The following is a 136596-nucleotide window of genomic DNA, read 5'->3' on the forward strand; positions in this document are numbered from 1 at the left end:
ATCTGTTTCAGTGTATTTATATTTGTATCCAGTGTATGTATACTTGTATCCAGTGTGTTTATACTTGTATCCTGTGTATTTATATCTGTATCCAGTATAATTATACTTGTATCCAGTGTGTTTATACTTGTATCCAGTGTATTTATACTTGTATCCAGTGTGTTTATACTTGTATCCAGTGTATTTATATTTGTATCCAGTGTGTTTATACCTGTATCCAGTGTATTTATATCTGTATCCAGTATAATTATACTTGTATCCAGTGTATTTTTACTTGTATCCAGTGTGTTTATACTTGTATCCAGTGTATTTTTACTTGTATCCAGTGTGTATATACTTGTATCCAGTGTGTTTATACTTTTATCCAGTGTGTTTATACTTGTATCCAGTGTGTTTATACTTGTATCCAGTGTGTTTATACTTGTATCCAGTGTATATATATTTGTATCCAGTGTGTTTATACTTGTATCCAGTGTATATATATTTGTATCCAGTGTGTTTATACTTGTATCCAGTGTGTTTATACTTGTATCCAGTGTGTTTATACTTGTATCCAGTGTGTTTATACTTGTATCCAGTGTATATATACTTGTATCAAGTGTATTTATACTTGTATCCAGTGTGTTTATACTTGTATCCAGTGTATTTATATTTGTGTCCAGTCTGTTTATACTTGTATCCAGTGTATTTATATTTGTATCCAGTATAATTATACTTGTATCCAGTGTGTTTATACTTGTATCCAGTGTAATTATTTGTATCCAGTGTATTTATACTTGTATCCAGTGTGTTTATACTTGTATCCAGTGTATTTATACTTGTATCCAGTGTGTTTATACTTGTATCCAGTGTATTTTACTTGTATCCAGTGTATTTTACTTGTATCCAGTGTGTTTATACTTGTATCCAGTGTATTTATATTATGTTGGTGTCACGTACAATAGCCACTGTTGAGTGAACCTTAGAATGCTGTGTATCCACTGTATTTATACTTGTATCCAGTGTATTTTACTTGTATCCAGTGTGTTTATACTTGTATCCAGTGTATTTATACTTATACTTGTATCCAGTGTATTTATACTTGTATCCACTGCATTTATACTTGTATCCAGTGTATTTTACTTGTATCCAGTGTATTTATACTTATACTTGTATCCACTGTATTTATACTTGAATCCAGTGTGTTTATACTTGTATCCAGTGTATTTATATATGTATCCAGTATAATTATACTTGTATCCAGTGTGTTTATACTTGTATCCAGTGTATTTATACTTGCATCCAGTGTGTTTATACTTGTATCCAGTGTATTTATACTTGTATCCACTGTATTTATACTTGTATCCATTGTATTTATATCTGTTTCAGTGTATTTATATTTGTATCCAGTGTATTTATACTTGTATCCAGTGTATTTATACTTGTATTCAGTGTGTTTATACTTGTATCCAGTGTATTTATATTTGTATCCAGTGTGTTTATACTTGTATCCAGTGTGTTTGTACTTGTATCCAGTGTATTTTTACTTGTATCCAGTGTGTTTATACTTGTATCCAGTGCATTTTTACTTGTATCCAGTGTGGTTATACTTGTATCCAGTGTATTTATACTTGTATCCAGTGTGTTTATACTTGTATCCAGTGTGTTTATACTTGTATCCAGTGTGTTTATACTTGTATCCAGTGTATATATACTTGTATCAAGTGTATTTATACTTGTATCCAGTGTGTTTATACTTGTATTCAGTGTATTTATATTTGTATCCAGTCTGTTTATACTTGTATCCAGTGTATTTATATTTGTATCCAGTATAATTATACTTGTATCCAGTGTGTTTATACTTGTATCCAGTGTAATTATTTGTATCCAGTGTATTTATACTTGTATCCAGTGTGTTTATACTTGTATCCAGTGTATTTATACTTGTATTCAGTGTGTTTATACTTGTATCCAGTGTATTTTACTTGTATCCAGTGTATTTTACTTGTATCCAGTGTGTTTATACTTGTATCCAGTGTATTTATATTATGTTGGTGTCACGTACAATAGCCACTGTTGAGTGAACCTTAGAATGCTGTGTATCCACTGTATTTATACTTGTATCCAGTGTATTTTACTTGTATCCAGTGTGTTTATACTTGTATCCAGTGTATTTATACTTATACTTGTATCCAGTGTATTTATACTTGTATCCACTGCATTTATACTTGTATCCAGTGTATTTTACTTGTATCCAGTGTATTTATACTTATACTTGTATCCAGTGTATTTATACTTGTATCCACTGTATTTATACTTGAATCCAGTGTGTTTATACTTGTATCCAGTGTATTTATACTTGTATCCAGTGTGTTTATACTTGTATCCAGTGTGTTTATACTTGTATCCAGTGTGTTTATACTTGTATTCAGTGTGTATATACTTGTATCCAGTGTATTTATACTTGTATCCATTGTATTTATATCTGTTTCAGTGTATTTATATTTGTATCCAGTGTATTTATACTTGTATCCAGTGTATTTTTACTTGTATCCAGTGTGTTTATACTTGTATCCAGTGTATTTATATTTGTATCCAGTGTGTTTATACTTGTATCCAGTGTATTTATACTTGTAATCAGTGTGTTTATACTTGTATTCAGTGTGTTTGTACTTGTATCCAGTGTATTTATATTTGTATCCAGTGTATTTATACTTCTATCCATTGTATTTATATCTGTTTCAGTGTATTTATATTTGTATCCAGTGTATTTATACTTGTATCCAGTGTATTTATATTTGTATCCAGTGTATTTATACTTGTATCCAGTGTATTTATACTTGTATCCAGTGTGTTTATACTTGTATCCAGTGTATTTATATCTGTATCCAGTATAATTATACTTGTATCCAGTGTATTTATACTTGTATCCATTGTATTTATACTTGTATCCAGTGTATTTATATGTGTATCCAGTGTGTTTATACTTGTATCCAGTGTATTTATATCTGTATCCAGTATAATTATACTTGTATCCAGTGTGTTTATACTTGTATCCAGTGTGTTTATACTTGTATCCAGTGTATTTATACTTGTATCCAGTGTGTTTATACTTGTATCCAGTGTATTTTTACTTGTATCCAGTGTGTTTATACTTGTATCCAGTGTATTTTTTCTTGTATCCAGTGTGTTTATACTTGTATCCAGTGTGTTTATACTTGTCTCCAGTCTATATATATTTGTATCCAGTGTATTTATACTTGTATCCAGTGTATTTATAATTGTATCCAGTGTGTATATACTTGTATCCATTGTATTTATATCTGTTTCAGTGTATTTATATTTGTATACAGTGTATTTATACTTGTATCCAGTGTATTTATACTTGTATCCAGTGTGTTTATACTTGTATCCAGTGTATTTATATTTGTATCCAATGTGTTTATACTTGTATCCAGTGTATTTATATATGTATTCAGTATAATTATACTTGTATCCAGTGTGTTTATACTTGTATCCAGTGTATTTATACTTGCATCCAGTGTGTTTATACTTGTATCCAGTGTATTTATACTTGTATCCACTGTATTTATAGTTGTATCCATTGTATTTATATCTGTTTCAGTGTATTTATATTTGTATCCAGTGCATTTATACTTGTATCCAGTGTATTTATACTTGTATTCAGTGTGTTTATACTTGTATCCAGTGTATTTATATTTGTATCCAGTGTGTTTATACTTGTATCCAGTGTGTTTGTACTTGTATCCAGTGTATTTTTACTTGTATCCAGTGTGTTTATACTTGTATCCAGTGCATTTTTACTTGTATCCAGTGTGGTTATACTTGTATCCAGTGTGTTTATACTTGTATCCAGTGTATTTTTACTTGTATCTAGTGTGTTTATACTTGTATCCAGTGTGTTTATACTTGTACCCAGTGTATATATATTTGTATCCAGTGTATTTATACTTGTATCCAGTGTGTTTATACTTGTATCCAGTGTATTTATATTTGTATCCAGTGTGTTTATACTTGTATCCAGTGTATTTTTATCTGTATCCAGTATAATTATACTTGTATCCAGTGTATTTTTATCTGTATCCAGTATAATTATACTTGTATCCAGTGTGTTTATACTTGTATCCAGTGTATTTTTACTTGTATCCAGTGTGTATATACTTGTATCCAGTGTGTTTATTCTTGTATCCAGTGTATTTATATCTGTATCCAGTATAATTATACTTGTATCCATTGTATTTATATCTGTTTCAGTGTATTTATATTTGTATCCAGTGTATTTATACTTGTATCCAGTGTATTTATACTTGTATCCAGTGTTTTTATACTTGTATCCAGTGTGTTTATACTTGTATCCAGTGTATTTTTACTTGTATCCAGTGTGTTTATACTTGTATCCAGTGTATTTATACTTGTATCCAGTGTATATATATTTGTATCCAGTGTATTTATACTTGTATCCAGTGTGTTTATACTTGTATCCAGTGTATTTATATTTGTATCCAGTATAATTATACTTGTATCCAGTGTGTTTATACTTGTATCCAGTGTATTTATACTTGTATCCAGTGTATTTATACTTGTATCCAGTGTGTTTATACTTGTATCCAGTGTATTTATACTTGTATCCAGTGTATTTTACTTGTATCCAGTGTGTTTATACTTGTATCCAGTGTATTTATACTTATACTTGTATCCAGTGTATTTATACTTGTATCCAGTGTATTTATACTTGTATCCAGTGTGTTTATACTTGTATCCAGTGTATTTATACTTGTATCCAGTGTATTTATACTTGTATCCACTGTATTTATACTTGTATCCAGTGTGTTTATACTTGTATCCAGTGTATTTATACTTGTATCCAGTGTGTTTATACTTGTATCCAGTGTGTTTATACTTGTATCCAGTGTATTTATACTTATACTTGTATCCAGTGTATTTATACTTGTATCCACTGTATTTATACTTGTATCCAGTGTGTTTATATTTGTATCCAGTGTATTTATACTTGTATCCAGTGTGTTTATACTTGTATCCAGTGTGTTTATACTTGTATCCAGTGTATTTATACTTGTATCCACTGTATTTATAGTTGTATCCATTGTATTTATATCTGTTTCAGTGTATTTATATTTGTATCCAGTGCATTTATACTTGTATCCAGTGTATTTATACTTGTATTCAGTGTGTTTATACTTGTATCCAGTGTATTTATATTTGTATCCAGTGTGTTTATACTTGTATCCAGTGTGTTTGTACTTGTATCCAGTGTATTTTTACTTGTATCCAGTGTGTTTATACTTGTATCCAGTGCATTTTTACTTGTATCCAGTGTGGTTATACTTGTATCCAGTGTGTTTATACTTGTATCCAGTGTATTTTTACTTGTATCTAGTGTGTTTATACTTGTATCCAGTGTGTTTATACTTGTACCCAGTGTATATATATTTGTATCCAGTGTATTTATACTTGTATCCAGTGTGTTTATACTTGTATCCAGTGTATTTATATTTGTATCCAGTGTGTTTATACTTGTATCCAGTGTATTTTTATCTGTATCCAGTATAATTATACTTGTATCCAGTGTATTTTTATCTGTATCCAGTATAATTATACTTGTATCCAGTGTGTTTATACTTGTATCCAGTGTATTTATACTTGTATCCAGTGTATTTATACTTGTATCCAGTGTATTTATACTTGTATCCAGTGTGTATATACTTGTATCCAGTGTATTTATACTTGTATCCATTGTATTTATATCTGTTTCAGTGTATTTATATCTGTATCCAGTATAATTATACTTGTATCCAGTGTGTTTATACTTGTATCCAGTGTATTTATACTTGTATCCAGTGTGTATATACTTGTATCCAGTGTATTTATACTTGTATCCATTGTATTTATATCTGTTTCAGTGTATTTATATCTGTATCCAGTATAATTATACTTGTATCCAGTGTGTTTATACTTGTATCCAGTGTGTTTATACTTGTATCCAGTGTATTTATATTTGTATCCAGTGTGTTTATACTTGTATCCAGTGTATTTATATCTGTTTCAGTGTATTTATATCTGTATCCAGTATAATTATACTTGTATCCAGTGTGTTTATACTTGTATCCAGTGTGTTTATACTTGTATCCAGTGTGTATATACTTGTATCCAGTGTATTTATACTTGTATCCAGTGTGTTTATACTTGTATCCAGTGTATTTATATTTGTATCCAGTGTGTTTATACTTGTATCCAGTGTATTTATATCTCTATCCAGTATAATTATACTTGTATCCAGTGTATTTTTACTTATATCCAGTGTGTTTATACTTGTATCCAGTGTATTTTTACTTGTATCCAGTGTGTATATACTTGTATCCAGTGTGTTTATTCTTGTATCCAGTGTATTTATATCTGTATCCAGTATAATTATACTTGTATCCATTGTATTTATATCTGTTTCAGTGTATTTATATTTGTATCCAGTGTATTTATACTTGTATCCAGTGTATTTATACTTGTATCCAGTGTTTTTATACTTGTATCCAGTGTGTTTATACTTGTATCCAGTGTATTTTTACTTGTATCCAGTGTGTTTATACTTGTATCCAGTGTATTTATACTTGTATCCAGTGTATATATATTTGTATCCAGTGTATTTATACTTGTATCCAGTGTGTTTATACTTGTATCCAGTGTATTTATATTTGTATCCAGTATAATTATACTTGTATCCAGTGTGTTTATACTTGTATCCAGTGTATTTATACTTGTATCCAGTGTATTTATACTTGTATCCAGTGTGTTTATACTTGTATCCAGTGTATTTATACTTGTATCCAGTGTATTTTACTTGTATCCAGTGTGTTTATACTTGTATCCAGTGTATTTATACTTATACTTGTATCCAGTGTATTTATACTTGTATCCACTGTATTTATAATTGTATCCAGTGTATTTTACTTGTATCCAGTGTGTTTATACTTGTATCCAGTGTATTTATACTTATACTAGTATCCAGTGTATTTTACTTGTATCCAGTGTGTTTATACTTGTATCCAGTGTATTTATACTTGTATCCACTGTATTTATACTTGTATCCAGTGTGTTTATACTTGTATCCAGTGTATTTATACTTGTATCCAGTGTGTTTATACTTGTATCCAGTGTGTTTATACTTGTATCCAGTGTGTTTATACTTGTATCCAGTGTATTTATACTTATACTTGTATCCAGTGTATTTATACTTGTATCCAGTGTATTTATACTTGTATCCAGTGTGTTTATACTTGTATCCAGTGTGTTTATACTTGTATCCAGTGTGTTTATACTTGTATCCAGTGTATTTATACTTATACTTGTATCCAGTGTATTTATACTTGTATCCACTGTATTTATACTTGTATCCAGTGTGTTTATACTTGTATCCAGTGTGTTTATACTTGTATCCAGTGTGTTTATACTTGTATCCAGTGTATTTATATCTGTATCCAGTATAATTATACTTGTATCCAGTGTGTGTTATACTTGTATCCAGTGTGTGTTATACTTGTATCCAGTGTGTGTTATACTTGTATCCAGTGTGTTTATACTTGTATCCAGTGTGTTTATACTTCCTCTCGCACCTTTGCGTCAGGAAAAGAGAAAGTGTCCGGGGGCCTCGCCTCATTATTGACAACATCGGCGAGATATTGGCGTCTGAGGCTCACGGCTGATTCTATCCCGCCTGAAAAAAGAAAAAGAGAGAAAAAAAAGAGAAAAGTGAAACCACCTCACCAGCCGCTACTCCCCTCTCTCCTCTCTTCTCCCCTCTCTCTTTCCCTCCACTCTGTCTTCTCTCTTCTCCTCCCCTCTTCTCCCTTTCCCCTCCCTCTCTCTCCCTCCCCCCTCTCCTCTCTTTCTCTCTCTCTCCTCCCCTCTTCTCCTTTTTCTCTCCCCCCTCCCTCTCCCCCCTATCTCGCTCCCCTCTCCCTCCCCCCTCTTCTCCTTTTTCTCTCCCCCCTCCCTCTCCCCCCTATCTCGCTCCCCTCTCCCTCCCCCCTCTTCTCCTTTTTCTCTCCCCTCTCTCTCTCCCCCCTCCCCCTATCTCGCTCCCCTCTTCCTCCCCCTCTCTCTCCACTCTTCTCCTTTTTCTCTCCTCTCTCTCTCCCCTCGCTCTCCTCCCCTCTTCTCTCCCCTCCCTTCTTCTCCTTTTTCTCCCCTCCCTCTCTCTCTCTCTCATCCGGCTTGTGACGCTTGTTTCGCATTTCCTGCTGCAGCTCCCCCCCTCTCCCTCTCTCTCTCTCTCTCTTTCTCTCTCTCTCAGGATTGAGGAGTGTGTGTTTGAGGAGAGAGTGTGTGTGTTTGAGGAGAGAGTGTGTGTGTTTGAGGAGAGAGTGTGTGTGTTTGAAGGGCGCACGGCTGTTAAAAACACAACACACACCAAACAAAAAACACTTCTATCCTCCTCGGTGTCGTGGCCACGCGCGCCCCGTCGCCGCGTGAGAAGACCGCGTCGGTGTCGTGTTGTGTGTGTGTGTTTTTTTTTTGGGGGGGGGGGCTCGAGTCGAGATTTTACGCGCAGATTCCGCGCTCGGTCCGAGGCTCTCCGCGCACCGCACACTTCCCCCGGAGCGGATAATCCCAGCGACGCGGCGCGGGACACGGGAGCAGACTCGACCCGCAGGAGGAGCACCGAGAGGCGGATGGCCAGGCGTCGCTGCTCCGCTCCGCGTCCTCCGCCCTGAAGCTCCGGCACCGCGCGCGCTCCAGCCTCACGCGGGGGGAGGAAAAACACCCCGCACACGTCGGGAACATCGCAATATTGACGACCCCAGAACCGCCGGCCTTTCCGCGCCCGGGACCGCGCGCGCGAGAAGAACCGCCCGCAGCACACAACGCGAGGCTTTTCCGGAGCGGGAAGAAGTAGAAGACGTTGACACCGGGGAACGCGTTTATCTCGCCGATCGCAACCGTTATTACGCCGATATCCGCGCGCGAGGCAGCGGCGGCGTGCGGCGTGCGGGCGGCGCGCGGGGGGGGGGGGGGACGCGACGCTATTATGGGATGTGGCGGGACCGCGCAGTGACCCGCGTTCGGCGAAAGGAAGCGGCCTGAAGAGTCCCACACGTCCTCTGCGCGGCGCGGGACCACCTTTCTGCGGGAGGACGAGGATCATGGCGCTGTTGCAGTTTTTCTGATGCGTCGCGCGGCGGACGAGCCCGTGTCCGACGCACGGCCGTGACCTCGGAGCGCTGCGGGTCCGTTGCATAACTATGTAGATGGTTTTAACGTCTGCCATTTTATTCAGATTTTTGGGAAGATAACAGAGACAACTTGGTGTGTGTTTCCCCCGCCGCCGCGTGCGTGTGCGTGGAGGGGCCGCAGCTGCTACGTGTTGCTGTCTTTTCCAGTCACGCACATGACAAAGCTGCGGTGCGTTTTGATAGAATAATAAAGCGTGATGATGGCTGTCACAGTCGCACCGCTGCAGCTTTAATTCATCCCTCTGCACACGCGGTGAGCCTGTGATCCGGGCCCCGCAGCGTCACAGAACCGTCTCCCCGCGCGTCTCCCGGACCCGCATTCTCCCGCAGACATGCCCGTGTTCAACGGTCTGCTCAAAGTCAAAGTGTGCGAGGCGGTGGACCTGAAGCCGACGCCGTGGGCCCTGCGTCACGCCGTGGGGAAGAGCGGCTCCTTCCTCCTGGACCCGTACCTGGCGCTCAACCTGGACCAGACCCGCCTGGGCCAGACCGCGACCCGCACCAAGACCAACAGCCCCGCGTGGCACCAGGAGTTCTGCACCGAGGTGCGGGAGGGACGCAGCCTGGAGCTGTCCGTGTTCCACGACGCGCCGATCGGATACGACGACTTCGTGGCCAACTGCACCATCCAACTGGAGGACCTGCTCCAGAACGGGACCCGGCACTACGAGGACTGGGTGAGTCCACGGCACGCGCGGGTTCATGTGGGCACAATGCGGGTTCATGTGGGCTTAATGTGGGCACAATTTGGGCACAATGCGGGCTTAATGTGGGCTTAATGTGGGCACGGGTGGTGTAGGGTCTGGGTGCATTCACACACGCGCCACATGGGCATGAAAGGGGACCAGAACAGGGCCAAATCAGGCCAACATCAGCATTATACCAGGGCCAAAACATCAGCATTAAACCAGGACCAAAACATCAGCATTAAACCAGGACCAAACCAGGCCAACACAAGCATTAAACCAGGACCAAACCAGGCCAACACAAGCATTAAACCAGGACCAAACCAGGCCAACACAAGCATTAAACCAGGACCAAACCAGGCCAACACAAGCATTAAACCAGGACCAAACCAGGCCAACACAAGCATTAAACCAGGACCAAACCAGGCCAACACAAGCATTAAACCAGGACCAAACCAGGCCAACACAAGCATTAAACCAGGACCAAACCAGGCCAACACAAGCATTAAACCAGGACCAAACCAGGCCAACACAAGCATTAAACCAGGACTAAAACATCAGCATTAAACCAGCATTAAACCACATATGAAGTCACCTCACTGTGCTGAGGTTCTGACTGTAGTTTAAAGTGTGAGAGTGAACGGCTGAAGCAGATGAGAGCATGAACTTGTCACTTACAGAAGCTTAAAAGTCGATGTCTCAATCTTAGCTTTCATGTTCTGGTTTCGATTATTTATTAGTGACTTTGCACCGATGGCAGTCACGATGATGAGCTGGAACATCTCCTGTCTTTAGTGGGACATTCGTGTTGTCGACATCAGTCACCGCCGCTTTATCCAACAATAAACAGGTTTTACAGTCGTGCTTTTTGTGATTTGCGGTTTTAAATCAACGTCACAAACTCACACTGCAGATTAAACACATCCAGAACGATGCGCAAACGTTTGAATCAAAAACACACAACACCTCCCGCGTCTTTTTGTCGTAACTACAGCTTTATCCGAGTCATAAAACCACCTTTATCTCAGCCAAATGCCACGTTTGAACTAAACTCCAGCATGACGTTGAGTTTGGCGTCTCCTCCGGCCACAGACGGCACCTGAATCGGCCACGATACCTCTTCATCAAACTGCAATATTCACAATAATAAGAATAGACGGGCGCAGGAAGAAGATATGGATTAAAAATAGCGCGGCGTGTGGAGATAGGTACGTGATGGAGACGGCAGCGCTGCACATCCTGTTGTTTTCTTGTTGATTGAGTTTAGAGTGGCAGGAAGTTGTCATCGTACGCCGCTTCCTGTCTCATTGTCTCCCGGTGCGGTCGGAGGGAGGGGGGGGGGGAAGATGGAGCAAGACAGGTTACGACACGGTTGTTCTCGCCGCCCAGCAAGAGGTGGAAGAAGTACCTTCGAGTACTCGGCCCGAGCGAGTAGTACCCAAAGTACTCAGCGCGCCCGCGGTGGGAAAGGCCCGTGTTCCTGTGACTTTTCTGGGGCTTGAGCGTCTCCAGGAAAGTGACGGGGGCGAAATGTAAACTACGATCGAGTAAAAAAAACAGGATTAAATGAAGATTTGAACCAAAACAATTGATTTAACTGGAAATAGGTCGCAATAATACATTTTCAAGTGTGATAAATTGTATTGCTGAATATAAAATACATGATTTTTAAAGGTAATATAGACACAAATTTAAGACAATGACAAAAACTTACATCAAATATTCAAAATGTGCAATATTGACATGAGCTGCAATAAATGACCAGTGCAATCAACACTTTTGTAGTTAGTTTGTATCTATAACGACCCACACAGGTTAATTATTCAACCGTTTGCAGCTCATATTTGATCAAATACAGGAAAAAAGCAAAACATGTTCAAAGAAAAAGTATATTGACCTCCAAATATTCATTGAACATAAAGTCAATAAAGTAATTATCCTGACATGATAGAAGAGTTTCTCACAGCATGACATCAAACTCGTCCATCTCCAGTTCATTCACTGGTGTTTTAATGCTCAAAATACCTTAAAAACTTGCATTTTTTACTGTGGTCACATCTTCGCGGATCTGACCTGTAACTTGGCCCTGGTGAAGGTAAAGTAATAATGTCTCCGTGGAGACTAAGCTACCTCACCTCATGTATACGTTTCTGAAATCTTAAAGCTTAAAAGACTGGCCCCTCAAAGCAACAAGTCGACATGTTGTAATCCATGAAGCTCCTCCACATTTTAATATTCCAGAAATAAATCAAATGAAATGATAATGACATTCAGACAATATTATGTCAACAGAAACGTGTTAAACGTGTTAAAACATGTCTTTAAACGTGTTAAAACATGTCTTTAAACGTGTTAAAACATTTCTTTAAACGTGTTAAAACATGTCTTTAAACGTGTTAAAACACTTCTTTAATCGTTAGTTAAGGTTTAATTTTCAAATAAATATGAAATGTTTGTAAAATTAATCCCAAAAGTGCAGAATTTTCACCTTATACACTTATTTAAAAGTTTAAAACATCAGGATTTTCCATTTCATGGCCACAGATCTGACTTGTAACCTGGCTCCGCGGCGTCACCTGCTTGTTTCCATGGAGACAAACTAGTGCTATATAGAGCAGGACTAGAACAAGTCCAGCTCCTGAACCAGGACTTCACTTAAATCCAAAGTCAGGTTTAGAATAGTACAAACCCAGGACTAAACCAGGACTAAACCAGGACTAAACCAGAACTAAACAAAGACTAAACCAGGACCAAACCAGGACTAAACCAGCACTAAACAAAGACTAAACCAGAACTAAACAAAGACTAAACCAGGACTAAACAAAGACTAAACCAGGGCTAAACCAGCACTAAACCAGGACTAAACCAGGACTAAACAAAGACTAAACCAGGGCTAAACCAGCACTAAACCAGGACTAAACCAGGACTAAACCTGGACTAAACCAGGACTAAACTCGGGCTAAACCAGGACTAAACCTGGGCTAAACCCAGGCTAAACCAGGACTAAACCCGAGCTAAACCAGGACTAAACCCAGGCTAAACCCGGGCTAAACCAGGACTAAACCTGGGCTAAACCCAGGCTAAACCAGGACTAAACCCAGGCTAAACCCGGACTAAAGCTGTCCTGTTGCCAGGAGCTAGCTTCAGCGATTGCTCGCAGTCATTTTTCTAAGAGGCCTCTTTGTGTCGAACTAATGGCTTTAAAATGTAAAAGTCCCGTCTAACGTGTCTATGGCACTCGCCTCTGTAATTTCAGCCTGATGAGGTAATGCGAGGTACGGTAATCTAATAACACACCTTCTACTCACAGGCCCAGTTTATGAAAATCTCTGCTTCTACAACTGTCAGAAATATGGTCCGTTTGATGCAGACATTTTGAGTTGCACAAGCGTGACATGAACAGACCTGTCCCATTATTCACCATGTTCAATGTTTATTCTGACCTGAATATTTATGATTCCTGCCTGTATGTGCTGCACGTGTGTGGTATTGTTTGTAGTACGTGAAAGGGTCGTCAAAGTAGATTAAACTACATCAGTATCAGAACTGTATTCTCATTTTGAACACAGCACAAACACGACACAAACAGGAGAAAATATGAACCTTTCTTGAATAGTTTTATTATGATCTATATCAGAATATGCTTAAGATCACATGGTAATACTAAAGAAACTACTATTATGTGAACTGTGTTCTATTGTTAATTAATTAAAAAAAAATCATATTTGACACTATTATTTTGTCAATTTTGTTTTGAAAATTACATAATTTTGTCTTAAAAGCATGTTTTTATTTATTATTATTTTTATTTAACGCAATATTTGCACTTTTACATCACATAATATACAGACACAGCCTTATACATTGATATAAAGATAAAAAAATAAGTACACACATAAAAGAGATGAAAATAAATCAAACTGAATAAATAATGTCCACGTTACAGATTTTTTCCTTTGCATGAGCTTTAAAAATGCATGGCTCGTCTCTCTAGAGGTTGATGCAGATTAAATTATGAAATTATGATGGATTTATGATGGAAATATGAGATAAAGTCTATTATTAGAGTGCACCAAAGTGACATATGAACATTTGACCTCGTTGTCCAGTTCGTCACGAGTGTTTTTATTTATTTTGCTGGTGTAAAACTCGATCAAACCTTTCGTTCTGAGTCAAATTTGAATTTTTACTCATTATGTCGACATTTGGTCGGTAAACGAAAGGCGCTATAGATACTCACGAACGACTTTGTGATGTTGTAATATTTTCCACAACTCTATATCACACTTTGTCATAATTCCAGACTTACATAAATGCTAAATGGAAAATATCAGATGCGATTTGCACAACCTGCGATAAGAACTCTCAAAACAGGAACTGCAGAACCCACAAAATGTCACTTTTACCAAGCCATTCAGTGTTTGTCAAACGCACCATTGACCTTAGCAGTGCCACGTTCGGTTAAATCTATAGTTTATGCTCCAATGGAAACATGGAAACTATAAATGTAGCGAATAAAACTGAAATGAGACGTTTATGGCAAATATTAAGTCTGAAAATTGGGACGGTTTCAACAATAATAGTCAGAATTAGTCTTATTAATCGTCTAAACCAGGTTGTAAACGTGTAAACCTGTAATTGCGAGTAAAATTGGACATTTATTTTGAATTCTAGTGCGAATATGACACGAGACAGTTTCAACAACAGTCAGTTTTATTGATGAATTAAAGTGCATATGTCACGGTTACATTCTTAGTCAATTAAAACATAAATAAAGATAGATGACAGCACCTTTATTTTACAAAATTAATGTTTAAACTGTTACTTGTATTCTTGAATTTTGCGTGGAATTATTTTCATGTCTCAGTGCTTAATTTTAAACTTTATTTTTCTGCTTTTCTTCACAAACTGACACTCGACTGATGAGAAACTGTGATAAATATGAACCGCAAACTTCCAACGAAGCAACGTAGCAACACCAACATGAATATGCACGCAAATAAAACATAAACTTACATAGAACTATCAGTCGTTTGGGAGGAAAAGCTTTATATTCTAGTAAAAACAACAAAAAGTGAAATTCGGTCACTAGAGGCGACTAATATATGTAATATTCCTATCACAATATCACATTTTGTAAAACATCTGGATAATATTGAAGCTGTTTTATGCTATTGCAATCGCACTTAAGCAGGACAATCCCAGTAAAACCTTTTCTAAATGAACTTGAGCTGAACACAGTGAAACACTTAAGTAGTTTGTTAATATATTAATGAGCCAGAGATGTATTAATTATTCACTCCGTTACAGCTCAAATGTTCATATAATTAAGTAAAAGTAGCACAGAAAAAGTACAAGCAATAAGTATTGAGCACCAAAATTGACCGATAAGTTGATATAGTACTTATTGTGTATTTACTACTACAGTACTGCAGTATTTTATTTAGGTCATTTTTATAATTCTCTCTGCGTAAATGTAAAGTTTGGCTGCAAGATTATCTAATACAAATCTCAATTTCAATGGTAGATTACAACTTTAATCTTATTTGTGTAATATCATACCCTCTGCAAACAATATCATATTTAAATTCCATGCTTTTTATTATGTATAAAACCTGTTTGAAAATTCTTGTATTGGTTTAGCATTTCATACTTAGGGATGTCGAAAATGTATTGATAATAGTGACAATTTTAATCCCCAAAATAAATCTAAATATCAAGTTTTTTGTCACATTTGAACATTATTTTGTCATTCAGAAAGTTCAGTTTAAAAAAGCTGGTCACAGACTTTACTATGTGTTGACAACAGGAATAAAAGAAAATTGTGACATTTACAGGAAGTAGAACACAATTTTCTGACATCTTAAACAATAATTTAACAAAATAAAGTCGTTATCAAGTATCATTACTCATCACATCATAACTATTCTGTCATTTATATGGATTCTGCCTTTGTTTACACCATGGTTGCTTGGTAACACTATCTATCTATGTCACATCTGCTGCTCATGTTCAACCAGGAAGTAACATCATAAACTTCACCAAAACAGTCAAGCTGGGCAAAAATAGGCAACATTTTTTTGCATAATCTTAAATATAATATAATATAATCACGTTTGCTACATTTTAGTGAAACGTGTATTAAAACTGGGACTTTAAGTTTAACATTTGTCTAAATATTTTACTTGAATACAGTACTTGTCGGTGTAATCCCTCATTTGTCCAGGCGTGTTCCATAGTAGAAAAAGCTTCAGTTGTAGTCATCTGGACACAGTTTGAAAAAATAGACGTTTCGACTCTCATCCAAGAGTCATTGTCAATAAAAGAATTTAGATCGATAGCCCATTAAGATTCTGAATAGGCTAGCTCGGTAGATACAAGGGGGGAGTTTCTGTTGAAACAAACAACTCTTTCTACTTCAGGAAGGCTCCTCCCAATGGGCGGGTCTTACCACAGAACAGTATTAATATCGGAGTTCTCGATCTAAATTCTTTTATTGACAATGACTCTTGGATGAGAGTCGAAACGTCTATTTTTTCAAACTGAGTCCAGATGACTACAACTGAAGCTTTTTAGTACTTATACTTCTGTACTTTGTTACTTTCCACCACTGACTCTATTTGCATTTGAAGTTATGTTACTGTTGCCTTCTATGTATAAGTATGTCATTGGAGTCACTTTGGACATGTGCCTTATGTCACTTTAACCTCCGCTTGACCTCTCAGTTTGAAACGCAGGCGCTAACAGCTAACCGCTAACGGCGGACTGACAGCTGTGCATTTGCTGGCAACAACAACAACAACCCCTTACGACCTGAACTGTCACCTTTATTTTGGTCCCGCGTTCAAGAACGAGCAAAAGAACCACAAAAGCGTTAAAATAGCTCGTAGCCTGTGGAGGGAAACGCTCGGCGTGATCGTGATTAGCGCCATCTTCTCGCTCTCGAATTTGTCACTTTTTCAGACACAGCTTCGGGGGGGAAATGAGGGATAAATGTGTCGAACGCTAACGAGTTTTAGCTAATTTGTTTTAACATCTGACACTGGAAAACGGGAGTCATTGTCGGGATATTTTTTGGATGATGCAGCAATGCTAACGTCACAGATCAATGATAATATGTATTTTCATCCGCTACAGGTTTACTTTTGACACTTTTTTTCTTTCTTTTATATTTATCTTCACAAACGACCAGTCCTAGCACAATATAATTATTTTTTTTAAAGGTATAGGCAAAAATTTTAAGAATATTCTCAGCCACAAAACAATATATGTCGACCAAAATGGTAAGGTATCGACTAAAACCTAAATTTAGCACCGTTGCCATTCAAAACAACACATTTTATGCATTGAGTTTGAATAATATATGTGCATCTTTTTTATCTAGACAATTAACTTTATTCGCTCATTAAAAAGAAATAAAAAAAACATTCTTAATTCTGATTTTCATGAGTCATTATAGCAACAGAAACCTATTTTATTCTATGTCACTGCTAAGCTAATGCTAACCGACACAAAAATACTGAACCTGGACAATCGTATGATATAAATAGTCGTCGTATGTAAAGTATTGAGTCATAACTTAAGTTTTGTAAAACAATAACTGTCTTTGCAACCGGCCAGTTACACAAACGCCATTGAATGATAACATCCAAAATGCTACGGCTCATTCGAAACTCCCCCTGCAGCGTTTTCATCCATCCATCCAACAGATTCATTCAATCCACACATTGTCTTGTGTTTTGTCCTGTCAACAATATGACTTATGACTTATTTTGTACTGATTATGCTCAATATACGAATAATCTGCCTGGAAACGTCTGTAAAGTGGTTCCTTGATGTAAAGCGCTTTGAGTACCTGGACGGTAGAAAAGCGCTATATAAATGTGACCATTTAAATGTGACCATTTAAAGAGTGAAAAAGCCTTGTTTTCCATGGACTGCTCTTCCCACGATGATGCTGACCGTGTGTAAAGCGAATGCAGAGTTAACGTTCTCTCTCCTGTTCGCACTGTGTCTTCAGCAGTCGAGCCTCTGTAACTGCTCCTGGCCTCTCTCTCTGGCCTTCATAAATTAATGAGGCACTGGAGCCTGTCTTCAACACCGCTGTTCCATTTGACTTTAAAACTATGTCTGTCTTTTGGCTGCGGCAAAAAAAACAAAAAGCAATAACAACTTCTAAATCTCTGGGACTGACCCGAGGGGATCCGTCTACTGGCGGCGCAGGGAATTACATACACGCTCTTTCCCTCGCACGCAGACTCAGCCACGCAGTTGTAAAGGTCGTGATTTGACGGCGTAAATGCTCTGAACGCGTCTGGTGAGGATTTATGGACTTCAAACCGGCGCAGAAGATTTAATTCAACTCACAGATGTAGAAAACGTCACAGATCAGGACATTTAGAGCATTAGAGTGTTTTTGACGCTCGGAGGGGAGACGATTTTCTAAACAGGATTCATCAAACTAGTGCGACTGAAGCTAAATGCAACTGAATGTTTTTAACGAGGGAACAGTGTTAGAACATGGTTAAAAGGAGAAAACAAAGTGAATTTAGCATAATATGTGTCCTTTAATCATGAACAAATGAACAGACACCGGGACAGAGGCTTTTTGTATTCTATTTCCTGTTGATTTTGTCTTTTCATACTTTGGTCGGGCCAATTTATTAGCAACATGTTATGCTTCTGTCTCTATAGTTATAATCTGTGTCTCCCTTTGAGCATCATTTTTACGTTGCGCTTTTGACATTGCAACATTGATCTAAAACTAGTAAAATAAAACTGTGGCAGCGTAAACTTCATCACAACAAATCACTGCTGCTCATTTCACACTGGCTACACAACGCTGATGATAATTTGATTTGACAAAAACAGCTAGATAAACAAAGTCATTTCCTTGTGGATGTATTTTACAATGATCTGAAAAATCTGAATTATTCATTAATCTTGACATCTCCAACTAAGTTTTGGTAAAAAAAATACAGATTTTAACAGCAATAGCTTCTTCCTCATACATAAATCACTCTAAATGTAACTTTGAGGCTGTAAATGAGAAAGTGAAACAATTATGGCACGTTTAACACCGATATATATATAGTGTCTCCTTTAACAATATTTATCCTTTGCCTCAGTCTCTACAAAATATGATTTAAAGAGCAGGAAACATTATTATATTACAAAGATTTCACTGAAAAGTCTGCTTAATTTCCCCCAGTTTTGTTGGTGTTTATAATGTTACTTCCTGGTGAGCAGCAGACGTGACACAGGTAATTCCACACCTGTTACCTAGCAACCGTTTTGTAAACAAGGACCAACATCCTTACAAATGACTCAATAGTTGTGTTTTGACAAATAATAACACCTTTATTTTGTTAAATGAAAATGTCAAAAAAAAAAAAAGAAGTGTCAGTTGCTGTAAATACTTTCATCGTCAAACGTCGCTTATTGATGACATCACAGCCTGTTTTAGAATGTGGCTCTACTTCCTGTCATTTTCAACTTTTATTTTCAACTTTTTTTTCTTCACAAACTGCAACTTCACGATTGTAAAACTACGACAAATATTTACTCAGCACAGGAAACCGAGCGATAACCCGACACGAGAACCAATCATGTGCCCTTTAATGTAACGCTACTGCGACCATTAAACACGTCTGGACTCGCGTTTTATCATATTCCGATCGCCGCTTAAAGCCATTTTTTTTTGCTCATTCTTATTCACATTCTTTATCAAAGCGAACGGCGCAGGCCCATAAAACCCTCTGGTCTGTTGCCATCGACTCCAGCCTCATGCACTTCAGATGGAGAGAGCAGAACATAGCCCTTCTTTCATGTCCCGCAATGCATCTTTAGGGCTGTTCTGAGCAGACGCTGGCCGGGATAAAGGGCTCCTTGTTGGGGCGGGAGACAGCAGCATTGACATGTGATCGCGCCGGACATTTCCACAGCTTTTTTCTTCTTTTTTTTTTACATTATTTGTCCGACTTTGGTTGAAACGGCACAAAAACACAAAGGTGGTTTAAGGACGGAGCAGTTCCCGGGACATGGGATTAGATTAGTATTGCAGTTTCGCGTGGGGTTGATTACAGATGAAACGTTGCAAGGCTGATATTGACAGAAATGATAATTGCTATATTTTTGGACGTTGCTTCCAATTTACGACTGCAATTAACGATGTTTTCAGTCGTCCACTAGTCAAGCTATTGTTTCTATTGTGCATTGAGACTTTTTAAGCACGTTATCAATCAATTACAGGTTGAAATGTGGCGATTGAAGGATTCTAGACAGATAATAATTACGAATAAAGTGATTTTTTGAATTGAAATCAGAAATAGTTTATTGTTTTTTGACATTTTGATGTAATAATTCTGCTGTTTTACTATAAAACGGCTTTTGGCACGTGTTTTACAGTCTGCATAGTGCGATAAACACAACTACAATTATTTTTGATATTCGACTGTTGTCACAATTAATCAATTAATTGTTACAGTCGTACAATATAACAATAATCAGAGGATCATTTTGCAATCTTTAAATTTCTTGGTTGGTCATGCCACAGTAATGGTTATGGACTGTGAAATTAACCACAAAAGTGAGGAAAACTTTATGAAAATATAGTAACAATATATCAATAATCAATATCGTAACTGACTAAATGTATCGCAATAACAACAAGGTCCTCCATCTGACAGAAATGTACTGTTTTCCTATTTTATTAAAGTCCAAAATTAGCCTTGATTTAATCTTGGTTTTGTCAATATGAACCTTTTATTTTTACAGACTTTTAAATTAAATTAAATTAAATTAAATTAAATTAAGGCATGTACATTTTATTTTCAAAAAGTAAATTCAAATATCATAATAATGTCAATTTTGCTGCAATAAGTTAAATAAAGAGCTTATTCTTTCTGAACAGTGATGATCTGCAATTCAAAAACAAACCTGACAACTCACTATATGTTAGCGTCGTGTCGCTAACAGCTAATCGGACATTTGATCTTTCTACGTACACTATATAATCCAAGATGTCTGAAATGATTGAGGTAAAACAACGTCCTGGGCAAACAGTGACATATCCTCTCTCCACTGGGAATATTCATATGTAAAATCCTGCAAATCTTTCTCCAAAAATGTTCTAAAATACAGTACATATGTTTTAATTTGCAGTTCATATTTCTGTGTGAGCTGAATCTTCATTTCCAAACACAACATGCAAATCTAAATCTCAGTCAGACACACATTTGCATACGTCTAGCCAGAGTTAATTAAGGGAAAACGGTGGTTGTTTCTGTCTGTTTCTCAGCCCGTTTAAACCATTACTCAGAGTGTAAGTGATGATGTCCATAAAGACGGCCTCCACCACAGTTTTGTCCCAGAGGAAACATTGGTGGGTAATATAAAAACAAGCCGGGAGTATTTTGTATCCATTATCCGCCATATTAAGTGGTTTGGAGCGTATTGTTTTCCCAATCAGTGTGCGCCGTTGGTTTTTATTTGTTCCAAAATACTCCGAAAATCAATAGTTAGTTGTTTTATAAATGCGTGTGTCAAGATTCTGCACTTTTGTGTTCAGGAGCGCTAACGTTTGAGCGACGGTGGAACTGTTAAAGGCGCTATACGTGACTTTTACTGTCTTAAAAACGTGTCTTAAAAAAAATCTTAATAGGGAATGGAGGGGGGAAACAAAATAAAATAGATAAATACAAAATAAAAAGATAAAGATAATAATAATAAAATAATGATAATAGAACAAGATAAAATAAAATAAAGTAAAAATAGCTAGCACAAGACTAGGCAATATTATTAGCAGGTAAGTAAACAGAATAAAAACAAAATAGAGCACTCTTATTTACAGGTATTGCAACTAGTTCATTGATAATCTCTGTGCAGCGGTTCACGTGTATTGTTCATTCACTCAACGCATTCGTAGCATCCTAGTTATTCACCGCAATTATTTCATAAATGCTTTTCACCACCAGCCCAGAGCGAGTTTTGCCATCGCAGTAAAGCTAACGACAACTAGCATGCTAACCGACCCAACGCATTCGTAGCATCCTAGTTATTCACCGCAATTAGTTGATAAATGCTTTTCACAACCAGCCCAGAGCGAGTTTTGCCATCGCAGAAAAGCTAACGACAACTAGCATGCTAACCGACCCAACGCATTCATAGCATTCTAGTTATTCACCGCAATTAGTTTATAAATGCTTTTCACAACCAGCCCAGAGCCAGTTTTGCCGCCGCATTAACGCAAACGACAACTAGCACGCTAATTACAACTAATACGCTAACGACAACTAGCATACTAAGGACAACTAGCATGCTAACTGACCCAACGCATTCGTAGCATTCTATTTATTCACCGCAATTAGTTCATGACTGCTTTTCACAACCAGCCCAGAGCCAGTTTTGCTGTCACAGTAATGCTAACGACAACTAGCATGCTAACGACAACTAGTACGCTAACGACAACTATCATACTAATGACAACTAGCATGCTAACTGACCCAACGCATTCGTAGCATTCTAGTTATTCACCGCAATTAGTTTATAAATGCTTTTCACAACCAGCCCAGAGCGAGTTTTGCCGCCGCAGTAACGATAACAACAACTAGTATGCTAACGACAACAAGCATGCTAACGACAACTAGCATGCTAATGGCAACTAGCATACTAATGACAACTAGCACGCTAACTGCGCACCTCTTGCTTCGCAGAGAATAAAACGCCCTATAATTGAATGCAGACAGCTCACAGCGGTCTCATTTTCTTCCTTAGAGCTGCTTTTACAATATATGTGTTCTGGCAAAAAATATATTTTACTTTAGTACATGTTAAAAAAGAAAATCATGTATTGTGCCTTTATTTGCTAAAATAATACAAGAAACACATGCATTTTTCGGTTATGTTTGTGGAGGTTTTATACAGAGTGAGTTCGCTCAGTCGTGCTTCAATACTTAAGTCGTTTAGTGGATTAATCGGTTGATGGTCTATTCACATTTTTATTAATCGACTAATTATTTTATCTAGATTAAAAGGTTTTCGACGGCACAACAGCAACAGCAACATAAAAATACATCGTTTTCTCGTACCTTTCTGTGCAGTTGTTGCCTTTTGAGTTTGGGTTAGAGATATGGAGATACTTTGTAGTTTTGCCACGCCCCCTTTTGTCGATAGGGCGTGTCTTTAGTCGACCAGGCAGCTCTTTAGTCAACCACCCTAGTCTTTAGAGGACATTGTGTTTCTTAAATGCTCAAAATCGACAATCGCAGCCATATAAATTACACTTCCATTGCAATTAATCTGAATTGCTCCTCTGTCTTTTTAAAGTCCAAACCTCTTAACCAGGCTCGTTCAGATAATTTCAGCAGCACTCAACCTTGAAGCTGAAGTCGTGTCCTGTATCAAGCCGCATAAAGCCTTAATAATGCATAATTCAATAGGAACGTTAATGTTTTAGTCTCGACATTGATATTACAACTTAAATAATTCATGTCTCAATAGGTTTATGGCGATGAGGGTTGGGCAATTCATCGAGATTCAGTCATTTTTTGTGTGTAAAGTATGTTTTGTTTGTTTTTTAAAGCGACACTGAAAGAAATGTTATCGTGTTTTTGTGAAGAAAAAATGAAATTGAAAAACAAGATCGATCAATATGAGGAATAAAAATCGTCTAATATTATATCACGCCATCAGAAATGTGCTAAAATGAGCTTCATGTTGCACAAAACTGTCAAATTAGCCAAAATAGTGCACAAATATCACTTCATAACCTAATATGCTCAAGGGTACATGTGATAGTTGATATATGTTGCAATATATTCTGCAATATATCACATTTTTATGAGAACTAAATAAGTTGTATTTCTTTGTTAAACCAATAGAATATGATATACACCAATTTTAATTACCAAAATAGTTTATTGACTTTATTGAATAATTTTGTAAAATGTACCACAATACTTATTGATACAGCTTCCCACAATATCCACACTGTATCACATTTAGTAGTCATATTTTAATGCTTGGGATATACATTTTTCGATACATCTTGCACCTCATTAATTAGCAAACCCCAAACCCCAGAGGAGGCTGCGTCCTCTTGCATAAGCCCATGTTCTGTCCATACGTCGGGGCACAAATAGCCGGCCGTGTGGAGCAGAGGTCAGTCCTGGACCGCACGCCATTGATCACCTACTCACAACGCCCCGGGACCTTCAGTCCAAATATACTTTAGCCCGGCGTCCCACGGGTGCTGCTGGAAGGGCCTTGGAAGTCTTTGCATTTCAGCGCGGTGCTTTTAAAGGGCCTCTGACAGGTCGGACCACTTACTGAACCGAAAGGCACTTAAGATTATATATATTTTAAATGTAGCTAAAAAATAGACACATTTTATTTTATTTTATTTATTTTATTTTATTTTATTTTATTTTATTTTATTTATTTTATTTATTTTATTTATTTTATTTATTTTATTTATTTTATTTATTTTATTTATTTTATTTATTTTATTTATTTTATTTATTTTATTTTATTTATTTTATTTATTTTATTTATTTTATTTAGGGACAGTGCACATTTCTGTAAATTTTCATAGTTTATAATTTTACTTCCTGGTTGTAATTGATGACATCACACTAGGAAATTACCCAAAACTCATCTTTTTTTCTTATTTTTTCCCTTATTATTATTATTTTTTTACAAATATATATAATAGCACCTTTATTATGTTAAATTGATGTTCAGAGGGTTAAAAAATGTGTTTGTTTTGTCTAAATTACCCATACAATTTGGACGGAGCGTGTGTCCCTGGTGGTGTGATGTCACTTCCTGTCATTTTCTACACATTTTTCCACTTTTCACCACAAGTAGCGACTCGATTGGTGTAAAAGTATCATTTATATGCACAGCAGGTACAAACAAACTAGAATGAAAACCTGTCGTTGGCCCTTTAATGGTCAGACTGAGCGTTTTCCCTCCGGAGCGTCAGTTTGAACCTCTTTTGTGTGGCCCCGGGGACTGGATCAATGTGTTTCATTTAGAGGGGACTAAAGAGCACACTTCGAGCTTTATTCGAGCGCTTAAATGCTGCACAGAACACGGCGGCGCGCTGATCCGCCGAGTTCTAAAACCGTTTAGAGTCGATTTAAATGACACATCGGCCCAAAAATATCATATAAACAATCTGCATCAACCTCATCTATTTGTGTCTGTCCGCTCTCTTCTCTTCTCCATCTTTTTTCTCTCCTCCTCCTCTTTTATCCTCTTGTCCTCTCGTCTCTCCCTCCTAAATTGTCTCTCCCATTTTTTCTCTGTCTTCTCTCTCTCTCCTCTCGTCCAAACACTCCTTTTCTACTCTTTCTCCACACTTTCACCTCTCTGTCTCCTCTCTTTCACTTCTCTTTCTCCTCTCTGTCTCCTCTCTTTCACTTCTCTTTCTCCTCTCTGTCTCCTCTCTTTCGCCTCTCTTTCTCCTCTCTTTTGCCCCCCTTTCTCCTCTCCTTCTCCTCTCTTTTGCCCCTCTTTCTCTTCTCCTTCTCCTCTCTTTTGCCCCTCTTTCTCTTCTCCTTCTCCTCTCTTTTGCCCCTTTTTCTCCTCTCTTTCGCCCCTCTCTCGCCTCTCTTTCTCCTCTCTTTCTGCTCTCTTTCTCCTTTCTTTCTCCTCTCTTCCTCCTCTCTTTCTCCTCTCTTTCTGCTCTCTGTCTCCTCTCTTTCGCCTCTCTTTCTCCCCTCTCTCACCTCTCTTTCTCCTCTCTTTCTGCTCTCTGTCTCCTCTCTTTCGCCTCTCTTTCTCCCTTCTCTCACCTCTCTTTCTCCTCTCTTTTTGCTCTCTTCCTCCTCTCTTTCTCCTCTCTTTCTGCTCTCTGTCTCCTCTCTTTCGCCTCTCTTTCTCCCCTCTCTCACCTCTCTTTCTCCTCTCTTTTTGCTCTCTTTCTCCTTTCTTTCTCCTCTCTTCCTCTCGCTCTCTCCTCTCTTTCTGCCCTCTCTCTCCTCTCTTTCTCCCCTCTTTCTCCTCTCTCTCGCCTCTCTTTCTCCTCTCTTTCTGCTCTCTTTCTCCTTTCTTTCTCCTCTCTTCCTCCTCTCTTTCTCCTCCTTCTCTCTCCTCTCTTTCTCCTCCTTCTCTCTCCTCTCTCTCTCCTCCTCTCGCTCTCTCCTCTCTTTCTGCCCTCTCTCTCCTCTCTTTCTCCTCCTCTCTCCTCTCTTTCTCCTCCTCTCTCCTCTCTTTCTCCTCCTTCTCTCTCCTCTCTTTCTCCTCTCTCTCCTCCTCTCTCTCTCCTCTCTTTCTCCTCTCTCTCCTCCTCTCTCTCTCTCCTCTCTTTCTCCTCTCTCTCCTCCTCTCTCTCTCTCCTCTCTTTCTCCTCTCTCTCTCTCTCTCTCCTCTCTTTCTCCCCTCTCTCTCCTCTTCCCGTAGCCCTGTAGCCCCGGCCGGTCAGTGTAATATTAACCAGACCGTGATGCTTATTAATCGGCCGCTGTGTGATTGAGATGCTCGTCTCTATGGCGACGATGGCAGCCCGTCCCCGTGGCGACCGCCTCTCTCCGAAGAAAGGGGAAAAAACAAAACTGCAAAGAGGAAGCGAGACTCGGGGCTTGGATTCAAAAACACGAACGCTGCCTAGAAATGCAGGCAAATCTTCCCTTCCTTTTGTCGCCCGCGGTTACGATACGACACCATCTCGTACAATATCACATACATAAGGTCATGATTGATGTTTGGAAGATTTTATCATTAAAACGCCGCAAAAAGGGCGGATAAAAAATGAAAAAATCACAATATTGAACCCACCTCAACACAAAAAAACATTTCTAAGTGTAAAATATTGTTAAAAATGAGCTGCTATGAATAAAAATCATTCATAAATAACTATAATGAGTCATAGAAGTTACATTTATTACCGTCTACAGCTCAAATCGGATCAAACTACATAAAACACACACACTCACGCTGCACAGGACACACCGAGCGCCTCTAAAACCATAATAAATGAATAAATCTTCCTCTGCAGGTTAACATCGTGCGCAAATAATTTAAAACCCAAATAATCCTCGCTCTGATTTAACGTTAACGTCTCCCCGGCCTGACTGACAGTCGTCCGCGGCGATAAGTCTCCCGTACGAGCTCGCCGCCGCACACTGTTGTCCCTCTGACTGTTACATCACCGCTGACATGATTGATTTTGTGTCGGCTAATGAGATCAGCCGCCCTCGTCGCCCGGCGCCACCGCGTTAACATCCGCCCCCCCGATCCGCCAGTCGCACACGTTGTTTTGGATTTATTCTACCGACTATTGCACTGTTTTTAGTCACGTGACACGTACAGTTTGAGATTTTAAAGACCTGATTACGTTGTGGTCTAGAGCAGGTTCAGTTCCGGGCTCAGTCTCAATTTTGATGTATATTTTGCAGTATTTTGTGTATTTTTTAACTGATTTTCTTTATCATTATATTATGGAAAACAGGTAAACGTAATTCAGCCTCAAGCTAATATTATTGTAGCTGTTGTTGCCAGTATAGGATGTAACTAGTTTATAAAGGGTAGAAACGATAGCTGCCGTTTGAATGTTGTTATGGAAAACAATGTGTAAAGGTGCGCAAAGAGTCCACCTCATGACATCAGCGGGTGAAACAGAGCATTTAAAACTCTTGAGAATGAGACTTTAGGAGTGTTTAGAAGAGTTTCATTGTGTCCATCTATGTTATGGTTATGAGAGTAATCGATAGTTGTGATTATTCAGGTCACAGTACAAGCGTAAATGCAAAAAAATGATACCGTATTTTCTGCACTATAAGACGCACTTAAAAACCTTTAATTGTCTCAAAAAACGACATTGCGCCTTATAAGGCGCTGGCCTTGTATATGGATTAATTCTGGTTGCACTTACTGACCTCGAAGCGATTTTGTGTGATACACGTTTTGTTTCGCTTAATGCGCCTTATAGTCCGGTGCGCCTTATATATGAAAAATGATCAAAAATAGACAATTCATTGACAGTGTGCTTTATAATCCAGTGTGCTTTATAATCCAGTGTGTTTTATAATCCAGTGTGCTTTATAATCCAGTGTGCCCTTTAGTCCGGAAAATACGGTAATTGTGATGTTTTTAGAAGACATTTTCTTAGTTTTTTTTATGAAATTTGTAGAAAAGTAACAATGTCCTAACTAAATAAGGTCTTTTTTTAGCGCAATTACAAAATATGTGATCATTATAGAAGGAAAATTGCATATTTTTTGGCTCAGCCTTTCCATACATAAATATAAAGTTTATTTTTTTTTCTTCTTGCCGTTTATGTCAAATTAATCACTCAGAAAGTTTGACGTCATAAAGCAGGCGCAGTAATGTGTTGGAAAACTTTAGACTCAAATTTGACTTTTTTACCTCAAAGCCCGACTTTTTTCTTACAAAATAAACTCATATCAATCTCATATTAAACATATTATATTTGACTGTATTTTGACCCTATATTAAAGACTCTAGGTCTATACGTTCAGGGCACTTAAATCCAGTGCGATCAGAGCCACACAAACAGGAGCACTATGGCATCTCGGACGCACAAACAAACAAACAAACAAACAAACAAACAAGATAAATATGCAAAAACGCTACATATTAGGTGATTAATCTGAATGTAAATTGTACAAAATGGTTGTATTCTAGAGAGTCTATATTTTAAAGCACGGTCTAACATGCCCAGATGGAATATCAGCTAAAAAAAACACACTTTTTAGTCAATATAGTGTCGTTTTCTGCACATTTTATAGTTTATGCTTCATTCTTAATGTTACCACGTGGTGTCGTACTCTGACGTAGCTCATGATCATTCTAAACCTGCTCAGGAAAGGTCACATTTTGACTTTTTTTTAGTATCGATACTTGTTCAAATGAGTCCAGTTTCAACGTTCAGTACTAGATGTCTTAACTTTCGACAGTCGTAGTCCAGAATAACCTTAGACTGGTGTCGAACGAGGCAAAACCGCGCTGGATTGTCATAGTTCCGGCCGTTCGCATCCCGTACCGCGCTTTACAAACACCGTACGAGTCTAAATGTGAGCGAAATCGCGAGATAATAACACGAAACACACGGTCAAATAGTTTATAACACGTCACGACTGCATTATTGACACGTTTGAGTCGCGTAACGAAGTTGAAGTGGAACACGGCAGCAGACAGTACAATCTAATAAAGCACGTCAAGGCCACATGGTTAGAATCACATGGCCCTCGGCGCATAATATTTGTTACGCATATTTTATAACCTGAAAGACAAACCCGTGTGCAGCTGCTCCGGCCGTATGACTGCAGTTACATCATTAACAGCTACAGCACTTTGAATAAATAGATTTTAACTAATGAGACGAATGAGGGATTACACCAGCCCAGCGCCGACCAACGATCACATCAACGCCGTGAATTAATGCGGTTCATTTACAGTTATTCTTCATCCTTTTCCAATAACGAGGCGACGCTTTTAACAGTTACGAGCCGTTAGATGGTCACAAAGGTGTTCGTAGCGGTCAGATTGTTCGGTTGATCGATAATCGTGATTGTTCAGGTCTCGTTATTGAGCGATCGTGATGTTTTAGAAGCAGAATTTAGACTTTTGGATTCAATTTACGATTTTTAAAAAACATGTGACACAGCGAAATGTGTTTTATCTGGCTGTTTTTGTCACATTCTCTTTTCATAAAACTTGACAAACTATACGTGTGTTAGACAATGGAAATCAAAGACAAATGTGAACATTAAATGGACAAAATGGGACTCATATCATGGACGTTGTGTACCTTAACCTTACTTTTTTAATTTTAGTTTTATTTTCTTGGATGCCTGAATTAGCATTTAATTTTTTATTAATTCATGAATTTATTATTATTATTATTATTATTATTATTATAATAATGTATTTATTTTATCATCATTTTTCGTCTTTGTCTGTACATTTGAATTGTGTTTTTCTTGAACGAAAACAAAACAAGAAATTAAAGAAAATTAAAGATTTCTCAGTTGTTTGAAATCTGCAGTTTTGAATGATTGTTTTTTTCTCATAAAAATTGTAACTCTAAAATGTGATATTGTGACATCCCTAGTAATTATAAGACAGCTCAATAAAATATGAGTCATTCTCCATTTCTGTTAAATGCAAAATCGTGTGCGTAAAAGTCAGAATCAGAATCAAAATCTTCTGTTTACGAAACCAAAAACAGTTCAAAATATCACATCATTTATTTGAAAAAGGTTATAAACAGTTACATCTACATTTTTAAAAACAAGTTTCAATCGTGGAATAATAAAAATGTCCTCTATAAATAAATGCTTTTAGGTCTTTCGGACGACTTGTCTTAAGCCGCCGTTGGTTTTGTAACATTTGTGCTGCTAAAGCGCTACAATGACGCAGATTAACTAAGGCTTAAAAACATGGTCTAAAAATGGAAAGTGGGTGAAGGCCGCGGCCAGTGAGGGGTCAGATTTGATGATTCGATGGCGTTTGATGACGGAGTGTTGGACTCGGCGACATCGTGAGACGGAGAGCGTGAAGCTTCTTATGAACACGTCGAGACACTAAAATACCAGAGACGAACAGCTTTAATCACACATTATAGGGCTGCAAACAACCATTATTTTAGTGGTCGACTTGTCAAACGATTATTTTTATTGTACATTGAAATGACGGCTTTGATAGAGAATATTTTTTATTTCATGTATTTAATTATTTTTTGTCATTTTGATTTAATAATGCTTCTGACTTCGTTATAAAAAATGTTTTGTCATGTGTTTGTGTAGTCCAGATAGCAATGATAAAAATATGGTTAGAATTAGTGTTATAGGCGACTAGTTTATTTCATTTCATTCATTTCATTCATTTCATTCATTTCATTCATTTCATTCATTTTATTCATTTTATTCATTTTATTCATTTTATCCATTTCATTTATTTTATTCATTTTGGTTTATTTTGATTTGATTGATTTGATTGATTTTATATTATTTCTTTTATTTGTTTTACTTAATCTATTTAATTTATTTAATTTATTTAATTTATTTAATTTATTTAATTTATTTAATTTATTTAATTTATTTAATTTATTTAATTTATTTAATTTATTTTATTACAAGGGGAAACATGAGAGCCTCAGTGAGCAGAAAACATAAATGGATTTCACATGAAAAGATAAATAATCCTTTAGTGTAAGACAAATATGAGTTATGTTGTTTTGACCAATCACAGCCTCGTATTAAACTGGAGAAGGTCTTTGTCATCGCCACATCTAATGCATTATGGGTAATTATACTTTTTGTACAAACCTTTTTTTGGCCTGAGACATTCTTAAAGTGGACTGTAAAATGTAAACTGTCGTTGTTTACGTCGCCATGGAAACAGGTGTAGCTCTGTGTCTGGTGAAGAGATGACGGGCTGTGTGGAGCCAGGAGGTCACAGGTTTGACTCCCGGGCGGGGCTGTTCTGTGTGGCGTTTGCATCATCCTAAAACAAACATAAAAAACACATCATATTTAAGTGGATTGAATATGTATTATTATATCAGCCGTAACTAAAGGGTTCAAATGATCTCAGAAAGGAACAAGGAAATAAGTGATATTTCCTTTTATGTTCCGTTCACGCTTTGCTCCATGTTTGAACTGTGTCTTCTTCTCCTCCTCCTCCTCCTCTCTCCTCCTCCTCCTCCTCCTCCTCCTCCTCCTCCTCCTCCTCCTCCTCCTCCTCCTCTTCTCCTCCTCTTCTCCTCCTCCTCTTCTCCTCCTCCTCCTCCTCCTCCTCCTCCTCTCCTCCTCCTCTTCTCCTCCTCCTTCTTCTCCTCCTCCTCCTCCTCCTCTTCTCCTCCTCCTTCTTCTCCTCATCCTTCTCCTCCTTTTTATTCTCATCCTTCTCCTCCTCTTCCTCCTCCCTTCTCCTCCTCTTGCTCCTATTCCTTCTCCTCTTCCTCCTACTCCTCTCCCCTCCTCCTCCTCCTCCCCCCCTCCTCCTCCTCCTCTTCTCCTCCTCCTCTCCTCCTCCTCCTCCTCCTCCTCCTCCTCCTCCTCCTCCTCTTCTCCTCCTCCTCTTCTCCTCCTCCTCCTCCTCCTCCTCCTCTTCTCCTCCTCCTCTTCTCCTCCTCTTCTCCTCCTCCTCCTCCTCCTCCTCCTCTTCTCCTCCTCCTCTTCTTCTCCTCCTCCTCCTCCTCCTCCTCTTCTCCTCCTCCTCCTCCTCTTCTCCTCCTCCTTCTTCTCCTCATCCTTCTCCTCCTTTTTATTCTCATCCTTCTCCTCCTCTTCCTCCTCCTCCCTTCTCCTCCTCTTGCTCCTATTCCTTCTCCTCTTCTTCCTCCTACTCCTCTCCCCTCCTCCTCTTCCTCTCTCCTCCTTCCTCCTCCTCCCTTCTCCTCCTCTTTCTCCTCCCCCTCCTCTTCCTCCTTCTTCTCCTCCTTCTTCTCCTCTTCCTCCTCCTCCTCTCCCCTCCTCCTCCTCTTGCTCCTATTCCTTCTCCTCTTCTTCCTCCTACTCCTCTCCCCTCCTCCTCCTCCTCCTCCCCCCCTCCTCCTCCTCTCCTCCTCCTCCTCCTATTCCTTGCACTAATGACCCGGTTGGTGTGAACTGGAGTCATGTGTTGCTCTGTGGAGAAAAGGTCAGTGAGAAGAGCCACATGTAAACATCACGTCCAGCGTCCTTGAAGAGCTTAACCCGGCGCTGGCAGGGCTTTGGCGCTGGCAGGGCTTTGGCGCTGGCAGGGCTTTGGCGCTGGCAGGGCTTTGGCGCTGGCAGGGCTTTGGCCAAACTTTTAAGATGTTTATGCTTTTAGTTGTATTGGAAAGAGGTTTTAATCAGAGAGTGCGGCGAAAGTGCTGGTGCTTTTTGCTTCTTTGGTTGTGATGGAGACGAGGAAGAGTCGGGATGATGCAGGGGAAAGAAAGTGCATTTATATGAAGAGGAGGAGAGGTGGATTGTGATTCGTTGACAGAAACAACAGATATCCAGTCTTCCTGATTGAACAACTTATGTTACTGTTACTTCACAGTAAAAAGAGGACTTAATCGATGAAACTGAGCTGTGAATATTATTAAATCAAAATGTCAAAAAAGAACAAACAATCGTAAAAATAATGGCTGACAGGTCGACTACTCAAATAATCGTTAATTCGAGTGTTGAGTAGTCAGTTATTTCGATTAATCGTTGGAGCCCTCACTCTCAGACGAAGCAGATTTAGTTAACTCTTGAAATTGTGTGTTGTGTAGAAGAATTATGGGGGGGAAAAGTGGCTCAGAAAATTCCAGTTTACACTTACCCCCTATCCCCGCCCACATCCCTGAACTCAGACCCCAAGTGACAGATGCAGGCTTTTAAGATGTCACGTTCACATACAAAAAAAGCTACAAAATATGTTTAAAAAAACCTCTGACTCTGAAGAGGCGGGGCTTATCACTATGAAGAGGCGGGGCTTATCAGATCTGCAGTTTTGAGCAGGAAGTCAGCGTACCTGTTTCTATTTTTGAGCCGTTTTAGATCGATGACGTGTTTTACGATGAACAAAATATAGAATAATGACCTACGTTAAATACAGTTTAATATTAAATACCTGAGAAAAAGCACGATACGTCTCCTTTAATGTTTGCCATGTCAGGTCTATTTGCTCCTTTGACTTTGCAATGAAGTATATTTAGTTATTTTAGCGTTTTTTGGGGTAAATACGTGGCAAGCAACAGTGAACAGCGTTATAAATGAACCTCCCCGCTTACGCCGGCCGCACTTCCCGCGACTCAGCTGTTGTGTCTGCGCTAATCCAAAGTTAGCAGCCGCAGGTAGGTCACGTCTGTGCGCGCCCCGCCCTCTGCCGTCCCAACGCCGTCACATCACCCCGCCCCCTCCCTCCCCTCCCCGTGACCCGCCGATTAAGTAGGACGCGCCGGACTTAAGATGCTCCGCTTATTTCACCGGTGCCAGCTCAGGACAGAAAGCAGACGAGTGTGAGAGTGAAAGAAATCCACACGACACAATAAAGAGGCGTAACGTAACACTGACGGAGGCGGAGCTAAATGTAGAGCGTCCGAGTAAGAGGAAAGTTAATGCTAAATAGTAATAATACTCTAATAACGGTATCACAAGAACATAAATGTTGGGGAAACTTGTAAGTAACTGTATCAGGACATTTCTGTGTGTCACATCTCTATTATGATATTGAGGTAATGTAATTAGAAGGCCAAAACTATAATTTATGCTCAAAATGATGTAAAATCAAAAAATAGGGCGAACTTGTGTGGGGAATGAAATGTAAAAAAAATTATTAAAATGTAAAAAATGTAAAAAAAAGAAAAGAAAAAATTGCACTATATAATTAATGCTCAAAATGGCGTAGAATCAAAAAATAGGGGGAAATTGAGGCGGGAATAAAACGTAAAAAAAAGAATTAAAATATAAAAATTAAAATATTTGCACAAAAAATTAAAGCATGTAAAAAAAAAAAATTTGCACTATATTATTAATGCTCAAAATGGCGTAAAATCAAAAGATATAGGGAAATTGCGGGAATAAAATGTAAAAGAATTAATTTCCTACTCAGAAAAAAAAGCCTAACGTTGACGAAGCCAAGATTAAATCAAAATTAATTTAGGTCTTGAAAAAAATTATAAATACAATCTGCCTTTTTCGTTTTAAAGATTTTAAAGATGTCTTGGTGTTTTTGCGATGTGTTTAGTTGTCGCAATATCAATGGTTGCATTAGCCAATATATTGCGATATTGATACTTTTGCAATGTCAAAAAGATGAATTTTCCAACAAATAAATTCTTGAAAAACACGAAGCATAAATTGCGCAAGGAAAAATAATTTAAGTTGCCGTCAGTGCAAACCAAAACTTGAACGTGACAAGTCGGCCTGTTGCCTTGACGTTTTTTAGTTTTTAGTGTTTATTACAGTGTCGTAATCCATAATTAAACCAGCCAGCGACAAGTGACAATATAACTTCCTATTTGGAAGCGGCTGTACGTTGAATAGTCCTTGGACATAACGCGATGTAACAGAAAACCGTCGACACAAAATGTACGTCCACCCATGCTAATTGCTGAATAATTCATTAGCGTTGGTTAGCCGGGTCCGTGCGCTCACAGTCATTTGCACGCCTGCGCTCGCATTGATTCCCGCTTACGCAGTTCGATTGATCGGACCTTTGTCGAGACGCTTTGGGACCGTCACTTTAAGCCCTGCATGACCACACAACGCACGGGAGTCGTCTTAGAGCTAACGTCGCTTTAGAAAGACCTGTTCAAGCCAAAAGAAATGCTAATATACGATTGCTAAAGGATGCTACTAATGCTTTTCAACAACATTACTTATAAGCGTTACGTAAGTTGAATGTAACTGGGGAGATTAAGTAGCAACAGGAGGAAACACACAAAGCTTTTCTTTCATTTTTGACACGTCCTGAGGCAGCTTGACAAAGTTGTGGCCGTCGTATCGTGCCAAAGCTTGGGTTAGAACCGGCGGTTAGTTATTTGGTGAGAAAACATAGTGATTTATTGACCTATTTTTGCTTTTTAACTGCGCTAGATTTGCAATTGCAATCGTTCAAACAAGTGATATTTCCGCATTTAAAAACTTTTTTTTTTACTGCTCATTTGCACCTTTTCCAGCCTTTTACTTTCACATTTTTGTATATTTATTGGATAGATTGCAAATGTATTATTTCCCCGGTACCTATGTTCCCCGGTACCTATATTCCACTGTATGTTCCACTGTACCTATGTTCCCCGATACCTATGTTCCCCAGTACCTATGTTCCCCGGTACCTATATTCCACTGTACTTATGTTCCACTGTACCTATGTTCCACAATACCTATATTCCCCAGTACCTATGTTCCACTGTACCTATATTCCCCAGTACCTATATTCCACTGTACTTATGTTCCACTGTACCTATGTTCCACAATACCTATATTCCCCAGTACCTATGTTCCACTGTACCTATATTCCCCAGTACCTATGTTCCACTGTATGTTCCACTGTACCTATGTTCCCCGATACCTATGTTCCCCAGTACCTATGTTCCCCGGTACCTATATTCCACTGTACTTATGTTCCACTGTACCTATGTTCCACAATACCTATATTCCCCAGTACCTATGTTCCACTGTACCTATATTCCCCAGTACCTATATTCCACTGTACTTATGTTCCACTGTACCTATGTTCCACAATACCTATATTCCCCAGTACCTATGTTCCACTGTACCTATATTCCCCAGTACCTATGTTCCACTGTATGTTCCACTGTACCTATGTTCCCCGATACCTATGTTCCCCAGTACCTATGTTCCCCGGTACCTATATTCCACTGTACTTATGTTCCACTGTACCTATGTTCCACAATACCTATATTCCCCAGTACCTATGTTCCCCGGTACCTATATTCCCCAGTACCTATGTTCCACTGTACCTATATTCCCCAGTACCTATGTTCCACTGTATCTATATTCCCCAGTACCTATGTTCCCCAGTACCTATGTTCCCCGGTACCTATATTCCCCAGTACCTATGTTCCACTGTACCTATATTCCCCAGTACCTATGTTCCCCGGTACCTATATTCCCCAGTACCTATGTTCCACTGTACCTATATTCCCCAGTACCTATGTTCCACTGTATCTATATTCCCCAGTACCTATGTTCCCCAGTACCTATGTTCCCCGGTACCTATATTCCCCAGTACCTATGTTCCACTGTACCTATATTCCCCAGTACCTATGTTCCACTGTACCTATATTCCCCAGTACCTATGTTCCACTGTATCTATATTCCCCAGTACCTATGTTCCCCAGTACCTATGTTCCCCGGTACCTATATTCCCCAGTACCTATGTTCCACTGTACCTATATTCCCCAGTACCTATGTTCCACTGTACCTATATTCCCCAGTACCTATGTTCCACTGTACCTATATTCCCCAGTACCTATGTTCCACTGTACCTATATTCCCCAGTACCTATGTTCCACTGTACCTATGTTCCCCAGTACCTATGTTCCACTGTACCTATATATATCAATCAACACAATTATCAATAAACTAGATTAAATGTACACAATAGTTTGTTTAGTGTTGTATTTTATTATACTGTAGGCCTTTTTGTCTCTTAATCAAAGTACTTCTAATTCTAATATTCTAGTTCAATGGTTGAATTTATATTAGATTTAGTTATTTGTCTTTTTAAAATCTTTTTCAATTTTTTTTTTATAGCATACGTCTTTTCTCTTGCTATTCTTATCTTTACCGTATCTTTACCGATAGGGGGAAATTGTGTGGGGAATAAAATGTAATCTTTTTTAGTAAAATGTAAAAAATAGAAATAAATAAAAAAGAATCGCAATATATAATTAATGCTCAAAATGGCGTAGAATCAAAAAATAAGGGGAAATAGCGTGGGGAATAAAATGTAAAAAAAATAATTAAAATGTAAAAAAAAAAAATTTCGCACAATTTTTTTTTAAATGTCAAAAAACATATTTTCACACTATATAATTCATGCTCAAAATGGCGTAAAATCAAAAAGATATAGGGAAATTGCTTGAGCTTGACATCCCCAAGTGATTGCGATATACATTTGTGTCAATATTCTCCGCGCCGTCCCTCGCCGCGTTCGTCTCCAAAGCGTGGATGGAAAATGTCGGCGTGGGCCTGGTGGGACCCGGAGCTGTCATTCGATCTTTGGCCGTCCGTTTGTGCCTCAGAAATCAGAGCTCGTGCCACAGCGGCGCTTCTCCTCTTACATTATTAGGAGTCTGTGATGTTCCATTAAAGATGCATGACTCTCACGCCGTCTCACTCAGCGGGGCCCGTCCTCGCCGTCTCACGTGGAGCTTCGGTTTCACGCGGTGCCGACGGATAGACAACCGACCGATGTCGCTCGCAAACCTGGTTAAGATCCGGTTAAGATCCGGTGCGGAGCTGGGGACGGGCAATATAAACGTCTCTCTCTCACAAGACCAGACGAGACACAATATCGGGTCCACCAGAACGAGACGCCATGAGATTTATGACATAATAAATACATTGTGCCTATCGGTTTTCTCATGTTATTGTATATTATTATTATGTTATTGTGGCACAGCTGTTTGAACTTCTCGAGACGTGTAACTCACCAGCATTTCAGCCTTTTTTTGTCCAAACTACATGATAACATATGGAGGAGGGGCTTGTGTGATTATTTTCGTTAAGCACAATCTTGTGGTGAATTTTATCTTGCGAGTTCGTGTGGCACGAGATCTTCTCCGATCCCTGCATCAGATGTGAGCGTGCAAACGTGTCGGCTGAAGATTGGATAAAGTCCAAAGAGTGAATAAGATTAACCATAAACGTGCAGAAATGTCACTTTATGCACATGTTTGGAAGATGCAAACTATATTATAACCATATTCATTTTAATCTGATAATTTTTTGCTATCTTTTTAAGAACTGGTTATGACCTGGTTTAAACCTGGTTTAGACTTGGTTTAGACCTAGTTTAGACTTGGTTTAGACCTAGTTTAGACCTGGTTGTGACCTGGGTCACTGCTGTGGTTCACGTGGCTCTTCAGTATATGATATGTATGAATTAGGCTCATACTCCACAAACACAAATACAATCACTTTCTACATCGTGTACAGCGTGTACAGCGTGTACATCGTGTACAGCGTGTACAGCGTGTACAGCGTGTACAGCGTGTACAGCGTGTACAGCGTGTACACCGTGTACAGCGTGTACAGCGTGTACAGCGTGTACATCGTGTACAGCGTGTACAGCGTGTACAGCGTGTACAGCGTGTACAGCGTGTATAGCGTGTACATCGTGTACAGCGTGTACAGTGTGTACAGCGTGTACAGCGTGTACAGCGTGTACATCGTGTACAGCGTGTACAGCGTGTACTGCGTGTACATCGTGTACAGTGTGTACAGCGTGTACAGCGTGTACAGCGTGTACATCGTGTACAGCGTGTACAGCGTGTACAGCGTGTACAGCGTGTACAGCGTGTACAGCGTGTACATCTTACACCCTGAGTAAAGGTTCTGGGACACAGGATAACAGCCCTGCATTTTAATTAGGACAGACAGATTGGCTATAGAGATTAAACATTTATATATAATGAAAGGCCCGCTGTCTTCACTCACAGGCGTCCCGGCGGTGCTTGTGTACTTGATTAGCAGGACAGATTGTCTTTGTCAGACTCTGGACCCAGTGCACGCGCTCCGAGGGTCTGGAGTGGACAATGGAGACGTCTCACTACAGGTGAACAGGAGGGACGCCCCGTATAATCTAAAGCCTGGAATAATAACTCAGTCATCAGCAGCTTACACCTTAAAGTAGGTTGAGTGTAACACACAGACTCCAGCACTGGACGCTCCAGCTCCAGCACTGGACGCTCCAGCTCCAGCGCCGGACGCTCCAGCTCCAGCGCCGGACGCTCCAGCTCCAGCGCCGGACGCTCCAGCTCCAGCGCCGGACGCTCCAGCTCCAGCGCCGGACGCTCCAGCTCCAGCGCCGGACGCTCCAGCTCCAGCACTGGACGCTCCAGCACTGGACGCTCCAGCTCCAGCGCTGGACGCTCCAGCGCTGGACGCTCCAGCTCCAGCGCTGGACGCTCCAGCACTGGACGCTCCAGCTCCAGCGCTGGACGCTCCAGCTCCAGCGCTGGACGCTCCAGCTCCAGCGCTGGACGCTCCAGCACTGGACGCTCCAGCTCCAGCGCTGGACGCTCCAGCTCCAGCGCTGGACGCAGAGGAACGACAAAACTAGAGAAACAGACTCGTGTGTAAATCTTGTGTAAGAGTCAACAACTCTCACCAAGTGACAAGGACATTTGACATGAGAGCCACGTGACAGACCCCCTCTTGTGGGGGCCCCTCTTGTGGGGGCCCCTCTTCAGTCACTAAAAGCAGACGGACACAAGACTGTCCTGCTCTGGTAAAAATGGATTACTGTTATAAATATTGATCTGTTGCACACATTTATAAACTAATATTAGCGACACATATTTTATTCAACATGCAGCTCACGTTAAATATCAGAACCGACTGGATTATTGAGGCCTGTGTCAAACAAACTCCACCAGCAGCAGATTGGACTGATCCATGTGTCAGTGATGTGTTTGCTTTTTAGACCTTTTTAGACCTTTTTATAAAGTAAGCTGGAGCCCATACTTTTATTAACTGTATTGTATTTGAATGATTTTGCAGAAGGAACACGCATGGATCCATTCAAATATCTGGATAGGGCATTGCTAGCTTAAACCTGCCAGGGTCTGACAGGGTCTGACAGGGCCTGACAGGGTCTGACAGGGTCTGACAGGGCCTGACAGGGTCTTTAACAAAGGTCGGAGTTTGTGCAGATTTTTGCCTGTTTTGAGAACAGCTTTTTAATCATTCGCTTTCGCTCGCTCTGCTTCACTCCAGAAACTCACATCATGTGGTGCTGAAGCTCACCCCGCGGCCATGTTCCATGTTCCTCTGTCCTTCTCACTCACCTCCTCTGTCCTTCTCACTCACCTCCTCTGTCCTTCTCCCTCACCTCCTCTGTCCTTCTCACTCACCTCCTCTGTCCTTCTCACTCACCTCCTCTGTCCTTCTCACTCACCTCCTCTGTCCTTCTCCCTCACCTCCTCTGTCCTTCTCACTCACCTCCTCTGTCCTTCTCCCTCACCTCCTCTGTCCTTCTCACTCACCTCCTCTGTCCTTCTCCCTCACCTCCTCTGTCCTTCTCACTCACCTCCTCTGTCCTTCTCCCTCACCTCCTCTGTCCTTCTCACTCACCTCCTCTGTCCTTCTCCCTCACCTCCTCTGTCCTTCTCCCTCACCTCCTCAGTCCTTCGCTCCCTCACCTCTTCAGCCCTTCTTTCTTCCTCACCTCCTCGGCCCTCCTCTCCCTCACCTCCTCTGTCCTCCTCTCCCTCACCTCCTCTGTCCTTCTCTCCCTCACCTCCTCAGCCCTTCGCTCCCTCACCTCCTCGGCCCTCCTCTCCCTCACCTCCTCAGTCCTTCGCTCCCTCACCTCCTCAGCCCTCCTCAGCCCTCCTCTCCCTCACCTCCTCGGCCCTCCTCTCCCTCACCTCCTCTCTCCTTCTCCCCCTCGCCTCTCCTCTCCGCGGTGCCAAACCGTTGGCGGCGGCAGATGGCGGTGGGCGGTTGTCACGGAGCCTAAACGCCGTGGCGAGTTGTGTGCTTGGCGGCGTGAGCATGAGTCCTGGACGGCGCGTGGGACGAGGTCAGGTCCACAGTATTGGACAGCGCCGGACACAGGTTTTTGTAGCATACGCTCTTACGCTCATTACACGCGAGGCAGCGGTGGTCCACGTGCACGTTTTAGGGCGCGCAAACAAACGCAGGAAAGCAGCGTCATCGTTTTCACCGCGAATAATTGAGACCGTAAGTAAACAACCTACGGTAAACGGCAGAAATGTCTCTCAAGATGCGAATAATCTAATCCTCTGCCTCTAAATCGGTTCATGCGTGTCACATATCAAGAATAGAATAAACGTCTCACAAGGCCAGGGTCAGCGCCGATGCAGTGAACGGCTTTTACATGACGTTACACAGAGCTTTAACTGGCAAAGACCTTGGTCAAAGTAAGCACTAAAAGCTCAAAATCGCTTAAAAACATAATTCATATTTAGTGTGTATTGTATTAATGTCAGGAGCACAGCTGACGGCAAAGATTAGGACTAGTTCGGATTAGTTCTGATATTTGAGCAGTTTCTGTCAATGGCAATAACTGATTCAGGTCCGGGCGCCGCCATCTTGGATCTGTTGCATTAGTGAACACAGAGAAAATAAGTTCTACACGGACTAAAAAGCCGTTTTCAGGCCCGGGGAATCGGCGGGTTGTTGACTTGTTGGTCACGTGAACATCTAGTACACAAATCAATTTACTTTATAACATGTATTTAAGACTTTTCTCTCGTTCTCCATTACTGATGCAGATACGTGGGAAAAGGAGGTAAAAGTGGGCGGGGCGGAATAGGGTCAATAGCACCTGTGGTCATAGTTTTACATCAGTCAAGACTCAGTTTGTGAAGAGAAATTGAAAAACAAAAATGACAGGAAGTAGAGCTGAGTTCAAAAACAGAATCCCCCTGTGATGTCATCAATAAGCGACACTTCATCCAAGATGCTGGGACAATTTAAACACAACAGACACATTTTTCTGACAGTTTGAACAATCTTAAGGTGTTATTAGGTGTAAATATTTGTAAAATCATCATATTATATATTTTTAGAAATTATAACATCAATGTTTCCTTTCATTTTGATGATAATGGTGGATAATTGTAAAGTATACCAACAATTTTCAGAGAGTTTTATGTCAATTCAACAGTATTCGTTGAGGTTTATTAATGAAACGTCTCAAAATGAATCACAAAAGTGCAAAAACATCACCCTTTTTTGAAAGTTTACAACATAATATACAGTTTTTCAGATCCTTTTGTTGCATATTTCACTGTAAATTAAACATATCTAAACGTGGATATATTACCCACCTCCAGCCTGGAGAATAGAACCGTTCCAAAAGAAATACTTTAAATTCTCCAAAAACATGATCTGTGCGTCGTTTGGTGAGTCAAAGTGGACGAGGCGGGCGCTGGCAAGAGCTCTCAAAAGAGATTTAGTATCTCTGTGATCTAATCAGGATCTAACCCAAACTGCACTCACAAGACCACAAGCTCACGAGAAGTCATGCAATAGCAAAAGTGCACACACGAGTACCAGTAAACAGCCTTCAGACGGAAACGGCCGATTCAGCGAACACAGTCACTCCTAAAACTGCAGTATATAAAGACTTCAGGTGACTTGTAATACTTACGAACATCGTCTGTGTTTCTAGTCTGTTTTCTGCAATTCAGCAAATGCTCATGTCTGGGATTTCGGCCGTTTTTAGGGAACTTAAACGCCCCCTACAGGCCGGACGACTCATCAAACTAAAATGCAGTTCAGATAAATATATTTTGAGTATATATATTTTTTTCTTAATTTTTTTAATTTTAGATCACAGAATAGTAAATTTTTTAGGTTTACAATTTCACTTCCTGTTTGTAATTGATGACATCACACTAGGAACTTACCCACACTAGGAACTTTTTTTTTGACAAATAAAAGTATGTGCCAGCTACTTTATTTTGTTGAAAAAGTTGTGTCTTTGTGTAAATTCTGCATAACCTTTGACTGGAATGAGTGTCCTTAGTGTGATGTCATTTTCTACAGATTTTTCAACAATTCCTCCACAAATACCTGCTCGATTGGTGTAAAACTGTAATTAGTTGGTACAACAAGCATAAATACACAACATTTGAACCCCGTAAAAACCTGTTATACGTCACTTTAATGTAAATCCATTAAATATATCTCTATGATCCATTGTGCGTCCAGATTTGAACTGAATTTTTGCTTTTTCCCCAATTAAGTAGCTTTTTTTCTACAATTAAAAAGGAAAAAAATACAAAACAAACTGTGGCGTGGTTTGGGTGCTTTCGGTTTAAAGCTTAGCTCGAAAGGCCGCCTCAGTGCGATCGGATCTAAACGAGAGAGACGACGTTCCTGCTGCTTCATTAGTAATATAATCGAGTTTTAATGCGTTTTTAAATGCGTCGCCGGGTAAAACGACTCCCCGTCCGATTGACAAAGCGACGAATAGGCCTCGGTTTCGGAACACGGTCGAAAACGCTCAAAAACGAGCTGCAAACGTGATCCACCGCAGTGATTTACCCCAGTGTGTGTGACGCCGTCCTGTCCTGAACCCTCACGTCGTTCTGAAGTGTCTGGACGAGTCTTAAATGAAGTAACAGGATTTATCACCTGCTCCGGTCTCGCGCTCTCTGTTTGGGTGAGTCACAAAACCTCAAGATCAACGACGAAACAGATTATGACATCATCGATTATAAGAAGAAAAAGATGCCGTTTCAAGTGTGAAGTTTGAATCAAAATTTAAAGAAAAATCACAATTTGAATTGACGCATTTGCCAAATTCAGACCTAAAAACCTAAAATGTTTGCAGTTTGGACCTTTACAAATGGTTGGGAAGAGAGTCTTGTATTTTGTATTCTTATATTTTGTATTTATTAATTTTTCATCAGATTTTACTGCTCATGGACGAGTTTTGAACTGAATTTCCTGATTTTAAAACATGATTTGAATCGTAACGCTGGCCTTTAACACGGCATAAGTCTGTGTACTCCTACTTTATGGTTTGCTTGATTTGATTCGAGTGGTTTTATTGTTCTGAGACTATAATAAGATCAAATTGAGCGCTTATTGTTCCTTTTGTTGTCGTTGTTATTGTTTTATTGTTTGTGCAGCGCTTGCAATTTTACAATTCCCATCCAAATTGTGCCTATTTTTAAGACATATTGTTGTTTTCCTCACAATCTGCTCAAAACGTAACGAGGTCTGTCATAATAACTACATATTCATCGTTTAAAGGTGCAATGTGTAACTTTTCTGACGAGTCTCCGTGGAAATGTTATGGCTTTGCCTGAACTATTAAGTCTGATCTACTTATATATTGCATTTATTCTGTTTTTAAGGGTAAATAATACCTTTGGAAAACATCTGACTTCTTGTTTCCATGGAGGCATAAGGATGAGTTTAATGCCATACTGTGGAACATTACAGAAGAAGCAATAACATCTTCATGGGGACAAACAGGGGGCGGATCCACCACCAGAAAAGTTACACTACTACCGTATTTTCTGGACTATAAGTCGCACTGGAGTATAAGTCGCACCAGCCAAAAAATGCATAATAGAGAAGAAAAAAACATACATAAGTCGCACTGGAGTATGAAATGTGGTTGCAAGTGCGAAAATAACGAATAATATCACATATAAGTCGCTCCGGAGTATAAGTATAAGTATATCAGTATAAATACAAGTATAAGTCGCACCTCGGCCAAAACTATGAAAAAAGGTGCAACTTATAATCCGGAAAATACGGTACTTTAATTAACTATTTAGTTGAACACAATGTACTAAATTAAGTCAAATATAATGAATAAATGATAATAATCGCTGAATACCATTCGTTCAGCCACATATTTTGTCTATATTTAAGATTTACCCACTGAAAACGTGGCTCACCGTGAATTCAAATGTATTCAAATGTGGTGTTTGGAGATCCGCTGTAAACAATCTCAATATGTAAAGCATTTGTTTTGATGTTTTTACAATTTGAACAGTTACGCCGAGGCTCGTGTTTGCTTTTTGTCCCTGCAGGGCCACCGTAGTGCCATCTCAAGTTAAAATAATTGAAATCATCATCATTTAAAATCTGGTTTCTGACTCAAATCACAAATCACAATATAATATTACAATATACTTCTATAAATCTGGTTTTACTTCTTTTGCTGCTTTTATTTGCTTAAAACTAACATATAACTTAATGTATATATTAGTGGTCACTTATTATGTATTATGTAATTAAAGTCCACATGAAAGTTCTCGAGTTTTTCTACTTATGACTTTGTTTGGAAGGACAATATTATTAAAGGTAAATATTAATCATAGTTTTACGTCTGTGAAGTGGCAGTTTGAAAAATAACAAGTAGAAGTGAGTTTGCAAACAAAATCCCCCTGTGATGTCATCAATGTGCGACGTCCCATTGAAAACACAGAGACAATTGACACTTTTCCGACAGTTTTATTAATCGTTTCAACAAAATAAAGGTTATACGGTATTACTGTCCGTCAAATAATAACTATTGTGTGAATTATATGGATCTTGTTTACATGGTACGGTTGCTAGGTAACAGTTGTGGAATTACCTCCGCCTATGTCACATCTGCTGCTCATGACCAAACAGGAAGTAGAATTATAAACTTTACACAAAACGAGTCAAACTGGGGACAAATGGGCAAAATGTCTCGTCAAAGCTGAATTATAATTGTGTTCACTGCGTTTTAGTGAAATGTGTGGTCTGACATATGGACTTTAATCAATATTATTATTGACTAATTTAGTAATTTAATGATCATTATCTGGACTATGCACGGACTCCAAAACATGGCAAGAGGTTTTATGACTCAGACAGAGCAGGAATAACACCAGAATCACACATTATTTTGTCTGCGAATGTACTGTATCAAGTCAAGCATCACTTTAGCTCCGTCTGGGTCAAATATTGTGAAAATCTCATATTATCGGGACTTTTTCAAATTCAAACAAGTTATTGATCACTAAATAAATACTACTAATCATGTCGTGACCAGCTGCGCGAGGATGTTGGCGTCATAGATCCTTAAAAACGATCTATAGTTGTTAGCACGTCCGACTTTGTGATTGTGCTGCATGTCATTCCCGTCTCATTCCCATTTCATGCTGCACCGTCCCGTCCGACAAAGCAGCTCGGGCCTCTGACCTCTGACCTTTCGCCTCCTGGACACCTCCCGGTTCACTTATGAAGATGCTTTGACAGTACTTCTGCAGTAGCATCTGTAGTTTGTTGCTGCGGGAGACGCTAACACCGCCCCCTGCAGCCCTGAACAGGAAGTAGAAAGCCGTGACCACCTGCCCGGACCTATAGGACGGCAGCAGACGCCCATGACTCTGACCGGTCTGTGAGGGGGGGAGGGGGGGGCAGAGGGGCCAGGCGGAGCGTCCCGGGACAGTATGGCATCCTGTTTGTCCTGTTTATGTGTGTGTGTGTGTGTGTGTGTGTGCGGTTGTATAAGCGGATCTGTCCCAGGGCTTAACCAGGATTTAAGGCCGTCTCCCTCTCTCTCCCTCTCTCTGTCTCTCTCTCTTTCACTCACTTTCTCCCCCTGTCTCTCTCACTCTGTTCTCTCTCTCTCTCTCTCTGTTCTCACTCTCTCTCTCCCTCTCACTGTCTCCCTCTCTCTGTTCTCTCTCTCTGTCTCTCTCTCACTGTCTCCCTCTCTCTGTTCTCTCTCTGTGTCTCTCTCTCACTGTCTCCCTCGCTCTGTTCTCTCTCTCCCTCTCACTGTCTCTCTCACACTGTTCTCTCTCTCTCTCTCACTGTCTCTCTCACACTGTTCTCTCTCTCTCTCTCTCTCTCTCTCTCACTGTCTCCCTCTCTCTGTTCTCTCTCTCTGTCTCTCTCTCACTGTCTCCCTCTCTCTGTTCTCTCTCTCTGTCTCTCTCTCACTGTCTCTCTCTCTCTCTGTTCTCTCTCTCTGTCTCTCTCTCACTGTCTCTCTCTCTCTCTGTTCTCTCTCTCTGTCTCTCTCTCACTGTCTCCCTCGCTCTGTTCTCTCTCCCTCTCACTGTCTCCCTCGCTCTGTTCTCTCTCTCTGTCTCTCTCTCACTGTCTCCCTCGCTCTGTTCTCTCTCTCCCTCTCACTGTCTCTCTCACACTGTTCTCTCTCTCTCTCTCACTGTCTCTCTCACACTGTTCTCTCTCTCTCTCTCTCACTGTCTCTCTCACACTGTTCTCTCTCTCTCTCTCCCTCTCACTGTCTCCCTCTCTCTGTTCTCTCTCTCTGTCTCTCTCTCACTGTCTCCCTCTCTCTCTGTTCTCTCTCTCTGTCTCTCTCTCACTGTCTCCCTCTCTCTGTTCTCTCTCTCTGTCTCTCTCTCACTGTCTCCCTTGCTCTGTTCTGTCTCTCTCTCCCTCTCACTGTCTCCCTCGCTCTGTTCTCTCTCTCTGTCTCTCTCTCACTGTCTCCCTCGCTCTGTTCTCACTCTCTCTCTCTCCCTCTCTCTCTCCCTCTCTCTGTTCTTTCCCTCTCTCTCGCTGCCTATCTCTTTCAGTCCTTTCGTCTCTCTCCTTCTGTGTCTTTTTCTTTTCTATCGCCCTCCCTCGTTCTGTCTCTCTCTCTGTTTGTCTCTCGCCCTCTCTCCCTCTCTCTCCCTCTCTCCCTCTCTCTCTCTCTCTCTCTCTCTCTCCCTCTCTATCTCTCTCTCCCTCCCTAAAAATATTTCATGCAGTTTTTGTGAACTGCTAAAGCATAAAATGTGCTGATATTTGGTCAACAAATGACATCAATGAAGTCAAACCATGAAAAGTACAAATACTTCTAAAATGTATTGAAGTAAAAGTAAAAAGTATCCATTGTAGTGGTACTTGTACGTTTGTTCTTACTTACTTTCCACCGGTGCATTATGGTTATAGGAAAATAAATTCATAAAATTGACATTATATAAGTTATAACAGTGTTTCCTCATCAACAGTTTCCTCAAAGTTTTATTTCGATTGATTCAGTTTGAGTCATCGTGTCCTTCACTTCAGGTTTTAGTTTGTGCTGAAGTTTTACGCAACATTTAAAAGTTCTACTGAAAATGGATTCGTCACAAATATTTGGATTTCACACCTCTGCCCTTAACAGCAATTTAAAACTGGTTTAGTTCTGATTTAGCTCCAGGTTTAAGTTTGATTTAAGCCTGGTTTAATACTAATTTAGCTGTGGTTTTGACCTGGTTTCGACCATTGTTTAGTGCTTGTTTTAGCCCTGATTTTGACCTTCTACGTCCTGATTTAGACCTGGTTTAGTCCTGATTTAGACCTGGTTAAATACAGGTTTATATCTGATTTAGTCCTGATTTAGTCCTGTTCTGGTCCTGTTTTAGTCCTGTACTAGTCCTGATTTAGTCCTGGTTTAGTCCTGATTTAGTCCTGGTTTAGTCCTGATTTAGTCCTGGTTTAGTCATGGTTCAATCCTTTTATAAACCTGCATTAGTTATTATGACTTGTCTTCAGTTTAGTCCTGATTTAGTCCTGTTCTGGTTCTGTTTTAGTCCTGTACTAGTCCTGATTTAGTCCTGGTTTAGTCCTGATTTAGTCCTGGTTTAGTCCTGATTTAGTCCTGGTTTAGTCATGGTTCAATCCTTTTATAAACCTGCATTAGTTATAATGACTTGTCTTCAGTTTAGTCCTGGTTTAGTCCTGGTTTAGTCCTGATTTATTCCTGATTTATTCCTGATTTAGTCCTGTTCTAGTCCTGGTTTAGTCCTGATTTAGTCCTGATTTAGTCCTGGTTTAGTCTCAGTTTAGTCATGGTTCAGTCCTGATTAGTTGTGATTTACTCCTGTTCTAGTCCTGATCTAGTCCCGCTCAAGTCCTGATTTAGTCCCGGTTTAGTCCTGTTCTAGTCCTGGTTTAGTCCTGATTTAGTCCTTTTCTACATCCCAAAAGAAGAAGGACAGGCTATAATCAGCCTTTAGTAGTTAATCACAGCGTTAGCATGTTAGCGTGTTAGCGTGTCTGCTAATGACTGCGGCTCTGGAGACGACATAAACAGTAGTTGCCGAGCGCGGCTGGTGTGTTTTGGCCAAAGAAGGACACGGTTTGTGCTCGGCTCAGACACGTTCACGTCAGTGTGTTCAAGACGCTCTCCTTTGCCCTTCAGATCGACCTTGAACCAGAAGGAAAGGTCTACGTGGTCATCGACTTGTCCGGCTCGTCCACTGAAGGTAAAACACTTATTCAAACCATTTTTTTTGTGCCATTTTGGACTAAGAATGTTCTAAATGGTGTATTTTTTATGTTATGATATTTAGAGATGTCAAGATTACCGTATTTTCCGTACTATAAGTCGCACCTTTTTTCATATTTTTCTTTTTCTCCCGTTTTTAGCGTATTTTTCTGTCAAGCTAATTCTGCTAAACCGCTAAACAGGAAGTAGCTCTTCAAATTAAAAGTGCACTCTCTAAAACCGGAAGTTAAATTTACTTTTGCATGTTTTGTCAAAAGAAAATACACAATTGGTTCTTTACATAGTTTCGGCCGAGGTGCGACTTATACTTATATTTATACTTATGTACTTATACTTATACTCCAGAGCGACTTATATGTGATATTATTTGTTATTTTCACACTTACAACCGCATTAATATGTTTTTTTCTTCTCTATTATGCATTTTTTGGCTGGTGCGACTTATACTCCAGTGCGACTTATAGTCCGGAAAATACGGTATTCTGTTTATCGATAATTGTCATTATTCAGCTCTCAATATAATGGTAAAGAACGAAAAAAGATAATAATTTTGATCATTTTATTGGCAAAATTTGCAATTTAAATTCAAGCTTTACACCTCAAACACATGTTCACGTAAATATTGTGCTTTTTATGTCACAATAACTCTACTTTTACATTCAGAACGTTGGATTTCATAAAGAGAACGTATCAGAACGAAAGGAAACGAGGGATTTCGCTTTCGTTTTGTGTCATTCATTGTGATTCTTTTTCTCCGCACAACAATCGCCACCGTTCCAAACTGTGACATCCCCAGCCATAACGCTGATGATGATTTGTGTCTTGCTTATTGCTGGGAACGTTCTACAATTTGGCATTAAACTTGTCTTTTTGCGTGAACACAAGCAGGTGCAGGTTGCAGGACAGATCTGTGGAGAGGCGACACTCACAGTAAGAATGCATTTTTTCAAGGATTTGTGATTTTGTTGGCAATAAAAACAGAAGAGATGTGTTTAATGCCAGTGTGGAGCATTCCAGTCAGAGCAGTAGTGTAGTAGTAGTAGTAGTAGTAGTAGTAGTAGTAGTAGTAGTAGAAATAGTAGTTTTCTGTGAGTTCGACCTTGTCTGATGTGGTTTGATATGAATGTTTTTTTATATTTGTCTCGCTTTTGTGGTCGATTATCAATATTTACTCATGTTAATATCAGTATTTTAACATTTGTAGCAGTACAGAGGCTTATGTACTGAAGAAACGTCCTAACAAAGTTGACAAATTGACTTTTCACGTTTGTATAATGATAACAACATGTATTTATGATGGAGCAGTAAAGTTTAAAAAAAAAAAAGTAAAAAAATGAATTTACTATTCGTTTCTCCCATAGACTTTTTCGAAAATGGTCATATATTAAGAGTTTAAAGGCACGACGGAGTGACTAAGGAAGTGACTAATGCTGTTTTAAAGCCAAAAAACACATTTAAAACTTAACATTTGGTGAAACGCTTTAATAACTTAGCGGTTTATAAAGTTTCTGAAACAGATAATGGATAAAGTTATAGATCTTGTTGTCATTAGTCACCACAGAACTGATCCACTGTATTTATTTAGCACAATTTAAAAACAGAAATAGTTTCCAAATGCAGAAAACAACAAAAAGTGCTCAATTTGATCCCACCAAAAACAATAAAACCAGTCAAATCCAATCAAAGCAAACCATAAAACCATAGCAATAAATAAGTAAAATAAATTTCAATCGTCGCTGCTCTTCTTTTTCTGTTTTAACCCTTGTCTGTTTAAAAAGACAGAGATCGGGGGAAATATTGGCTCTAGACATCGTAAATATCGAACCAAATCTTTTTTTTTGCTTTGTTCTTCTTCAAATGGACATAATTTGACCCAAAGTTTAAAATATGTATATGTATATACATTGAAAGATTGCAATTTTTTAAATATTTAATTTAATTCAATTTTTATAAAAAAAAAAAAAATATTTTTAATTGCACATTTTTGGCGCATAACATTACATCTCTTGCTTCTTTTTGTTGACAGATAAGATACAAAAACGTTTTCAAATCGTACGTCGCTTTTGAGTAGATCCAACTGAAAATTGCCACAAAAATTCCAAATTTGTCTAATTTTCGGAGTTAAAACTACCGTAGATATCGACAAATCCCTCTGCACGCTCTGTCCAGATCGTGTGTGAAGTGTAAAGTGCGTTGGTTCTACTCCAAGTTCTGATCTTTACGCCTCTATCTTTGAAGTTACGATGAACGGCGTAAATCTATAAACGCAGGTTGATTAAATGAAATAACGGCGCATCTTAAGTGGCGGATTGGACCGTTGTGTTGTTTCCAGATGAAAGAGAGCAAAGCGAGCAGAAAACAACAACAACAAAGGCCTGGCCTGTTGCATCTGGCCCTGTTACGCCGTGTTTAGGTGAAGTGAGCGCCGTCTGGTCCTGTGGGAGTCTGTGATATGAGACTTTCCCTGCACCTGCGTATCTTCACACCTGGATATAAATAGAAGCGCCGGCAGCTCCTCTGTCGGGCGCGTGCTCGGTCAATGTGAGGAAGAGGAGGAGGAGGAGGAGGAGGAGGCCCCACGGGGAGGAGGAGGAGGTGGAGGCTGCATCTACATTATAATAGCTTTGGTTTCCAGCACGGACGCAGCAGAAGCCCGTGTGGGCGTCGCCGGGGAAAAGGAAAAACAAAAGTGATGTGGTGGTCGAGCCGATAAGTCGAACGTTTCAGTTTCATGGTGACTGTTGTGTGAATTATGCCGTTGTTTTTTTACTCGAGAAGTCATCTGCTTCTTCTCACTCAGAGCGTGACACAAGCTGACCAATAGGAGGAGAGGGCGGGGTCAATGTACAGTTAGTGTTATTATGGTACTGTACTGGATTTGTGTGTATGTTGTCTTGGTTTAGCCCTGGTCTAGTTTAGCCCTGGTCTAGTTTGGACCTGGTTTAGCCTTGGTTTGATCCTGGTTTGGACCCAGTTTAGTCTTGGTTTCGCCCTGGTTTAGTTTAGACCTGGTTTAGTCCTGGTTTAGACCCTGTTTAATGGGTTATCCCTGGTTTAGTCCTGGTTTAGACCCTGTTTAGTCTTGGTTTAGCCCGGTTTAATCGTGGTTTGGGCCCTGTTTAGTCCTAGTTTATCCCTTGGTTAGATCTGGTTTAGTCTTGGATTAGCCCTGGTGTTGGGGTTTAGACCAGGTTCAGTCCTGTTTAGGCCCAGTTAAGTTCTGGTTTGTTCTGGTTTAGATTATTAAATCCTGTTGGCCCGGATGTGGGGTTATGGTCCTGTTTAGTCCTGGTTTCAATGTTTGGTCTTATCCTAGTTTAGTCCTGTTCTAGCTCTGGTCTGTTCTGGTTTAGACTCTGTTACATTCTGGTTCAGCAGTTTAGCTCTGATTTAGTCCTGGTTTAGACCTAGTTTAGTACCGGTTTGCCCTCGCTTGTTCTGTTCTTGACTCTATTTAGCTCTGGTTTAGTCCTGATTTAGTTCTGGTTTAGTCTTGAGTCACCTCTGGTCTGTTGGTTTAGACCTAGTTTAGTCCTGGTTTTATAGTCTCAGTCGAGTTCTGATTTAGACCTGGTTTAGTCATGGTTTTACCCTGGTTTAATCCTGTTTTTAGCCTTGGTCTGTTGTGGTTTTGGCCTGGTTTAGTCCTGGTTTAGTCTTGACTTACCCCTGATCTGCTGGTTTGGACCTAGTCCTGGTTTTATAGTCTCAGTCGAGTCCTGATTTAGACCTGGTTTAGTCCTGGTTTTAGCCTTGGTCTGTTGTGGTTTTACCCTGGTTTAGTCCTGGTTTTAGGCCTGGTCTGCTCTCCTTTGCCTCGTTTCTTTGTTTTTCCATTGAAAATAACAATCCTGACATTTCACTTTAAAAAAAAACATCCTTTAACCAATAATTTAAAAAGACAAATCGATGTAAACCCGTTTCCTCCACAAACAGCCTCAGTTTGTCTCGGTTTGTCCCGCGTCACTCGTGTCACAGCGAGCGAGAGTCCGCTCTTAAACTAGGTCATCGGCTTTACTCCGACCCCGAACCGTGATTGGTCGATCCCGCCGGCGACCTCATGACCCGCGCGTCGCCCGTGTTTGAACTTCCTCTGCGCTGTTCAGCCCCGCTAATGTATGTACACATGCTAATAAAAGGGAATAAATGCCTCCGCTAGCACGCTAACACCCGCGCGACGAGGCCCGCGCGGAAAAGAGTGGTATTTTTAGCAAGTTTTCTCTCTTTTTTTTCTTTTTTTCATCTTCTTTCTGCAATCTGTGCTGGCAAGAAACGGGAAGACTTCTCCTCCTGCATCTGCCGGCTTCAGGAAATTAAATAAGAAATAATCTGGGTTTAATCCGTCCATCTGCAGACTTGGACTCGCGCCGCGTCGACTTTGCGCGTTGTCGTTTTCTTTTTACTGCTCGACGTGTTCTCAAAATCCGCACGGTCGACGTTGATGTTTAAGTCGTTTGGGCCGTTGCGACAAAAAACGACCACGCCCGCTACGCCGCCTTTGCTACCGTCAGCGCATTGTATATACCGGAGAAATGTATGATATTGCACGTGTTTATCGTGTTTTATCGTGTTACCATTAAAACGATACAAAAATGAGCACAAAAAGAGACAGAAACACAAGTGTAATGTTCAAAAAAAGTAAATTGACCACAAAAAAAGTGCAGTTTTCTAGTTAATATGACGGTCCATTCATGTTATATGATACTTGAACCTAATTTTAGCACCATCCTGATACAAGAAATTAAAAGAAAAATATAGATTTTCATTCATTTTTGCCAGTTTTTACACTCTTATCTGTTGCCATTATGTAAAGTATATTCTTCAGTGTGCAGTACTTTTGATATTCACCAAGTAAAATAGCATCCACTGCTAATACACTGCTAATATATATATAAAGCTAATATAATAACACAACTTCTACTACTATTGTACTACTGTTGTTACTGCAAACTGACTTGTCTCGATTAGATTAACGAACGAGTCTTAATTTGAGTATTTTTTGGTCTTTTAGATTTTACAGACACCATTTTGAGTTCTTCAGGACCGCACGATATTGCAATATCGCCGAGACGGTGCCGCGATATCGACGTGTCATTTTGGTCGTATTAAAACAGAAATGTAGCAACAAAACCGAGACCAAGGCTAATTTATCGAGGCTAATTTGGACGCAATAAGCAAAATCTTGAATAAAATTGAACTGTCACAAGACATTTCTGTCAGATTGAAGAGCGTTAGTTCGCGATATCGATTATTATGATATCAATACTTTCCCCTCTTGAAAAGATGTATTATATTTGGTTTTGAATCGCTAATTTCAATGGCGATGATGCTAATTTGTGCTAAAAAGTCACGGTCAAATTACGTTTTGCACTTGTTTTTCACGCGTTTCTGACTTTCAATGCGATCGAATTTAAATTAAAGAGTAATTCCATGGAACAGGAAGTAGTTCTTAAATGAATTACTGCCCTGTTCCTGTAGTGAAATATCTAACACACGTCCCAGCACAAAAGGATAATCGAAAACCTTGAGACTTGAACGTAATGAAAAAGTCTATTAAGGAGATCGGGGAGTTCATCTTGTACTTAAGGATCTGACAATATAAGCGCTGTATAACATTAGCGCTGCATAAAGCTGCACGTTTTGCCATTGTAGTTATGTTTGTGAGATATTATGTTTATGAAGAGCGCACGCTGTAAACATGAACGAATGAATACAAGACATTCAGAACGTGTTTGTAGCGCTCGAAACGACAGATTTTCTTTACAAAGACGTGATGTTTTTTGTTGTTTACCGAGAACGTTCCATTGTCTAATTAATTGCAGCATGAAATGTGCCATATCAGATTACGATGCGTGTATTTCTGTGTTTCTAAGCGTTTATATTACGCTAAATCGGCTTTTTTGACCTCTCATTTTGTTTCATCGGAGCACGTTTCAGTCATCCATATTTTTGTCAATCTTCGAAGCGCAAAAAACGTGTCCTCGCTGGAATAAATCAGCTTTAAAAATTTTGTTTTGTCAACATTTTATGACAAGTATGCTTTTTTACCGTATTTTCCAAACTATAAGTCGCACCTTTGTTCATAGTTTTGGGTGCGACTTATACTTATATTTATACTTATACTTATACTCCGGAGCGACTTGTTATTTTCACACTTGCAACCGCATTTTATACTCCAGTGCAACTTATATATGTTTATTTCTTCTCTATTATGCATTTTTTGGCTGGTGCGACTTATACTCCAGTGCGACTTATAGTTCTGATTGAAAGAAATGATTGTGCCACAGAATTAATATCAGACTTTATGAAATATTAGTCAAATTAATCCTTGTTTAGAGCTGGTGAAAGTATCGTCTGAATATCGTTATTGCAAAACAGAATAAAATACATTTCTTGTGTGTGTATGTGTGTGTGTGTGTGTGTGTGTGTGCGTGCGTGCGGGTGTGTGTGCGGGCGGTTAGTGTCCATCGCTGCCACTGCGCAGGTCCAGAGGGCGTCCCGTTTCCGTGGTGACGCGCCTCTGCCCCCCCCCCCCTCTCCACGCCCCACGTTGGCCCGCCCCTGCTCCTCTTCCCGCTCCGAGCCTGGGGACAGATGGATGATGTATTATGTAAAACAAAGTGATCTCAGTAATGGCCTGTTTAGCAGCTTTGCCCTGTTTCCAAATCGCCCGGCGGAACTCTGTGTGCCGCTTCTGAGCAAAAAAAAAACTCAAATGTCCACAAAACGTCCACAAATGCTGAGCCCCGGTCGTCGTTTGTCGGCGAGTGGAAGCACGGCCGCGCTCGGGTCGTACAGTAATGTGATGCGAGCGTGAATAAATGAACATATTGCACTTTGGAGAGGCATTACAGTGTGTTTACATTTGGACTGAACCAGGACTAGATCTGGACTGAACCAGGACTGAACCAGGACTAGATCTGTGCTAAACTCGGACTGAACTAGAACTAGATCTGGACTAAAATCAGACTGAACCAGGACTAGATCTGGACTGAACCAGGACTGAACCAGGACTAGATCTGTGCTAAACTCGGACTGAACTAGAACTAGATCTGGACTAAAATCAGACTGAACCAGGACTAGATCTGGACTGAACCAGGACTGAACCAGGACTAGATCTGTGCTAAACTCGGACTGAACTAGAACTAGATCTGGACTAAAATCAGACTGAACCAGGACTAGATCTGGACTCAACCAGGACTGAACCAGGACCAGATCTGTGCTAAACTCGGACTGAACTAGAACTAGATCTGGACTGAACCAGGACTGAACCAGGACCAGATCTGGACTAAACTCGGACTAAACCAGGACTGAACCAGGACTAGATCTGGACTACTACTGCTACCACTTCTTTTATCACCAATATCACAGTAATTATACTGCAGTTACCGCTCACACACGTATAATTCTACTTCCTTTTCCATCACTTTTTGGACCGCATCCCTTGACAGTCGCTTTTTAATCCAACTCCACCTCTTCTGTAACTACATTTAACTCACCCAGGAGAGACAGAGGTGTGAGAGAGAGAGAGAGAGAGAGAGAGAGAGGAGGAAGAGAGGGAGGAAGACATGGAGGAGGAGGTGGAGGTGAAGGAGATGAGGGCATAATGAGCGAGAGAGAGAGATAATGTAAAAGAGGAAAAAGCGAAGAGCGAGGGGGCGGACGGAGAGGAAGAGAGAGGGGGAGAGAGGAGAGAAAGAAATGAACATAACACAGAGGAGACAGTGGGAGGAACGATGGAGGGAGAAAAGAGACAGAGAAAAGGAGGCAATAGTGATGGAAAGAAGGAGAAAGATACATAGAATGGAGAGAAACAAGAGGCGCGAGAGAGAGAGAGAGAGAGAGAGAAAAGATCTGGGGAGAGAAGGTGATTGAGACAGAAGGCACAGAATGGAATTAGAAAGAGTGAGAAATGGTGAGCAAGAGAGAGAAGAGAGAAGGGGAGGAGGGAGCGAAAACGAGAGGAGGAGAGAAGCGAGAAGGAGGAAGGGAAGAGAGGGGAGAGAGATGAAAGCGATACAGGAAAGAGAGGGAGGGAGACAGGGAAGGAGCGACGTTCAAAAGAGATGGACAGAGGAAATGAGAGAGAGAAAAGAGAGAAAGTGAGACAAAGGAAATGAGACAAAGGAGATGAGAAATGAGTGAGGAGAGAGAGGAAGGAAAGAGTCGAGAGAGATTAAAGAGATATACTGTAGAGAGAGAGGAGAGAGAGAATTACAAAGAGAGGGAAGATAGAGTGAGGGAAGAGAGGGAAAGTGAGACAAAGGAAATAGAAAGAGAGGAGGGAGGAAGGATAGAAAGAGAAGGAAAGGAAGTACAAGGAGAGAGAAGATAGTGTGAGAAATTGAGAGAGAGAGATTGTCAAGAAAGCGAGGCAAAAGAACAGAGGAGGAAGACGACAAGAAAGAGAGAGAGAGGAAGGGAAGATAGATAAAAGAGATACAGGAAAGTGCCAGAGAGAGAGAGAGAGAGAAGATGTGAGAGGGAGGGAGAAGAGAAAGGAGCAGCAGTTAAATTAGAAAGAGACAAAAGGGGAGGCAAGAGAAATAGGGAACAAGAGGAGAACGAGAGAAACTAGAGAAGAGAGAGAGGAAGGAAAGTGTTGAGAGAGAGAGATTAAAGAGATAGAGGAAAGAGAGAGTGAGAGCGAGGAGAGAAGAGAAGATAGTCTGAGAAATTGAGAGAGAATGTCGGGAAAGCGAGGCGAAAGAAATGAGGAGGAGGACAAGAAACAAAGAAAAGATAGAAGAAGGGAAGAGAGATAAAAGAGATACAGGAAAGCAAGAGAGAGAGGGAGAGAGAGAGATGTGAGAGAGAGGGAGAAGAGAAAGGAGCAACCGAATAGTTGAATTAGAAAGAGACAAAAGGGAGGCAAGAGAAAGAGGGAATAAGAGGAGAACGAGAGAAACTAGAGAGGAGAGAGAAGAAGGAAAGTGTTGAGAGAGCGAGAGAAAGAGATTAAAGAGATATAGGAAAGAGAGAGTGAGAGAGATAATTACAAGGAGAGAGGAGATAGTGTGAGAAATTGAGAGAGAATGTCGGGGAAGCGAGATGAAAGGAATGAGGAGGAGGACGGCAAGAAACAAAGAGGAGCGAGAGGAAGCGAAGAGAGAGATAAAAGAGATACAGGAAAGCAAGAGAGGGAGAGAAAGAGAAGACGTGAGAGTGAGTGAGACGAGAAAGGAGCGATGGAGTGTTAGAGAAAGAGTACGAGGCGGAGGAGAGCGAGGAGGCGGCGGCGGCTAATGCAGAGAGGAAGTGTCCCTGTGCGTGGGCCGCGTGGAGGTGGTTCTCTTGGTCTTTGCGTCCGTCTTTCCTGGAGCTGGTGCAGGAGGAGGAGGAGGAGCAGGAGGAGGAGGAGGAGGAAGAGGAGGAAGAGGAGGAGGAGGAGGAGCAGGAGGAGGAGGAAGAGGAGGAGGAGGAGCAGCAGGAGGAGGAGGAGGAGCAGGAGGAGGAGGAGGAGCAGCAGGATGAGGAGGAGGAGCAGGAGGAGGAGGAGCAGGAGGAGGAGCAGCAGGAGGAGGAGGAGCAGGAGGAGGAGGAGCAGGAGGAGGAGGAGCAGCAGGAGGAGGAGGAGGAGGAGCAGCAGGAAGATGAGGAGGAGGAGCAGGAGGAGGAGGAGCAGGAGGAGGAGGAGGAAGAGCAGGAGGAGCAGCAGGATGAGGAGGAGGAGGAGCAGGAGGAGGAGCAGCAGGAGGAGGAGGAGCAGGAGGAGGAGGAGCAGCAGGAGGAGGAGGAGGAGCAGGAGGAGGAGGAGGAGGAGCAGCAGGATGAGGAGGAGCAGGAGGAGCAGGAGGAGGAGCAGCAGGAGGAGGAGGAGCAGGAGGAGGAGGAGCAGCAGGAGGAGGAGGAGGAGGAGGAGGAGCAGCAGGAAGATGAGGAGGAGGAGCAGGAGGAGGAAGAGCAGGAGGAGCAGCAGGAGGAGGAAGAGGAGCAGGAGGAGGAGGAGCAGGAGGAGGAGGAGCAGGAGGGATAGAATATGTCGGCCCTGCGTTTAGGGCCCACTCACCGGTGTATAAATAACACACAGCGCGGCAACATGCAGCGCCACCGAGAAACCTGCTACACTTTACGGCACATTTCCACCGTGCCGCCGATCAAATACAGTAAATACCGTATTTTCCGGACTATAAGTTGTACCTTTTTTCATAGTTTTGGCCGGGGTGCGACTTATACTTATATTTATACTTATATACTTAAACTCCAAAGCGACTTATATGTGATATTATTTGTTATTTTCACACTTGCAACTGCATTTCATACTCCAGTGCGACTTATATATGTTTTCTTCTTCTCTATTGTGCATTTTTTGCCTGGTGCGACTTATACTCCAGTGCCACTTATAGTGCGCTCTTTGTACTGGCCACACCCCTGTACTTGGGCGGATTGTTTGAAAAATGAAGACTTCCCTTAAATGGGACGTTTGTTTTTGACTCGTGTATTTGAGCCTTAAACGTCTATTTATTATTTTAAGAAGCACAGAACACGACAGCGATGTTCTGACATTTGAGTCCTAATTATGCATCCAAATTGGTCCAAAGTGGGTCAAATTTGTCTATTTTTGGTCAGAAGATAATTTCTCCATCATTGTGTTAGTCCAGTCCTTGATTGCTGTATATTTTCTTTTTTTGTTTTCTGTTTGCTCTGGTTTTGATAGTTTTTTGTGTGTTGTGTGTGTTTTTCTTTTTTTTTTCTTTTCTTTTTTGGTGTTCTTTTGTTGTATTTTTAAAAACTAGTGGAAAAAATAAATAATAAATACAGATTAAAACTTAAATGTGACACTTTTCCTCAAAAATAAAAACACGTAAACAAAAAAATGCTGCTTTTTACGGTGATTTTTTGAACAGGAAGTGAATGATCCTGTTTCTAAGCCAAATTAAATGAATAGTACTATTTGGCATGAACAAAATTATCTATTAAAACAAGCACAATATGTTGACTTGTAAAGCAATGAAACTAGTCATATCAAATAAGAATAAATATATCAATAAATGAAAAAATAAAACCACAAACTCACTCTAAAAAATGGGTTCTTTACTGGGAAAATAAACATGTAAACTGTTAGCATCTTGATACCGCAGTGATTAGGCACAACATCTCGTGCCACAACTTTCAAGATAAAAGTGCCACAAAAATGATCTTTTTTTTATCTGGTAAAAAAAAATAGTTCTACAAATACAGCAAAAATAGGAATGAAATAAATTAAAGTTCTGAGGCCAAAACTGGGAACTAAATCACTCAATTTGTAACTCGAGCTGTAACAATAACCGAAATATCGTGATATCGTATCATCAAAAGTCTCACAATATATCGCTCCTTTGTTTACATTCAATATAAACAGCTAAAAAAAATGAACTACATAGACCATGATCCTTTGCTACATTTCAGTGCAGAAATAACAGTTTTAAGCACTTTTATGCTTTAGTTCTTTTGAATATGACGGTAATGATTTGCACAAACATGTTTAAAGGAAAGAATAGTATTTCTATAATTCTTTTATCGCAATAAATATCGTACCGTGACATGTGCATATTGTTACGTCCCGAGTATATTATTATTATTCCTACATTAAATCTTTTGGACATTTTACCTTTCTTGTGTTAAATGACAATGATTAAACGTCTGTGTTGTTTATGTTCAGAAAAATGAATATTGAAAGTATTTTTTGCACGTTTTTCTGTAATCGCAGCGTGTTTATATGTGTGATTAACATGTTCTGTCTGTGTCTCCAGCCTCGGGCACCAACGACAATGAGGAGCGCGTGTTCCGAGAGCGGATCGGCCCGCGCAGACGCCAGGGCGCGGTCCGGAGGCGGGTGCACCAGGTCAACGGCCACAAGTTCATGGCCACGTACCTGCGGCAGCCCACGTACTGCTCCCACTGCCGCGACTTCATCTGGTGGGAACACGCCCCGCTTCTCACCGCACTGTTTTAGCCGTGTTTTAGCCGTGTGCGTGTTTAAGGCGTGTTTTAGCCGCGTTTAAGGCGTGTTTTAGGTGTGTTTTAGGCGTGTTTAAGGCATGTTTTGGTGTGTTTTAGGCATGTTTAAGGCATGTTTTAGATGTGTTTTAGACGTGTTTAAGGCATGTTTCAGGCGTGATTTAGGCATGTTTTAGGTGTGTTTTAGGCATGTTTAAGGCGTATTTTAGGCATGTTTAAGGTGTGTTTTAGGCGTGTTTTAGGCGTGTTTTAGTTGTGTTTTAGGCGTGTTTAAGGCATGTTTTAGGCGTGTTTTAGGCATGTTTTAGATGTGTTTTAGACGTGTTTAAGGCGTGTTTTAGGCATGTTTTAGATGTGTTTTAGACGTGTTTAAGGCATGTTTAAGGCATGTTTTAGGCGTGATTTAGGCATGTTTTAGGTGTGTTTTAGGCATGTTTAAGGCGTATTTTAGGCATGTTTAAGGTGTGTTTTAGGCGTGTTTTAGACATGTTTAGGCGTGTTTTAGGCATGTTTAAGGCATGTTTTAGATGTGTTTTAGGCGCGTTTGATCAGCGGCGTGACAGGAGGTCGTGGAGTCGGGACGTCACGGTCATTAAGTTAACAACATTTTAGACCTCGGGACTGATAGAACATTAAATATTTCACTTTTGTTTATTCACTGTCTAAATACCGTATTTTCAGAACTATAAGTTGCTTTTTTCATAGTTTCGGCTTATGACTTATACTTTTGACTTATACTCCGGTGCGACTTATAGTCCGGAAAATACGGTAATTGCGAATAATCGTTAAATCGCGATGTTTGTTTGTTTTTTGTGTCATTGTGTTGCCGATTACCTTTTTATTGTGGTCAAATTTCACTTATTGCAATCCTGCCAATACTGCGAGCTCAAAGAAACACTGTGTGAAACTGTATTTATTGTACTCAACATCATGATATATATATTTGTGCACGTTTCTTAGACTTGTGTGTGTTGAATATCTGTGGTTAATCCCTGGTTTGTTGTGTTTTGATGCAGGGGCGTGTTGGGGAAGCAGGGATACCAGTGTCAGGGTGAGTGTTTCTCCTCTTTCGAAGCTTTTAAACATTATCCGGGTCAAACAAAGGCGTCTTTACGAAATAATGTTCAACGTCAGGCTAAGCATCAAACCAGGATTAAGTAAGACAAACATTTGACGCAACCTGAACATGACTTAGATTTTAGCCCATTTTAGTCCTGGTTTAGACTTAGTTTCCAACTCTAGTCCTGGTTTTGTCCAGGTTTAGTGGCGAGTTTAGTCCCAGGACTACACTAGGACTTAAAGGGCCTCTGAACTAAAATGGAGTTTAGATAAAAATTTAAAATGCGTTTAAAATTCTGCGTTGAAAAAAAAAGAGCAAATTTTCTTCAGGTTTATAATTATACTTCCTGTTTGTAATCGATGACATCACACTAGGAAATTAACTCAAAGCCAAAACCCTTCTATTGTCATATTTTTTTGAATTTGACAAATAAAAATAGATGAGAGCTGCTTTATTTTGGTGAATTATTGTTTAGAGAAAAAAAGTTGTCCCTGGTGTGATGTCACTTCCTGTTATTTTCTACAGATTCATCCCCTTTTCTCCACAAAAACCTGCTCGATTATTGTAAATTTATATGTACAACAGGTATAAATATAACAAATTAAGTCAAAATTAGAAAATCATAAAAACCTGTCGTAGGCACTTTAACCCACACAGTGCATAGATTATATTCACTTTGAGCACGTTAGATCCTTCAATTTGTATTAAAAACTGTTTAAAATTCACAGAAACACAAAAACATCATAATTGATCGTCATGAATAAGAGTTGATGTGATATTTCCTCACACATTGACTCATAGATGTGGAGATGAAACGTGTGTTTGATGGTTTGTTGTGTGCTGTGGCTGCAGTTTGCACCTGTGTCGTCCACAAGCGCTGCCACGAGCTCATCATCACCAAGTGTGCTGGAATGAAGAAGCAGGAGGACACGCCCGAGGAGGTCAGCTCTCTCTCCCCCTCTCTCTCTTCCCTCTGTCAGTCTATTCTCTCTCTTTCCCCCTCTCTCTCTCCTCTATGCCCTCTTTCCCCCCTCTCTTTCCTCTGTATCTCCCTCCCCCTATTTCTCTCTCCTTTCTCTCTCTCTCCCTCCCTCTCTCCTGCTCTCACTCTCACCTCTATGCCCTTTCCCTCCCTCTCTCCTGCTCTCTCCCTCTCTCTCACCTCTATGCCCTCCCTCCCTCTCTCTCCCTCCCTCTCTCCTGCTCTCCCTCTCACCTCTATGCCCTCTCCCTCCCTCTATCCTGCTCTCACTCTCACCTCTATGCCCTCTCCCTCCCTCTCTCCTGCTCTCACTCTCACCTCTATGCCCTTTCCCTCCCTCTCTCCTGCTCTCTCCCTCTCTCTCACCTCTATGCCCTCCCTCCCTCTCTCTCCCTCACTCCCTCTCTCTCCCTCCCTCTCTCCTGCTCTCACTCTCACCTCTATGCCCTCTCCCTCCCTCTCTCCTGCTCTCCCTCTCACCTCTATGCCCTCTCCCTCCCTCTCTCCTGCTCTCCCTCTCACCTCTATGCCCTCTCCCTCCCTCTCTCCTGCTCTCCCTCTCACCTCTATGCCCTCTCCCTCCCTCTCTCCTGCTCTCACTCTCACCTCTATGCCCTCTCCCTCCCTCTCTCCTGCTCTCTCCCTCTATATCTCTCCTCTCTCCCTTCCTATATCCCTCTCTCTCCTCTCTCTCACCTCTATGCTCTCCCTCCCTCCCTTTCTCCTGCTCTCTCCCTCCCTCTCTCCTTCCCTCCCTCTCTCCTGCTCTCTCTCACCTCTATGCCCCCTCCCCCCTCCCTCTCTCTCTCCTCTCTCCTTCTCTCCCTCCCTCCCTCCCTCTCTCCTGCTCTCTCTCTCACCTCTATGCCCTCCCTCCCCCCCTCCCTCCCTCTTGTCCTGTGACATAATGCACAGCGTGTACAGCCGGTGTGTGACAGTGTGTCGCCCCCTGCAGGTGGGATCACAGCGGTTCAGCGTAAACATGCCTCACAAGTTCAGCATTCACAACTACAAGGTGCCCACGTTCTGCGACCACTGCGGCTCGCTGCTGTGGGGGCTCATGAGGCAGGGCCTGCAGTGCAAAGGTCAGTGCTCAGTCACAACGGCACCAACACGAACACCAAGAACACGTTACACTTCAGAATTTTACGACCGTTACGATATGAGAATTTGAATGAACAGATAATGTTATAGCCCCGTTCACCCATGAGTCCCAGATCAACAAATCACTCAGTTCTGACCCACAATCACGCTCTGTTCACACTTAACCCGGCATTTGTGTCTCTTCCTCGATCACTACAGTACTGCATCATGTAAATGTAATTAAAACAGAACTAAAGTGCCTGACAGTCTTTATTCACACATGCCGCTCCCTGCATTAGTCCTGGTTGATACTGGCAGATGAAACATGCAGAGGAATCAGTTCTGGCTTTATTCACACAAGTTTTATGGACACAATCCCGAACAAATAAAGGTCAACATTTATGAGCCATAAGTCGGTAAAGCATTGGATGAAATATGTGTATTTAAAAAGATCTTGCGAGATAAAGAAATTCCACAAAAGTCATCAAATTGTAAGTGTAAAATGATGATATGGTTTCCCTTTTTTCCATGTGTTTTCATTTGGCACAGACTAAAAAGAGGGTTAAGTGGGTCAAGTGCTGGTGAGTTACACCACTTGAAAAGCTGAAACTGCGACAATGAAAGCAAAAAATATGAAACAAAACCAAATCCAAAATAATGAACTAAACCATAGGCAATCTTTACCAACTGTTTATCAAATACCAACAAATGTATAAATGTAATTACAGCCCACCACAGGTTTTGTTTTGAAGATACAAATGTGACAATAAAGATGTATTCAAAAGGACCTGCATCACCTTAATGATGTCATGTTGTTGCGTAAGCCTGTTCTTTTGTCTAAGCGACTTCTTGACGTGGAGTGTGTGTTTGTGCCGGGGGCAGTGTGTAAGATGAACGTGCACCGACGCTGTGAGTCCAACGTGGCGCCCAACTGCGGCGTGGACGCCCGCGGCATCGCCAAAGTGCTGTCCGACCTCGGCGTGACCCCGGACAAGATCTCCAACACGGCCCAGCGCAGGAGGAAGGTACGAGCGCCGTGCACAAGCCCCAATGTGTGGGACACATCATATCCAAAAAGTTCCAATCACATTCACTTCCACCAAGACATTTACGGGACGTTTTAGCACATTTTTTGAAATCGAATCTACTGTTTTGAATAAAATAATGAAAAAATATTGAGATTTTAATTTCTGTTAATATTGCACAGCCCTAATATTTACCAAAATATATTAAGAACTGTGTGTGTTTGTGTTTCTACAGTGTTTTTCTCAGATCAACCCATTAAACATTTGTAATTAAATTGTCTGAATTCTGAAATGGAGCCAAAAGTGAAGTGGAACCTAATGCAATTCAAGACATTTACCATTTTAATTTACATTATTTGTTTATTTACTGTGAGATCATGTGACATTTAGAATGCTGAAGACGTTTACTGGACAAATACTCACAGAAATGTTGACCCCACAAAAGTTATTTACATGTTTATTTCATTTCATTTCAAACATTATACGTTTTGTGCAGCTCAAACACAATTTTGAGTCTAGAAGTACTTTTTTCCAATTCTTTGTAAAGGAAAAGTAAACCCACTGTCATTTTTACCTTGAAAATTCAAAAACGTCTTGAAAATGTATTATGATCATGAGATTATATTAAAGGGTCTATTCAGCAGCCAATTTAAATATAACAAAACACATTTATGACTAAACATAATGCTGTAACTGATAAAACACATACGGTCAGACTGGGCAATATTAACAAAAATGAATATATTATTTTGACAGTCAGACAATATTGTGTTAAATGTGTTAAAACGTGTCTTTAAACGCATTTGTTGAAGTTTAATTATCAGACAAATGTGAAATGTCTGTAAAATGACTCAAACAAGTGCAGAAATAACCTTATACCCTTATTTGAAAGTTCATATTTGTTTTTGTAGCATTTTTTACTATAAAAAATCTACTCGATATTCAAATATTGAACACAAACAACATTCACAATATTATCTAAACGTTAATAAATGGCCCATAATAAAGTGTTGCATTAAAAATCTACAATCAAGTTTCTACACTTTATCCTGTTGTATCAGAAATGGCCTCTTCTGACTATGTTGCTGTTGTTGTTGTGTTGTTGTTGTTGTTTGTGCAGTTGACTCCAGGGCAGGACCCTCCCCAGTCGCCTCCGGAGCTGTCCCAAACAGAGGACAGTAACTTCAGCCCCCCCGCCGTGCCCACCTCCCCGTCACAGCAGGGTAACCGCACCTACACTCTTTATGTTTGTTTTCTCAGTTAATACAATGTAATGTGACTAATATAAGGAATAAGTCTGACATTCAGTGTGTGGAGGACTTTTTATTTCAATGTTTGGTGGTAAAGAGTGTTTTTTGGACAGTTTGCGCTCTCAAAATAAGCTTTCATGTGGAAACAGAATTGTCCAATCTGCTCTGCATTTGTTTTTTAATATGATTTAATCCTCTCACGTCCATTTCTCTGGGACAAGCCGTGTTCTTAAAATGCATTTGTCTCCTAGTGAAACATAAAGATCAGCCCTTAAAGATGCACCTACAAACACCAAACTTTACAATCTTGAGCTGAACGTGATTTGGACATAAATTACAGAAGGATTTATTGATATCTAATTCTAAGCCTGAGTTATTAACGTTTTAAGTGTAAAAATATGAGACAAAATTAACATTTTTACACCAGTTTTCGGTCTTTTCTAGTTTACACAAAAACTCAATACGATAGAGTTAGGGTAAGAAGATAAGATAAGAAATTTGAACCTGGCTCTGACCCAAATATGTAAAATTTTGGCTGTGTTTTACCCATAAAATGCCTTATTTTTTAAGAAAAACAATAATAAATTTGTAATAAATCTTAAGTCTAAAAATATGAGACAAAATTTAAATTTTTACAGTATTTTTCAGTCTTTTCTAGTATACACCAAAACTAAATAAGATATCCAAATAGTAATAATAATTTGTATCTAAAATGTTACAAAATAAACCATGACATTTGAACCTGACTGTTTTGGCCGTGTAAGAAAAACTTGTAACACATTTTTTCTTTCGTTTATATGCGTAAACTGCAGAAGTTTCAGATCGATATCTTTAAATTTAAGATGTTTGTCCCATTTCACCTCTTTCGACATTCATCCTGCTGCTAAGATTAGTTTTCTCACGGCAATTTGTGGGAAATGAAAGTGGACTAAAGTGACCTGAATGGGACGGGAAAGTGGTGCTTTTCGCTCAAACCTTTCCATAAATCATTGTTTGTTCACGTTAGAAAGATGAAGAGCTCCACACGTTAGAATAAAGGAGAAATATTACAACTTTTGACAGCGTTTAGCCTCAATAATATATCTCAGTTGTATTCAGAGTGATTCTTGCAGGTTTGAGTTGATCCTAAGCCCCGTTTTCATCACTATCTTTACAATTAATTTTTACCATGACCACTTAAGCACAAATTAATACAAATTGTGAACTGTTGCTGTCCACTTTAATGTGATGTTTTAACTCCAGAAGCAAACAGCAAAACGCATTTATTTAATCAAGTCGTTTTAGAACAATATTGCAATTTAAAATGTCCAAAATGTAAAATAATGATCCACAAATGTAATTTATTTCAACTATAAAGCAGACAAAAGCTTAATATGTCTTCTTTAATTATAAATAATTCAGTTAACACACATTTTTGCCAATAGAATAGAGAAAAGTTGTTGATGTCACAGTGTAAAAACGCAATTAAAATCAAGACAATTACAAGAAATCCCTATAACAAAGACACAAAAACATATTCAAACTGGTGGAATTAAATATAAGAAACCCGTATGATACAGTAAAACTATTAGCGTGCAGTAATGTGCAAGATGTCAGTTATACCAGTGAGAACACGGTGTCCAGTTTTGGCACTATTGTTGTTAAAAGCTGGTTTTCCCAGCGCTTTCCGCCCACCGCCATTTGCTCCTCACAGTTAGTCATGTCTTCACACTCTTCCATCTGAGAGCGAGTAACTTTGTGTCCCGACATCCGGCACCAAACTGGGCAAAACCAATGCAAATCCACAGCTAACATGCTTTTACTTTGAAACAATTCACTTTTGAGGGTTTTAAGGAAAGAGGAAGTTGAGAAACGGCTGCTTTCCATTGATTTGTTCTTTATTTGTGTGATTAAAAGTATATTAATAAACCCCTGAACTATAAGATTGGCAGTTCAAGTCCTTCAAATATCTGTCTGAGAGCGAGTAACTTTGTGTCCCAACATCCAGCACAAAACCGTAAAAAAGACAATGCAAATCCACAGCGAACATGCTGAACTATAAGATTGGCAGTTCAAGTCCTTCAAATAGCTGTACTACTGATCAATTAGTGTTAAATTGTGACGTCCACTAGATGGCGCTGAAGCTTATCAACGTGCACTGCGTTTCAGGCGTCGTGGAAGTTTTTCAGAATAATGCAAAAAGTATCTAAATATGTTTTAATTTTAAAAATTCATACAGAAGGTTTTCAGATTCTACAACGTGCGACTCTGAAATGGAGGCGGAGTCACTGTTACTGTGTCAAAAATGGTTCAAAATCTTCAAACGTTGAACTTATATGAGTGACTTTGGTCATTGTGTAATATTATTTATCAAAACCACACAATGTAAAGCGTTGCCTTCGTAAATCAAGTCCTTTTTCTATTCAACACTGCAAAAATGAGGCCCAAAAGTGATGAGAATTATCATTAAAATGTACAGTTTGCACAATCATATTTAACATTTTGCCAGTTTTCCCTATTTGGAGACAGTCTTACTTCCTGTCTTACGTCCCAGTCGTCCTCGGAGGCTGGATTTATCCGGTTTATCCGAGTTACGACTTGTAAATTCACACGGGAACGTTCTCACTTCTCAGAATTGGAAACCTCGGGCAACATTTCAGAATCACAAATGTATCTGAGTTAGACAATCCAACATGTCGACGCCTGCGTTTGGATAAAGTGTGACATCAGACAGTTTAAATAATGATAGAACTAGTGTTATTTTCTCTTTAGTTGCTCTCTACTGCCCCCTGCTGTCTGTGAACCTGCCCCTCTGCTGCAGTCGAGCCTCTGCAGTTACAAATGCCTTGTTGTGCTAATGTTGCGAACGACAACACGGAGCTAACGACAACAAAAGCAAAAGTTCATATTCAAACATTGATTTATGACTTACAGATGTAATAACACTGTCCGGGTTGATAAATTAACTTAAATGGATGTATTTTTTGGTTGATTTGAGAACGTTCTTGGGTTTTGTTGTTAAATTTGAGTTATTTATTAAGATGGGACTTACTGTTACCTGGCAACCGCACTGTCAACAAGGAACAACATGTATGACAAGACAAAAATGACGAGAAGCACTGAATTGATTATGTATAATTGTCGACTGGTGTTTTTGGAAGACACTTTAGCATTTATTTGATTTTGGCTTTTAAATATTTAAACTAACTGATTTTCTATGAGGTTTTATGCCACAGACAAGCACTTAAATACCATTAACTTCTCACTTTAATGCTTTGTCAGGAATAATTAGCTTCTTGCGCATAAGTCGTTCCCTTCACTAAAAACATGAAACTTGCTACGTTAACCACTTTAGATTATATAAGTAATAGTGAAGAAAACTTGTCAAATACACTATATCGACCAGTCAAACGATTATTTCTAATGTACATTTCGATTTTTTAATCAAATAAATGTTAAAATACCACAACTTAAGGCTTCTAGATAGAGAATATTCACAAAGAAAGTGGATTATTGATGAAAATCCACATTCTTTTATGACATTTTCATTTAATAATGTTATAAAAGGTGTTTTCGTGTGCATTTTAGAGTCTGTACAGTCCACGATTATCAAAATACAACTAGAATATTTTGTTATAGTCGACTATTAGTGGATGAATCGTTGCTTAAATATCTCGATCTGCGCTCAGACCTGTCGGAGCTGGAGCGGCTGCAGGACGTCCTGTCTCTGGATCAGGGCGGGACACAGAACTCCTCCTCGGCCTCCTCCACCTCCTCCTCGTCCTCCTCCACCTCCTCCTCGTCCTCCGCCGGCCGGGAGAACGGACAGCTCCAACGCAGGACGCTCAAGGACTTCAACTTCATCAAGGTCCTGGGCAAAGGCAGCTTCGGAAAGGTGCGCCGGCTTTTACCACGTGGCATTATTTGGCATGATTTGACGTTTTGACCTGGTTTATGGTTAATATCTCGGTTATTACTGGACCAAACCACATGAAACACAACCAAAAAATATATTAAAATCATCTCTGTCAGAACAATTGAACTAAAGTTTGACATTTTTCTCGTATCTTGTCACGACAATTACTTTATTGACTTCAGTAAATAAAAGATGAAACAATATCTTTGGGGCTTTATCATATTTTTCCTGTGTGCTGATTATTTGCACATTTTTTGTCGTGCGATTTGAGCTGTAGAGAATTGAATAAGTAACTATAATGACTCGTTATGACTCTAAATAACCTCATGTGTGTTTTATTGTGCTATTTATTTATTTATTTGCAACAGGATTCTTCAAAAAAGAGTTTACTGTGATTATCCTGCCTCTGAGCGATTGTGTCCATGGCATAAAGTAATTTAGTGTACTTATACATACGTTTGCGGTGACGTCCTACATCCGGAACGTCCCTCATAGCGGCCATTTTGAAAGGGGCACGCGATATATAAAAACCAACACGACTGCATCCTTCTCTACGACATAATGAGCTACGAATACTTTGATTCTTTAGAGGATAACGGCAAAACTAAGGCACACGACAAAGCTCTCATTCCTTGGTCTGACAACAGAGCAATGTCCTGACAGAACACAGGTTTTTGGCATTTTGGCCTCATAAATCCTGGATATCGTATGTAGTAGACGTGTTGTTGTGCCCCTTTCAAAATGGCGGACTCGGGTTGCTACTGTACAAATTCCCGGATGTGCGAGCGCATGTATTATAAAGTGTCACCTCTGGGTCAAGCAGCCATAAACCGTTGAACACAAAACACCTTTCCCATAACTCCCTGTGATATAATATTACATTTCTAATTCAACAATAGCGTGGAAACATTGTGGGTTACTGTATATAAAGTGTGTGTTGTCTGGTGCAGGTGATGCTGGCCGAGCTGAAGGGCACAGAGGAAGTCTACGCCGTCAAAGTCCTGAAGAAAGACGTGATCCTCCAGGACGACGACGTGGACTGCACCATGACCGAGAAGCGCATCCTGGCCCTGGCCCGGAGGCACCCCTACCTCACCCAGCTCTACTGCTGCTTCCAGACACGGGTATGCTAGCATGTTAGCACGTTAGCATGTCAGCACGTTAGTATGTCAGCATTTTAGGGTTACCCCCCATGAGTCCGAAGGTTCGCTAGTCCGAAGGTTTTAAAGGTTCACTAGTCCGAAGGTTTTAAAGGTTCACTATTCCGAAGGTTTTAAAGGTTCGCTAGTCCGAAGGTTTTAAAGGTTCACTAGTCCGAAGGTTTTAAAGGTTCACTAGTCCGAAGGTTTTAAAGGTTCACTATTCCGAAGGTTTTAAAGGTTCACTAGTCCGAAGGTTTTAAAGGTTCACTAGTCCGAAGGTTTTAAAGGTTCACTAGTCCGAAGGTTTTAAAGGTTCACTAGTCCGAAGGTTTTAAAGGTTCACTATTCCGAAGGTTTTAAAGGTTCGCTAGTCCGAAGGTTTTAAAGGTTCACTAGTCCGAAGGTTTTAAAGGTTCACTATTCCGAAGGTTTTAAAGGTTCACTAGTCCGAAGGTTTTAAAGGTTCACTAGTCCGAAGGTTTTAAAGGTTCGCTATTCCGAAGGTTTTAAAGGTTCACTATTCCGAAGGTTTTAAAGGTTCGCTAGTCCGAAGGTTTTAAAGGTTCGCTAGTCCGAAGGTTTTAAAGGTTCACTAGTCCGAAGGTTTTAAAGGTTCACTAGTCCGAAGGTTTTAAAGGTTCACTAGTCCGAAGGTTTTAAAGGTTCACTATTCCGAAGGTTTTAAAGGTTCACTATTCCGAAGGTTTTAAAGGTTCACTATTCCGAAGGTTTTAAAGGTTCGCTAGTCCGAAGGTTTTAAAGGTTCACTAGTCCGAAGGTTTTAAAGGTTCACTAGTCCGAAGGTTTTAAAGGTTCACTATTCCGAAGGTTTTAAAGGTTCACTATTCCGAAGGTTTTAAAGGTTCGCTAGTCCGAAGGTTTTAAAGGTTCACTAGTCCGAAGGTTTTAAAGGTTCACTAGTCCGAAGGTTTTAAAGGTTCACTATTCCGAAGGTTTTAAAGGTTCACTATTCCGAAGGTTTTAAAGGTTCGCTAGTCCGAAGGTTTTAAAGGTTCACTAGTCCGAAGGTTTTAAAGGTTCACTAGTCCGAAGGTTTTAAAGGTTCACTAGTCCGAAGGTTTTAAAGGTTCACTAGTCCGAAGGTTTTAAAGGTTCGCTAGTCCGAAGGTTTTAAAGGTTCACTAGTCCGAAGGTTTTAAAGGTTCACTAGTCCGAAGGTTTTAAAGGTTCACTAGTCCGAAGGTTTTAAAGGTTCACTAGTCCGAAGGTTTTAAAGGTTCACTAGTCCGAAGGTTTTAAAGGTTCACTAGTCCGAAGGTTCCTCATAGGCTAAAGTGAAGGTGCATAGACAGGATGTAGTCAGTCTGTAAAATGCGCATGAAGCACGAAGACACGCACTGGGACTCGTCACGTTTAGTGCACCAGCTGCTCACAGGAGGCACCGCAAGTTGTACTGTGTATGTGAAAATAACAAGGGAACATCTGAATCCTCCGTTCTATAAGATAAGATAAGATAAGATATTCCTTTATTGTTCCACATGGGGAAATTTCATTGGTGCAACGCAGGTAGATACAGAGGTAGATACAGAAGAAAAGAACAGATCACTTATAGGAAGTCTGAAAAACACTTTCAGTAGAAGATCTCCTATAAATAAAAACTCCCATAGACAAATAAATAAATAAATACATAAATACCATTGCATGTGATCACGACAGTAATTGCACATGAATATGTGTCACGACGGCACATAGGTTGCACATGAATTCCAACAGTAATTGCACATGAATTGCACATGAATTCCAACAGCAATTGCACATATGACAGAATTGCACATGGTTAGGTCAGTATTGCGAGTGTTCAGGACTAACAGTGTTTGTTATAAAGTCTGACAGCAGCAGGAAGGAAAGACCTGCGAAACCTTTCCTTCACACATCGAGGGTGGATCAGTCAATCAATCTGTCCTGCAGGGGGTGAGACTCATGGTCAAGCATGCCTTCATTTGATCATAAGTATAGAAATAGGATTGGTAGTCAAAAAGGAAATTCAGCTTTTGAAGAATGCCGAATGGAAAACAGTTTAATCCTGGAGTTAATTATTGAATTAATAATAAGATAAGGAGCTATGCACAGAAACAAGTCGGTTATGGAAAATACGTGAGTTTAATCATAAAAAGTGCATTAACACTAGAAAAGTCTTAAAAGCCAGTGTGTCGGCCAAAGGGAGGCGAGGAGAGCCCGCTGTGCGGCCTCTCACCTTCGGACTAGTGAACCTTAAAATGTTGGGGAAGTTTCGGACCCGTGAACCTTTGGACTCGTGGGCAGCCACCCATGTTAGCACCTTAGCATGTCAGCACCTTAGCATGTTAGCGCATTCACATCACACAGGCTTTTAGATAGGATTACGGGGGCCGACTAGGTGAAAAAACGAGTAGATTTGGCATTTTCCGGACCACGGCTCACCACACCAATCAGAGCCAAGCACACAAATTTCGTCGACCAATCAGCGCGCAGCATGCACATTTTCACTTGTAAACAGTAAACTGTAATGGCGGATTATTGTCAAATGCTTCCCTACCCGATTTAATGATAATATTCCCTTTTTTTCCAAGATTTATTAATAAAATGGCCGTCCACATTAAAATATCCCGTCCAAAACACGGGAAGACGGGTCTTTATCTAAAAGCCTGACATCACATTAGCATTTTAGCATATCAACCGGGTTACCTGTTGTTCTCTAAACAGAAAGACCACCAAAAATCATAGATAGATATATATATTTAAAGGCGGTATGGACGATTTTTCGGCGATTTGAGAACGCAGGCGGAAGTGCTCATGCGCACTCCCCCGTGCAGACTGATACAACTCACACGTGCGTTTGTTTATTAGCGCAACGGATCTCATCGCATCTCTCGTCTCCCGTAGATTTCTGTCCACTTCTGCGTCAGCTCGAACTGTCTTTCTCCGTCTTCATTTTGCCCCGTACACTGAGGGAACTATATTATGATAGATCCATGCGCTTAGGCACGCGGAAACGTGGGGACGAGCCTGACGCGGTGAGCGGTAGGTGCGTTTTATGATTGATACGTGGCAGGACAAATGATTTATCCACGCCACGAGGAAATATGATAAAAAAAATTGCTGAAAAAAATCGTCCATACCACCTTTAACTATAGATGTAATGGTCGCTAAGAATTATATTGTGTTTTCAAATATTTCCCAAGCTTTTGAAAGTGATTATATTTGTCCATTATCCATTAGTTTCCCCTCATCAAAGCACTTTGTACATAAATCAGACCAATGAGCGCTGTCTGCATCTAAATGTAACACTTTTTATCAATCGTAAATGCAGAAAAAAGAGCCGTAAGTGTCACTAAATCACCGTTTCATATGACAGCAGGTTGTTCTCCTAAAGCTGTTCCCACACATTAATGCATGTGAATATGTGCCAGAGGGTTTGTGAGAGAGCTAGGAGAAGGCAACTGATCAATGGCTATGGCTCTGTTTTGTGGACCGCTCATTCTCCTCATGTCTGACCCGCTCTCTGCCCGTCTCTGCAGGACCGGCTGTTCTTCGTGATGGAGTACGTGAACGGTGGAGACCTGATGTTTCAGATCCAGAGGTCCAGGAAGTTCGACGAGCCGCGCTCTCGTTTCTACGCGGCCGAAGTCACCTCGGCGCTCATGTTCCTGCATCGCAACGGCGTCATCTACAGGTGAAAGACGTTAACGCGCCGGTGTCGAGGGATTAAAGCAGCATTACTCAAACTGCAATGTTTCCTTCTTTATGTAGATCCTGGTCTGGCCACGATCCTTGTATTAGAACTGTAAGAGACTGAATGAAATAGCGCTTAATTTAATTCTATTTTCTTTCTTTTTTAAACCTGCAGGAGTTTTAGCGTTTGAGCTAACTTTGGCTAATTTTAGGTGATATGACAATAAAAAACAATCATGAGTTTATTCCTCATATTGATTGAAAAGTATTTTTATTTAAATTATTAAAAACACACAAAATGCATTTCAATATAAATCAATACAATTTATTTATAGAGCACAATTAGTACAAAGTGCAATTTAAAGGCAAGGCAAATTTATTTGTAGAGCACATTTCATACACAAGGCAATTCACACAGCAGGAAAAATGCATTAAAATCATGAAAAATGCTTTAAAATCAATTTAAAGTGCTTTACAATGTTAAAAACACACACAATACAGTTTATAAAAATATAAAACAGTGTAAGTCAAAATAAATCAATAAAAACATAAAAACAAATTAACCTGGTTTTTAATATTTTAAAAGGTATTTCAGTCATAGGCGCGGCTTTATTAACCAGATAAACTAATAATAACATGAATGCTAATCTTTCAGCCCTACTTTTATTGTGAATCTTCTGCAAAATAATTGTCTTTGTAAAAACGTCTCCATTAAACGTCTGTATCTTTGTCCTGAAGTGGATTTGTCTTTGGATGTCAGGGACTTGAAGCTGGACAACATCTTACTGGACGCCGAGGGCCACTGTAAACTGGCCGATTTCGGGATGTGCAAAGAGGGAATCATGAACGGAGTGACCACCACCACCTTCTGTGGGACCCCCGACTACATCGCCCCCGAGGTAAGACGCCTCCCACTCTCTGCTTCATTAGATACTTACACTTTTAACACATTGAAATACTGTAATAATGTAGCACCTCAGGCCTTCGAAGTGCCTTAAATGGACTAAAACGTGCCTTAAATGGACTAAAATGTGCCTTAAAAACTAAACCAGATTTTAAACTGTGTCAAAACAAAGTCTAACGAGGACTGATATACTTTTAAATACAAATAAATTAAAACCAAGAGGTACTTAACCAAGCCAGAATTTGCACTAAACCCAGATTACCGTATTTTCTGTAGTATAAATTGCAGCCCAAAAATGCATAATAGAGAAGAAAAAACACATATAAGTCGCACTGGAGTATAAGTCGCATTTTTGGGGGAAATTTATTTGATAAAATCTAGAATCAAGAACAGACATTTCATCTTGAAATGCAATTTAAAATAATAACAGATGAGAGAACATGGTGAATAGGTGTACGTATGCTAACGCTAACACCGTCAGCTACATGAGGCACAGACAGAACTGTGTCTGGTATGTTAACGTAACATATTCACAGTTATTCAGATAACTATAGCATAAAGAACATGCTAACAAGTTTACCAAAGCATCAGTTTTACCCCAAATCACTAAATCCACTGAATTCTTCTTCCTCTGTGTCACTTCTAAACAACTCCACAAACTCCAGAGGTAGAGGAAGTGCTGATTCTTCTTCTGCGTCGCTTAGAGCCTAGAGCGCCCTCTTGTGGTTGTCAGTTTGAAAATAACTAATAATATCACATATACTGTAAGTCGCACCCCGGCCAAAACTATGTATAAAGGTTTATACTTGTCCAAACCTTCTTAGGACAATCATAAAATAACCACATTTTGAGAAGAGCTTGACCTTGTTTACCAGTCCACGCCGATGATTCCCATAAATTCCATAAATGTTGAATGTTACTTCAGGTGTAGCATTTATAAAAGCAGCAGCACCGACATTTTAGAGAAAAATTAAATATGAAACGCTACATTTATACAAGAATCACATGCATTTCAGAATATTATGTTTATAGAGACTTAGCATGTAAAATCAACCCCTTTTTTCTATCTTTTAACCACGTCACAACCATCTCATCAAAAACACACCTGGAGTTACATTTCGCTTCATTCACACTTCCTGTTGACGAGGTCTTCTCCCGCCGAGCCTCAGAAAAACCGTCCATTTCAATTCTACTGTTTTTTACGACTTTAAATGTAGAAACGCGGACGTCGCCTGCAGTGTTTTTACCCATAAATCACCACCAGACTCAGGTCATATTGCATTTATCACAATTGCGTGCTCGCCTTATGTATCGAGTAGATCGCTTTGGGAAGTTTCCACGGAGATTCCCACGGTTGTCAGTAGATGAGGGAACACGAACCTGTAAAGCACATGTACTCAAGCGTTTAAAGGCACATTGTTTTGGGGAGAGCTCATTTTGTGGTTCATACGGGTTGTGACCACCAGGGGGCATCGGCAAGAACGCACCAAGAGAGATGATCCAGGGTTTTCTCTTTATTCATGCACTATAAACATGGAGAACATAAATTATAATACAATCTGTAAAACAATAACATATAATGCACAAATACACATAAAATAAGATAATCCTTTATTGTCCACACATGGGGAAATTTCATTGTTGCAACGCAGTAGATACAGAGAAGGACAGATAACTTATAGGAAGTTTACAAAACACTCTCAATAGAAGAACTCTTATAAACATAAACTCTTATAGACAAAACCTCTCATTTCCCAACAAGGGATGGAGGGGAAAAATAAATAATAATAAAAATAAAAATAAAAACAGCTAGCGTAAGACAAGATAATACTACTACTAATAATAATAATAATGGAAAAAATATAGCCGCAAGCGGCAATGATCGGCCTTCGCCACGCCGCCGCCACGCCGCAAGAGGAGGGGGCGCTAACGCGCCCCAATTGTCCTTTTATTACGCTAAACATAACTAAACATTTAACCTCCATATAAAATCTGTAGGGGGCGCTGTGGCGCCAAATGAATTTATTTCACTTCAAGTAGGTTTAGGGCAAAGAGTTTAACAACTGATTCTAATTTGACGCAATTCGGACTTTATCTGCGCAAACGGCCGAAATTTTAAATATGGGAGATTTCTGAAATTCTAGCTACAGTTTGCGGCTTCGCCGCACAGAGACCGTGAGAGGTATCAATGTAATTTGGATAACTTTTGATGTCCCACTCCTCAGTAGCATTTTCACAAAATTTCAGCTTTTTAGGGCCAACGCCCTGGGAGGAGTTCGTAAAAGTACGACGTTTGGAAAAACTCCGAAGTCATGTTTAGCCATTTTTGAAGCAATATGGCCGACATTTGGTTAGGCAGACGGCGTTGCCGTAATAATATTTTTTACTTCTCTTGTCACCATCTACCTCTGCGCCAAATTTCATGATTCTACGATCAGATTTCTTTTGGGTCATTTCCCATCTCTCAATGCATTTTTGGTACATTTGGGGGCGCTGACGCGCCAATTTTTTTTATTTTAGAAAAGGGAAATAGCCAGAATGTAGAGAGGCACGATTTTTAGAGGTGTGAACATTTTTGTGACTTTTCGTCAATGTTCACTGGGTGAAAAATAGGGGGGTTGGTCCCGAGAAGAAGAAAGAAGAAAGAATAATATTCCGATGCGAAAACAATGTTTCCCATTTTTCAAATATCATAAACTATACATTTTCGGAAAGCGCTCGCGCTTTCCTACCTCATGGTGTGGGTCCCTGGTCACTGACGGGTACTTTCGTTAATTTTGAGTGGGCTCCGCCCACTTTGTGTTTTTGGCCCTCTATACAGTAATAATGTTCAATTTTTGCATTACATGCTTATATGCACGGAACATGCAAGAGATGGGGAACGTATTCGTGAGCTACTTAGCGCAAATGAGTGCTTTATATGGGGATGACGACCGCTTCGCGGTCGTCATCTCAATGTAAAATGCTCGTTTAGTGCGCACTTTTGCACGGGCTTCGCCCGTTTACAACGGTAATGTTCCATTTTCCTACTACTAATTAGTATGCACGGGGCGTGCATGAGTGAAGGAGTGCGTTAGTGAGTGTTTGGAAGGGGGCGAGCGCTTCGCGCTCGATTTCGTGCGCACTACGTGCGCACTTTTGCAGCCGTGCTTCGCACGGCCTTACGAGATTAATAGGCCTCTCGCCAGCTTGTGGCGCTCGGGCCTAATAAACACATGCGCTCCGTCATAACTACTGCTGTTAGTACTTAGCTCGAGGCACTTAGCATTTCCAAATACAAACAAGGTAAATATATGGCTTTAACTACACTATTTAACAATTCGAATGGCATGCAACACTTTATACAGTCGAGGAACAAATGCTGTGTCTATGTTTTTGCTTTCATTTCTAACAAATACTCACTTTTTATCACACACACCAAACAACAACCACGAGCAAACACGTAGCATCCTCAACCTAACTTGCCTATGCTAACTCGTGATTGGTTGCTCGGCCGGTCAATCAAGCACCCGGCAGAAACAGGGTAAGAAACAGAAACACACATAAAGATGCTGAGTAATCGTTCTTTCTCAGAGGATGTTTCACCACCGTTCACTTTGATTTCGCGTTTAATCTTCGCCCATTAACAGCCCTTCTTCTTCTTCTTCTTCTTCTTCTTCTTCTTCTTCTTCTTCTTCTTCTTCTTCTTCTTCTTCTTCTTCTTCTTCTTCTTCTTCTTCTTCTTCTTCTTCTTCTTCTTCTTCTCTGCCCCAGATCCTGCAGGAGCTGGAGTACGGCGCCTCGGTGGACTGGTGGGCCCTGGGCGTGCTCATGTACGAGATGATGGCGGGGCAGCCCCCCTTCGAGGCGGACAACGAGGACGACCTGTTCGAGTCCATCCTCCACGACGACGTGCTCTACCCCGTGTGGCTCAGCAAGGAGGCCGTGTCCATCCTGCGAGCGGTAAATTCACGCTAAACGCAGATCATCCACCGCCTTTGGGCCTCGGCGCACCATTCAGAGACATTTTTTTGGTGTTTTCCGCACTATAAGGTGCACTTAAACGCCATTAATTGTCTCAAAAAAACGACAGTGCGACTCATAATCCAGTGCGACTTATATATGGATTGATTCTGGTTGCGTTTACTGACCTGAAAGCGATTTTGTGTGGTTTTGTGTGGCTTAATGCGCCTTATAGTCCGGTGCGCCTTATATACGAAAAGTGATCGAAAATAGACCATTCATTGACAGTGCGCTTTATAATCCAGTGCCCCTTATAGTGCGGAAAATACGGTAATGCAGCAAATATTGTCCATGCCGCTGCGTCTGGTCCTTAGCAATGAATGGTAAATGTTTTGTATATCTCAATATCTCAAGACACAAATTGCGGATCTCGTTAGAATATATGAAGTTTTGTTAATTTGCTAAAACTGTTAAAAATAGTAAAGTAAACGCCAAAGTTGAGTGGATTTGGTCATAGAAGGATTAAGCTGTGAGTTAAAAGAGGATAATAACGCAGTGTTTTCCCCGTTTTTTGCAAATGTACACTACATATATTGACTAAATGCTTCTGCGGATGGGAAAGATTAATGTGCTTTTCTCTCAACTCGATTTAGCAAAGGTTGTATCGTCTTGTTTCCGCGGTGCGTCCGAACGTTCTGCCTTTTCTCCATTACTTTCAACATGGACATCCCTGATTTATACAACCAACATGTATATCCGTCGAATAATTAGGATTTTATTGGGATTATAATGATGTATTCGATCCACAGCGGAAAAGACAAAGCGTGGAGGGAATTGGCTTGAGATTTTTGCGTGAATTGTGAGTTTAATCTGCCTTTGTTCAGGTGAATCCACAGTTTTCTTGTGGTTTTCTGTATAAATATGTGTTATTCTCTAAACTCCAATGATTTGTTAGCGCAGTTTGGGTCAAATACTCTATAGTTTACAAGCGTTTGCCCCGTTTCGCCGGCTCATTGATGCACAGGGCATTTCTTTGTTGGACTAGAGAAAGCAGAAAGCGAGCAGATATGGGAAAGAATCAATCTAAAAGTGTAGTGTCCAGCCCGGAGACGCCTGTCATGCTGCAATGTCAAATAAATATGGGAAGGAGTGTCTGGAATGTCTGCCAATGTGGTCAGATAAATGTGGATGTGGCAAGGTGTTTTTTTTATTTTTTATTTAGTTAATTTGATTGTATTTCTGTTTCTGTCATTTCTTTATGATTTTAATGCATTTTTCCTGCTCTGTTGTATACAAATGTCCTCGACCTCTAAACATTCAGAACCCGTCTCTCTCTCGTTTGCAGTTCATGACCAAGAACCCGGCGAAGCGTCTGGGCTGCGTGGTGAGCCAGGGCTGCGAGGAGGCCATTAAAACGCACCCGTTCTTCAGAGAGATCGACTGGGTGCTGCTGGAGCAGAGGAAGGTCAAACCGCCCTTCAAGCCCCGAATTGTAAGAGCGACTGCACACGGGCTTCCAGTACACGCAGCGACACAGTTCAGACGTGCACAAAGGAGAATAATGATGATAAAATATATACTAGTGTGTTCTGATACAGATAAAGGCCGTCACAAAAGCCATGATAACTACTATATTGACCCGTCGTTCAATAAAATAACTATATTTTTGGTGCTCCATATTTATTTTTTTCTTTTCTTTTTGATTTTCTTTGAGCTAACACTTTTTTATTGTTAAAAAAAGTTTAAAATTGTTGTTTTTTTGGTAATATATTACAACTTCAGCTGATTCTTTTCACTATGGTTCAGTTAGAATGACGTTTACCAGAATTTTAATGTTAGTCAGTGGCATAAAGTAGCTTCGATATTTTAATTTAGCACATTTTGCCCAATAAACATGATATTAAGGCCTTTTTTGATCTATTAGTTCATCTTTAGGCCTAAATATGTTGAATGTGTTCTGCTATTTTGACTTGAGTTTGAAAAAACTATATTTTTGGCGCTCAATTATCACGTCTATGTTTTCTTTGAGCTAACACTTTATATTGTTATTTTTTGGTAATATATTACAACTTCAGCTGAACTATTAATGCGACTCATGATTTTTTCACTATAGTTCAGTTAGAATGGCATAAATAATAATAAAATATATGGTTTGGCAGTGATTACGAGATTTAATTTAACACGTTTTGCCCAATAAACATGATATTAATGCCTTTTTTTGAGCTGTTAGTTTATCTTTAGGCCTAAATATGGTGAAGAATTTACCCCGTGTTGTGCTATTTTGACTTGAATATGATTTTCATTGTCAAAGTATTTAAAAATCTAGTCGAAATAACGATAATGGGCTCAGTATTACTTCATTATTTGGCCAATATCTGTATTTAAATTAGATATTTTTAGGATTGGATTGCTCTTTAACCGGTTAAGGCCAAACAGACCAGAGGCGGGTGCTTTTTACTTTACTTTTGTTTTAACTCATCCGTACAAAACAATGCGTGCCCGTCGGCGGTGGAGTTAGCATCGCGTGTCATCGTAGCGTAAAGCCCCTCGATGACACGCCCCCCCGCCGATCGCACCGCGCCTGTCCCGCCCCTTCACCGTGCCTGTCCCGCCCCTTCACCGCGCCTGTCCCGCCCCTTCACCGTGCCTGTCCCGCCCCTTCACCGTGCCTGTCCCGCCCCTTCACCGCGCCTGTCCCGCCCCTTCACCGCGGCGCTCTTTGTCTTCCAGAAAACCAAACGCGACGTGAACAACTTCGACCAGGACTTCACGAAGGAGGACCCCATTCTCACCCCGACCGACGAGGCCATCATCCGACAGATCAACCAGGAGGAGTTCAAGGACTTCTCGTACACGGCGCCGGAGGAGACGGAAACCTAAAAACACCACACGCGCGCAACCGCCCGCACACGCTTATAAATATATATAAATAGTAATATACAAATGCTATTGGTTGTCGTTACTTTTCGGAAATATCCTTTACTTGCATCGTATTGTTCTCGTTGCCTGGGTTTATTATGTAAATGAATAAGACTATGAATTATACCAGGGCTTGGCAATAGCGTCTTGGCTTTTTCTCTGTCTCGCCGTGTTCTTTGAAGCTTTAACTAACCACAGATGTTCAAATGTGGATGAATTTTACTGAAATAATACGAGTAATAGTTCAGAATTTATGAGGAAATTGCGCTTTACGAGTTTGACAATCGACGAAACGAGCGCTCACGCCGACGCGACGACACGCGCCGTTGGGTGGAGTGTTTTCGGGACACGGTTTTGGAATCAAACCGGCCGCCGTCTCGCTAGCGGGCGGCCGTCCACAGAGACCGACGATAAGCTTGTACTTTACTGCGTTCTTAAAGGTGCGTTGTGTGTGTTTTTTTTTGCCGTTTCCCTGAAGATTGTTGAGCTGAATGTCCCGTTGTGGAACGTTCCGGACGACGCACTCGATGAAGTTCCGCGGCGCACCTTTAATAACGCGATCCACAATCAGTATTACAGTATTACCGTGTCGCGAATTTGCCCGACGTTAATGTCAAGCCCTGAACGAAGCAGCCCAGTCTCACCGAAGAATCACACGTCCGCTGCGTAAAAACGATAGCGAATGTACGTTTAAAGGTTTGTACGCGAGCTAACCGCTGTAAACGGTGAATTGTGATGTAGAGATTGAAATATATCCTAATTTATTTGTGATTAAATTGTACGTAAAGGGACAAAATAATCTGATAGAACAAACTCCAGGCTAAACGCTGACTGTCCACAGCAAGAATATATGGAAATAGTGGTTTTGGAGACGTGTAAAATGACAAATTCAAGTAAAATAAAGCTATAAAGTGTGTGATGTAACGTGGGAGAGATTAAATAGTCGTTTGGGCGGCAACTGACGGTTATTTTTGTAATCTAGAAATGATTCTTTCAACAGAAAAGGCACGTGAGAGTTGTACAAAATTTGACGCGGAAAAAGCTTCTTCTTCTTCTTCTTCTTCTTTGGTGTTTTATGGCGGTTTGTATCCAAGTGTTACATTACCGCCCCCTACTGTACCGTACTTGTACTTCTTAGACTTTAGACTTTAGCTGAAGTGAAGCTGTTGAAGGACTTTCTCGTGACGTTGTCAGTCAAAAGTTAGTCACGCGATGTTATTACGACACGAATAGAACGTTTGCCAATAATCGATTAGTTGCGATTAGTCGATTTACCTGCGATATTTGGACAGTTTTTGCTAAAAGGAGAATAACAAGCAGAACAAAACCTGCACAGACAAAATAAAAGCAAAGAAATATAGACAAGAATCAAAGAAATGTTTCAAAAATGTACGATTCAGAACCATATCGTTTTTGTCGTTGTCGCTTGCCCTGAATTGGAACCGTCGATGCAACAATCGCCAAACTGCATTTTACGGTTTATTACTGAACCGCGCAGTACGTTACTTTTCAGGTGACTGGTTTATCCCCGCGAAGAGGTCATCGCTTTACCTGGAACGATCCCACGCACGTTCATTGTTCATTCGTGTTTATCGAGGTATTTCCAGCGACAAAACGCCTGCGATGGAACGAACGCGCGACGCCGCAGTGTGAGACGTGACGACTCTGTGAGGCTGGGCTGGACAACGCGACACTCGTACACACATTTCACAGTGCACTTTTATTGCTGACCGGAACCCCCCCGACACACGGACGGACTCCTCCCCCCTCTCCGGACTCCTCCCCCTCTCCGGACCCTCCCCCGGCGCGGGGCGGTCCTGTAAATAGCCTGTATCTTTGAGTGTTTGTGTTGATATCCTCCGCTGAGTTCGGAGAGCTGTGGCGCATGGACAAGCACCCTATTTGTGTTGACTGTTTAGGGCCAAACGTACCCTTTGTGCAATACCCTGACCATTGATCGGTATATATATATATTTAACACTTTTGGTTGGTTATTTTTGCTGTTTTTTCTTTTCTTCAAAATGTGTTTTTATGTCTTTGGGGCGGATAAATCGTGGTCCTCTGCGCCGTCGCCTGGAAAGTCAAACGCAAGAGTTTATGCCGAGATTTGGGATTCATTTTGCCTTTCCTTCTTTTTTTTTGGGGCATATGACAATTTTTCCTACGTCGTAATCGTGATGTTTTCATGGCCTAACACGGTGTTTCTCAAACTGTGGTACACGGGGCCCTCTGCTGTTTGAGTATTTGCTTTATTTAGAGACAATCAAATATTGAAATTTTTGTACTTTATTGGGTTAATCATTATTTCGAATGTCTCATTTTGGACCTGGTTTAGTCTCATTTTGGACCTGGTTTAGTCTCATTTTGGACCTGGTTTAGTCTCATTTTGGACCTGGTTTAGTCTCATTTTGGACCTGGTTCAGTCTCATTTTAGACCCGGTTTAGTCTCATTTTAGACCCGGTTTAGTCTCATTTTAGACCCGGTTTAGTCTCAATTTAGACCTAGTTTAGTCTCATTCTAGACCTGGTTTAGTCACATTTTAGACCTGGTTTAGTCACATTTTAGACCTGGTTTAGTCACATTTTGGACCTGGTTTAGTTTCATTTTAGACCTGGTTTAGTCTCATTCTACACCTGGTTTAGTTTCATTTTAGACCTGGTTTAGTTTCATTTTAGACCTGGTTTAGTTTCATTTCAGACCTGGTTTAGTCACATTTTAGACCTTGATTAGTCACATTCTAGACCTAGTAATCCCTCGTTGTTGAACCTTTACCACGTTTTGAGTCGATAGTGAAAAACAAATAGAATGTAATCTCGTCATGACAGAGAAAGTATTCAAGTTTGCGTCATGTTGTTGTTTCTTGCGAATAAATATAAATGCAGTATTAAGTTTTCAGTGTAAATTACGACTCTGATCTGCCCCTCGGATCAGAGTCAAACTGTAGGAAGCCACGTGAAGCACCCTAACTCCTTATACAGCACCCTAACTCCTGATACAGCACCCTAACTCCTGATACAGCACCCTAACTCCTGATACAGCACCCTAACTCCTGATACAGCATCTTTAAACTCCTGATACAGCACCCTAACTCCTGATACAGCACCCTAACTCCTGATACAGCACCCTAACTCCTGATACAGCATCTTTAAACTCCTGATACAGCACCCTAACTCCTGATACAGCACCCTAACTCCTGATACAGCACCCTAACTCCTGATACAGCATCTTTAAACTCCTGATACAGCACCCTAACTCCTGATACAGCACCCTAACTCCTAATACAGCACCCTAACTCCTGATACAGCACCCTAACTCCTGATACAGCACCCTAACTCCTGATACAGCACCCTAACTCCTGATACAGCACCCTAACTCCTGATATAGCACCCTAACTCCTAATACAGCACCCTAATTCCTGATACAGCACCCTAACTCCTGATACAGCACCCTAACTCCTGATACAGCACCCTAACTCCTGATACAGCACCCTAACTCCTGATACAGCACCCTAACTCCTGATACAGCACCCTAACTCCTGATACAGCACCCTAACTCCTGATATAGCACCCTAACTCCTGATACAGCACCCTAACTCCGGATACAGCACCCTAACTCCTGATACAGCACCCTAACTCCTGATACAGCATCTTTAAACTCCTGATATAGCACCCTAACTCCGGATACAGCACCCTAACTCCTGATACAGCACCCTAACTCCTGATACAGCATCTTTAAACTCCTGATACAGCATCTTTAAACTCCTGATACAGCACCCTAACTCCTGATACAGCACCCTAACTCCTAATACAGCACCCTAACTCCTGATACAGCACCCTAGCTCCTAATACAGCACCCTAACTCGATACAGCACCCTAACTCCTCATACAGCACCCTAACTCCTGATACAGCATCTTTAAACTCCTGATACAGCACCCTAACTCCTGATACAGCACCCTAACTCCTAATACAGCACCCTAACTCCTCATACAGCACCCTAACTCCTAATACAGCACCCTAACTCCTGATACAGCACCCTAACTCCTCATACAGCACCCTAACTCCTGATACAGCACCTTTAAACTCCTGATACAGCACCCTAACTCCTGATACAGCACCCTAACTCCTAATACAGCACCCTAACTCCTGATACAGCACCTTTAAACTCCGGATACAGCACCCTAACTCCTGATACAGCACCTTTGTCGGCTCACTCCCTATAAACACACGTCATGACTCAGACAAAGCAGGTTTTTACAGTTTTATGTCATGTTTATTGCATTTATTGCAGGGTAAATCTAGTACAAACCCTCTTGAATCCCTCAGCCTGGCGTAGCTCTTGCGTTCGGCCTCTAGGTGGCGGCGTTGCTTTAATCCAGCCGCGCCCCTGGTTCATGTTTTAAACGTACAAAGTGAATGTCCAGCTTTTACAGGCTATTGAACTAATTACACGGAGCAGAGTGTTACAGGAAGCCTGGGTCGCAATGATAAAAGCCTCGCTCGCTCAGTCATCGGCTTAAAAGTCTAAATATTTTTTCGTTTTATATACATTATTTTTATTTTATTGACGTGAATGTATATTTTTGTGAATGCATGATACTGTATGTAACAGTTGTGTCACTTTTGGGCTATGTTCAAGCTTCAAAGTCACCAGTTTTTTAACGTTGCACTCGGATATTTCCAAATTGGCTTCACAACATTGAAGTTATTTCACTTTTCACGCTCCAAGTTGTGTATTTATGAGTTATTCGAGCATGTTTAGTCATATTTTCCCCAATCAGTTGTCAGCAGGCTTAGTTCAGATCAATATTACGATTTAAAATGTCCAAAAAATATCATAAATTACAACACAAATGCTTAATATGTCATCTTTAAGCTGTTTTAACCACAGTTGTAGCAGTAAAACTCGCTACACTATGATAAATACTGAATAAACGCACCTTTAATACAGCTTGAACTCACAACAAATGATCCTAGAATAGTCCCAGCTGTTGTCACCACCATTTTATCGTAAAATATCCAGCGAATGACTGTAATCGTTCACGTACTGTACATAAAAGGAAACACTTTGCATCCAACGATAAAGTTCTGTGTTAATTGCTGATATTTCACTGCCATTTTTGTGTTTCCGCTTTGTATTTTTTGCTTCTCCTTATTATACATGTTTATTTCTAACGTTCTCGACTGCAGTTTGAACATAGCCTTGGCGTCTTTGTGGATTTCTCTCTAGTTACCACAGTGTTTTATTGCAAACCCTTTTGTCCCGTTTCCTTCAGCCAAAACAACATCCAATGCTTTTATTTCTTATACAACCTTTTTTCTTTTTTATTATTATTATTATTATTTCAAAGTGTATCTGGAGGAAATCTTTGTGTAAAATACTATAACTACTCTCTGTTACAGCCAGGTGAAATTAAATGTCTGAAAATATTACCTCTCATACGACGAAAACATCCATAAAGCTTATTTCTCTTCCTCTTTTTTGTGATACGAACACGAAATTCGGAAGTATGCGGACTGTACGTCGGGGAGTCTTGTAAAATACGACGATTCGGGAAGTGGTAAAGAGTGTTCGGTGTGTTAGTGATGCTTCTGTGCACCCGCGGGCGTTTAGGGTCTGCTGCTGGTCACACTATTTAAGAATAATCTGTGCCAAAATGTAGTGCAACAGCCGGGCTAGTCCCGTCTGCTCTGGATCCAATAAAACACTGTCTACATCAGACCGCCGAGTCGCCTCTCTTTCCATTGTGGAAGTCGTAATAATGCTGATAAAAAAGCTGTTGACGTAGTTTCGTGTGTCAGAATCAGAAAAAGGTTTATTGCCGTTGCCAATGAAGAAGATTCACTTACTTTGGTGCAACAAAAAACAATGAACAATGATAAAAACAACCTATATAAAGTCAAAAAGGGCATGCATTAAAGAAAATAATAATACATCTACTGTAGGATAGAAATAGAAATAAAAATAGGCTTACTATACCGTATTTAAGTCGCACCAGCCAAAAAAATGCATAATAGAGAAGAAAAAGACATATATAAGTTGCACTGGACAATGTAATGCAGTTGCAGGTGTGAAAATAACAAATAATATCACATATAAGTTGCTCCAGAGTATAAGTGTTATGATCCCGGAGGCAAAAACCCAAACGCAGTCTGGATGAAGGCAAAGTAGAGTTTATTTAACAAAGATTAAAAATTCCAAAAAGTCAAAACAGGAAAGCGCCAACTTAGCTCAGACAGACAGGCAGGAAAACAGGAGCAGGGCAGGAGAGACTAGAAGTCTGTCGGACAGACGTCAAACGGAGCAGGGGCAGGGCAGGAGAGACGTCTCCTGGGCCAACGTCGAATGAAGCAGGGGCAGGAGAGACGTCTCCTGGGCCAACGTCAAACGAAGCAGGGACAGGGCAGGAGAGACGTCTCCTGGGCAGCCGTCGAACGAGCAGGGGCAGGGCAGGAGAGACGTCTCCTGGGCAGCCGTCGAACGAGCAGGGGCAGGGCAGGAGAGACGTCTCCTGGGCAGCCGTCGAACGAGCAGGGGCAGGGCAGGAGAGACGTCTCCTGGGCAGGCGTCGAACGAGCAGGGGCAGGGCAAGAGAGCCCTGCTTTTTGGACAGACATCAAATGACGAACTGACCCAGAACAAAGTGGCGGCTGAGCTTATACACACAGACAAGCAGGTGCAATGACATATCAAAACCTAAAGAATAAAGCCGTACATCAAAGAAGGAGAGGAAGATGAAGAAGAGTCAGCCCTGGAATAAAGCCGGTAAACAGAGTCTCAGCAGAGCGGATACTAACAGTACCCCCCTAATGAACGCCTCCAGGCATTTTCTTGGGTGGGACAGGATGCTGACAGTGGTCATATCCGGAAGTCAGCGGTGTCAGAGAGCAGGCGAGAGTCGTAGTCGGTAATCCGTTCCAGGTGCGGTACACGGGCAATGACGGCGAACAGGAATCACGAGGAGCAGGAAAAAGATCAGAGTCAGGATCAGAATAGTAATCAAAATCTCAAAACGCTCGAATGCTGGGGCCGACGGGGCTTCGCGGACAATCTCGCACAGAACAGAGGAAAACCAAGGGAAACAAAGAGGAGCAGAGATAGAAGACTGTGTAAAACATGACAAAACACATATCACCAGATCAGACAGCAACCATGACACACTCATCTTCAGGACATATAGGGACCAGGGAGGCTGAGGCGGACAGCAGTGGGGCTGATGACCCTGCTGATGGGGAAGGGTCCAATGAAGCGAGGGGTGAGCTTACGGGATTCCGTCTTGAGAGGGAGGTCTTGGATGGAGAGCCATACGCGCTGTCCCTGACGATAAGGGGGTGGTTGGGAGCGATGCTTGTCTGCTTGGACCTTCACCTTGGCGGAGGAGCTGAGAAGAGCGTGTGCGGGAAAGCGTTGGCAGACGGATGAGCGTGGACCGGAGAGCGCCGACGAGCGTTGACAAGGGGTGCCGGGGCAGACGGCAGAACGTGCGCGAGCGGTGCCGGGGCAGACGGCAGAACGTGCGCGAGCGGTGCCGGGGCAGACGGTAGAACATGGACTGGGAGAGCCAAACAGGAGCGCCCGAACAGGAACAGGAGCGCCCAAACAGGGGCGTCAAACAGGAACAGGAGCGCCCGAACAGGAGCGCCAAACAGGAACAGGAGCGCCCGAACAGGAGCGCCAAACAGGGACAGGAGCGCCCGAACAGGAGCGCCAAACAGGAACAGGAGCACCCGAACAGGAGCACCCGAACAGGAGCGCCAAACAGGAACAGGAGCGCCAAACAGGAACAGGAGCGCCGAACGGGAACAGGAGCGCCAAACAGGAACAGGAGCGCCGAACAGGAACGCCAAACAGGAACAGGAGCGCCGAACAGGAACAAGAGCGCCGAACAGGAGCGCCGAACAGGAGCGCCAAACAGGAAGTACCCAGCAGTACCCCTCTTACTGGTGAGTGCCGGCCTTCACTGGGCAGGTGGAGATGAAGCGCCCCGGCTGGCCGCAGTGCAAGCAGGAGCGAGAGCTGAGAGGTCTTTGCCGCTCAGCTGTGGTGCGGTCAACCTGCATGGGTTCCGGCAGGGGCAGAGGCAGACAGGAACGCTGGCTGGGCGGCAGGAGTGGAGAAAAAGGTCTGAGGGCCTGCCTTCACCCGATTTGGATCTGCTGGGTTCATCTTGGTCAGTTCGTACTGTTGTGATTCCGGAGGCAAAACCCAAACACAGTCCGGATGAAGGCAAAGTAGAGTTTATTTAACAAGGTTAAAAATTCCAAAAAGTCAAAACAGGAAAGCACCAACTTAGTTCAGATAGACAGGCAGGAAAACAGGAGCAGGGCAGGAGAGACTAGAAGTCTGTCGGACAGACGTCAAACGGAGCAAGGGCAGGGCAGGAGAGACGTCTCCTGGGCAGACGTCGAACGAAGCAGGGGCAGGGCAGGAGAGACGTCTCCTGGGCAGCCGTTGAACAAGCAGGGGCAGGGCAGGAGAGACGTATCCTGGGCAGGCGTCGAACGAGCAGGGGCAGGGCAGGAGAGACGTCTCCTGTGCCGACGTCGAACGAAGCAGGGGCAGGGCAGGAGAGACGTCTCCTGGGCAGCCATTGAACGAGCAGGGGCAGGGCAGGAGAGACATCTCCTGGGCAGGCGTCGAATGAGCAGGGGCAGGGCAGGAGAGACGTCTCCTGGGCAGGCGTCGCAGGGGCAGGGCAGGAGAGACGTCTCCTGGGCAGGCGTCGAACGAGCAGGGGCAGGGCAGGAGAGATGTCTCCTGGGCAGGCGTCGAACGAGCAGGGGTAGGGCAGGAGAGATATCTCCTGGGCAGGCGTCGAACGAGCAGGGGCAGGGCAGGAGAGCCCTGCCTTTTGGACAGACATCAAATGACGAACTGACCCAGAACAAAGGGGCGGCTGAGCTGTTGTTGTTGTTGTTGTTGTTGTTGTTGTTGTTGTTGTTTTATGGCGGTTGGCATCCAATTGTTGCATTACCGCCAGACTTTATTCCTCAGACTTAGTACTCCTCCCATTGCTTTGGTGTTGTTGTTGTTGTTGTTGTTGTTGTTGTTTTATGGCGGTTGGCATCCGAGTGTTGCATTACCGCCAGACTTTATTCTTCAGACGTTTCGTAGTCCTCAGACTCTGTCGTAGTCCGTAAAAGTACTCCTCCCATTGCTTTGGCGTTACAAAGCCCATGAGGTCATGATGTGTTTTTGTGACTAGAATAGTTGTTTTATGGCGGTTGGCATCCGAGTGTTGTTGTTGTTGTTGTTGTTGTTGTTTTATGGCGGTTGGCATCCGAGTGTTGCATTACCGCCAGACTTTATTCCTCAGACGTTTCGTAGTCCTCAGACTCTGTCGTAGTCCGTAAAAGTACTCCTCCCATCGCTTTGGCGTTACAAAGCCCATGAGGTCATGATGTGTTTTTGTGACTAGAATAGTTGTTGTGTCAGAGACCAACCGGCTTTATTCCAGGGAGACTCTTCTTCACCTTCCTCGCCCTCTTTGACGTTCGGTGCTTTGGAAGTACAAAGCCCATGAGATCATGGGACGTCTTTGTTGTTTTACAAACCCCATGAGGTCATGGGACGTCTTTGTCGTTTTATCCTTTAGAAGTCCTTCTTCCATCACTTTGGCGTTTCTAGGCCCATGAAGTCCAAGCGCGTTAGAACATCCTCTTGCTCCTCATCCTCGGCTCAGTCTCCAACACCCCCCACCTCTATAAACGTTTACCCAGCCCTGTGCTACATAAGTAAGCAACCACAGCCTGACACAAACCCTGTGACTGGATCGCCAGAACGTTCCGCAGATTGAACTCCCGCCCATTATTCCAAAACCACAAGGCCAACCCGGCCCTTTCCCTATCATAAGCCTCACAGCAAATCAGCACATGCTCGACAGTCTCTGGCACCCGACAGTGACCACACAGACCGGTCGGATGTTTGCCTATCCTACTCAGTGACCAATTGAGTCCAGTATGGCCAATCCTCATGCGGGCGAAGGCCCTTTCCTCCCACGCGTTCCTGCCCATAGACCCGCAAGGACCCACACTACCCTGTATGTGATAGAGATGCCGTCCAGTAACACAGTGGCTCCAAAATTCCTGCCAAAGGCCGACCACATGACTCTTGATAACAGGCTTGATTTCAGATTTGCTTAACTCAACCGCCACATCAATTGTTGTTGTTGTTGTTGTTGTTGTTTTATGGCGGTTGGCATCCGAGTGTTGCATTACCGCCAGACTTTATTCCTCAGACTTTTCGTAGTCCTCAGACTCACTTCGAGGTATAACAGTAACGCGTCCTCTTTAAAATAATGTTGTTGTTGTTGTTGCCACATCAATTGGTGTTGCATTACCGCCAGACTTTATTCCTCAGACTTTGTCGTAGTCCTTAGAAGTTCTTCTTCCATTGCTTTGGTGTTATAAAGCCCATGAGGTCATGAGATGTCTTTGTTATTGTATCCTATAGAAGTTCTTCTTCCCCTCAGACTTTGTCGTAGCCCTTAAAAGTTCTAATTCCATTGCTTTGGTGTTACAAAGCCCATGAGGTCATGGGACGTCTTTGTTGTTGTATCCTTTAGAAGTCCTTCTTCCATCACTTTTGCGTTTCTAGGCCCATGAGTTCAAAGCGCGTTAGAACATCCTCTTGCTCCTCATCCTCGGCTCAGTCTCCAACACACCCCAAAAGTCTGAGGAATAAAGTCTGGTGGTAATGCAGAGTGCGAGTGTCCTTAGAGATGGCTCGCTGCTGGTCGTGTGCAAGGACGCGGCTCAGCAACGGAAGGCGATTGGAACTAAACGTCTGGGTGGAAAGGACATTCTTGTGTCTGATGCTGAAAGAAACACGGTCAGAGGAGTTATCGTAGGTGTCCCTACGGCGACGTCTGTGGATGAAGTTAAGGAGAATTTGACTGGAGCTACGGTGGTGGACGCTAGGCGGTTGAAGGTGACCCGGTCTGGGGTAAGATGTGACAGCTTGTCGGTAATGGTAACACTTGAAGGGAGGTGCCTGCCTAGTAAGGTGTTCATTGGGTTCATGTGCCATGACGTTAGGCCATATGTTCCACCGCCCCTGCGTTGCTTTAAGTGCCAGCGCTTTGGGCATATTGCAGCGGTCTGTAGAGGGAGGCAAAGATGTGGTAAATGTGCAGGAAATCACGAGTATGGGAAGTGTGACGTGGGAGCAAAACTGAAGTGCTGTAACTGTGGGGAAGAACATAGCTCTGCCTACGGGGGATGCAGGTTTAGCAAAAGAGCTGCTGAGGTGCATAAAATAAAGGTCTCTCAAGGTATATCCTATGCAGATGCAGTCAAGAAAGTTTCAAGTAACGAGTTTAGAGTAAATACAGAGAGAGGAGCCAGCGCTGCTCCCAGCCAGGGCGAAATGAGAAAGGCCAGCGTGGCTCCCAAGAAGTGTGAAGGTTTCAAGAGTGGAGGTCCCAAGTGTGCAGGTTCCAGAATTAATGAGAATACCCTGGTTGTGGATAGAGAGGATTTTGTACTCTTTATGGTGGATGTTGTAAACTGTGCTGCTCAGACTCAAAGCAGAACTGAAAGGATCAGGATCATTGCTAAAGCTGCAGGGAGATTCCTTGGAACAAAGGAGCTTGATTGGGCAGATATAGAAAACAGGCTAAAGGCGCTAAATGGGAGTCGGAGTGATGGGGGTCTGCTTTTGGGGAGTCAGGGTGATCAGAGTGACGAGATGGGGGTGGGGGTGGTCTCCTGTCCTCGTCCAGTCTCGTAGACGCACGGCTACCAAGCAGCGCCATCAGTGGAAATATTAAAGCCTATAGAATGAAGCCTAAAGAATAAAGCTGTACGGCGGAAGCACCGAACGTCAAAGAAGGAGAGGAAGATGAAGAGGAGTCTCCCTGGAATAAAGCCGGTTGTTGTTGTTGTTGTTGTTTTATGGCGGTTGGCATCCAATTGTTGCATTACCGCCAGACTTTATTCCTCAGACTTTTCGTAGTTGTTGTTGTTGTTTTATGGCGGTTGACATCCGAGTGTTGCATTACCGCCAGACTTTATTCCTTAGACTTTGTCGGTTGGTCTCTGAAACAACAACAACTATTCTAGTCACAAAGACATATCATGACCTCATGGGCTTTGTAACACCAAAGCAATGGAAGGAGTACTTTTACGGACTACAACAGTCTGAGGACTACGAAAAGTCTGAGGAATAAAGTCTGGCGGTAATGCAACAATTGGATGCCAACCGCCATAAAACAACAACAACAACAACAACAACAACTGGATGCCAACCGCCATAAAACAACAACAACAACAACAACAACAACAACAACATCTATAAACGTTTACCCAACCCTGTGCTATATAAGTAAGCAACCACAGCCTCACACAAACCCTGTGACTGGATCGCCAGAACGTTCCGCAGATTGAATTCCCGCCCATTATTCCAAAACCACAAGGCCAACCCGGCCCTTTCTCTATCATAAGCCTCACAGCGAATCAGCACATGCTCGACAGTCTCTGGCACCCGACAGTGACCACACCGACCGGTCGGATGTTTGCCTATCCTACTCAGTGACCAATTGAGTCCAGTATGGCCAATCCTCATGCGGGCGAAGGCCCTTTCCTCCCACGCGTTCCTGCCCATGGACCCGCAAGGACCCACACTACCCTGTATGTGATAGAGATGCCGTCCAGTAACACAGTGGCTCCAAAATTCCTGCCAAAGGCCGACCACATGACTCTTGATAATGGGCTTGATTTCTGATTTGCTTAACTCAACCGCCAAATCAATTGATGGCCGCCTAAGGGAACATTTAGCCAGTGAATCAGCCATTTCGTTACCATCCACCCCCACATGCGCAGGGACCCAAATGAAGGAAACCCTTACATCCTTCCTGGACAGGGAGAGTATCAGACAGAAGATGCCATTCAACACATCCTGTCTGCAATCCAATTTCCCAGATTTAATGCTTTGCAACGCAGAAAGGCTGTCAGAGGCCACCACAATGCCGCAACAATTTAAAGCAGATTCCGCCCATTCCAATGCCAACCGTATCGCTATGAGTTCCGATGTGAAAACAGAAAGGCGATCTGTTAACCTCTTCTTGACCGCCAGCCCCAGGTCAGGCATGAAATAAGCAGCGCCAGTACGCCCACTCTCAGGATCCCTAGACCCGTTGGTATAAATAAATACATCATCTGAGTGCCTATCGATGAGCGCTTGAACAGCAAACTGCGGTGCCCTCCCAGTGACTCCTCTAAGTTTGCCATGCAAGCTAACATCAACAGGAGCCAGGACAAACTTCCACGGAGCTATAGTAGACAAAGCCACCGACGGGCTCACACGTAGATCACCAACCCCAGCAAGCCGCGCTTTCGCATTTCCTATCTGGCTAAAAACAAAACTGCCTCATTCTGTCCCCCATCAACCCTGAGAAAGTCCCTTACCGGGTGAGAGCTTGTATGACCTTGCACATTCACCCAGTAAGCCAACATAAGTTCTAACCTCCGGAGCCGTAACGGCAATTCCCCCAACTCAACCTGCAGCGCAGAGACAGGGGAGGTCCTAAAAGCCCTACAGCAGATGTGCAAGGCCTGGGCTTGCTCTACACATAGACAACAGGTGCAATGACATATCAAAGCCTAAAGAATAAAGCCTAAAGAATAAAGCCGTACATCAAAGAAGGAGAGGAAGATGAAGAGTCAGTCCCGGAATAAAGCCGGTAAACAGATGTTGTTGTTGTTGTTGTTTTATGGCGGTTGGCATCCGAGTGTTGCATTACCGCCACACTTTATTCCTCAGACGTTTCGTAGTCCTCAGACTCTGTCGTAGTCCGTAAAAGTACTCCTTCCATTGCTTTGGTTGTTGTTGTTGTTGTTGTTGTTTAATGGCGGTTGGCATCCGAGTGTTGCATTACCGCCAGACTTTATTCCTCAGACTTTTCGTAGTCTTCAGACTCTGTCGTAGTCCGTAAAAGTACTCCTTCCATTGCTTTGGTGTTACAAAGCCCATGAGGTCATGATATGTCTTTGTGACTAGAATAGTTGTTGTGTCAGAGACCAACCGGCTTTATTCCAGGGAGACTCTTCTTCATCTTCCTCTCCCTCTTTGACGTTCGGTGCTTTGGAAGTACAAAGCCCATGAGGTCATGGGACGTCTTTGTTGTTTTACAAAGCCCATGAGGTCACGGGACGTCTTTGTCGTTTTATCCTTTAGAAGTCCTTCCTCCATCACTTTGGCGTTTCTAGGCCCATGAACAACTATTCTAGTCACAAAGACATATCATGACCTCATGGGCTTTGTAACACCAAAGCAATGGGAGGAGTACTTTTACGGACTACGACAGAGTCTGAGGACTACGAACTACGAAAAGTCTGAGGAATAAAGTCTGGCGGTAATGCAACAATTGGATGCCAACCGCCATAAAACAACAACAACAACAACAACAACTACGAAACGTCTGAGGAATAAAGTCTGGCGGTAATGCAACACTCGGATGCCAACCGCCATAAAACAACAACAACAACAACAACAACATGAAGTCAAAGCGCGTTAGAACATCCTCTTGCTCCTCATCCTCGGCTCAGTCTCCAACACCCCCCACCTCTATAAACGTTTACCCAGCCCTGTGCTACATAAGTAAGCAACCACAGCCTGACACAAACCCTGTGACTGGATCGCCAGAACGTTCCGCAGATTGAACTCCCGCCCATTATTCCGAAACCACAAGGCCAACCCGGCCCTTTCTCTATCATAAGCCTCACAGCAAATCAGCACATGCTCGACAGTCTCTGGCACCCGACAGCGACCACACAGACCGGTCGGATGCTTGCCTATCCTACTCAGTGACCAATTGAGTCCAGCATGGCCAATCCTCATGCGGGCGAAGGCCCTTTCCTCCCACGCGTTCCTGCCCATAGACCCGCAAGGACCCACACTACCCTGTATGTGATAGAGATGCCGTCCAGTAACACAGTGGCTCCAAAATTCCTGCCAAAGGCCGACCACATGACTCTTGATAACGGGCTTGACTTCAGATTTGCTTAACTCAACCGCCACATCAATTGATGGCCGCCTAAGGGAACGCTTAGCCAGTGCATCAGCCATTTCGTTACCATCCACCCCCACATGCGCAGGGACCCAAATGAAGGAAACCCTCACATCCTTCCTGGACAGGGAGAGCAGCAGACATAATATGCCATTCAACACATCCTGTCTGCAATCCGATTTCCCAGATTTAATGCTTTGCAATGCAGAAATGCTGTCAGAGGCCACCACAATGCCGCAACACTGCAAAGCAGATTCCACCCATTCCAATGCCAACCGTATCGCTATGAGTTCCGACGTGAAAACAGAAAGGCGATCTGTCAACCTCCTCTTGACCGCCAGCCCCAGGTCAGGCACAAAATAAGCGGCGCCAGTACGCCCACTCTCAGGATCCCTAGACCCGTCGGTATAAATAAACACATCACCTGAGTGCTTATCAATGATCGCTTGAACGGCAAACTGCGGTGCCCTCCCAGCGACTCCTCTAAGCTTGCCATGCAAGCTAACATCAACAGGAGCCGGGACAAACTTCCACGGAGCTATAGCAGACAAAGCCACCGACGGGCTCACACGCAGATCACCAACCCCTGCAAGCCGCGCCTTCGCATTTCCTACCTGGCTAAAAACCATACCGCCAGCCTCACTCTGCCCCCCATCAACCCTGAGAAAGTCCCTCACCGGGTGAGAGCTCGTATGACCTTGCACATTCACCCAGTAAGCCAACAGAAGTTCTAGCCTCCGGAGCCGCAACGGCAATTCCCCCAACTCAACCTGCAGCGCCGAGACAGGGGAGGTCCTAAAAGCCCTACAGCAGATGCGCAAGGCCTGGGCTTGCTCCACATCAAGCTTCTTTAAGTTAGTCTCAGCCGCAGACATGTAGGCTATACAGCCATAATCAATAGCCGCCCTCATGACGGCCCGATAAATACCCAGGAGCGACCTTCTGCTGGCCCCCCAGTCCACAGAGTCTCAGCAGAGCGGATACTATAGGATACAATGACAAAGGCATCTCATGACCTCTTGGGCTTTGTCAAAGCACTGGAAGTCAAAGCACTGGAAGAAGAACTTTTAGGACTACGACAAAGTCTGGGGAATAAAGTCTGGCGGTAATGCAACACTCGGATGCCAACCGCCATAAAACAACAACTAACAATAAGTATATAAGTGTAAATATAAGTATAAGACGCACCTATCAAAACTATGAAAAAAGGTGTAACTTATAGTCCGGAAAATACGGTACACAAAATGTACACAAAATGCCCCGGACGGTGCGGTGTTTTCCAAACAACAAGCCATGGATTAACTGTGAACTGAAAGCTCTGCTGAAGGAGAAGAAGAGAGCCTTCAGGTCAGGGAACAAGGAGGAGCTGAGGACTGTGCAGAAGGAGCTGAGGAGGAAGATCAGGCAGGCTGAGGCCGGCTACAAGAGGAGGATGGAGGAGCAGCTGCAGCAAAAGAACATTCAGGGAGTGTGGAGGAGCCTGAAAACCATCTCGGGCTTCAAAATCCCCCCTGCCCAGACAGAGGGGGATCTACAGTGGGTGAATGATTTAAATGCTCACTTCTTGAGGTTTGATCGGTCACCCGCCCCTCCCCCTGCACAGCTGCATGCTCCCTCTTCTACAGCTGGACAATGCCCTGCATCTGTTCCTCTTCGCTTATCTGCCCCGGACCATCAGCTCTCCACTTCGCCTGGACTCACCCATCCCCCCAGCACACAGTCCCTCTGCCAACCACTGACTGTCACAGCAGCACAGGTGAGGAGTGAGCTGAAGAGGATTGAAGTGAGGAAGGCAGCAGGACCTGACGGCATCAGCCCCAGGCTCCTTAAGTCCTGCGCAGATGAACTGTGTGGAGTTATGGAGCATGTCTTCAACATGAGCCTGAAGCTGAGGGTGGTACCACAGGTCTGGAAGACCTCCTGTCTGGTACCTGTGCCTAAGACACCGCGCCCCAAAGACCTCAACAGCTTCAGGCCGGTGGCTCTCACGTCCCACCTGATGAAGACACTGGAGCGACTGGTCCTGGACCACCTCTGCTCCACCGTGAGCTCAGCCATGGACCTGCTGCAGTTTGCATATCGGCCTGGCATCGGAGTGGAGGACGCTGTCATCTCCCTGCTGCACCGCTCTCTCTCTCACCTGGAAAAGCCTGGCAGCTCTGTGAGGATTCTGTTCTTCGATCTTTCCAGCGCCTTCAACACCATCCAGCCGCTGCTCCTGAGGGACAAGCTGGAGACGGCTGGTGTGGAGTATGACCTGGCAGAGTGGATCCTGGACTACCTCACAGACCGACCCCAGTTTGTGAGAGCACGGGATTGTGTGTCTGACACTCGGACCTGCAGTGTGGGGGCGCCCCAGGGCACTGTCCTCGCGCCCTTTCTCTTCACCCTTTACACTGTAGACTTCAGACATGACACGGACAGCTGTGTCCTGCAGAAGTTCTCTGATGACTCTGCCATCATCGGACTCATCACGATGACGCGGAGTACAGAGGACTGGCGCAGGACTTTGTGGACTGGTGTCAGCGGAACCACCTCCTCATCAACGCGGGGAAGACCAAGGAGATGGTGGTGGATTTCTGCAGATGCCACCCCACTGCCCCCTTACCAGTGAACATCCAGGGACGGGACATTGAGAGAGTGGACTCATACAAGTACCTGGGTGTTCATCTGAACCACAAACTGGACTGGACTCATAACACAGACGCACTGTACAGGAAGAGCCAGAGTCGGCTCTACCTCCTGAGGAGACTCAGGTCTTTTGGAGTGACAGGGCCACTCCTGAAGACCTTCTACGACTCTGTGGTGGCATCAGCCCTCCTGTATGGTGTGGCCTGCTGGAGCAGCAGCATCACAGAGATGAAGAGAGAATGGAGAGGAAGAGGCTGGACAGAGTCATCAAGAAGTCCAGCTCCGTCCTGGGCTGTGCTCTGGACTCGGTGCAGGAGGTGGGGGACAGGAGGGTCCTGGCTAGATTCACATCTATGCTGGACCATGAGTGTCACCCCCTGCAGGACACTCTGTCCGCTCTGGAGAGCAGCTTCAGTGAGAGACTGATCCACCCTCGCTGTGTGAAGGAAAGGTTTCGCAGGTCTTTCCTTCCTGCTGCTGTCAGACTTTATAACAAAAACTGTTAGTCCTGAACACTCGCAATACTGACCTAACCTAATACTGATGTGCAATTCTGTCATGTGTGCAATTGCTGTTGGAATTCATGTGCAATTCATGTGCAATTACTGTGAAATTCATGTGCAATCTATGTGCCGTCGTGACACATATTCATGTGCAATTACTGTCGGGATCACATGCAATGGTATTTATTTATTTATTTGTCTTGGGAGTTTTTATTTATTTATAGGAGATCTTCTACTGAAAGTGTTTTTCAGACTTCCTATAAGTGATCTGTTCTTCTGTATCTGCCTCTGTATCTACCTGCGTTGCACCAATGAAATTTCCCAATGTGGGACAATAAAGGAATATCTTATCTTATCTTATCTTATCTTACATGTATGATTATAGGGTTTATCTATGTCAGTTTTCACTTATTAGACAATTTATTGAATAAAATATGTACAAAATGGACAGATCCTCTTCAACAGCGACACTGTGACCCCAGGGCTTCACTGTTGCACACGTACATGAAACTTCCACATTTATTAGCTCTAGCTTAAGCCAAAGATGAGCTCGTTTCACCTGTTTTAAGAATAAATGATATTACATTCTCATTAATTTGTCTGTAGAAAGTCTCTGGGATCATGTGAGTTGATGTTGAGACACTAATTATCTGGTCTAGCGGTATTTATGCTTTTTATACAATGTCAAGTAAGTAAAATGAAAGCAGAATACGTGTGTGACTTCAGTTTGTAAAGTATGTTTGGAAGAACATGAGTTTAAAGTTCAGTCGCCTGATTCTTTTTCATTGTGTAATTTAATGTGACATAATCCTTTGAAATGTGCACTAATTACCATGATGAAAGTCCTTGGCAGTGCGATTGATTTTTATTATACACTGGTAAAAAAAAAAGCCACCACTGGAAAAAAAAAGGTCACACTCTAATATTATGTTGCGCCGCCTTTAGCTTTGATGTTTTCTCTGCTCGATGCTAATGATTTGACCCTCCTCAAACATCGCATCCATGACCACGGGATTCATCTTTCCACATGTTTCAGAAATAAGTGGTGTTTGAATACTGCATTGCAGCTGAAAGATCATCACCTGCAGTAGAAGATGATCTGCTGTTTTTGTTTCACTGTTTGTTATGTATTTATTTATAAGATAAAGTCTTTATCCTTTATCCTCTTCAGCCTTTACATAACCTTTATCTCAAATTCAGTCCAGTTTGGAGCCCTAAATGTCATGATCAAATACCAATGTGTTTTCTTTTACTTTAATTACTCTAAATTAATATTCTGAACATGTATTTTTGGTAATACCCTAGTAGCAGTACTAGTAGTATTTGCTATTTATTTCAAGTGTAGTGGAGTTTTTGTTTCTGCTTGTCTTTTATTCAAGTAAAACAAGATTATTATTTTGTTATGCTTGTTCTGTTACTTACTTTAAGGTAGTCAAAATATACTCAAAACAAGATAAATACTACTTATTTCAAGCCCTTATTAACATATTTTAGAAGGTCCATTTGTCCAGTAAAATTGTAGTAATAATACACTACAACTCATTTTGTAGTGTAGTGGTCTGTCAATGCAGCCTCGGCTCTTATTCTTAGTGTTCTTAGAAGTGTTGAGTCTTCTCAGTATCAGCTGTAGTGACAGAGGTGATACTGAAGAAGTAGGTCACTAGTAAAAGTAACAATTGTGTGAATATGTCTGATTGCACAAACACAAACATAAAGCATTAATTATAGCTTATTTTTACACTTTGCACTCTAAGTATTCAAGTTACTGAACATGAATATGACAGGTTAGACTACACATTTCACTAGAAAGTAGTAAACATATTTAAAGTTTTAACAAAAATGTTGCCAATTTTCCCCCCATTTTACAATTTTGGTGATGTTTATAATGTTACTTCCTGTTGGACATGAGCAACAGATCTAATAGTTATGACTTGACAAGTAATACACCTTTATTTTGTTAAATTATGGTTTAAATGATCTGTAAACAGTGTCCGTTAGTGTAAATCATTTAGCATTTTGCATTGAATGTCGCTTTTTGATGACATCACAGAGGGATTCAGCTCTACTTCCTGTAATTTTCTACTTTTATTTTTAACTTTTCATGACAAACTGCAACTTGACTGATGTAAAACTATGATCAATATTTACCACAGGGACTATCTCACCAAGCTAAGTCATAATTACATAATTACTACTTTTACTTTGGCGTAGAACATGTATGGCTGCCATGAACCCTGTGGTCGCTCCAGTGCTGCATTCTCTATATTTACTCTGCTGCTTTGGGCCTCCGGCTGAAGGTGACACTGGGGGTATGTGAGGTCAAAGTTCAGCATACAGGACGAGGCTAAAGGTCAAATTTGCCAAGAGACTGCGATTGGCTTCACTTTGAAGCATTGAGAAGGCTAGTTGTGGTACAGGAGGTAGAAGCAAAGTAGTTACAGTTACAGTACTGTTATTATTACTACAGGGGCCAAGATTGTTGTGATTATAATGTATTAAATGCATATTTTTATTTACAGTACCACTAAGTATTTATGGATTTCATGGTAAAGGAACATTAGCACAGAAGACATACCAACAAAAGTTCAAAATATTCAAAATTGTGCCAAGCTTATTGAACGCAGCCTAAATGTGAAACTGTTACTATAGGCTTTAGATCAAGTAGTGGTGATTGCTGTTAGCCTACAGTAGTAGTAGTAGTAGTAGTAGTAGTAGTAGTAGTAGTAGTAGTAGTAGTAGTAGTAGTAATGATAGTAAAGGGTATAACTTTTAGGCTATAGTGATATTGAATGGACCTATAGTTAAAGTGGTCCTCCTTGAAATATGCCTGATCTTAGGTCTGATCTCAGAAGCAGGGCCAGGTCTGGTTATACTTGGAGTAGTAATACATTATTTAAGTACTAGATAATACACAATCTACTTTTCAATTAAATCTATAATAGTCACAGCTGTGGTTACCAGAATGTTACCGTCAAATATCGTGTGATTCTTTTAAATTGAACAGAAAATGTAGTTTCACGTCATCTTTCCTGCGCTGTGTCTTATGGACTTAACAGACACTTTTCAAAATAAAGTTCTGTTAATTGTAGCTGCAGATTATTCACTACCATCTTTTTTTTTCCCCTTTCCTGTTTTTTAGTACATTTTTCAAGCGAATTCCATACAATGGCTGAAAATTCACTCCTACAATCCCATGTGTTTACTGTATATTATGTCTTTACTATGCACATTTTATTCTTGTAAGTTGAGTGACAGCTTTTCATTTGTATATCATTACAAAATAACTGATGTTTACCTAATGATACTTTACAAATAGACCCACAAATAGTGAGTTAAAGAGTTTTAATTTGAACACAAAATCTAGTGGTTCACAGTTTAAATGAATCGTAGCATAAATACAATACTTTTAATATGTGTAATTCTCATAAAGCTGAAGTCAAGGGCACATTGTTTTCCCGTCTGACTCCATGTCTCCTGTACTCTGGATCGTTTATCTCCATGGGCGGCTCTGCGCTCCCATTGGCCGACTGCGCGACGACTCCCACCCGACCGGAGGGGCGTGAGTGATGGTCCGGCAGCCAATCAGCGTCGGGGAAACCTCCGGCGCCCCTCGTCATGTGATCCCGGCAGCTCTGAGGGTGAATGATGGCTGTTCCCTTGTGGTTATTATTACTGCAACGTACAGCAAGCAAAAATGTGCTTTTGTTCACGGTTTGAGACGATCACGCTTGAAATCACAGTCTGATACTTAAATGTACGCGTAGATACAGTGTCATGCTACTATTTGTTCCTTTTGCGTGATATTTATCTCCATCACATATGACACATTCATGATATATGCCTTTGAAGCTTTTATTTGTTTAGTTAATTGATTGGTTAACTGGTAACTAAGGCTTGTCCAATGGTATTTTGGTCCTGGTTTGGGCCCAGTTTGAGTCTAATAACGTTGATTTGGTTTGGTTTAGTCCTGGTCTAGTCTCATTTTAGTTCCAGCTTAGTCCAAATACAATAATAAACTATAATAAATGTATGGGAATTATAACATGGACCACAACAGAAAGAAAATGGAAAATGTAATGACATAGCTAGAGATTTAATTGGATTGAAATGTGAATTTTTAAAAGGCAAATATGCAATGTTGTACTTGTCTTGTCTTGTCGGAGCGCTTTGGGTCAAATATATGTTCAGATCATACAATTCAATGCCCTATTTAGTCGACAAAACAATGCACAGATCCGTTCTTTTGTCAAACAAGAATTTCTTCAGTCGATTACGGCGATGACGATTTCGTAGCACTAGTTTGAGACCAAATTTTAATAACAAAAAACGGCAGCAAAAACAGGCTACCGTCTTTTCCGGACAATAAGTCGCACCTTTTTTCATCGTTTTGGCCGAGGTGCGACTCATACTCATATTTATACTGTTATACTCCGGAGCGACTTATATGTTATATTATTTGTTATATTCACACTTGCAATGGCATTTCGTACTCCAGTGCAACTTATATATGTTTTTTTCTTCTCTATTATGCATTTTATGGTGCGACTTATACTCCATGTATATAGTCCGGAAAATAGGGTAAATGTTTCTTTTAAGCAGCTCAAATGAACCTGAACTAAACCTGGACTTAGTTGTGACTAAGCCAGGACAAAAGACGCATTATTAAACTATATAAATATTTATTACACACAAAGGAAAAGTGTTTCATCCTATTTGCCTCCTAAACCCCATCTGTAATCTTTATAGCGCTGTTATTGCTTCTCACAATGGGCTAATCTTTATAATGTGTTTATCACCTTCAGAGACAACAACTCAATGGACCGACCGGACAATAGAAGATAAGCTCCAGTTTTATTGCTTTGTTAATACTCCAAAATTGCCTCGACTTTGTGCTTTTTGGCAGATAACATCACTACTAGCTGCGGGCAAAGGTCCAGCCACAAAACAGGACGTGCAAACCGAAATATAGATCTTTAAATTTAGTTCTGATTTATGAACAGTGATGGGAAGAGTGTTTGTATTCAAAAGTAGACTTGAGTGACAGATGTACTCAATTACAAGAAGTGCTACTGCCAAATGTAAAGTAAAAGTTAAATGTGCAACTAATTACTTATTTTATGCAGTTTTAGTAGCATTTTTTATATAAAACTTGATTAATTAAACAGTTTAAAGCTGAGTGCAGTTGTATTGAACCACAATCTACATCTTCTTTTGTGTGTACATAGTCAAAGTCTTATTTTGGTAAATGTCTTATTTTTCTATGGGTGCCTTATTTTATAGAAGTAGTTTATATTATGTTGCACCGTTTATGTAAATGTTTTGTATTTCTTTTGTCTGTTTTTGTGTTTGTTGTTTTTTATCTTATTTGGAAAAATAACTAAAATAACTAAAATAAAATAAATAAAATAAATAAAATAAATAAAATAAATAAAATAAATAAAATAAATGAAATAAATGAAATAAATGAAATAAATGAAATAAATGAAATAAATGAAATAAAATTAAAATACATCAAAAATAATAATAAATATAGCCGCAAGCGGCAATGATCGGCCCTCGCCACGCCGCCGCCACGCCGCAAGAGGAGGGGGCGCTAACGCGCCCCAATTGTCCTTTTATTACGCCTACTGCTGAATCTGTGACGCTGTCACATCTTCTCCCCTTTGTTCTACCATCAAAAAGCAATTTTATTTTGAATTCTTGGCAAAATGTGCGGCTTTGCCGCACAGACACCGTGACTCTTTGAATAAAAATGTGGATAACTTTTGATGGTCCACACCTGAAGATGAGTCTCACCAAATTTCAGATTAATAGGGCTGACGCCCTAAGAGGAGTTTGTGAAAGTATAAAGTGTAAACATGTTCTGGCGATTTCCCCATTGGAATAACATGGAAGGTTTCGGTCATCGTTACGGCAACGCCATAACAATTATGACATGGGTCTCATTGACTTTTTTGATGGGGATGCTAAAATTGAGTTGTGTGTCAAATTTCATATAATTTCGCAAAACTAAACATTTAACCTCCATATAAAATCTGTAGGGGGCGCTGTGGCGCCAAATGAATTTATTTCACTTCAAGTAGGTTTAGGGCAAAGAGTTTAACAACTGATTCTAATTTGACGCAATTCGGACTTTATCTGCGCAAACGGCAGAATTTTTAAATATGGGAGATTTCTGAAATTCTAGCTACAGTTTGCGGCTTCGCCGCACAGAGACCGTGACAGGTATCAATGTAATTTGGATAACTTTTGATGTCCCACTCCTCAGTAGCATTTTCACCAAATTTCAGCTTTTTAGGGCCAACGCCCTGGGAGGAGTTCGTAAAAGTACGACGTTTGGAAAAACTCCGAAGTCATGTTTAGCCATTTTTGAAGCAATATGGCCGACATTTGGTTGGGCGGACGGCGTTGCCGTAATAATATTTTTTACTTCTCTTGTCACCATCTACCTCTGCGCCAAATTTCATGATTCTACGATCAGATTTTTTTTGGGTCATTTCCCATCTCTCAATGCATTTTTGGTACATTTGGGGGCGCTGACGCGCCAATTTTTTTTTATTTTAGAAAAGGGAAATAGCCAGAATGTAGAGAGGCACGATTTTTAGAGGTGTGCAAATTTTTGTGAATTTTCGTCAATGTTCACTGGGTGAAAAATAGGGGGGTTGGTCCCGAGAAGAAGAAAGAAGAAAGAAGAAAGAATAATATTCCGATGCGAAAACAATGTTTCCCATTTTCCAAATATCATAAACTATACATTTTCGGAAAGCGCTCGCGCTTTCCTACCTCATGGTGTGGGTCCCTGGTCACTGAAGGGTACTTTCGTTAATTTTGAGTGGGCTCCGCCCACTTTGTGTTTTTGGCCCTCTATACAGTAATAATGTTCAATTTTTGCATTACATGCTTATATGCACGGAACATGCAAGAGATGGGGAACGTATTCGTGAGCTACTTAGCGCAAATGAGTGCTTTATATGGGCGGTCGTCATCCCAATGTAAAGTGCTCGTTTAGTGCGAACTTTTGCACGGGCTTCGCCCGTTTACAACGGTAATGTTCCATTTTTCTACAACTAATTAGTATGCACGGGGCGTGCATGAGTGAAGGAGTGCGTTAGTGAGTGTTTGGAAGTGGGCGAGCGCTTCGCGCTCGATTTCGTGCGCACTACGTGCGCACTTTCGCAGCCGTGCTTCGCACGGCTTTACGAGATTAGTAGGCCTCTCGCCAGCTTGTGGCGCTCAGGCCTAATAAATAGATACAATAAAAGTATATGTTTGTATCCACCCGTTGTTTCTCAATAACGAAGCAAGTTTGACAATAGATTTCAACTTCATTATCATGTTTGTCTACTACAGTGTCAAACATGTTGCCCAGCATCCCGCATGGAGCGATCTGATCTTATCTGCAGGGTTTAGTCCATAGGTGCAAGTACAGGACATTGGTTAACTATTTATCTCTCTCAGTCTCTGCCTTACACCAGGGATTTGTTTCAAGTAAACCTCCAAAGTCCTTCGAAAATACTGAGGTTTCTGAGTTAAAATGCTGTGGGCAAAATAAACGTGAGATAAGCAAGAAGAACGTCTTGTTTTGTTCACGTTTAAATCTTATCTTCAGTCTCTTCTTCTCCAAAGCTCAAAACGCCCTGTTCCAGCAGCTGATTTGTTGTGATTATTTAAAACCCGCCAACCTGGACCCGCCAACCTGCTTGTCTCCATGGAGATGTTATTGCTTCATCTGGAATATTCACAGTGTGGCATTAAACGTCTTTATATCCGCAGGTGAAGCCATCATGTCGAAGTACAAGTCAGATCACACTAAGAATGCAATCCAAACGCCTATAATTAAATTGAATGCAATACACTTCCGTTTGATATCACAGTGTAGAGTAATTACGTATCCATGGAGACAGGCTGATGGCAGGTGTCCTCGTGGAAAAGTCACAACGTGCACCTTTAATAAACATAAAATTCATAAAGGAAACCAGTGTTTGGCAAAAACAGCTTCATACAGAAACAAAACGTCAAAATGAGAAAGTAAACCCGGCTGTCGGTCAAGAACAACTAAACATTAAACTAAAAGGGCAATAAACTGGCCTGAAAAAGGACTAAACCACTGGTAAACTGGTCTATAAGGAACTAAGAACTAAAACTAAACGTGGACTCTGGCTCTGGAGAAGCCTGTTCTAGATTTCAGTTTAGATTTATATTTCTACCTATAACCAAAAATGAAAATGCTCCAATAAATGTGTGTTTTGGTTTGGCACATTTGAGTCTCTGTTGGGATTCCTCCATTCATGATTTGGTACATACATTCTCTATACTTCATGAAAATTAGGCAAGCAAACCTGAAATCTGGGCATTGACTTAATTTACTTTTATCGTTCACAACGTAGAGGCACAAAGAGCACTTCTGGTCACCTATAGGGTTATGAACCTCTAAACAAGAAAACATAGACTAATTTAATTTGAAATAGCCTATAACATTATGAACCAGACGTCCAATGCACAAACAATGTCAAACAAAATAAACTGCATAATTCACATCCATTTTGATTTAATAAAAAAATAGCCAAATTAAAAATAGCCTATATTCAATTGTAATCAAATGTAAACTTAGTTTTCTTCCATGTCCTGTGCACCTGTCACTCACTCATCAGGCAGATTACATGTTGTCGACAGAGGCTTTTTCACACTGTCTGACGCTGTAACTGAGGTGCAAACATCAACCTGTATTAACACAGCGCTGATCAAATAAATGAAAGATAAGCCCTCCGCTGCCCGGCCTATATACATTATACATTATACATTATACATTATACATTATACATTAAGAAGAAGAAGAAGAAGAAGAAGAAGAAGAAGAAGAAGAAGAAGAAGAAGAAGAAGAAGAAGAAGAAGAAGAAGAAGAAGAAGAAGAAGAAGAAGAAGAAGAAGAAGAAGAAGAAGAAGAAGAAGAAGAAGAAGAAGAAGAAGAAGAAGAAGAAGAAGAAGAGAAGAGGAGTGCAGCGCAGTTTTGGAATGGTCAAAAGTCCTCAAATTGTTGTGTTACTTTTAATGGCGGTTGGCAGCAAACTGAAAAGGTGCAGTTACCGCCACCTACTGTAGTTGTACGTCTTCAAAGTATGTTTTATATTTTTTTAAAAAGAGGGAGAAAAGGAGAGAGAAATAGAGAGAGGAAAAAAAGAAAAAAAGCAAGCAACCGAGCCAATTCTCCTCGATTCCCCCGAAAGAGAGAGCTGCTCTGCTGTTGTTGTTGTTGTTGTTGTTATTGTTGTTGTTGTTGTTGTTGTGTTACTGTAACTGAAAAGCTGCAGTTACCACCACCTACTGTAGTTGTACGTCTTCAAAGCATGTGTTTTACGCTAAACCGTTAAAAAAAAGAGAGAAAGCGAGAGAGCTGCTCTTCTGTCCACTCATGTGACCATATAAAGCATTATGCGAAAAGAATGCGTTTGCTTTTGCTATGACCACATGTGCTTTGAAGACAATGACCCACAAACACAGTGGTAATGGAAGGAGTACTTTTACGGACTACGACAGTCTGAGGACTACGAAAAGTCTGAGGAATAAAGTCTGGCGGTAATGCAACAATTGGATGCCAACCGCCATAAAACAACAACAACAACAACAACAACAACAACAACAACAACAACAACAGAAAGCAGTCTGGGAAAAAAGTCTGAAGAATAAAGCCCAAGACGTACGGCGGAAGCACCAAAGAAGATGAAGAAGGAATAAAAGTCTGAAGAACAGAGTCTGGCGGAGAAGAAGAAGAAGGAAGAAGAGGGAGGAAGGAAGAAAGAGAGAAGAGAGAGAAGAGAGAAAGGGAAGGGAAAGAAGAAAGAGAGAGAGAAAGAAAGAAAGGAAGGAAGGAAAGGAAGGAAAGGAAGGAAAGGAAAGAAGAAAGAGAGAGAGAGAAAGGAAGGAAGGAAGAAAGAGAGAGAGAGAGAGAAAGGGTAGGGGAAGAAGAAAGAGATAGAAAGAAAGGAAGAAAAGGAAGGAAAGAAAGGAAAGAAGGAAAGAAGGAAAGAAAGAGAAGAAGAAGGAAGAAGAGGGAGGAAGGAAGAAAGTAATAAAGAAAGAAAGAAGAAAGAGAGAGAGAGAGAGAGAGAGAGAGAGAGAAAGGAAAGAAAGGAAAGAAAGGAAAGAAAGGAAAGAGAAGAAGAAGAAGAAGAAGAAGAAGAAGAAGAAGAAGAAGAAGAAGAAGAAGAAGAAGAAGAAGAAGAAGAAGAAGAAGAAGAAGAAGAAGAAGAAGAAGAAGAAGAAGAAGAAGAAGAAGAAGAAGAAGAAGAAGAAGAAGAAGAAGAAGAAGAAGAAGAAGAAGAAGAAGAAGAAGAAGAAGAAGAAGAAGAAGAAGAAGAAGTCTGTGTGTGACGTCGTGGACCCGCTGTATTAAAAATGATCCACGGTGACGGGCAGTGTTTACATCAGTGAAACATCCACGTCTGTTTCTCTCCCACGAGCCACGCGCCAGAACAAAGTTAGAGAAAAGCTCTGGTTTACGTCCATTTATTCTCTCTCTTCCCTCACGGGCGCGCGCGCTGTCAGCCGCCCGTCCCCGGGGGTCGCGCGCGCGCGCTCTTGACGGTCCTCCTCCTCCGGTGTTAACCGTCTCCCCGGTCTCGTCCCTCACTCGGCCCGAGCACGGCACACAGTGAGGACTCCGCCGTGTCACTCGCCCGCCCCTCTCCCGTCGTCACCCCCGTCATCGTCCGCGTCGTTTAAGTTCTTGTTTCCACGGTTACTTCCCCCCCACCACCATCATGTACCGTCACTTCGGGGGGCTGTGGAGCCGCTCCGCCGGCGCCCTGGCCTCCGCCTGCACGGACTCCGCGCTCCCGGCGTCCTCGTCGCTCGTGCGGCTCCGACACTACGCCGACGCCGCGGACCAGCCGGACGACCCCAACTTCTTCCGCATGGTGGAGGGCTTCTTCGACCGCGGCGCCGCCATCGTGGAGGACAAGCTGGTGGAGGACATTAAGACCCGCGACACGCCCGAGCAGAAGCGGCACCGCGTGCGGGGGATCCTGCGCATCATCAAGCCGTGCAACCACGTCCTCAGCGTGTCGTTCCCCATCAAGCGGGACAACGGCGAGTGGGAGGTGGTGGAGGGCTACCGCGCCCAGCACAGCCAGCACCGGACGCCCTGCAAAGGAGGTGAGAGCCGGGGCCCGGGGGGGGGGGGGTCCAGCGGGGGTCAGCGCGGTGCCCCTCACTGCCATGTTCACGGCTAGCTCCGGGAGGCTACTTAGCATTAGCACTATCGTTAGCTGCTTAAAGTGTTGCACAGCTGCTGCATCTGTGCAACATTATGTTCTTTAAGTACAGTTTATATCCGCAGTTTGACCTGTTAAAGCAAGTTATAGCTAATACACCAGTTACAGTTACTTTTCTGTGAGTCTTCACTGTTGTGACCTCTGCACACCTGTTCACCTGCAGGGTTTACTTCAACTTTCACTAATGATCCACTTCCTAACCCTTCATTTGCCTGTGTTTAGGGAGGTGCGTTTGTGAAACTGCAGATTGTACTTTAAAGTGAAATAAAAGCTGTGAATTTAGGAGACGTTTATAGAATACTTATACTTTTAGTTGTGTACTTGGTATGAACTACACGAGTGGATCATTATTTAGCGTGTTGTCCTCTGCAAACTGCAATTACTGACTCAAAACTGCTTTAACAAAAATGATTCATGTCCATTGACTTGTTCAAAACCGGAAATCTGAAATATTTGAAACCAGTAAAAATGTGTGTGGATATAGGGGGTAGGTGAAAACGGGGATTTTCTCAGCACTCAAGCTTCAAATGCAGAACACAGGATTACTCAAACGCATCAATCAATCTTAATGAAACTTGGAGGAGACGCTGTTAAAGATTAATAGGCTCGTTAAAGCAGATTTTTGCACAATACACCTCCTTTAAGCCACTCCACGTTACTCCACATGTTTGAGGGCCCCGCACGTGCAGAGGCGTGTTTACGTAGCGCGTGCCCCTGCCCAGCCCACTCACGTCTCTGCCTTCTGCAAACACACTTATGACGGTGGAGTATGTGCTTTGTGCAGGGCCAGATCATCTGCCCACTCCGGCTCTGAAGGGTCCGGGCCCCGGGGGCGGTCAGGACGAGGAGAGGGAGGAGGAGAGGGAGGCGGTGGCATTTCCAGGCCCTTCTATTTGTCAGCACAGTGACAGGTGGGGGAGGGAGGGCTCTGCAGAGGGGGCCCCGAGCAGTATCTTCTGAAGGACCGCTGCAAAAACCATGTGTAGTCGGAGCTGAAAATGTCACAGTGACACTATTGTCCATTATCTGACAGAACGTGAATGAATGACGCTAATGTTTCCAGGGTTAGTTATCTATTGGGACTCGAGTGGTGTGAGCTGCACATGTGCCGGGCTCATTTTTGCGTTTTTAGACCGATTCGCTGCTCTGACAATCTGCCGAATGTCCTCCCTGCTCTTCACCCTGCACTGTTCTGTCAGATAAAGCCTAAAAACCTTTAAAACCCTATAGGTCAGATGGTATGTCGTCATTGGCGGTGCAAAAATCGATTTTAAAACGTTGGAATTATCAATTAGATCTTAAGTTACTGCATTGTCTCCTTATAATGGCCACAATCTTTTTTAATTTTAGAAAGTGGACATATATTTATTGAAGAAATGCTGTACTTTTATTTGGTTCTTGGCGACTAGACATTTGTTTTGCAGTTTTTACATTTGACACCAAAGTAAAAATGTAGTGAAATCCTTAAATTTGTCTTTCTACTGATTAGGTTGAAGAATGAGTTGCATTTAAAGAACATTTTTGGCAGTTTTTTTGTATCTATTGTGATGGTTATTTATTGTGAACTCTATCTGCTCGTGCATATTGACCGTTAAGCTTCAGATGAACCATAAACTGGTTAATCAGCGCTGTTTGCTGCTAAGCTCATCTGTTCATTGGGTCTAAACTCCTCTAGTCCAGTCGAATGTGCAAACTCTACTTCAACTCCCTCTTATTTTTCATGATTAATCATTGATGCAGTTCATAGAGCCTCAAATCGGGTTAAAATACAAAGGCCACTGTTGTTGTTTTTTTTTTTAAGGCACAAGCCGGTTTGAAGTGAGCTCTGCCTGTTTATTATAGAGGAATTATCTGCAGGTTAAACCCTTAACTTGATTTAATTGTGTCAGACTTTGCAACCGAGCAAGTTTTAATCTAGATTGAGTTATTTGTCATCATTGGTGATCAGTTTGGGTTCTTTTTAATAGACGTTTTCATCCAATCTTTGTCTGTAAAGGTTCCATCTGTGGAGGAAGATGTTTTACTATATTTGTTGTGTTTAAAATGAACTGAAAATCTGTCTGTGTTTATGTTCAGGAAATTAAGGGTAAAAGCTATTGTTTGTTTTTAAAGAGAAGAAAATATTAAGCGTGTGTGGGTAAAAAAAATCATCTATTTCAATATCATGATAGTTTTTTTCTGTGTTAACTCTGATTTTATCACAGGCCGCCGCTTATTTGGACCAGTTTATGTAATATATTTTTGAAATATTTAAATTTTTCGCCGGAGAATGATTGAAAAAAACATTCTAGGCACAAAATACAATGTAGATAATGTTGTAAAAACACATTTTTTAGTCCTGTAGGTTGGATTAAGTGCATACATTATTACAGTACTGACATACATCTAGATTTAGTCAGTATTGTGAGCCTGTATCAACTTTAGTTTAATAGTAATCACTTTTTGAAAATGTAGTTTCCCCGGATTATGATCTTTCAATAACGTTTTACAAAAGCCAAGCACTTATTGTTCCTGCTTTTTCCCCACTTCTACTTTCAGTTCAGCTTTTGACAATGTGATTTCTTGTCACATGAACACTTGCATCGTTGGCTGATTATGTAAAATACTGTGGAGTTGCTGCCATATTAAGTGGATGTTTCAAGGGCGAGATGTCTTAAATGTGACTTGTCTTGCTGTGGCGGGGGTGGGGAAATGGCCAAGCTTTCACGTGTATCATTTTATTCGCTAGCTCTTATGTCCTCTGAAACGCACTGGGCTACTTTGCAAATTGAAAAAAAAGCCGGTGCACACTGAACAATAGCACTCTAACGCAAATTAAAATAAAGCCCACGTCGGTATAAGATAAGATAATCCTTTATTGTCCACACATGGGGAAATTTCATTGTTGCAACGCAGGTAGATACAGAGGAAAAGAACAGATAACCTATAGGAAGTTTGAAAAACACTCAACAGAAGATCTCTTATAAACAAAAACTCCCATAGACAAAACCTCCCATAAAACGTGTCATACAACCAGAACATGAAAACAAAGCAAAATATACAGCTAGCTTAAGATTTAGATGTTGCAGTGTTAGCATGTTAGCCATCCAAACCAAGCATGATGCAGCATTTCCTGTTCCTCAAGCTAATATTGCTAAAGCTAAGCACTAGCACAGCAAAAGGTCTTCTTCCAACAAGTATGATGTTGTTGTTTACCAGACACTGCACGTATTCAATCTGAATATCCAATATGCAATAAGTGTCTTTTAATCCTTGATAACTTTGTCACAAGATCATGATTCAAACCAGACGATCAAATTTAAAAGTCAAATGAAGTCACAAGACATTCTCATTCTAGGCTGTAGGTGGTGGTAGTAGTAATGGTAGTGATGGTAGTAGTGGTAGTTATGGTAGTGGTAATAATGGTAGTGGTAGTAGTTATGGTAGAGGTAATAATGGTAGTAGAAGTAGTGGTAGTAGTGGTAATAATGTTAGTAATGGGGGGGACTTAAATTTGATTCTAAATTTGTCAAGATTGTTATTTTTTGGCCTTTTACTATTTATATTGTGACCTGAATAATCATGATTATAAATTAACCGGATCATTTTGACCTCCCTATTCTCAAGCTAACATTGCTAAAGCTGATCACTAACACAAATAAGTCCATCTTTCACCAAGTATGCTATTGTGTACTTTGTGGTAAACAACATTCTTCGAAATGCTAAACATGAGCATGTGATCCTTTAATGACTATAATTAATTGAATTCAGTCACAATAGATTTTCATTCTTGGCTTGAAAAGAACCAAAGTGAACTGAAAGTGGTTGAAGTAATAGCAGCGTTGGGCTTCATTACAAGCTGGTGCCATGGTAACAAAACCCTAGAAACTCCTCACAGCGTTGACAAACCCTGTTGTGGGCGTGGTTTCCTGTTGTAAGTGGATTTATGGCTCTGTTTTGTGTTTGAAATGGTTTCCCTTTGTTTGTCCGTCCTTGGGGTCTTCTGTGTAAGCCGAGTCCAGGCTATATTTGATCTAGGCACAATATCACGGCGCAGAGCGTGGCGTTCCTATGAGCTCGTCGGTTGCCACGGTGACATAACTATGGCCCCCTCCTCGCCCTTCATAACAGGAAGTGAGAGCGGGTTGTGGGTAGGAGCTGATGCATTGTGCCGATTGGATGAGGAAACCCAAGACACGCCCATTTCTGAGGGCGCGGGGGTTCTTCTATTGCACAGCACTTTTAGATGGAGCTCCGATTACAGGAGATTAGATCAGCACTTTCAGCATTCAATACTCAACCTGTTTTATTAAGATTTGCACTGTTTTATGATTATTTATGGCCCTAAAATCCTTAAACTTTATTGTAAGCAGACTGTTTTAAGTTATTATACAGGGCTTGTAGTTGGATCTTCTTTTACATGAGTTTAGATCAACATTTTTATATGTTTTATGATGTTTTACAGCATTAAAATCCTATAAATCTACTGCACTGGACTGGTTTAAGTGATGGTCTGTTATTATACAGGGCTTGTAGTTTTACATGAGTTTAGATCCACATTTAGTTTAGATATTTGTATATGTTTTATGATTATTTACAGCTTTGAAATCCTAAAAATCTACTGTTACAAATGCCACGTCTATAGTTGTTATTTACTTTATCGCACCAGTTTTAAAATTATTAGTCCAAAAATGGCTCTAACTGATCAAATAAATTGACTTTTAGTTTTATATTTGTCAGGTTCAACTTTGGAGTATACAATGATGTGAACCCATTAAAAATAAATGGAATGCAAAAAAATAATCCAATATCTTAATTTAAATTATTTTGCTGATTCTTTCGTGTTTCATCTGCATTTCTTTTTGTTTTTTTAAATTAATTTACAAATACAAAATAGTAAAAATACAGTTTTTCATCTGCATTTCTGGCCTTGACACTGTTTTGTGTGTTTTCTCAGGCATCAGGTACAGCACTGAGGTGTCCGTGGACGAGGTGAAAGCTCTGGCGTCTCTCATGACCTACAAATGTGCCGTCGTGGGTGCGTATTATTCATCTCTAAAACTGTGTAATCGTTCTACTTCTGCTGCTACATTTGAGCATAACGTAACATGCACATGACGACATGATCAATACTCATTTCACAAACACAATTGGTGGTTATTTTGTCTGATAAATGAATGTTTTGATTGGAAAAAAACATGAAAACCTGTCAATATGCACTTCGAACATCGATATTGTTGTGTGACTAGGACAAACTACCTTTTTAAATGTGACAAAAACAAACGTAAACCACAGAATGTCTTTAGGCTTTTATGTTCTCCAGTTTCTCCTCCACATTAATCTGACTAATGGATCTTCTTCTAAACCCGTTGTGGATCTGGAATCACTGTCTCTTGGTTTAAATCGTTTGTTGTTTGTGCCAGATGTGCCGTTCGGAGGAGCCAAAGCCGGAGTCAAGATCAACACCAAGAATTACAGTGTAAGCCGCTGTAAAGCCGCAGACACGACACGCCCACAGAGACACACACGCCCACAGAGACACACACGCCCACAGAGACACACACGCCCACAGAGACACACACGCCCACAGAGACACACACGCCCACAGAGACACACACGCCCACAGAGACACACACGCCCACAGAGACACACGCACACACACACAGAGACGCACGCACACACACAAAGCTCTGTAATCAAAGCCTCCTCCTGTGTCATCGTGTCGTATAAACGCTCTGTATCAAGTCAACTTCTTCCAGGGGGAAAATCTGAGTATCACACAAACAATGCATCTGGCCCCAATATGATACGATTTTAAAAGAAGAGGAATATTCCATGAGTTTCAGAGTGATGAGAAATTAGAATGGTACACCAATTGTTCAATCTTTTTAATGGTTTAAAGCAGGCATGTCCAAACTATGGCCCAGGGGCCAAAGGTGGCCTTCAATCCAATTTTTGTTGGCCCGTCTTCATTCTAAGATGGTAGTACCGGTACTTTTTACTGTAAAATTGGAACAATTCTAATATTTTGTTGTCGTACCAACCTAATATTAGTGTTCCAAGTCATATTAAAGTTGTGTCAAATGCAACATTTTGAATGATTCAACAAATTCCACATTGTGGGATTGTTTGTGGCCCTCTGCTCTGTGTAAGTTTCAAAACGCGGCCCTCAGTGAAAAACACTCCTGGTTTAAAGCATGGATCTAACAATAATGCTCATGCTATCAATCATTTAGCAACTTGGCTAATCCGGTAAGATTTGAAGCACTTAAGAGCCAGTGCTCTGTATTTCTTCATGTAGCCGTTAGCATTAGCCCACAAAAACGTCAAGTTATGAATAATCAAGAGTGATTGAATTGGTACCAACTCGTCTACCACATTTATAAGATGTCAAAGCATCGTTAAAAGTCACTGAGTGTGTAAACCTTTTTGATGTTTCAGTTTAGATAATAATTAGCGGTCATCTGAGCTAAAGGCTAACGGGCAGAGTTTACGTTCCTGATATCGTGTGCTTCCTGTAATCACCTAGTCACCACTGAGCATCCTCTTTTACGTGTCACTGCTGAGGAGAGCAGACACATGACGTAAATATCACGTAATGTGGGGGTTGTCTTCATTCATTTGACATATGACGCATCGGCCAAGTGATCGAATCTGAGCGATAATTTACTAGATCGCGCGTGGCACAGATGGAGAGTTGCTATGGTTTAAAGTCCTCCACAACCACATCTCCAACTGGGAATGGAAATGCCACAACTGTGAACTGTTTACCCGTCGCTATGGTGATGCCCAGAGCGATGTACAACAATGATATAGCTCTTTATGCTAAATTAACGTACGGCGTCTGCAGCCATTGATATTCTCACTACACGACAGCTACAAGCCTTAACTCAACAACACTTGGAACATGTTGTATTTGTATTTTTAACCTCATTTGAATGTGTGTTTTGCTGCAGGACAACGAGCTGGAGAAGATCACCAGGAGGTTCACCATCGAGTTGGCCAAGAAGGGCTTCATCGGTAAGATTCAGAGCGAGCCTCGTGCGGCGCTCGGGCCGCGGCGACGCTCGCTAAGATGCACCCGACTTTACATTTGTCGTCGTTAAAAATAGCCCTGGTGCCAGAGGCGAGTTTGTGTTCTGTGCACATTGTTTACTGAGGGCAAAGGCTCAGGTTTAACAGGGCGAGAGCCACTATATGTGCACGGCTCGTCTGTCACGTGCTTTGTTCTCACTTCAGACTCAATGAATGAATGAGTTTAGTTTGAACCCAAAATTACACTAGAAAAATGTATGTTTTATTTGTGTGTCTTTTATACTATGGCCCTTTTTAGATATACAAATCTGCCACTTCTGCCAAGCTTTGCTCTCAAATAATGACAATTTATACACTTTAAAATTAAACTTTTAGCTTCTTCTTATTTTGTAGATTGCCTAACGTCGTAATATACTATGTGGTAAAGTTATTAGTCAGGGTGGTTGGATTTACTCCTCTGCTTCTCACTTTAATGGCGCATTATTTTGGTCAGAATAAGAAAACTTTGCGCCGCTTCAGGTGGAAAGTCTTGCCTCTCGCTTGGCTCCAGGGAGATGCCATTGCTTTGCCTTGAATGTCCCACAGTATGGCATGGCATTGTCTTGTCCCCATGGAGACGGGCTACAAGTCAAATCTGAGGGACAAAAGAACCCAGCTCGCTCGCAGTAAAAGTCAACGTTTTGCAATAAGAACACTTGTAATTGATTAAAAGAAATGTAAGATTGGCAATAAAATCAACTGGAAATATATATAATACTAATTTTGACTAAAACGATCTTTGCTAAAGTAATGAAAAACACACTATTGGTCAAAATGAGCTCAAATCCTGCATGGATAGAAGAGATGTTTACTCCTTCTCGTCCCTCAGGCCACGGCGGCGCTCTTTGCACATGACCGGTTCCTTGTTGACGCCGTGAATGTGGCACAAACGCATTCACTCTGCGCTCTCCCTTGTACCCGGCCCTCCCCCTCTGCCCTTCCCTGCCTCCCCCACTGCCCTTGCCCCCCCCCCCCACTGCCCTTCCCTCCCCCGCCTGCCTGCGTCTGTTTTTGGGAGCGCGTTCCAGGGTCCGCTCGCTCGCACGGACATTTGAAAAGTTGCCCCCTGCACCTGTTTCCAACTCGGGACGTCCGCTGACCTCATGTTTTGTGCGACGTTTGGACACACTATATTTAAGACGGCACTTGGAATGAATAAACAGTTGTGATACGTGACTGAAAATGCATAATATTACTGGATTTTAGCGATTTAACTAAATGGCACGTGGTTGTTTTTGCTGTATCTGGGCGTGTCACAGGAAAAACGGTTGGAGTGCGATATTTAGCTATGGAAATGATCATCTAAAAAAACTTGTCACTGACTTTACTACCCTAAATTAATCCAAGACTTTACTAAATGTACAGTATTATTAAAAATAGTAGTTAGTATCATAATGTGGCCTCGATGTATCGCCAAAAAAACGTAGACGTCGTAGTTTAAAAAAACGTCGTAGTTTAATCATTAAAGTTGAGTTTTTCTCTCCAAAAAACTTACAAAAATATGCAAATAAATGAACCTGCAGTAGTGTTGTGAAAGTGTCAAATCGGATACTAAAACGAGTATCGAAACGAGATAAACAATTGAAGTATCGATACTTTAAAACATCACAAACGGGTCAAAAGTTGATCTTTCCTGAACAGTTTTAGACTGAACTTGAGCTTTGTCAGAACTAGTTTAAGACCCCACAGTAACATTGAGAAAGTATTTATATTTTCTGTTTAAAATTGCCATCTCTTGTCAAAAATAAAATAGCCTTTTTACCCTTCTTGAGGGAAGAAAATCTGTATCAAGTAAAGATATCGACTTGTTAGTATCAGTAGTCAGCAGTGCGTCTATTCTGCTTCCTGTTTTATAAGTGCCATTTAATCAATCGCTAATTGCTTCGGCGACGGTGCCATGGATACGGTATCTATGACCACACTAAATCTGATTATGAATATTGTTTTTTTCCCAGTTGAATTTTGAGAACAATCATTTAAAAATACTGTTCAAGGAGGTTAAAATGTGTCGGCTTCAACCTGTCGAGAGCAGTGACAGTTTATCCCTAATAACGAGTCTTTTAAAAGAAAAACAAATCCCTCTTCATTAACATTGTCTCGTAGTTATCGACGTGTTGCTGACGTCTCTGTTCTTGTGCGTCCAGGGCCTGGCATCGACGTCCCGGCCCCCGACATGAGCACCGGAGAGCGGGAGATGTCCTGGATCGCCGACACTTACGCCAACACCATCGCGCACACCGTGAGTTCACACCGATTCACTTCAAAAATGACTTTATTCAAACCTCGTGGTAGCAAATCAAACCGGACCGCGCAGCTCTCCTCAGGCGCTCTGACCTTTCACACCAAGTACTACCTCAGTAAAGAGTAACTTGAATACATGACATGGAGCAAAGTGTCGGCTAAATCGATCTATAACTAAATCTAGACTAAAACGAGGACAAAATGAGGTCTAAATGACGATTAAACCCGGCATTAGAATAAACCTAATGCTCACAAACAAATCAAATGTAACTTCCTTCTAAAGTTGCATCTCTTCTTCCATTATTCCTACTTAAACCTGACTTTGAACCAGAATCTTTCAATAATTTGTCTATTAACTACGACTTTCCCAGGATTTCAACTGGACCAAGTGAATATCGTTGCAAAAATGGTTCACAAAACTAAACCAGACGTGTGCCGTGTTGTAGGTGGTTACATTTCTATGGTTTCCCTTGTGTTTTTATTCCTGCACTCTCAAACCTTCTGCAGTTTGTTTGATTTGAGTCCAAAATGAGTCAGATTCAGGGAGAAATGAGTCACCGGGAATGAGCTTCTGGCCCCGACCACAGACTTTCCTGCCTCGCCCTTCTCAAACCAAACATTTTGCCCTTTTCGTTCTGCTCACGGCTTTTCTCTTAGAACCAGCGGCGTGTCAGACGACGGCAGTTTTATCTATTAACATATATAAACGACAAAGTCCAGACGTCCGGACCAAATCAGCTGTTTCATGAGAACTGTTTGTTCTGGCGAAACGCGACTATTTGTCTTTTCTGTTCAGGAAAATTCCTCGAATCAGCGCAAAACAAGTTTGTTTTTTGGGGTTCAAAAAGTGCAACTCAAAGCAAAAGGTGCTCTGGGATGTACAAATAATATACATTTTGTCAGTTGTATTTGTTAATGAAAAAGCAAACTCTATATTGACGATGACTGCAATATTTCCTTATGTCAGTGTCTTCTTATTTTACTCCTGACCTACTTTTCCTCGTCCACTATTGGTCCGTCTTTGTCCTGCTTCGAGTGAGAGGACAGATCCAAGAGACGACCCAAAGCCCCTGTCCCAGACTAAAAAGCTGTACGTGTTAAAATCAAAAGTTTCCTGGCCTTATTCTGGCTCTGACACATGAGTACTAGTACACGGTAGTCTTTGTGCGGTGCTGTAGTAAACTGTTCCAGCGCTGGTGTGGATTCACTCACGCATTCCTGCTCTGGGCACGAGGCACAGGGGGGCAGTGTTTACGGGACGTCCAGACCGCTACCAGACTTCAACCATCCTCAGGACACAAATGATACTGCAGACATGTAGTACCACAAAATATGACCAGATATTATGTACAATGCCTAGTGTAAGATTCATGGTTAGTCTTTTCATCTCACAGAACACAAACTCTACAACATAGTTAGCAGTTGCATTTTCACACTTTAAGAAAACCTATTCCACCATCGACATTGTTCCCGACTTCCCTCAAACAAAAACAGAGGAAATGTGGAGTTGAAAATGTGCTTGTGTGTATTTCCAGGACATCAACGCTCACGCCTGTGTGACTGGAAAGCCCATCAGCCAGGGAGGAATCCACGGGCGAATCTCTGCCACCGGACGAGGAGTTTTCCACGGCATTGAGAACTTCATCAACGAGGCGTCCTACATGAGCATGCTCGGACTCACGCCCGGCTTCCAGGACAAGACCTTTGTGGTGCAGGTACCAGAGTCCAGCCCAAGCAGTGGCTTTTTCAAACACTTTACTATTACTAAGACTCTACAGATGAGGCTTTTTAGGCAATAATCAAGGCACAATTAAATGGTAAAAACTATTTATTTGAATTGTATTTATTTTCAATTTATTTATTTATGTATTTATTCATTCATTTATTTTTTTATTTGTATTATTATTTTTATATATTTATTTTAATTGAATTTATTTTATTTATTTTATTTATTTTATTTATTTTATTTATTTTATTTATTTTATTTATTTTATTTATTTTATTTATTTTATTTATTTTATTTATTTTTTATTTATTTTATGCTTTAATAGATATTCAAAGTTTGTTTTTATGAAGCTGCTCACAAACTTAAAGGACATTGATCTATTTGACACTGTGAAAAGTGTATTTTAAGGATGAATAATTGTAAAATCTTGACATTTCTTCTCTCAATAATTGGATTAAGTATTAAATCATAACTTAATTACACATTTTTCTATTTTGCCATAAGCTTTGCCGTGTCCAAGAGCCTTCATGTTTTATTTGCCTGAAGATTTGAACACAAACTGCTAAACTAATTCAAGAATCACATGCATCTGGATTATGTTTGTATCCCTGGAAACTGCAGCGTCGGCAGGTTCTATACATTATTACATTACATACATTACGCCTCCACAAAGACAAAGTACTATAATGTCCCTGTGATTTCCTGATGCAGATAAAGGACGAGACTCTGTAGGTTTCATGTGGCTTAGTGTCTTCAATAATAATGAGGTTCAGCTCAGCCTCAGTCACATCTGTTCATCCCGCGCTCGGCAACGGAACTGAAACGTCAAACCTTTGCACAATTTATGCACATCAAGACATTCTACTTTCATAAAACCTATTGTTCTATGAAACGGATCATCATAAATAGTGATGTAAGACATGACCAACATCTAATCATTTAATATCTGCTGAATTCCCTTCTCCTGATGGTAAGAATAACAAAACATGTAAAGTCAAATGCAGTCACAGAAACGTAAGCAGAGGAAATGAACAATATAGAATTTAAAGTGTGCTGAAGTGCATTCAAGCAATAGTGTGTGTAAAGGATTACATCACGCTCAAGATTAAACCGCAAAGAAGAGATCAAGAAGTTTATCCTTTATCACGGCACAAAAGACGTGACTAGGAACTAAACTACAATTTGTACTGTAGAAAAAAGCAAAACAAATGCAAGTATAGAATAGAATCAGACGGGTATTTTTTGTTAGACATGATTTAAATTTGGGATATGGATAAAACTGGGTTAAATGTAATGTTTCTAGTAAAAGGATGAAAGCTCAAAGGGTGTTTCTTAAAAATGAAAGGATCTGCTTTCTGTTAAATCTGATCTCATCTTTAAGGTTCAGTTCTAGAGCTGTAACGATTAATCAGAATAATTGTGACCAGTATTTTGATCATTACAATCTTCATCTGGACTAAACACACACAAACTTCTGCAAAAAGACATTTTATCACAAAGAACCGACAAATGTCAAAGGACAAACACTTTCTGATTTTCATCATGGAAACTTTATCTGGAAATACAGTGTCTAGAAGACAGATTTCAACCTTTTATTTAATTTAAACAGTATTTTACAAACTTCCATGTTCAGTGTACTGTAGAAATAATAATCTGAGTCATCTAATGGAATGAATGATTGTTGACTATGAAAATAATCTTTAGTTACAGTTTAATACCAGGTTTAGTCCTGTTGGTAGTACCTATACTGGCCACACGAGGGCGCCAGAGCCTTTCTGTTCTGCATCTGAGCTCTGTAATAAGGTCAAAGTCATATTTTGGAAACATTCCTTTTTATTCTTTAGTCTTTATGCATTTTCATGATATTATGGACATTTACTTTACTTTTAATCATTCATATCTCTCACTCACTCTCTTTCTCTTTCTCTTTCTCTTTCTTTCCCTCTCACTCTCTCTCTCCCCCCCCTCTCAGGGCTTTGGTAACGTGGGTCTTCACTCCATGAGATACCTGCACAGGTTCGGGGCCAAGTGTGTGGGAGTGGGCGAGATCGACGGAAGCATCTACAACGCCGACGGCATCGACCCCAAGCAGCTGGAGGACTACAAACTGGTAAATTTTCAAGTCATTACATCGATGTATTTATTCCCCCCTCAACAATACCGTCTCCACAAAATGACCTGAACGCACGTGTTTGTTGTCTCCGTAGCAACACGGCACCATCGTGGGGTTCCCGGGAGCAAAGCCGTACGAGGGCAGCATCCTGGAGGCCGACTGCCACATCCTGATCCCTGCAGCTGGAGAGAAGCAGCTCACACGCAACAACGCTCCCAGAATCAAGGCCAAGGTGCAGTCTGCACTCTAAGGACTAAGAACGGGTTGAACTGAAGATACTTTACTACTCTTAAAGTACATTTGGGCGATCACCCCTGGGCGATCAGACCCTACACCTTAACATGTAGGCTATGATGCGCACCACACTTGTACGTGCGATGGACTGAGAGCGAACACCTTTAGGTTTATCACAAACTGAGGTGCCACATCCTGTGTAAACTCTCCAATAGTAAATATTATGGTGTAAAATGTCTCTCTCCGTGTGTCTGGACTGCTTTGTTGACCCCTGATGGAAGAGAGGGAACATATTACAATTGAATGAATAATAATTAAAATATTTGAGATAATTGGAGCATTTTGGTTTCGACAGATCATCGCTGAAGGTGCCAACGGACCCACAACTCCAGACGCCGACAAGATCTTCCTGGAGAACAACGTCATGGTTATTCCTGTAGGTGAACCAGCCCAAACATCACACTCCACAAACACGATCACTGTGGAGGAAGTAGATTTTTATACCTATAGTACTTCTGGTTATTGTATTGTGAGCTTCTTTCTTTCACTTCACTACGTCACTGTTCAGAGGAAGTAATACATGCGTTTGCGGTGACGTCATACAGCCGGGGCTTCCCCATAGCGGCCATTTTAAAAGGGGCACGCGATATATAAAAACCAACACGACTGCATCCTTTTCTACGGCATAATGAGCTATGAATACTTTGATTCTTTAGACGATAACGGCAAAACTAAGGCACACGACAAAGCTTTCATTTCTTGGTCAGTCAACAGAGCAATGCCCTCACAGATTAAGCAGGTTTTTGGCATTTTGGCCTCATATTTCCTTGATTTCGTATGTAGTAGACATGTTGTTGTGCCCCTTTCAAAATGGCGGACTCGGTTGCCACTGCACAAGTTCCCGGATGTGTGAACGCATGTATCGAAGCTTCCTCAGGCTAAATCGAGGAATTATGCGGTTTTGCTTCAGTTTAAAGTCAACAGTTGAGTGCTTTGTGTGATTGACCTGCTCCTGGTGCAGGACATGTACCTGAACGCTGGCGGCGTGACCGTGTCGTACTTCGAGTGGCTGAAGAATCTGAACCACGTCAGTTACGGTCGCCTCGCCTTCAAATACGAGAGGGACTCAAACTACCACCTGCTCAGTGAGTCCTCCTCCTCATTCTGTCTGCACAGCTCACAACTGACTCTGACGGCACCACAAACACAAACACAAACACAAACACAAACTGCTTCAGAGACAGATTTATTTTGCATCATGAAATCAATCTCTTTGTAAAGTTTGCAGGAAGGAATCTGTTGTTTTAGTTCTAGAAACATTGGTCTAGTTGTCAATTTGACTCCTCCTCCTCTGACTCCTCCTCTCCGCCCCCAACTACTTCTCCTCTGACTCCTCCTTCTCTCCTCCCCCGACTCCTCCTCCTCCGGTGACTCCTCCTCTGACTCCTCCTTCTCTCCTCCCCCGACTACTCCTCCTCTGGTGACTACTCCTCCTTCTCTCCGCCCCCAACTACTTCTCCTCTGACTCCTCCTTCTCTCCTCCCCCGACTACTCCTCCTCCGGTGACTCCTCCGGTGACTCCTCCTTCTCTCCTCCCCCAACTACTCCTCCTTCTCTCCTCCTCCTCCGGTGACTCCTCCTCTGACTCCTCCTTCTCTCCTCCCTCGACTACTCCTCCTCCGGTGACTCCTCCGGTGACTCCTCCTTCTCTCCTCCCCCAACTACTCCTCCTTCTCTCCTCCTCCTCCGGTGACTCCTCCTCTGACTCCTCCTCTCCTCCCTCGACTACTCCTCCTCCGGTGACTCCTCCTCTGACTCCTCCTTCTCTCCTCCCCCAACTACTCCTCCTTCTCTCCTCCTCCGGTGACTCCTCCTCTGACTCCTCCTTCTCTCCCCCGACTACTCCTCCTCCGGTGACTCCTCCTCTGACTCCTCCCCCATCTCCCCGTTCTGTGGCTCCTCCTCCTCCTTCTCTTACTCGTCTTCTGTAGAATTTTCTGCTGTTGATTTCATTTTCTCGAAATCTCCGATAAATTTTTGCAAATCCCAGTTTTTCATGATCACAAACTTCCCTCTTTTAAACACCCTGATGGTTCCTTTCTCAGGCCCGAGGATTTTCTTATTCTGTTTGTTCTTCCCCGCCTCCGCCCTGCTCCCGGGGTATTGCTCCAGGATTGCTTTTATCCAGCCGGCCTTTTTATGTGTAAAAAAAAGCCCAAAGCGCAACATTCCTTCTTTTTTGTCTTGTATTCGAAGAGACAGTCGGGCGAGTCCTTCAGCTGCTTCTCTTTGGCTTTTTTACGTTGCTTTTTGTCTCCAATTTCTGAAAAGTCAAACTATAGAAATAAAAAAGGGAGAAAAAGATGTTATTATTTATACTTCTCATTTTTGTGCATTATTATTATCTTACCTTTCTTGGAGTTGGTGCTTCTGCTTGGGCCATGACGCTGCCTAAAAATAAAGACATTCTTAACTTATTCTTAGCAATGCAACGATTCCTTTCCTTCCTGCTGCTGTCAGACTTTATAACAAACACTGGCCCTGAACATGTGCAATACTGATGTAACCATGTGCAATACCTGTAAATAAGAGTGTTCTATTTTGTTTTTATTCGGTTTACTTACCTGCTAATAGTATTACCTAGTGTCTTGTGCTAGCTATTTTTACTTTATTTTATTTTATTCTATTATCATTATTTTATTATTATCTTATTTATTTATTTTATTTTATTTCCCCCCCTCCATTCCCTATTAAGATAGGAGAGGAGTTTTTGTTAAGAGTTTTTTGTTTTGTTCATAAGAGTTCTATTAAGTGTTTTTTGAAACTTCCTATAATCTGTCCTTTCCTCCTGTTTCTACTGCGTTGTAACAACAACATTTCCCCTTGTGTGGACATTAAAGGATTATCTTATCTTATCTTATCTTAAAACTATGAGTGTTAATCATTTACTGACGTTTTTTGTTAGTTGTGATCTGGAGTATCAACTAACACAAGGCAAGGAACAACATACTCTTCATTTGTAATATTAAAAGTAGCTTATAGTTCACCAATTTATGCCAAAAATATGTTACATTTCATTTCAAACAAAAACACAATTGTAATAATTGGACTAATCCAGCACTAAAAAGCCCTAATTTAACAGAATTGTCTAGATACTCACTCAGTGAAGACGTCTCTGAGGCTGAGGACACAAGTGTCTCTTTCCTTCTTGTATTTAGTTGTTTGGCTGTATGTGTGTTATGAACCAATCACAGGATTTGAAATGGAACGTCGTTTTAAAACATTTAAATGACAAAGGTAAAGCAGCATGTTTATTTTCTATTGTACTTTTCTCCATTTGGATCAAAGGGAAGGAATACAACAATGTGCAATGACCTGCTCTCACTTGAAAATAAAGACTGTATAGTAAGTTTTGTCCTCTGTGCAGTGTCGGTGCAGGAGAGTTTAGAGAGGAAGTTTGGGAAACAGGGAGGACCCATCCCCATCGTGCCCACCGCTGACTTCCAGGCTCGAGTCGCTGTGAGTACACTCACTATGGCTAAGCTAAAGGCTAACTGTTCATTTCCTACTGTTGCCTGTTGTTGTGCCCTTGGTCCAGACATTTGACTGTCGTTCTGCTGCTGTCGTGCTGTCACTTTGTATGTAATGGCTTCATTTAAATGTTTCTTTTAGGGAGCGTCAGAGAAGGACATAGTTCACTCAGGCCTGGCCTACACCATGGAGAGATCTGCCCGGGTGAGTGCTGCACTTCAAACAGAGAAAGATGATTATGAGTGTCTGTGTGGAGCTGAGTGCATGTCTCATTTATTCACTAAACGGTCTTAAACTGGAATAAAATGTTGTTTTAATACATTTAAAGCCAGTTACATTTAAACCATGTCATGACTCTTTGATGTCCTGCTGCAAGAGACACATGACTGAGCAGATTGTACAGGGGTTTTGACACGCCTAGAGCAGCTATGCCTAGAGCATAGCTGCTCTAGGCATAGCTGCTCTAGGCGTGTCCTGCTCGAGGTAAGGGATCGTCTCAAAATGGGTTGAAGCTGAAAAGACTTAATATTTTTGTCATTTTGTTGCTTTGAAGCTTCGTTGTGGCAGTAATTGTTTTGAAATGCTAAAAAACTCTCTCAGCAACGAGCATTAGGCCAACATTAGGCGGCGGGTGCGGCGCGGAGCATGGGGAGTGCGTACGGGGGAGTGCGTACGGGGGAGCGCGTACGGGGGAGCGCGTACGGGGGAGCGCGTACGGGGGAGCGCGTACGGGGGAGTGCGTACGGGGGAGTGCGTACGGGGGAGTGCGTACGGGGGAGTGCGTACGGGGGAGTGCGTACGGGGGAGTGCGTACGGGGGAGTGCGTACGGGGGAGTGCGTACGGGGGAGTGCGTACGGGGGAGCGCGGCGCGGGGGAGCGCGGCGCGGGGGAGCGCGGCGCGGGGGAGCGCGGCGCGGGGGGACCATGTGGATTGAGTAAACAAACATGCAACAGGTGACATTATATTTGGAGAGTTCATAACTTCTACTGATAAACATACCAAAGGATGTTCAGGGACTAAAGGTGAGCAGGGTCTATCAAGCTACTATCGTTTTATCAACGCGTAAAATTTTATGTGAAGCCAGACTTTCGTCTTTTGAGGGGGGGGAGGGGGTCCAGAGAGAGACGAAAAATATTACGTCTTTTCAGCTTCAACCCATTTTGAGATGATCCCTAAAGGTGAAGTGCTGGTAAAGTCACCGTGATTGGTCGGGTTCGCTGAGGCTAGTGGAGTTTAGCTCTTGACTGATAAAGACAAATGGGGATTGTCCTGACTACTACTCAAGTAAAAGAGATCATGAGCTGTTGTCCCACGATCAGTAATGACATTTCACAGACAAACTCAATTGTGCAGTGGACAAGTTTACAAGGCTTTAAGTGTTTATATTGTATTGTGTCTCCTTTTATATTCTTCTGGGGCAAAGATTCCCCTGAAATAAGAATCCAAATCTCAGTGGAACTATTCTCGTCATAGAAAGAATAAACTAAACGTGATCCATTCTCCTGTCATCTTTTCAGCAAATCATGCGCACGGCCAGTAAGTACAACCTGGGCCTGGACCTGAGGACGGCCGCCTACGTCAACGCCATCGAGAAAGTCTTCAAAGTCTACAACGAGGCTGGACTCACCTTCACATAAAGCGCTCTGCTGCGTCAGCCGCCAGAACACGCACGTTCACCGCCGCATCGTGCTCTTTCAGCTCCTGTCATCGTGTCCAGTCCCGGGTCACTTCAGCGTCCTCACACTTCATTTTAGTCCACTTCCTGTTTGCATGAGTCCACACTACAGATGCCTTATGTCAGGACCGCTCTGAGACAGACACTTGAACTGCATTTCATCAAAGGGATTTATTAGATTTATTATAAAACAAATTGTAATGACATAAAACTATAATTGTTGTACTTTAGTTCCTGCAGTTCAAACGTCGGCTGTTTGATGAATAAATGTGAGCGTCATGTTCTCCATCCAGAGGAGCTGGTTTTTCATTTGTGACCGTCCAGTTCTTTCACATTGTTGTTTATCAAAACATTACTGTATTTTTATTTTCATTGTTTTTCAAAACCAATAAAAGATGATAATATCTCTACATTTGGTCAGTGTTTAATCTTATCAGACGTTAACTGGAGTAAAAGTGATGGTAAAAGAACTGAATTACTACGATTGCATGATCTGTGTCATTAAACAGGTCTGTTTATCGTGGCCAACAGAGAAGACAAACTGGTTCTTTTGTAGTAAATCTGAGGATTAAATCTGTTGTGATTAAGTTCACTCTCCTGTGAATGGAACGCACATGGACAGGTGTGGCTCATAGGAATGAGGTGTGACCAGTGAATACTTCCTGTTTCTCTGAACTAGAACGAGTGTGACATGGACTATACTTTTGACACATTCAACTAAAAACATATAAATGTGACCATTTAAGCCCTCACCAGCCCACTGCCTCTCCCCGCGGGCCACACCAGAGAAGTGGAGCACCGAGCCCTTCTCGAGGAGACTGTGCGTGGAGGTGAGGCCGTTTTTAGATCTTAAAAAGGCCTTCGATACTGTGGAGCACAACATCTTATTAGACAAGCTTCAGTCCTTTAAAATCACATCCAACACACTACAGTGGCAGTGAAAACATATCTTGAATGCTGACCACAATGTGTTAGGGTGAATGGGACTAAATCAAGCCTGAGGCAAAATGCGAGTCAGGCCCGATCTGAGAAATGTGGTTCATATTCCCTGTGAAAAGATAAAGCCCTGTCCCACTGAAACTAGTCTGAAACTTGCTGTGCTAAATGTCAGATCCTTATGTAACAAATCACTCTTAACTAATCATTTTATTTCTTCTTATAATCTTGATTTTATGTTTTTAACTGAAACATGGCCTGACAAAAACACAGGAAATGTAGTTCTGATAGAATCTGCTCCACCCAACTTTAAGTTTGAATCTGAGGCTAGGCTTTATGACCACAGTTTTCAAAGATATTGGGAATGTTGCAGATTGAAGCGACATGTTAACTATGTGAGTGAATGGTGCTAACAAACTGTTCAGCACAGACTTTAGAAATCTGGAGGGTAACACATGGAGGCAGCATGTAGATGAACTCAGACTGGTGATGATCTCATGGACAGTTTTGTCAGTTACTGGTGCAAAGTGAGTTAGCTCTAAGTGTCTAAGTGATTTTAGGGTAATTTTTTGCATTGTGGGATTTATAGCATTTTTAAAGCCCTGAACTTTGTCATTAAAGAATAATGCAAACTCATTACACTTGGATGTGGAAATGAGTTCTAACGGCAGCTGAGCTGGAGGGTTTGTTAATCTGTTTACTGTGGCAAACAGGACACGCGAGTTGTTACTGCAGCTTCCAATTATTTCAGAAAAAATATCTTTCCCTAGTTCTACATAAGATTAGGTTGTACATGTTCAGCTTTTCTTTGTAAATCTCTTTTTGAACCTGGAGCTTTGACTTGCGCCATTTCCGTTCGGCCCTGCGGCACTCCCTTTTCTGTGCCCTGACCGAATCATCATTTCTCCACGGCGCCTTCTGCTTATTTTTAACCATTTTAGCCTTTATAGGGGCGATGGTGTCCAGAACATTCAAAACACTAGATGTAACAGAGTTCAACAAATCATTTACATTAGAACATGAGACATTTTCAAAGTTTATCATTTCCATAAACAGTGCACCTGTGCCATCACTTATGTGTCTCCTCTGAACAACTGCAGGACCAACCGGAGGTTTGGGAGAAACAGAAATGATCAGACGGAGCAGCATCGATCACATTAACATTTTAAATATTTACCCCCTTTGTAATTATGAGATCTAGAGTGTGTCCTCTGCTGTGGGTGGGGCCTCTCACATGCTGAGTAAGACTGAAGGTTTCAAGGACAGCATCAAGCTCTTTAGCGTTTCTGTCACAAATATTATCAACATGCACATTGAAATCACCTGTAATGAAGAGAAAGGATGGCGACTGTTTTAGCTCCATTTTAAAGGATACATACTCAAATGATGAAAACACCCCAAAAGACGGGTAATTATTTCATCCCTAAAGACAGCACAGACTCCACCCCCTCTTTTGTTTTCTCGTGTTTCAGATTCAAACTTAAAGTTGGGTGGAGCAGATTCTATCAGAACTACATTTCCTGTGTTTTTGTCAAGCCATGTTTCAGTTAAAAACATAAAAATCAAGATTATAAGAAGAAATAAAAATATAGCCGCAAGCGGCAATGATCGGCCCTCGCCACGCCGCCGCCACACCGCCGCCACGCCGCAAGAGGAGGGGGCGCTAACGCGCCCCAATTGTCCTTTTATCACGCCTACTGCTGAATCTGTGACGCTGTCACATGTTCTCCCCTTTGTTTTACCATCAAAAAGCAATTTTATTTTGAATTCTTGGCAAAATGTGCGGCTTTGCCGCACAGACACCGTGACTCTTTGAATGAAAATGTGGATAACTTTTGATGGTCCTGAAGATGAGTCTCACCAAATTTCAGGTTAATAGGGCTGACGCCCTGGGAGGAGTTTGTGAAAGTCTAAAGTGTAAACATGTTCTGGCCCCATTGGAATAACATGGGAGGTTTCGGTCATCGTTACGGCAACGCCATAACAATTATGACATGGGTCTCATTGACTTTTTTGATGGGGATGCTAAAATTGAGTTGTGTGTCAAATTTCATATAATTTCGCAAAACTAAACATTTAACCTCCATATAAAATCTGTAGGGGGCGCTGTGGCGCCAAATGAATTTATTTCACTTCAAGTAGGTTTAGGGCAAAGAGTTTAACAACTGATTCTAATTTGACGCAATTCGGACTTTATCTGCGCAAACGGCAGAAATTTTAAATATGGGAGATTTCTGAAATTTTTGTTACAGTTTGCGGCTTCGCCGCACAGAGACCGTGAGAGGTATCAATGTAATTTGGATAACTTTTGATGTCCCACTCCTCAGTAGCATTTTCACCAAATTTCAGCTTTTTAGGGCCAACGCCCTGGGAGGAGTTCGTAAAAGTACGACGTTTGGAAAGACTCCGAAGTCATGTTTAGCCATTTTTGAAGCAATATGGCCGACATTTGGTTCGGGGGACGGCGTTGCCGTAATAATATTTTTTACTTCTCTTGTCACCATCTACCTCTGCGCCAAATTTCATGATTCTACGATCAGATTTTTTTTGGGTCATTTCCCATCTCTCAATGCATTTTTGGTACATTTGGTGGCGCTGACGCGCCAATTTTTTTTATTTTAGAAAAGGGAAATAGCCAGAATGTAGAGAGGCACGATTTTTAGAGGTGTGCAAATTTTTGTGACTTTTCGTCAATGTTCACTGGGTGAAAAATAGGGGGGTTGGTCCCGAGAAGAAGAAGAAGAAAGAAAGAAAGAAAGAAAGAATAATATTCCGATGCGAAAACAATGTTTCCCATTTTTCAAATATCATAAACTATACATTTTCGGAAAGCGCTCGCGCTTTCCTACCTCATGGTGTGGGTCCCTGGTCACTGACGGGTACTTTCGATAATTTTGAGTGGGCTCCGCCCACTTTGTGTTTTTGGCCCTCTATACAGTAATAATGTTCAATTTTTGCATAACATGCTTATATGCACGGAACATGCAAGAGATGGGGAACGTATTCGTGAGCTACTTAGCGCAAATGAGTGCTTTATATGGGGATGACGACCGCGAAGCGGTCGTCATCCCAATTTAAAGTGCTCGTTTAGTGCGAACTTTTGCACGGGCTTCGCCCGTTTACAACGGTAATGTTCCATTTTCCTCTAACTAATTAGTATGCACGGGGCGTGCATGAGTGGAGGAGTGCGTTAGTGAGTGTTTGGAAGTGGGCGAGCGCTTCGCGCTCGATTTCGTGCGCACTACGTGCGCACTTTCGCAGCCGTGCTTCGCACGGCCTTACGAGATTAATAGGCCTCTCGCCAGCTTGTGGCGCTCGGGCCTAATGATTAGTTAAGAGTGATTTGTTACATAAGGATCGGACATTTAGCACAGCAAGTTTCAGACTAGTTTCAGTGGGACTGGGCTTTATCTTTTCACAGGGAATATGAACCAAATATCCCAGATTGGGCAGGGTGAAATATCCCGTGTACATGTGTCCAATATATACTGTAAAAATATAACCCACAGTTAACCCATTTTGCATCGACACAAGTCTGACTCATCGACACCATTTTGCATCGACACAAGTCTGACTCATCGACACCATCCATTCTCTACTAGATTTGTAAAGTCTATGTTGAGTTGTCTCTTGGCTCTCGTCACTCAAATAGTCAACATGTCACTTTGATCTGGAACATTACCAAGAGCCTTAAAAACCGCGGCCATTAAGCCTCAAACCTACTGTTTTGGGGAAAAGTCCTAGAGAAAGTTTTTTACCAACTGCTTAATAATTATCTTCTAATGAAATGTCTTTTTATGTTTTCCAGTCTCATGAGATCACATCACAGCACTGAGACTGCTCTATAAAAGTGACCACATCCGTCTGAACACTGAGGCAAAGTCCCTGTCTTAGTCTCGTTACATCTCAGTGCTGCTTTTGGCCATGTGGATCATGGGATCCTGTTGCAGAAACTACAGGATTGGGTGGTCATCACTGGCTCCGCCCTAAACTGGTTTAGGTTCTATCTAGAAGATGGGGAGTATTTTATTGAGATCCATGACTGTGTTTCAGGCTGCATGGCCTTGACCTGTGGGGTGCCCCAAGGGTCAGTCCTGGGACCGCTTCTGTTCAACTTTTCTGTGAAAACGTGTCCCATCACAATGATGCAGACGAGTCAGATCTATGATTCACTGTCGGCAGGTGAATATGGACCAGTGGATTCACTCTGTCACTGCATCAACAGATCAGTGTGTGGAGGCAAGACAACTTTCAAGACTGAAATTATTGTCTTTGTCCCACAGAAACAAAGAGAAAGTGTTAGCAATCATTTAATTCTTCTATTCATATTATTAAATCAAAGTCTCAAGTTTCATCCCAGTGAGTTTCCTCCAGGATAAACTGATCTGTAAATATTATTTCAGTCCAGAAGCCTTCAGTCATCATATTTCAACCTTTTATTTATTTCAAATAATATTCTATAAAACATTTAAATGTACAATAGAAATAATCGTCTGATGACCAAAATGTACTAATCTTTATTTAACAAGGTACAACGACAAAGACAATG

The 136596-nt window shown here is 41.5% G+C and overlaps 2 protein-coding genes across 4 annotated transcripts; both read left to right on the top strand.

The window, feature by feature from the left end:
* The first annotated feature begins 9438 nt into the window (after window positions 1-9438).
* Window positions 9439-83552, top strand: prkcea (protein kinase C, epsilon a). 3 transcript variants are annotated; one of them, XM_072455532.1, is made up of 16 exons: window positions 9439-9922; window positions 49226-49289; window positions 50201-50242; window positions 61045-61210; window positions 62269-62303; window positions 63165-63253; window positions 64250-64379; window positions 65260-65402; window positions 66523-66625; window positions 70321-70526; window positions 71498-71671; window positions 75208-75362; window positions 76122-76260; window positions 80019-80207; window positions 81553-81699; window positions 82938-83552. In XM_072455532.1, exons 1-16 carry the CDS (start codon window positions 9578-9580, stop codon window positions 83085-83087), a joined length of 2277 nt encoding a protein of 758 aa, XP_072311633.1. In that variant the 5' UTR covers window positions 9439-9577; the 3' UTR covers window positions 83088-83552. The 3 variants fall into 3 exon arrangements, with proteins under 3 accessions (XP_072311633.1, XP_072311632.1, XP_072311634.1); XM_072455531.1 differs by having other exon boundaries at window positions 9440-9922; window positions 50198-50242; XM_072455533.1 differs by lacking the exon at window positions 50201-50242 and having other exon boundaries at window positions 9445-9922; window positions 82938-83551.
* Window positions 83553-111917: 28365 nt separating this feature from the next.
* Window positions 111918-131521, top strand: glud1b (glutamate dehydrogenase 1b). Its single transcript, XM_072456620.1, has 13 exons — window positions 111918-112417; window positions 117473-117553; window positions 117939-117994; window positions 119472-119535; window positions 121734-121828; window positions 123366-123545; window positions 125529-125666; window positions 125764-125901; window positions 126259-126339; window positions 126925-127048; window positions 129331-129422; window positions 129576-129638; window positions 130954-131521. Exons 1-13 carry the CDS (start codon window positions 112024-112026, stop codon window positions 131071-131073), a joined length of 1626 nt encoding a protein of 541 aa, XP_072312721.1. The 5' UTR covers window positions 111918-112023; the 3' UTR covers window positions 131074-131521.
* Window positions 131522-136596: the final 5075 nt, after the last annotated feature.

Source organism: Eucyclogobius newberryi, unplaced genomic scaffold (genome assembly GCF_026437365.1).
Source record: "Eucyclogobius newberryi isolate DKJ021-1_F unplaced genomic scaffold, fEucNew1.0.hap1 SCAF_20, whole genome shotgun sequence".
NCBI lineage: Eukaryota > Metazoa > Chordata > Actinopteri > Gobiiformes > Gobiidae > Eucyclogobius > Eucyclogobius newberryi.

Bases quoted from the DNA above. Each gene is read 5' to 3' on its own strand.
- glud1b (XM_072456620.1), top strand. From the start codon at position 112,024: ATGTACCGTCACTTCGGGGGGCTGTGGAGCCGCTCCGCCGGCGCCCTG. The intron at 117,995-119,471 runs GTAAGCCGCTGT...GTTTTGCTGCAG, and splicing joins TCAACACCAAGAATTACAGT to GACAACGAGCTGGAGAAGAT. The intron at 126,340-126,924 runs GTAGGTGAACCA...CTCCTGGTGCAG, and splicing joins ACAACGTCATGGTTATTCCT to GACATGTACCTGAACGCTGG.
- prkcea (XM_072455531.1), top strand. From the start codon at position 9,578: ATGCCCGTGTTCAACGGTCTGCTCAAAGTCAAAGTGTGCGAGGCGGTG. The intron at 61,211-62,268 runs GTGGGAACACGC...GTTTTGATGCAG, and splicing joins CACTGCCGCGACTTCATCTG to GGGCGTGTTGGGGAAGCAGG. The intron at 63,254-64,249 runs GTCAGCTCTCTC...CGCCCCCTGCAG, and splicing joins AGGAGGACACGCCCGAGGAG to GTGGGATCACAGCGGTTCAG.